Consider the following 119,330-nt stretch of genomic DNA (forward strand, 5'->3'; position numbering starts at 1 on the left):
AACGTCACACTACTTCCAGGTGCTGCCTTCTGCACCGCTGGCTCCTGGTATACACTCAGTCCTGTGGCACTGTGCAGGGCTGCAGGGGAGAGAGGCAGGTGTGCCAGTTTGTGTGTGTGTGAATCAGTGAGACCCTCCTGGAAGATGTAACTTTTTTCTTTTTTTTTTTTGCTTTTGGGGTCACACCCGGTAATGCACAGGGGTTACTCCTGGCTCATGCATTCAGGAATTACTCCTGGCGGTGCTCGAGGGACCATACAGGATGCTGGGAATCGAACCCGGGTCAGCTGCGAGCAAAGCAAACACCCTACTATCGTACTACCGCTCCAGCCCTCCAGAAGTGATTCTTGAGTGCAGAGCCAGGAGAAACCCCTGAGCACCGCTGTGTGTGTCCCCCAAACAAAACAAAAACATAAACTTTATTTTGTAATAATAATAATAATTATTATTATTATTATTTATAATTTTTGCCAGACACAGTGGTATTCAGTGCTTAGTCCTGGCCCTGTGCTCTGGGCTTGCTCCTGGTAGGTCTCAAAAGCCCTTATATGGTGCTGGGGATCACACCAGGGGCAGCTACGTGTGAGGCGAGCGCCTTTACTCTCGGGCCCCCAAAGTTCACATGAATCTAAGCATGGGAGGGAAAACCTAAGGCCCAGGGAGGAAATAAGGTTTGATTGAAGTCTGAAGAAGCTCCCCCTCACTGCAGTTTTGAGAGACTTCGGGGGAGCAGGGGGCGGGGAGGCAACCAAGGGCGGCCAGGAAGCAAAACCCAATAACAGCAATAGAGGCCCCCCGCCCCGCGAGAAGAAGGGCTGAGAGTTTGCTAAGATTGGGGCTGGGGGGACAGGCCAGACTCAGGGGAGTTCAGGGCTGACTCCTGGCTCTGCACTCAGGGATCACTCCTGGCAGGGCCCAGAGGGACCCTCCAGGGTGCTGGGGATCACCTTAAGGCAAGTGCTCTAACCCTTGGACTATCTCTCTGGAGTTTGCTTGGATTTAGAGGGGCCCCCTCCAACCTCCTACAAAGCTGCAAGTGGGACAGAATGGAAAGGGGAACAGATTCCCTCAAGGCTGGGACTGAGGAAGGGCTGGAGCGATAGCACAGTGGGGAGGGCGTTTGCCTTGCACGTGGCCGACCCAGGTTCGATTCCCAGCATCCCATAGGGTTCCCTGAGCACTGCCAGGGATAATCCCGGAGTGCAGAGCCAGGAGTGACCCCCGTGATCCTGGGTGTGGCCCAAAAAAGCAAAACTAAATAAAACAAAAAGTTTGGGGCCGAGAATGTGACAAACCTGAGTAACTCGAGTCCATCATCCAGACGGGGGAATCCTACAACGGGGTGGGGAATCAAATTCAGAGCACCCCCAGCTAGTGGGAGAGATAAGGTGTTGGGAAGGGTGTTCCAGAGGGAATGGAAGTTGCAAAAGCAACTTTAATTTTATTTTCCTTTTCTTGTTGGTAGGGGGTACACCCAGCAGGGCTCAGGGCTTATTCCTGGCTCTGTACTCAGGAATTACTCCTGGAGGTGCTGAAGGGACAAGTGCTTGGGGGGGTTCCAATCGGGGTCAGCTGCAGGCAAGGCAAGCGCCCTCCCTGCTGGACTTTTATTTTGTGCTTGCAAAGGCAGCAACTGGTTAGAGGGTTTTCAGGGGACCAGGAAGAGAAAGTTACATCCACAGAGGTGAGGGAAGTTGAAGGGAACTGGGGAGCGATAGGGCACCGAAGCGGGCCATGCGGGTCACAGTCTGAATGTCAGCCCGGCCCACCAGACCCCCGTACCTCTTCAAGCGGATCCAATATTCTTAGCTACTAAAGCAGAGACCAGGGGCGAGGAGGGCGCTTGCTTCACACTGTCCAGCTGCAATCCACATATAGTCGCCCCCACCATCACACTCGTTCCCTGAGCCTCCCCAGGACTGGGCCCTGAGCACAGAGCTAAGAGCATGCCCTGAGCACCACCGGTGTGGCCCCAAAACCAAAGCCAAGCAGCGAAGCAAAGACTGGGTGGCTGTGATTGCTTTGGGCAGACAGTGGGGCGAAGGTCCCCAGGAGGGCAGGTAGAGGGGAGGGAAGCCCAAGTACTCACCCCAGAAATGCCCTAGAAGGACCAGCGCTGTGCCCAGCGACCCCATTCCTGACTCATCTAGCCCCTCTCTCCTGACTTGCACCCCAGTGTCTGGGCACCGCCCTCTCACGCAACAACTTCCTGCTACAATCACCACCTCCACCACACAGGCGGATCTGACACCCGGGGCCAGATAACAGACACGTCTGGTGGCCACAACTGTTTGAGGCTCTGCTTCCTGTGGCTGCCTGCCTCAGTTTCCTCAAACTTTTTGTTGTCGTTAAGTTTGAAAGGTACTTGGTGGTTGTGGGTGGAATCATAGGTGAAAGGAGTTCTTTCTGGAAGATTCTACGTAAGCTCACCTGGGTTTAGGAGTGTGTGTGTGGGGGGGGTAATGCATGGGAAGGGCAAGTGACATGGAGTGGGGGAGGGTAACAGAGAACCAAGCCTAAGAGAGTTGAATTGCAGAACCCCAGTGTCAGTTTTTCTGCCCCTCCCCCCCACCGTTGCGTTTCACTGTCAGTGTCACTGTCACTGTCCTCCCGTTGCTCATCGATTTGCTCGAGTGGACCCAGTAACATTGTGAGACTTGTTATTGTGTTTGGCATATCAAATATGTCACGGGGAGCTTGCCAGGCTCTGTCATGCGGGCGAGATTCTCTCGGTAGCTTGCTGGGCTCTCCGAGAGGGGCGGAGGAATCCAGGAATCCAACCCCGGTCGGCAGGATTGGCCGCGTGCAAGGCAAATGCCCTAACCGTTGTGCTATCGCTCCAGCCCGTTGTGTTTTAGAGAAATGAATTTCTCTCCTGTGGCTTGGGGTCTCTCCACAGATTACGGGGCGATGCTGTCATCTGACCCCACCCCACCACCTGGAGAGATTGTGGGGGACACAGTCAGCGGTGGGGTTCCTAGGCGCTTAACATTTAATTCTGCCCTCGTCACTGGCTGGCGGGCAATACTACTCGCCGCCCCCGCCCCTGAGATCGGGGTGGGGGTGGGCAACCCAGTTGCCTCAATGTCTCACCCTCAACCACAGTGTGACCTGGTTTCTCACCCAGACGAGAAGAAGGCCTTTGTCCTTCGCAGAATTGCTCCGTTTAACCACGGGGACGTCCTTGTGGTGCGGCCGTGTCCGCACAACCCAGCTCCCACAGCGGAGGCTGCCGGGTCCAATGGATCTTCCAAAGCACCCAGCGTTCTCGCCTTCTGCCCTGAGTAGCAGGGATGAATATCGTGGATGAACATTCAGCACCAGACTGATGGGAATCTCACGGGGGAGCCCGGAGAACCGTAGCTCTGTGGATTCTGGGCTGGCGGGGAAGTCTCTAGAGAAGATGTTTGGGCCTGGGGCTTTGTGGGATGTGTAGGAGTTTGGGTGTGACCCACCCAGAGGAAGAAAAGAAGACTCCAGTGGCTGCAATCCAGCTTAAGCAAAAATCTTTTTCTGCGCAACATCGCTGTGAGCAGGGAAGGGGTCAGATCTCGGAGACAGAACGTGATGGGAACGCATTCCAGTTCTGGAGGACTTGGTGTGAGCTACCTCCCCACCCCCCCACCCCCCCTCCCCCACCCCCACCCCGCACGGGGCGCGGGACTACATTTCCCAGGGTGCTGCGGGGCCGCGCGCGCCTGCGCGGTGAGGCCAGTGATGGAGCGCTGACGGGGGGCGCGGCGGTGGCGGCGAGGGCTCGGCGGGCCATTGGCTCCCGGCAGTGGCCGAGGCGTCTGGGGCACTGGAGGCGCGAGCAGGGCCGGCGGGCCGGGCCGGGGAACCTTTGGAGCTGCAGCGATGGAGGACCAGAGGGTAGGACTGGGGATGCGGCGGGGCGGGGGCGAGCGAGGGGAGGGGACCAGGTGATGCTGCAGCGTCCTCCTGCCCCCCAGCACCCGGCTGCTCTGCAGCCGAAGCCCCACCCCTCCCACCCGGATCTGGACACCCACCTTGACGGCACAGCAGCCCCCCAGCCTCGCCTGGACCGCCCCGCACCCCGTCAGCTTAGCCCCATTCTTGGTGGCTCCCAACCCCCGCCCCACGCCCTCGACCCTCCAGCACTATGTCCAGGACCCAGCCCTGACCCCATCCCCCACTCCTTTCGCCTCCCATCCCTCCTGCGGGCCTGGTGTCCTGCCCCGCCTCCGCCCCTCCTGCTCCGAAGGACAGGTGACCCCACCCCGCAGCCAGCCCCACAAAGCAGCGACCCCCACCCGAGCCTGCCTCAGGGCACCAAGGAATCCTCCCAGCACCCCCTCACCCCCGTCCCTGTTCACCCCGGCCCTCTCCCATTTACCTAGGCCCGCAGCGCCTCACCTTCAATTTTCTCTCTCTGCCTGAAAATCCCTTCCCTCCGCTCGCACCCCAGCTCCGGGTTGGCCCTGCGCCAGGCTCGCCCCTCACCCAGGTCCAAGCCCCACATCGGCGCAAGTGGCCGCCAAGTGGGTGATTCCTGTTCCCGCAGGTGCCATGAGTCTGCGCCCTGCCCCAGCGGCGGCTCTCTCTGTCTCTGTCTCTGTCTCTGTCTCTGTCTGTCTCTCTCTCTCTGAGCCTCAGTTTCCGTCCTGGGAAAATGGAGCTGCTCTTGGTACCCCACCTAGACAAAGGATGCGCGGCCAGAGCTTGCTCCCTACTCCAGAACTTTGGGGGGAGGTAGGTGTTCCGGGGTGCACCCTGGACGGGGTTTAAGCCGCTCCCGTGTGTTCGTGCTTTTGGCGGGGGCCAGGACGCGCTCCGGAAGATCATCACCACGCTGGCCGTGAAGAATGAAGAGATTCAGAGTTTCATCTACTCCCTCAAGCAGATGCTGCTGAACGTGGAGGTGAGCGAGGGCCCCTCGGGCCCAGAAGGGGGTGGGGGGTGAAGGATCTGGGGCAGGAGGAGGTAGGGGTGGGGGTGGGGCTGGCAGCTAGCACCCAAGGACCCCAGCTTCTCACCACACTCCCGGCCCGCCTGATCCCCAAACTTCTCCCCAAGGCGAATTCGACCAAGGTCCAGGAGGACCTGGTGACGGAATTCCAGTCTCTCTTCTCCCTGCTGGAGGAAGTCAAAGAGGGCATGCTGATGAAGATCAAGCAGGACCGCGCCAGCCGGACCTACGAACTACAGGTGGGAGCCCCTGGCTGTCGCCCCCCCACTGCGCCCCAGAACCCAGCGGGCCCAACTTGTCCCTCCTTCTGTTTAATTTTGTTTCATTTTTGGGCCACACCCCGAAATGCTCAGGGCTCTAAGCTCAAGGATCACTCCTGGCAGTGCTTGGGGGGCCCCTGTGGGGTTCTGGTGATGGAACTCCGGTTGATCGCATGCAAGGCAGACACCAGAACTGCAACACCTCCCTTTTTTTTTTTTAATTTTTAATTAAAATTTTTTTTTTTTTGCTTTTTGGGTCACACCCAGCGACGCTCAGGGGTTACTCCTGGCTCTACACTCCTGGCGGTGCTCAGGGGACCGTGTGGGATGCCAGGGATCGAACCTGGGTTGGCCGAGTGCAAGGCAAACGCTCTCCCCACTGTGCTGTCCTCGCTCCAGCCCAGCACCTCCCTTCTTGATCTATAGCTTCTTTCCACTTAACCCCATGTGTTCCCAACGTCAGACCCCTCCCTGATGTCCCCCTACCCTCTGCCTGTCCCCCTACCCCAGGCCCCATCTATCCCCTGCTTACCCGCTATCCGTCCCAATCCCCGCCTTCGCCGAGCCAGCCCCGCCCCCACATTTGCCTGCTCCCCCGCCCCACCCCCAGCCTCTCGGATTTCTGGCCCCTCCCACTGGCGTCCCCTGTCAGTATCCTCCAGTTTGCCCTAATCCGTGGGGTGAGGGGGCGGTTTACTAACAGGCCAGATTCCCCCGGGGTACGCGAGATGTACACCTCTAGGGTACAGGTGGCCCAGTATGTGTGTGTGTTAATGAAGGGCCCTCCCCTCCCCCCACCCCGACAAGGGATCTGATGCCCATTAGGGGGAGCGCTCCCCCATCCCGAACCCCTTTTCAGTCTTCCCCTCCCACCTGGAGTCTGGGAAGGGCGTGGTCCCTCCCAAATTCTAGAGCTGGAGGGGTTTGCTGCAGTGGGGTGAGGTGTCTCCTCTTTGGGGGGGCTTGTCACCCACAGAACCAGCTGGCCGCCTGCACGCGGGCCCTGGAGAGTTCTGAGGAGCTTCTGGAGACAGCAAACCAAACACTACAAGCCACAGACTGTGAGGACTTTCCCCAGGTGAGCGTTGAGGCGTGGTGGGTTATTTGGGGTAGAAGAATTTCTGGGGCCAGTGCTGGAGTGCTAGGATGTTTGCCTTGCACGCGGCCAACCCGGATTCGATTCCCAGCATCCCATTTGGCCCGCCCGTGCCCTGCCAGGAGTAATTCCTGAGTGCAGAGCCAGGAGTAACCCCTGAGCATCGCCGGGTGTGACCCGAAAAAAAGTGAAAAAAAAAAATCCAGGGCCAGGGCCAGAGCAATAGGACAGTGAGGAGGGTGTAGCAGTCAACCTGGGTTCAACCCCGGCATCCTTAGGGTCCTTTGAGCACCTCCAGGAGTGATGGAGTAGTTCCTGAGTGCAGAGTCAGGAGTAACCCCTGAGCACTGTTGGTTGTGGCAAAAAAACCCCAAAAAATATAAAGAAGAATATCCAGGACTGTAGCTATAATATACAGCGGATAAGGTGTTTGCATGCAGAGGTGGTTTTTTTTTTGTTTTTTTGTTTTTTTTGCTTTTTGGGTCACACCCAGCAATGCACAAGGGTTATTCCTGGCTCTGCACTCAGGAATTACTCCTGGCGGCGCTTGGGGGACCATATGGGATGCAGGGAATCAAACTCAGGTCGGCCATGTGCCCGGCAAATGCCCTACCTGATGTACTATTGCTCCAGTCCCTGCATGCAAAGGTTTTGATCCCTGATACCCCACATGGTCCCCTGGGCCAAAAAACAAAACAAAAACCAAGAATATCAAAGACTAGGGCTGGAGGTATGGTATAGCCGAGAAGGTGCTTGCCTTTATGTAGCCAACCCTAGTTCCATCCCTGAGCTCACCAAAAGTGATCCCTGAACTCAGAACCAGGAGTACTGCTGGGTGTGGCCCGAGATACCCCCCCCACACACACATACTCATTACTTAGTGTTAATCTGAAATGAAGATATAAATGAACCTTATGTATTTTTTGTTTTGTAAAATTATTATTGTTTGGGAACCACCCCCAGCAATGCTTAGAGGGTTCTCCCAGCTCTGTGCTCAGGTGTTGCTCCCTGGCATTGCAGGGGATCAAGCCAGGGACCTTGTGGGTTTTTATTTGCTATGTCTCTCTACTGGGTGCAGAGCGGGGGATGGGGGGTGGGGGGGTGGGTCCTAGTCTTTGTTCTCTCTTCCTCGTTCTCTCCTCTCTCTCTCTCTCTCTCTCTCTCTCTCTCTCTCTCTCTAGTCTTTTCAGGTCACACCCAGCGATGCTCAGGCGTCACTCCTGTCTCTGCACTCAGGAATTCTTCCTGGTGGTGCTCAGGGGACCCTGGGGGATTCCGGGGATAGTACCTGGGTTAGCTGCCTGCAAAGCAGATGCTCTCCCCGCTGTGCTATCGCTCAGGCCCCTGTCTTTGCTGTTTTGTCCCTTATGGGGCACATGTTTTACCTCCTCTGGCTCTTAGCTGTGAGGGAGGCTTCAGTCTTCCTGTCGGTGTAGTCGGTGTAGTGGGTTTCTGCTTCCTTTGACATGACCTTTTGAATTTTGATTTTTTTCTCACCCTTTCTAGGCTGCCAAGCAAATCAAAGATGGGTAAGATGCGGCCTTTTCTCCAGGTGTGAAGTGGGGTGAGGGGGATATCCGGGTGCGGGTCCCTCAGATGGCAACACAGAACCCGAAAGAGGCGGGTTCCTCATGCGCACCTTGAGGATGCGTGGTGTGGATCCACAGCAGGCTGCCTCCGCTTCTGCCCTATAGTGTGACCATGGCCCCTGCCTTCCGACTGTCACTGAAAGCCAAGGTCAGCGACAACATGAGTCACCTCATGGTGGACTTTGCGCAGGAGCGGCGGATGCTCCAGGCACTCAAGTTCCTCCCGGGTGAGATGGGAACTGGCGGGAAGATCTGGATTTCAGGAGAAAGAGCTGGGTCTCTGGGCATGGCTAAAGCGTGGAGGAAGGTGACAGTCATTCGTGGGAGTATCAAAAGGCCACGCCCAGTCCTGATGCCCCGCCTCCTGTGGGTGGAGCCAATGCGACGCCCCGCCCCTCCAGTCGGAGTCTCGGCTGAGTGGTGCCACTCCTCCTGGGTGTCTCTATTGGCAGAGCTCTAGAAAGGGTCCACCTCCCAGGGGGAAGTCCACTGAAGGTCAGGCCTCCAACTGGTAGCTCAGTCTGGAAATGTCGCCCTGGAGCACTGTCCTCCAGTTGTTCATGATTTGCTCAAGCGGGCCCATTAACGTCTCCATCATGAGACTCGTTGTTACTGTGCTTGGCATATCGAATACGTCCCAGGGAGCTTGCCAGGCCGATCGGGTGTCCGCATTGGAAATGTACTTTTATTTATTTTATTTTATTTTGGATTTTTTCGGGCTCCACCCAGTGATGTTCAGGGGTTCCTCCTGGCGGTGCTGGGAGCCCGTATGGGGTGCCAGAGATCAAATCCTGGCAGGCCACGAGAAAGGCACGCACCCTATCCACTACCTCTTCGGCCATATTTATTTATTTTTAAGTTAATTTTTTTTAAATTTTTTTGTTTTTTGGGCCACACCCGTGGAAATTCAGGGCATACTCACGGCTTTGGGCTCACGGATCAGTCCTGCGCCCTGTGACATGGTGCAAAGCAAACATCTACCTACCCACCATACCTCCCTCCAGCCCAAAAATGTGCTCTTATTTTTAATGTTTGTTTGTTTATTTATTTTTGCCAAACCTGGCAATGTTCAGGGTTACTCCTGGCTCTGCACAGGGATCACAGGCTCTGCACAGGATTTTGGCTCGGGTTGCCAGGAATCAGACTTGGGTTGGCCGCCTGCAAGGCAAGTGCCCTCCCTGGCGTACTATTGCTCGTGCCCCGAATTCTCCTGTTTTAATTGGAGGGAACAGCCTGAGACTGCCCAGCCCTCTGATTGGCTGAGCTCTTTTTGTTTTTCTTTTTGGGTCACACCCAGCGATGCTCAGGGGTTACTCCTGGCAGTGCTTGGGGAACCATATGGGATGCAGGAGATCGAACCTGGGTTGGCCGCGTGCCAGACAAACGCCCTCCCACTGTACTATCGCTCCAGCCCGATTGGCTGAACTCTTAATAAAACTCCACCCTGTGCTCTCCCCCCACATGGTGGAATTCTGCGGAAGCTTCTTACCACGGAAAGGCCCCAAATTACACCCCAGAGGCAGCCAGGGCGGTGGGGGCGGGGCTCCTGCACACCCCCACCAGAGATATCTCGGAGAGTGAGTGCCCACAAATCCCCTCCACTGTGGGCACAAGACCCTGACCTTTCTGTCCTGTCCTGGCCAGTCCCCAGTGCACCTGTGATTGACCTGACCGAGTCCCTGGTGGCGGACAACTGTGTGACTCTGGTGTGGCGCATGCCGGATGAGGACAGCAAAATCGACCACTACATACTGGAGTATCGGCGCACCAACTTTGAGGGGCCCCCGCGCCTCAAGGAGGAGCATCCCTGGATGGTCATTGAAGGCATCCGGAACACGGAATACACTTTGACCGGTAACCCCACTCCCGAAGCCCCCATTTCCCAGGAAGCCACTCAGAGGCTTCTTGTGGGTGATCGCTAAACCTCATGGAGGTTGAGAGTGGCTAGACTGGTCTGCTTAGGAATCTCAGAAAGAAGTAACAAGGAAATGCTCTCCCCCCGCCTCATAGTACAGTGGGGAGGGGGCTGGCCTTGCATGTGGCTGATCCAGGTTCAATAGCTGGTTTCCAATAGCATCCCCTGAGCCCTGCCAGGTGAGATACCCTGAGTACAGTGCCAGGAGTAAGCCCTGACCATCACCGGCGTGGTCCCCAAAACAGAATAAAACAAATGATAGGGTCTGGAGAGATAGTTCAGTGGAGAGGGTGCTTGTCTTGCATGTGGCTGACCTGAGTTCCGTCCCTGGCATCCCAAATGGTCCCTCAAGCACTGCCAGGAGTAATTCCGGACTGAGTACGGATCCAGGAGTAACCCCTGAGCATTGCCAAGTGTAGTCTGAAAAAGATAAACAAAATACACAGACAAAATAAATAAATAATAATGGAATATTGATGACCTTGCCTTGTCACTGATCAAAGGCTCAAAATATGTAGAGCTGACTGGACCAAGAGTAAGGTGCTTGCTTTGCATGCGGCAGACCTGGCTTCTATCCCTGGCACAACACTTGGTCTCTTGAGGCCCTGCCAGGAGTGATCCCTGAGCACAGAATCAAGAGGAGGCCCTGAGCACTGCAGGGTATGGCTCCAAAACCAACCCCCACCCCCACAAAAAAAAAAAAAGCGTATATTTATAAGCATTTTACTCAGAAATAATGTGTATACTCCTCTATTAGGGAAACTGAGGCACAGGAAGCCACTCTGGTCTAGCATCTCTCAGACATATACAGTCACACATTCTTTTTCTTTCTTTTTTTCTTTTTGTTTTTGGGCCACACTCAACAGTGCTCAGCGCTTCCTCCTGGCTCTGCGCTCAGGGAGCACTCCTGGCAGGGCTTGGGGGCCATATGGGGGCTGGGGATCAAACCCGGGTCAGCTGTGTGAAAGGTAAACACCCTCCCTGCTGTCGATTACTCTGGTCCTCTCATTCTCCTTTTCTAAGCACCTAAAAAGTATCTGGCTCCTTTTTTTGTGGCACATCTCTAATTGGGGAGGGGGTCCCTAATTGGGAGCTGGGGAAACCTTCAGCCTCTGAGTGGGGGCCCTTGCTGACAAGATAAGTATTACCCATCTCTGGTGCTGTAATTAGCCTCTTCCTTATCTGCAATTAGCATATGTGGTTAATGAGCGTGCTAATTGCAGGGAAGAAAAGTCACCAGCCTTTAGAGGGCCTGAGAAATGATTGGTTCATCCTTTGCATGGGAATCCAAAGAAACACACTCTGTTTTTCCCGGTCCTTTCTTTCATTAGGATGAAATAAAATGCACATAATGTAGTAGCAGTGACCCTCTTAGCACCGCTTAGGAGCCTGGGGCCTGTTCACAACTTTACAGCACTCTGTCACTTTCCCCTCCACCATCATGGCCAGAATTTTCTCCTCTTCTGGAACGAGAACTGTCCTATGAAATTCTCCCACCCATCGTAACCCCGTCATATATTTCTGGTCTCTAGAGAGGATCGGAGTGTCATCTGCTTCCCATCTCGGGGGTGGCAGGACCTTCCCTAGGGTCTTCCTAGAAAAGATATCAGTCACCCAGGATGTATTTTTGTGTGTCTGACTCATGTCATGATTAGCATGTGGGGTGGTGCTGGGGATCAGACTCAAGATCTTATGCCTGCAAGGCTGGAACTCTACAATACAAACACCTCATGCCCCTGATTTTGTGTGTGTGTGTGGGGGGGGGCACTGGGAGAGACAGAGCACACCTGATGATGCTCAGGGCTGACTCCTGGCTCTGAGCTCAGGGCCAACTCCTTGTGGTGTTTGGGGACTCTATCCATGCCGGGGATTGAACCTAGGTCGACTGTGTGCAAGGCCAATGCCCTCCCTGCTGTACTATCACTTCAGCTCCAGAGCCTGTTACTTAAATTGTAGACATAAATTGTAGACAATGTCATAATCGCTCTGTTACCTCCCAGGTCTCAAGTTTGACATGAGGTACATGAATTTCCGAGTGAAGGCCTGTAACAAGGCGGTCGCAGGTGAATTCTCGGAGCCAGTGACGCTGGAGACACCAGGTGACACCCACACCCACCTTGGCCATGATTCCATCACCATCACCCCTCCCGTTTGGGTCCCTGAGAGCCAGTGTGTCAGGAAAATCCTCTGATCAGGGCCCAGAGCGATGGCACAGTGGGGAGGGCGTTTTTCCTTGCTCACAGCCATATGGGATTCCCAGCATCCCATTGGGTCCCCTGAGACGACCAGGAGTGATTCCTGGGTGCAGAGACAGAGTAAGACCTGAGTACTACCAGGTGTAGCACAAAAAAAAAAGGAAGAAAGGAAGAAAGAAAGAGAGAAAGAAAGAAAGAGAAAGAGAAAGAGAAAAGAAAAGAAAAGAAAAGAAAAGAAAAGAAAAGAAAAGAGGGGCTGGAGCGATAGCACAGCGGGTAGGGCGTTTGCCTTACACGTGGCCAACCCGGCTTCGATTCCCAGCATCCCATATGGTCTCCTGAGCACCACCAGGAGTAATTCCTGAGTGCCGAGCCAGGAGTAACCCCTGTGCATTATCGGGTGTGACCCAAAAGGCAAAAAAAAAAAAAAAAAAAAAAAAAGAAAAAGAAAATTGTCTAATCAACATTTTTCAGACCCTTTAGCCTTGGCCTCCAGTAAGTGTATTCACAGATTTCCTTAGCATGAATGTCTGTATAAACCTGCTTCTGCCTTGGCCATGATCCCATCATAATGGTTCTCATCTATACACTCTCTTTCTAGTAAACTCCTACTCTCTGGAGCTGGGGCTGAGATAGCATTAGTGAAGTTTGATTCCACTGCTCCCATGGTCATACTTTGTTGGTCCTGTTGGAAAGTTCTTCTTGTAGTCTAGCCTCACTCTCACACGCTTCAGCCCCACGTTTTCCTGGGCTTAAGTCCCAGTGGTAGCCCAGAGCCGTGAGAAGGTTCAGAATGGTTCCGGTCCTTTATCTACAAGCCCTCTCTCTTGTGGTTCCACCCTGCCCTCGCCACATCCCATCTCTGCCTGTCTGAGCCTCCGTCTGCTTCTCTCTGTCTGGGTCCCTGTTTGTCCCTGTTTGTCCTGTGCTCTGGCCCTGTTTTGGTTTGTCTTGGTCACTGTCTGCCTCTCTGTGTGTCTCTCTGTCTCTCCGTGTCTCTCTGGGTTTTCCCATCTCTGTGACTCCCACATCTGCCTGACCCCAGCGTTCATGTTCCGCCTGGATGCGTCCACATCCCACCAGAACCTGCGGGTGGATGACCTCTCCGTGGAGTGGGACGCCATGGGCGGGAAGGTGCAGGACATCAAGGCCCGTGAGAAAGATGGCAAGGGGCGAACAGCATCTCCCGTCAACTCCCCGGCCAGGTAGGCTACCACCTCCCTTCCCTGAGGCTTTGGTGGAAGTATGCTAGCTGGTAGGGATGGACACAGGCACCACAGAGCCCAGGATGATCCTTACTGGAGTGCTAGGTGGAAGAAGGGGCTGGGGGAACCCAGGGAGCGAATGAAGAGACTGGAGATTGCAGACTGGGCTTTGATGGTTGAATAGGAGTTTTCCATACGAGGATGGACGAACACCTGTCTCTGGGGGAGAGGGCTAAACTGTATCCTCTTCTTCCCTGCTATATCAGAGGAACCCCATCACCCAAGAGGATGCCCTCGGGTCGTGGGGGACGGGATCGTTTCACAGCTGAGTCCTACACGGTGCTGGGTAAGGAGAAAAAGAGGGATCATGTGGGGGTGGCGGCTGATTGTAGGTAGAAAGACCGCGGAGTACCTGGACGGAGCGTCTTTGGCCTGGGGAGGACCAGGACTGGCTAGCCCTGCGAGAGCCAAGGGCACCCGGGAGCCGGTTCTGCCTGCCCCACAGGGGACACGCTGATCGATGGCGGGGAGCATTACTGGGAGGTGCGCTACGAACCCGACAGCAAGGCCTTCGGCGTTGGGGTGGCCTACCGCAGCCTGGGCCGCTTTGAGCAGCTGGGCAAGACAGCAGCGTCCTGGTGCCTGCACGTCAATAACTGGCTGCAGGTCAGCTTCACGGCCAAGCATTCCAACAAGGCCAAGGTGCTGGACGTCCAGGTGCCAGACTGCCTGGGTGTGCACTGCGACTTCCACCAAGGTGATGCCACTGGCCCCACCCGCACCCGAGCCCGCCCACCACGCGCCATGCCCCCTCGGTGACCACTCTCACCACGGGTAACACCACCCACCCGTGCCCCGCCCACACCGGACAGCCCCGCCCACTCCAAGGCTACAGCCACCCAGCAGCTCTTTCCGCCCGCCCATGACCACGCCCTCACAGGCCACGCCCATTCCATGGCCCCGCCCTTCACCCAGATGGCCCTGTCTACTTCTGCCAGTCCTGGGATTCTGGCACCCCCAGGCCTGACCAGTTCTGCCCTCCGCCCCAGGCCTTCTGTCGTTCTACAATGCCCGGACCAAACAGCTGCTGCACACCTTCAAGACCAAGTTCACGCAGCCACTGCTGCCTGCTTTTACGGTAGGACCCTGCCTCCTACCTCTCTGCCCGGCAGGGCTGGGGCAGGGGGACGGGACGGGCTTTGCCAATGAGTCTCCTCGTCCCCATCACTGTCTTGTACAGGTGTGGTGTGGCAGCTTCCAGGTGACCACTGGCCTGCAGGTGCCCAGCTCTGTGCGCTGCCTGCAGAAGCGAGGTAGCGCCACCAGTAGCTCCAACACCAGCCTCACTTAGCGCGCCCCCAAACACACGCCCACCCCTGTCGGTGGGGCTGAGGTGGGGTGGGGGGCCGCCGCTGAGCCCCGTTGTTTCGGCCGGACACCCTCCTCTCACTTGCTGCTTGGAGCCTTAGCCACGGACGGAGGGGCCACGAGTCGGAGGCGGGTGCGGGGCAGGCCCTTCCTACCCGCTAATAAAAGTCCAACACTGGCCAAGCAAGGCGGCCGTACTGCTGGTTCTGTGTGACTGGATACCCCAACTTTCTGGTCAACCCCCTTTCCTCTAAGAAATGGACCTTTCTTTTGCTTCTGGCCAATTTTATTTTCTGATTTTTGAACGAGGGAGTACGGATCCCGAGGTATTCCAGAATCCCACCCAGGCTCCTACCACATGCAAAATGTGCCCCAGTCCCTGGTACGCTCTCTCCCATCCCAGAAATGGATACATTTCTTTTCTTTTTGGGTCACACCCAGCTATGCTCAGGAGTTATTCCTGGCTCTGCACTCAGGAATCACTCCTGGCGGTGCTCGGGGGACCATATGGGATGCTGGGAATCGAATCCGGGTCGGCTGCATGCAAGGCTAACGCCCTACCCGCTGTGCTATCGCTCCGGCCCCAGAAATGGATTTTTCATGCACAGACTAGCACGCAGGTTTTTGTTGTTGTTGTTGTTGTTTCCTTTTTGGGTCACACCCAGCGATGCACAGGGGTTCCTCCTGGTTCTGCACTCAGGAATTACTCCTGGCGGTGCTCGGGGGACCATATGGGATGCTGGGAATCGAACCCGGGTCGGCCGCCTGCAAGGCAAACGCCCTCCCTGCTGTGCTATCACTCCAGCCCCAGGCACGCAGGTTTGATGGTGGAGAGAATCAGGAGTGATGGGCAGGCATCTGAGTGTCCGTGCCACACCTCGGAAGCACAACAGAACGTGGAGTTCCTCAGGTTTTAATTTAGGGAGAAGGCAAGTGCCTGGCTGGATCACGGCCTTGGGGGTTCTGGGCCAAGCGCCTGCGCCTTTCCTGCAGTCTGACTTCCAGTTCCATCCTAATATCTGCCATGGAAGGAAGGGACCCCAGGTTGCAGCAGGACGAGGGACCCCAGGTCCCAGCCACACCCCCCTCCCCTTCTGTCCACCTAAGAGAAGCTACAGGACTTGTGGGGGAGGGGAGGTGGAAAATGGGTGGGCAGTGCAGTGAGTTTCAAAAGAACTGTGGGGGACAGGCATGGTCAGGGAAGGGGCATGAACCCAAGTGGGGGTCCCTTGGGTGGGAGTTTCTGAGTCCACGACATCCCGCTCCACGACCCCCTGGGTCCGCCTCACTCATCACAGAGAAGACAGCCTGTGTCGCACCTGGGCCAGCGTTATGACCTCTGCGATCTGGAGAAGAAGAGAAATGAATGCTGGGGGGCTGGCCGACATGAAAGGGAGTCGGGGGAGACGGGAACACCTCCCTCTCCTAACCTGGCCTGGGCATCGTGGGCGGTGGGGGAGCCCTTGCCAAATTCCTGGCATTGGTGACAACTGGCCGACTTGGGGGAGATACTGTGGACAGGCGTGACAGGTCAGCTCCGGCATGAACTTGACCCCCCCCCACGCCCCAATTCCAGCCACCACCCTGCCCACGACTCCTACCCTCCCCATTCACGTATCTGTTGTCTTGGTCATCGGCAATGGGGATCAAGTAGTCCTCTGCTTGTGGGTTCCGTGGCGGAGGAGGTGGTACAGATGGCCTGTCTACGGCGGCCGGGGTTTGTCTGGGCGGGGTAGCTGGAGGACCTGGGAGGAAAGAGCCGGCAAGTCAAGCCACACCCACGTGGCTGCAAGGTCGAGTCTGCGCCATGGTGTCCCAGTGTGGCGGAACCCCCGACTCCGGGTGAACGTCCCTGTTGTCCCCCTGCTCGGGTATGCCCAAAGCACATCGCATTGGCAAGAGTTTTAACCACTGTACTATCTCTCCAGTTCTAATTCTGTTTGTTTGGGGGTCACACACAGTCACGCTCAGGGTGATTTCTGGCAGTGCGTGGGGAACCCAGGTGTGGCCAGTAATCATAGGCGTAAGAACTATATGCAAAGCAGTGCCCCCTCCCCCACCGGAGGAGAGGGGCATACCCAGCAGTGCTCAGGGCTTATTCCTGGCTCTGCACTCAGGTGGTATTTCTATGGGGGGTACCAGGGATGGAACCTGGGTCGATCGTGTGCAAGGCAAGCGCCCTTCCCACTGTACTATGGCTCTGGTCCCATGTATCTCTTGCACCATCACTTCTTTCTTTCTTTCTGGTCACACCCGGCGATGCACAGGGGTTACTCCTTGCTCGGCAATCAGAAATTACTCCTGGTGGTGCTCAGGGGACCATATGGGATGCTGGGAACCGAACCCTGTACGGCTGTGTGCAAGGCAAACGCCCTCCCCTCTGTGCTATCACTCCAGCGCCCTCTTGTACTATCTCTGGAGTGTGTGTCCAGTTATCAATCCTCTCCCCGACTTGGAACCCTTAAGGGCAGGGTCTGGGTAATTTCGGGGTCCCTGCAATTCTGGGTACAAGACTGGATACTCCTCATGTCAGGAAGGAAAGGCGGCTCCGTGTGAATCTTAGATCTCGTCCCTCTCTGTTTTCCACGAGCAACAGCCGCGGGGAGGGCGCGTCACCTGGGTTTGGGGATCTGGTGGCCGTGGACACCACCCACTCACTCTCGCCGTTCTCATGATTCGACTCTGGGTAGCCTGGAACAGAGAGGGCAGCCTGGAGGAGACGCCCCAGCCAGAGGCTGACTTGGGTTCCCGCTGGGGCAGGAGGGAGGAGAGGCAAGAGGCCTCTTTGCCTGAGGTCACACCTACCTAGCGCCTTCTCATAGTCCTCATCCAGCAGGAAGGGCAAGAGTGAATTTTTGGTGTGTTGCACGAAATAGTTCACCACTTCGTCCAGGGAGGAACAGTAGTGCTGGGGACAAACGGGCCGCCATCAGAACCCACGGAGGAGGGGCGCAGACCCTGGCCCTGTACATCCTGGGAGCCTGGCCCCACACTCACAGGCGGCTCCACGTCGATCATGTACTTAGGGCCTCCTAGATTCACTTTGTAGTGCAGGACCTTAGGCGATCTGCAGGGAGGGACAAGGGAGGGTCCCGGCTAAAGTCAAAACCTTGCCCTGTGATTGGCTCCGCCCCCTGATCCTTGCTCCCGCCCAAACCCCGCCCCCTGTCTGGCTCCACCCCCGGGTCCTGGCTCAGGTGAAAGACCCGCCCTTATCCTGGCCCCGCCCCCATGAAGAGCCTAACTCGCAGGTAGGCTGCAGAGGGTCCTGGCATGGTTCTGGGGTGCTGGGATCAAGACCCAACGGTCTCTGCCCACAGGCGACCATGTCAGTGGCTTGGCTTTGCTTCAGTTCTCGCTCCACCTTGGAAGCGATGGTCTTGTCCCTAACTCTGACTATTCCGAAGAAGTATGGAAGGTCCTGCTTCTACTTAATGGCTCACCCTCCAGGGCCATGACTCCTCCCACGGGATCTGACCCCGCCCACCACACTCATTCCCTGCTCTGGATTTGATTTCGGACTCCCGTTGTCAGCCTAGACCTAGGGGTGCCCTCGCCAACAAGGGTCTGATCTGCTTAGAAACCAGGACCTGACTTCTTCCCTGAAGGGTCCTCTCCTGGTCCGCCCCCTGGTGCAGCCAGCCTCGGCAAGTCAAGCCCACTGCACCCTGGCCCGCCCCTAGAGCCCTTGGCCACACCTCTCCGGCCCCAACCCCAACCCCGTGAGAGGCTCTTACCCGTTGATTATCTGTCTAGTGGTGACTGACACGCCTCCCGCACCATTTCCACTGGGGCGCAGAAGCAAGTTCCCACACTCAGGATAGTGCTCGAGGAGCAGCTGCGCCTGCAGCCGACTCACGTCCAGGTAACACCTGGGGCAGGTCACCAGTCACCAGCTGGATAGGCTGGCTCCGCCCCAGGGCGCCTAACCCCGCCCTCCAGTGGCCACGCCCCTCTGTTTTGCATAACCCTGCCCAGGCCTCGCCCTCCAGTGCAATTTATGCATAACCCCCTCAGTCTAGATGCCTCACTCTGCCCCGTATCCTACCAGGTGCCCCAGGCTCAAACTCCACTTCCCACACTCTCCAGGATCCTCCAGACTATATCTTTTGTTTGGTTTTGGTTTTGGTTTGGGGCCACATCCAGCAGTGCTCACGGCTTATTCCTTGGCTCTGTAATCAGTGATCACTCCTGGCGGCCTCTGGGGACCATACATGATGCTGGGACTGAACCCAGGTTGGCCACGTGCAAGGCAAGCATGCTCAAGCCCTCCAGGCTCTGGGACTTGGACCAAACTCCCCAGCACCTTAAGCTTTCAGTAGAAAACTGTCCTGCTTCTAGACCCACACTCAGGCACCTAGACCCCCCCATGCTCCAATTCCCCACTGGATTCCCAAATTCCACCTTTGGAGACTGCCTTACTCTCCAGATATCCCACTCATTGCCCACCCCAGTCACACGCCCTCCACCCCCCCAGGCAGACAGGAGGGGCAGGCAAGGGTCTCACGGGGGCATTTCTTTCGAACGACGCTTTTCTTCTTTGGTCAGGGCCTCAGCCATCATGTACAGATGCCCGGGGAGGAGGGTCAGGTTTCTGGGGACCTGAAGCTGAGGGGAGGAATCCATGGAGAGACATGAGGGAATGGTTGGCTTGTGCCCAGATCATAGAGAGACACACTGAGGCCAGAATGCAGACAGAGCCAGGGTCTGGGGAAGCAGGGGTAGGAAACAGAATCTGTGTGTGTGTGTGTGTGTGTGTGTGTGTGTGTGTGTGTGTGTGTGTGTAGATGGCAGGGACTTTTTAAAAAATTTTTGCTTTTTTTGGGTCACACCTGGCACAGGGGTTACTGCACTCAGGAGTTACCCCTGGCGGTACTCAGGGGACCATATGTGATGCTGGGAATCGAACCCGGGTTGGCCACGTGCAAGGCAAAAGCCCTACTCACTGTGCTATTGCTCCAGCCCCGGCAGGGACTTTTTAGAAGTTTAAAACTTTGTTGGTCAGACAAGACATCATTTTTTTTTTTTTTTGGCTTTTTGGGTCACACCTAGACCGGAGATGCACAGGGATTACTCCTGGCGGAGCTCGGGGGTGTGGGGGGACACCATATAGAAATCGAACCTGGGATGGCCGCGTGCAAGGCAACTGTTGTACCTGCTGTACTGCAGCCCCCAAACATAAACATTTATCTTTAGGGCCACTGGGTTAAGATCTAAAGGGTCATGGGGGAATGAAGTATGGTGGAGAAACGGAGAATGGGAAGCTGGGGGGACAGAGCATTCTGACCTCGATCACTGTCAGGATGAATCCTTTCCACATCTCACGAGACTCCAGGTTCTCCACCTGGAGGGGAAAGGGAGAGAACCCTGAGGCTGTGAGGCTGGAGGGATAATGCCCTGGAGTGGAGGGAAGGCACTTGCCTTGACCATAGCCGTGTTGGCTGTATCATGGGTCCAAATCCCCCCACCCCCAAACCCCCTCACTAGCTATGGTCCCTGAAGCACCGCCAGAGGTCGCTCGTGAGTACTGTCACTGTCATAGCACTGTCCTCCCATTGTTCATTTCCTCGGGCCCAGCGGGCCCAGTAACGTCTCCAATGTGAGACTTGTTACTATGTTTGGCATATCGAATACATCACGGGTAGCTTGCCAGGCTTTGCCGTGCGGGCGAGATACTCTTGGTAGCTTGCCGCGCTCTCCGAGAGGGGCGGAGAAATCGAACCGGCTTGCAAGGCAAACGCCCTACCATTGTGCTATCGCTCCAGCCACAGAACCAGGAATAACCCCTGTGCTTTACCAGGGGTCGCACCTGAGAGCAGTCAGGAGTAACCTCTAAGCACCACCAGGGGTCGCTCCTGAGCACAGAGCCAAAGCACCTGGAGGTGTGGTTCCTCCCCACCCCAATAAATAAAACAAGAAAATAAGAGAACTCTGTGTCTAAGCCCGGGGGTCTAATTCATGGTGAAATATTAACACAGAAAACAAGTCTCTGTTTTCTTCTTTTTTTTTTTTGCTTTTTTTTTGGGGGGGCGTCACACCTGGCGATGCACAGGGGTTACTGCTGGCTCATGCACTCAGGAATTACTCCTGGTGGTACTTGGGAGACCATATGGGATGCTGGGAATTAAACCTGGGCCAGCTGTGCAAGGCAAACGCCCTACCCGCTGTGCTATCGCTCCAGCTCCAAGTCTCTGTTTTCAAGGGCTGTTGTGGATTACATCTGAGTTTTTACATCAAATGTCAAAACCCATGCATTATGTTCACGGTGGACGTGACTGTGGGGTCTCCCACCTACCTTGACAGGGATGGACTTACCTTGAAATTGATCACCTGGTGCCGGAGGATCAGGTTGAAGTAGATGCTCGAGTCTCGAATGCTCCCTCCCGGAGGTTCGTCTGTGAGCTTCACGAATGTTCTTAGATCCAACTTCTGCACGTGCTGGGGTTCAAAATCAGGCAGCCTGAACTCCAGACCTGTGACCCCTCAGCTGCCCAGGATCATAGAGTCTTTGGTTTGGCCACAACCCACATACGCTCTGCTTTGTCCCTGGTGTCTGGGGGTTTAAGGAGGCAGGTTGCTATCTCGTAGGCCTCATTCCCAGCTTTACCTGAATATCCCGGTTGGTATTGTAGAAATAGATTGTGAGACCATGGAGGCCGGCCCAGAACTTCTTGTAACCCTGGGGAGCAAAAGGTGGAGAACAAGGAAGAGATGAGCTAGTGAAGCTGGTTATGTGTTCACGTTGGCCTCAGGACCTTTGCACTGACTCTTCTCTCTGGATGCTGTCACTAGAGGCACTTTCATACTCTGGTTAAATTTTTGGAACCAAGGTCACCTCCTTCCCTCTCAAAGCCCAAATTCTGGCAATTTGTTACTCTCTAAGATCAAAGGGAAATTCAAGGGGGGGACTCAGAGGACCCTACAAATAATGGAGGGGGGCTCTGGGAATGAATTCCATTAACTCAACTGATGAGTTGTGGTGATATGGTGTCTTCTTCAGAGTGAACCTTTCATCTATCTATCCATCATCCATCTGTTCATCATCAAATATTAGTTCATCCATAGATCATACATTTTTCATCCATCATCCATTCATCATTTATCATCCATTATCTGCCCATCTCCATCCATCCATCCATCATCCATCCATCACCCGTCCATCATCCATTCATCATCTGTCCATCCTCATCCATGCATACATCCCTCATCCATCCATCATCCATCATCCATCTACGATCTGTCCATCCATCATTCATCTATCATCTATCTATCTGTTCATAATCACCCATCCATCATCCATCATCCATCCATTATTATTATCCATCCTTCTATCATTCATTGATCCATACATTCACTCACACATGTACCATCCATCTATTATCCATCCATCCATCCATCCATCATTTGTCCACCTGCTTATCATTATACATCCATTCATCCATAGAGGTACCACCTATCCATCATCCATCATCCACCCATCAACTATCCATCATCCATCATCCATTGATCCATACAATCATCCATACATGTACCCTCCATCCATCATCCATTCATCTGCTCATCATCACGCATCCATTCATCCACAGATCCATACTTTCATCTATACATATATTAATCCATCCATCATCTGTCCATTCATCCATATGCCCGTTCATTTATTCATGCATCCATCCATCCAACCATCGTTATCATCATCCATCCACTCATCCACATATCTATCTGTATATCCCCAGGATAGCTCTCCCTCCCTCCCTCCCTCCCTCCCTCCCTCCATCCGCCATTCACCTATCTCTGAATTATTCATTATTATTTGGATTTGTTTTGGGGGGGGACAGATGTTCCACTCCTGGCTGTGCTTAGCTCTGCACTCAGAAATCAATTCTGGCAGTGCTTAGGGAACCCTGTGGGATGCTGGGGATTGAATCGTGTTGGCTGTGTGCAAGACAAGCGCCCTCCCTGCTGTCCTGTTGCTCCAGCCCCTCATTCACTCTCCTGTCCATCCATCACCCATCAAGCATCTCACTCCATCATCTGTCCTGTCTTCTCGTCCTTCCACTCATTTCTCATCCACCCATTCGGCCATTGCAACATGCCCCCATCCCCCACCCACACATCTATCATCCCTTCCTCATCCTCCCATCCAATCCATTCTTTGTCCATCAGCTCATCTCTCCCTGTTCCCTATCTCGTCTTCCCATCCACGGTGCTTTCCCACTGTACTATTTCTCTGCCCTTGGTGTTTTCTCAGCCAGCGGGGATTTGGAGGCAGGGAAATGGGCGAGACTGTCCTAGTGAGTGAGTGGATGCTGGGGGGGTGATTTGGTGGGGAGACATACAGACAGACTTGCACAGACGAGACCGAAGCGATAGCACAGTGGGAAGGTGCTGGCTTTGCATGAGGTTGACCTGGGTTCAATTCCTGGCACCCCATAAGGTCCCCTGAGCAGAGCCAGGCGTGATCGCTGAACTCAGATTCAGGAGTCAGTCTTGAACCTCACTGGGTGTGGCTCAGAAACCAAAGCAAAAAAAAAAAACCTCTCTCAGACTGTGACATGCCCACAGAAGCACACAAATATACCCTGAGAGAGACACACAAATATGGGTATATGGGTGTATGGGTGTACAGCAGACACCCACAGACTCACAGGGACAGGCTCACACTCACAGTGTGAGGAGACAGCCCCCTACACAGACTCAGGCACAGACAGACATTAATACACTAACACCTGTGTTAGATGTAAGTACCTTCACCCAGGTTTATACGCACAGACACACAGGCCCAGAGACAGACATGGAGACAGACTCACACAGGCGCATGTGTAAACACATGAAGAATCACATACTGGTGGGTCTGGAGCGATAGCACAGCAGGTAAGGCATTTGCCTGGTTCGATCCCCAGCATCCCATATGGTCCCCTGAGCACTGCCAGGAGTAAGTCCTGAGTGCATGAGCCAGGAGTAACCTCTGTGCAAAAAAAAAAAAAATCACACACTGGCCCTGAACTGACACGGCTAGATGGACACCAATAGAAACACACAACACACACACACACACACACACACACACACACACACACACGCCCAGCTTCTGCCCCTCCCAAGTCCTTGGACCTTATAGTAAGTTCCAAGGGGGAGGCAAGGGATGGGAGAACATCATGGAGACATGGGAAGAAAGGGGGGTGGGTCCCCCATCCCGCCTGTCTCTATGAGCCAGAAAGAAAGAGGCTGGAGAGGCACCTCGGCAGGAAGGACACTGCCTTGCACACACCAACCCAGGTCCAATCCCCAGCACTCTAGAGGGTCCCCTTGATCACAGAGCCAGGAGTCAATCCTAAGCCCCTAAGCATCACAGGGTGTGTCCCCAACACGCACCCACCCCTCAACAAAACCCCAAAGATGAAAAACTCAGGCAGAGACAGGGAAGCAGAGACCCAGAGAGATATACAGGCAGAGAGATATACAGGCAGATGGGCCGTGAGCAGAGCTCCCTTGCCCCCCAGTGCCCCCACACCTCTACCAGCTGGGGAGAAGAAGGCTCAGAGAGGTACCTCAGCTGCCCAGGGGCGCCCAGCGCCACAGCACAGACCGCGGGGGCGGAGCCCCCCTGTCCTGCCTTACCAGATCCTGGGGTCCCTTCTTTTCCACGAGGCTCTCATGGTAATGTGATCTCTTGGAGTTGGTGGCCATAGCAGCGCCTGGGGCTCCAGCTGGCTCTCTCCAGTGGGTGCCCCAGCTGGCTCAGGCTAGGGCCGGGCCTGGAAGTAGTGAAACAGGTTCTCAGGGGAATTTTCTCTGGGCTGTCTCGACAAAGAGCTGACAGTTCCCGCCCCCTCCTCCCCTGTCATGGCAGGGCGGGGACTTGGCTCCAGCAAGTCCAAGGACTAGGGAATCCCCCTGGACTTTTCCTTCTTCCTGATACAGTCCTGGGAGGCTTCCCAGAGGAAGCCAAGGGAGTTGGAGGCAGGGACTTGTCCAAACACAGGCGTGTAGAATAGAAATCCCTGGGGTGGAGAGATAGGACAGTGGGGAGGGCCCTTGTCTCGCACACAGCTATCTGGGGTCGATCCCCTGAGCACCGCCTGGAGTGATCCCTGAGCACAGCAGGGTGTCCCCCTCCACGCACACCCTGAAAACAAACAAATAAAATCAAATAACCAAACATAATATAACCCCCTGAAAGACCCAGTTTTCTTTCCATCCAGATGTTGGAGTAACCTGGTCTGTATGTATATGTATTTATTTATTTTTATTAGGACTTTTTTTTTTATTTTTGCGTCACACCCGGTGATGCTCAGGGGTTACTTCTGGCTCTGCACTCAGTCCTGGTAGTGCTTGGGGAACCATATGGGATGCTGAAAATTGAACCCGGGTCAGCTGCGTGCAAGGCAAACGCCCTACCCACTGTGCCCTCTATTTGGACTTTTTGGGTCACACCTGGCAATGCTCAGGGGTCACTCCTGGCTCTGCACTCAGGAATTACTCCTGGAGGTGCTCGGGGGACCATATGAGATGCCAAAGATTGAACCCAGGTCAGCCGTGTACAAGGCAAATGCCCTACCACTATGGCCTGTACATATATTTCAAGAGAAACCGGGATGTGTGAGGGCAGTCGTGAGGGGTGCTTGGGAAAATTGGAGACAATGGTGGAGGGAAGGTGAGAATGGTGGTAGGATTGGTGCCTGTGACAAGTCATGAATGACTTTGCAAACCACAGTGTTTATATAAAATGTAAAGGGAAAATTTACATATGTACATATGTAGGCTGTAGGATAACATTGGTTTGTCCTTTCTCCCTGGCTGCAGGGAGCTTAGGTTTATTGGGTCACACCCATCACAGTGCTCACGAGGCACTATGATTGATTCCTGTGTGTTTATCTTTAACCTCTTCTCTGTGCTCTGCTTCCTGAACCCGTTAATCACCTTTATCCCCAAATCAGACTGTTGATTGTATTTGTAAATGAAATACTGTTTTTCTCCTTCCCTTATGACCTTTTACGTAGTCGGAGTGATAGCACAGCGGTAGGGCGTTTGCCTTGCGCACAGCCAGCCCGGCCGAGCCAGGTTCGATTCCTCTGCCCCTCTTGGAGAGCCTGGCAAGCTACCGAGAGTATTGGATATGCCAAACACAGTAACAAGAAGTCTCACAATGGAGACGTTACTGGGCCCGCTTGAGCAAATCGATGAACAATGGGAGGACAGTGTTTGTTTTGTTTGTTGTTTGTACCTCAGAGCAATGTTATTTTTTTACAGACACAGGAAGACCGTTAATGCTATGCTTTTGTAACTTGGGAGTTAATTGATTCCAAGTAATATTAACTCCTGAGTATCTGTTTTCTCGACTTAAGCCTCAGTTGCCCTTAATTCCTACCACCCCGAAAGCAGGGTCCTGACAAGAGACTGAATGGACCCAGGGCAAGCTTTGAGCTACCCTAGCATCAAAATGGGTCAGGCTAAGCACAATAATACTTATTTATAAGATAAGAGCACGGTCATGGACAAATTCTATCATGATCCAAAGAGTAACAATTGGATTAGGACCCTGCTAGGGTTAGGAAACATTAATCTGTCCTGAGCACTGTAGTCTGGGATCTATAGTGAGATGTCCTCAGGAGAGTCACCCTACAAGCTTAATGTATCTCTTACTGTGTTCATAAAAAATGACTAATATTAAGAAGTAGAATTAAGATGAATGTTTAAATGGTTGGGCTGGAGCAATAGCACAGCGGCAGGGCATTTGCTTTGCACACAGCCAACATGGCCGACCCGAGTTTGATTCCTCCGCCCCTCTCGGAGAGCCCGGCAAGCTACCGAGAGTATCTCGCCCGCACGGCAGAGCCTGGCAAGCTCCCCGTGACGTATTCGATATGCCAGACACAGTAACAACAAAGTCTCCAATGGAGACGTTACTGGGCCCACTCGAGCAAATCGATGAACAACGGGAGGACAGTGACAGTGACAGTTTAAATGGTTGTTGAACTAAGGAAAGGAGAAGCACACTGTAGGTGGTATTTTGCCCTTAAGTGAATCTCCTGGCTGCCGGAGAGGGCTGTGTGTGTGTGTGTGTGTGTGTGTGTGCGCTTTTTGGGTCACACCCGGTGATGCACAGGGATTACTCCTGGCTCTGCACTCAGGGATTACTCATGGCCTGGCGGTGCTTGGGGGGACTATATGGGATGGGATGCTGGGAATCGAACCCAGGTCGGTTGTGCGCAAGACAAATGCCCTACCCGCTGTGCTATCCCTCTGGCCCCAGAAAAGGCTCTTGCATGTGCTACTGGACCTAGGTATGGTTGCCACCCCGAATGCTTGGGAGGTTGGCACTAGATCAATGCCGTGAGATGGAGCACGGAGAGACTAGCATGGGGACAGGAGGAGACGGGAATGAGGGCCAGGGGAGACTGGAAGAGGGAACCGAGCGAGACTGGAACAGCGGGGTGGGGGGCGCGGAGAATGGAATAAGCAGCACCTGATCCCCAACCAGCCTGGCGGCCCTGTTCTCTCCTCGTCCATCTGTTGGCGGTGGCTGTAGACGGGTGGGGGTGGGGGAAGCGGCTCATGGCCAGTGACGCATGTGGCTGGCGAGAGAGACACACCACTGCCCACCAACCACTCGTTTATTTTGTGATCACACAGTAGGCCTTACTTAGTTATGTAAACTCCAAAATATATTGGCCCAGATTATCTCTTAATTTTTTTTTTTTTTTACTTTTTGGGTCACACCTGGCGATGCACAGGGGTTACTCCTGGCTCATGCACTCAAGAATCACTCCTGGCAGTGCTCAGGGGATTGTATGGGAGGCTGGGAATTGAACCTGGGTCTGCTGCGTGCAAGGCAAATGCCCTACCTACTGTGCTATGGCTCCAGCCACCCCCAAATTTTTTCAATTAAAAGTTTTATTCATGACACATAAGCCATGATTATTGCCATAATGAGATCCAAATATAAAATAAAACGTACTGCAATGTACTTTTTTTTTTTTTTTTTGCTTTTTTGGGTCACACCCGGCGATGCACAGGGGTTACTCCTGGCTCTGCACTCTGGCGGTGCTCAGGGGACCATATGCGATCCTGGGAATCGAACCCTGGTTGGCTACATGCAAGGCAAATGCCCTACCAGCTGTGCTATCTCTCCAGCCCTGCAAAGTACTTTAGACTCCAGAGTTGAAATGGAAATGAGAAGAAGCATTTTATTATATTGTATTCAGAGAGTTTACTTTTCTCATTTAAAAAAGATTAAAATCTTTTTAAACATAGATTAAAGCAGTTGTGGCCAGAGTGATAGTACAGCGGGTAGGGCATTTGCCTTGGGCAGGACTATATTGTCTGGCCCCCAATTATGGTGTTTTTTAAAAATAAATAAATAAATAAATAAATAAAGAGAAATTAGACTGGGGTTTGTCTTTTCTTTTTTGTGTGTCACACCCGGCAATGCTCAGGGGTTACTCCTGGCTCTGCACTCAGGAATTACTCCTGGCGGTGCTCAGGGGACCATATGGGATGCTGGGAACAGAACTGGGGGTCTGCTGCGTGCCAGGCAAATGCCTTCCCCTCTGTGCTATCGCTCTGGCCCCATCCCCTATTCTTCTTAAGTAGAGATATCTCATGGCCCGGGAGAGCCCAGGGCTTACTCCTGGCTCTGCGCTTAGGGATCATGCCTGGTGGAGCCCAGCGGACCCTGTGGGGTGCCAGAGCTAGAACCTGGGTCAGCTGCATGCGAGGCAAAGTGCCTTAACCCCGACACCCTTTTTCTTTCTTTACTTTTTGGAGCAGTTAGACATGGCATTGTGACGTGTTCCCTTCTTTTTGTTCCCACCACTCCTTTTGTTGTTATTTCTGCAGGCTCAGGGCACACTTGGTTGTGGTACTGGTGGGGGACACAACCTTTGGTATGGCAACAGGGATCCCCAATGACAGAACTACTGGCATCACCCTTGGGTGCATTGAGTGGTGCCAAACTCACAGTCTCACGCTTACAAGTTCTCTACCGCTGAGCTAAACTTGGGTTCATGGCACGCTGTACATGTTTTTTGTTTGTTTGGGGTCACATCTAGCAAAGCTCAGGACTTACTTCTGCTGTGTTCGCAGTGATCTCCCCTGGTGGTCGTGGGGACCATATTAGGGTGCCAAGATCAAACCTGGGTCAGTCATGTTTGAGTGAAACACCCTCCCCATCGTACTATAGCTCCGGCCCCCTCTCCAACATCATTTCTGGAAACTTTATTCTATCTCCGACAGCAAACAGTGGCCTGTCCTTGATTGATTTTTTTTTTTTTTTGCTTTCTGGGTCATACCTGGCGATGCTCAGGGGTTACTCCTGGCTCTGCACTCAGGAATTATTCCTGGCGGTACTCGGGGGACTATATGGGATGCTGGGGATTGAACTCAGGTCAGCCGTGTGCGAGGCAAACGCCCTACTTGCTGTGCCATCACTCCGGTTCCTTTGATCAATTTCTGACTCCTGTGCTAGCCCTTCATCCTCAGAATAAATCCACTTTGGTTAGGATATTTTGTTGTTTGTTTGGGGGCCAAACCTGGTGGTGCTCAGGGCTGAATTCTGGCTCTGCATTCAGGGTTCACCCCTGGCAGGGGACCCTATGGGATGCCGGGAATTGAACCCTGGTCAAGACAAATGCCCTTCCCTCTGTCCTATTGCTCCAGCCCTGGTCACTTCCCTTTATATATGTTACTGGCTTCCACTTCCCTGTATGTTTGGAGAATTTCCCCATGGATTCATGCAGAACACAGTCTAGCTTTCTGTACTCATACTCTCCTTATCTGACTTTGGTATGTGACTAAAGCAAGCTCCATATAGAGAGTTGGAAATATTTCCTTCCTCTGCAATTTTTTTTTGGGGGAAGACTTTTTTTATGGAAAGTTTGTCATCTTGGGCTACCCTGGTAGAGTTTGGGGGTATTTTCAGTGCTTCTAATCAATTAAGAGACAATGTGAGTGGGTCAGGGGATTAAACCAGGATGTAGCACATGTGAGGCAAGTGACTTGACCCCTGTTTTATCTCTCTGGCCCCCAGAAGGAGATTTTTTTGGGGTCACACCCAGAGATGCTCAGAGACTATTTCTGGCCCTGCAGTCAGGAATTACTCCTGGCGGTTCATGGGTGACCATATGGAACGCCTGGGATTAAACCCAGGTTGGCCGCTTGCAAGACAAATGCCCTACCCACTGTACTACCACTCTGCCCCCAAAGAGAGGTATTTTTAAAAAATATATATTTTTTTGTTTTTGAACCATGTCCTGCAATGCTCAGGGGTTACTCCTGGCTCTGCACTCAGGTACTACTCCTGGCAGTGCTTAGAGGACCCTATGGGATGGTAGGGATTGAACCTGGTTTGGTGCATGCAAGGTACCCTCTCCGCCGTACTATGGCTCTTGTCCCTGAGAGAGATTTTTTTTTCTTTTTGGGTCACACCCGGTGATGCACAGGGGTTACTCCTGGCTCATGCAATGAGGAATTACTTCTGGCAGTGCTTGGGGGACCACATGGGATGCTGGGAATCAAAGCCGGGTCTGCAGCGTGCAAGGCCAACGCCCTACCCCTGTTCTATTGCTCCAGCCCCAAGAAAGATTTTTTAAGTGATGTCTATTCTCCTTAAACCTTTTGTGGAATTCTACCATGGGTCCGATTTTTTTTTTTTTTAGTGGGGGTCAGGCATGCTGGGTGTTAAACCTCGGACATTGCACCAACAAGGCACTACTCAATGTCTGAATCACATCCAAGTTATTGTGTGTTTCTTCAGGCGTTTTAAAATGACAAATTCAGTGCCTGAGAGAGTACCTGGATTAAGACGCTTGACCCGTCTTGCACAGTAGACCCCAGCAGTTCAGTCCTGGAACCGCCTAGGGTCCTCTGGGCCCTGCTGGGAGTGTCCCTGAACACAAAGCCAGGAATAACCCCTGAACACTGCTGGGTGGGGGCTCTCAGACCAATAAAAGAATCAATTCAAGGTCGAGTGACATAGATCAGGCTAGAGCGTGTTAATGGCATGTATGAAGCACTGGGTTCAATTCTTGGCACCAAAAAAAAATTATTTGGGAACGAGGGAGGGGAATCGCAAATTCAATTGTTTTCCTATAGACAGAGCTAATTGACCCGATCTTTATATTTAGAGCACATAGTCGATTGCCTATGGAATCGATCTGAGTTGTGTGACTCAAAGTAATTTCTCTGCTGCCCAAATAATGAAGTTGATAAGCACATATGCCATAAAAGAGAGACCTGGTTGCCGAAAGGTCACAAAGTTAGTTTTAAGTGTATCTGTTGGGAGCACTAGGAAGATAGTAGCTGGATCTGTGAATGTGGGGTTAGCTGTAAGGGGTGGGGCACAGGGAGAGTCATCCCAAAGGAAATCCTGAGCTGGACATAAACAGAATTAATTCAGGTAAGGCAGCGAGGAGGGCGTTTTCCCTGCACACAGCCCACCTAGGTTCCATCGCCCGCATCCCTATAGGGTCCCCCTAAGCACCAAGCCAGGAGTAAACTCTGAGCACCGCTGGAGTGACACCCCTCTCCACCAAAGAGAGAGAGAAAGAGAGACAGAGAAAGAGAGACAGAGAGGCAGAGAGACAGACAGAATAATTCGTATTTGCCCAGCTCTGGCCTGAATTTTTTTTTTTTTTTGGTGGGTTGGAGCTCTGCAGCTGTGCTCAGGGCTTTCTCAGGGCTTTCTCCTGCCTGAACTCAGGAATCACTACTGGTAGGGGCTCAGGATCGATCCCCGTGCACGTATGACTGGGTGCTTTTTTGGGGGGGGGATTCACACCTGGCAATGCTCAGGGGTTACTCCTGGCTCTGCGCTCAGGAATCACTCCTGGCGGTGCTTGAGGGACCATATGGGATGCCAAGGCTCAAACCCAGGTTGGCAGCGTGCAAGGCAAACGCCCTACCCGCTGTACTCTAGCTCCGGCCCGGACTGGGTGCTGTACTATCTTTATACCTGACCCCTGGCCTGATCACTTGGAGGGTGTGTGTGTGCGTGTGCGTGTGTTTGTGTTTGTGCGTGTATGTATCACAAAAAGGACGGGCACTTGACTTTGGCGCTGGAGTTCTTTCTGGATGGGGCTCTTGTCTCAGTTCTCAACCAGGGATCCAGGCAAATCCCCCCTGGGCCGACTCTAGCTCGGGAGACTGGCATGTTGGGAGTTTTCAGCCTCACCCGCTACTGGGAGTTCCGACACTCCAGGAAGACGCTCTAAAGCCTCTGAGCAAAGGTCCTAAGATAGGAGGCCAGGGACAAAGGACTGCGCAGCAGGCCCCTCGCAGATCATCCCTCTGGACTCCGCCCACGTGCTCTGCGCACCGCGGAGGGCGGGCGGGGCTGCGGCCGCGGTCCGCGGGGCCGGGTGTGCTCTGATTGGCTTGCTGAGGCCAGCGCCTAGTACGGATTGGCTACTGGAAGGGAGAGTCGCTTCCTGGTCGGCGGAGCAAACGCTTAGCACTGATTGGCTGGAAGGCACCCGCTGCTTGTTGCCAATTGGACCAGGCCTGCTCGTCGCGCTCCGCTCCGGCCCAATCACAGAATCCGTCGAAGGCCGCGGGGAGAATGGAAGTTAACCCTTTAGAAACCGACGCGCGGCCTCCCTGGCCGAGGTCTGTGGCGCGCTCAAGAACGGTAGCGACGGGACTCAGTTTCCCCGCTTCTCCTGGCTCGCAGAGCTTCCCGCCGGCGGGGACATCTCCGATCTCCTGAAAGTCCGGCTCCAAGTGGTCACCTGCCTCCCAAGGATGGTGGCTCAGTGCCGGAGCGATCCCTACTGCGCGCGCCCGAGGCCTCAGTTTCCCCGCTCGCTCCAGCGGGCGAGCCCCCCACCCGCCCCCGGGCGGCAGCCAATAGCTGCCCCGTGGGGCGGAGCCGCGTCACGTGGCGGGAAGAAAGGGCCGGCGGCGAGCGGGGCGCGGGGTGTGGGGCGCGGGGCGCACGGGCATGGCTGGTAGGTCGGGTCCGAGCGGGGGCGGCGAGGCCCCGGGCGGGGTCTGGGCGGGCCGGGGCCGCGCACCCGGCTGCAGCCGTTTCGCTGTCCGCAGCTCCGGAGTCCCTGTCCCCGGCGGGCGGCGCGGGCGAGGAGGCGCCGGACGAGGACGAGGACGAGGCGGAGGCCGAGGAGCCTGAGCGGCCGGCGGGAACGGGCAGCGCGCGCGGCGGCGGCGGCGGCGGCGGCGGCGGCGGCGGCGGGGCCGGGGTCGGAGCCGGGGGCTGCAGCGGAGCCGGGAGCGCGCTCACGCGGCGCGCGGTCACTCTGCGGGTGCTCCTTAAAGATGCGCTGCTGGAGCCCGGCGCGGGGGTGCTGTCCATCTACTACCTGGTGAGCGGGCGCGCCCGTCTCCCGAGGCCCCGCGGCTGCCCAGGGAGGCGCGCTGGTGGAAGGGGAAATCGAGGCAGAGAGCGACCGAGGCTAGCTCGGGGCCCGTATGGCTGGGGAGGAGATTGTTCAGCGAACACTCCGTTGTAACAAAGGAGAAACTGAGGCGCGGGAAGGACCCCGCCGTGTCACCTCACTGAAACTTTCTTTTTTTAGTTTTTGGGTCACACCCGCCTGTGCCCAGGGCTTCCTCCTAGCTCTGCGCTCTGGCGGTGCTCTGGGGGCCCTATGCAGTGGCCGCGATCAAACCTGGATGGGCTAGCTCAACCCCCGGGTAATTTGGATACAGATTAGAGTGGACATACAGGTTCTGATAATCATCCATAATGGGACAACGGTGTCGAATGCTGGAGAGGCGGGGAGGGCTTCCTGGGAGACCTTTTTTTTTTTTTTTTTGCTTTTTGGGTCACACCTGGCGGTGCACAGGGGTTGCTCCTGGCTCTGCACTCAGGAGTTACTCCTGGCGGCGCTCAGGGGACCATATGGGATGCTGGGAATCGAACCCGGGTCGGCCGCGTGCAAGGCAAACGCCCTACCCGCTGTGCTATCTCTCCAGCCCCGCTGGGAGACTTTTTTGTTTGCTTGCTTTGATTTGGTTTGAGGATGAGTCACACCAGTGGACCTGGGTGAATCTAAGGGGACTGTGAGCGGCAGAGGGAGCAAACCTGTGGTCCCTCACACGCGAAGCACATACTCCAGCCCTTGGAACTGTGCTCTGGGGCCCTGGAAGAAGCGCCTTTGTAGGCATCAGATTTGGCTTCATCCGTTCTATCATTACTGTAGGGGAAGAAGTTCCTGGGGGACCTACAGCCCGATGGCAGGATTGTGTGGCAAGAGACAGGGCAGGTGTTTAACTCCCCCAGCGCCTGGGCCACCCACTGCAAGAAGCTCGTGAACCCAGCCAAGAAGTCGGGCTGTGGTTGGGCATCTGTCAAGTACAAGGGACAGAAACTGGACAAGTACAAGGCTGCCTGGCTCCGGCGACACCAGCCCCACGTGCCTGCAGCGGTCACCGATGAGGTGCGTCCGAAGCCACCCCTCCCGGGTTCTGTGGGAGAAGCAGGGGCTGACACTGAGGCTTTTCCAGGCCTGTGCCAGCAAGAGGGTGGGGCTTTGAAGGACGAGGGGGAGTCTGTTAGCCCACTGTCAAGAGAGCGGCTTTCTGAACAGGAATAGCCGTGTGGAAGAGATGGAGGCAAGCCTGGGCGGGTGGCTACAGCGCCGGGAGCCCGGGTGTCCTGCACAGGAAGCCCTGGGGTCGATTTTCACACAGAGGTGCTGGCATGGAGTGAGTTCGGTGCCTTAGGGGACGTTGATTGGCTGATACAGCTGGAGACAGAGAACCAATGGGAGGGAGGGGAGGAACATGAGCTCCTGGGACAATGTGGACCGGTCCAGGGGCAGGATGGGGCCTGGTGTGGGAGAAGATCCCTGGGGGGTATGCAGGAGAGAGTAGGTCGTGTAGGGCCTGGTGGGCACCTGATAGGGCTTGGATTTTGCCCCGGAAGTGGAGGTACTTAGCCAGCACTTCCGGCTTAGAAGGCGGGTCTGGACTCAGGGGTCACAGTGCTCTCTAGTGGCTGGTTCAGGTAAAACAGTCTGGAGGGGGTAGGATCGCAGAATACAAGGGACTCCCCAATTCCGGGTGGAGATGATGGAATGCAGAGTCTGGCCATTGAGAGGGGGAAGAAGTGGGTGATCCCTGAGGGTTCTTTTTTTTTGGTGTGTGTGTGTGGTATCATACCTACCAATGCTGGGGTGAGGAGCTTCTGGCTCAGTGCTCAGCAGACCATGTAGCTCAGACCCAGGACTCCCGCATGCAAGCATGAGCTCAGCCCCTGGTGGTTTTGAAAGTGAGGCTAATGGGAATTGCTAAGGGGCCCGATGTGGGGGCTAAGGAGAATTCGTTCTGAGCAAGTGGGGTGCTCAGGGCTGATGGGAGGGGAAGAGGAAGTTTGGCCACAACCGGACAACAAAGGCATAGGAGACGCCTGTCACTTCTCCACAGAGAGGTGGTCAGGGTGGCTGGACCCTGGGTCTTGGAGCTCGGTGGGGTATCAGGCCAATGACAGTCGGCATTGCTGGGGTGCCAGCTGGCGTTAGAGCCCAAGATGGACGAAGTGGCCTGGGAGGGGTGCCAGAGGGGGGAGAGGAGAGATCCGTGATCCTGCCCTGAGCAACGTGGGGAAACTTGGGGAACCCTTGAGGGGTGCCCAAGTGATTTGGGTGGACCCTGGCAGCGTCAAATGAGGAGTAGGAGGAAGACAGAGACTGAGACATGGCCATTGAGTTAGGACCAAAAGAAGTCACCTAGGCCCCGGGCAAATTTGAAGAGATCCAGAGGTTACAGGGGAATTTAGCGAAAAACAATCCAAGCTCTGACTGGTTTGCAGAGTGAGGCAGCGAGAGGCGGTGCTCACAGCTCTCCTTGCGCCCAGATGCCGCCCGTTCGGGATTGAAGGGCATTTTCCCCCAGGGTAGATTAGAGCTCGGAGAAAGTGGGGGGGCTGACCTGGTGACACAAATTTAGTTTCACAACAAAACCCAGAACCTCGGCTCACTCCCTCCCTCTAGCGGCCGCTCGGGGAACGGCAGGATCCTCCTAGCTGGAGGTCCGGGTGCATCTTCTGGGGGAGGCAGAGGGCACCCCAGCTGAGGGCCTTCCCCTCTCTCACTCACCACTTCAGAGCCCGGCTAGCGAAGGCGAGGAGGACGACTTACTGATGGAGGAGGAAGAGGAGGAGGTCCTGGCAGGGGTTTCAGCGGAAGAAAAGAGTCGGAGGGCTCCGTTGAAGGCGCCCCAGGAGTCCGCCCATCCTGGTGAGAGGCATGGGGCAAAGGTGCCCAGACTTGCCCCCAAGATTTCCTAGCCCCGCTGCGTAATTTCACTCTCGTCGCCTGACTTCTTACACTCCAGTGCTGGGGACCGGAGTTTGCCTTGCACACAGCCAGGCTGAGTTTGATTTGGCATCCCAGAGGGTCCTCTGACCCCCCGCCCCAAGAGGGAACCTTGACTATGGAGTTAGGAGGAAACACTGAGCACAATTGGGGATTCCTCCGCCCCCAGGTAAAAGAAAGAAATAACATATCTAAACTAAATTCCAGCCAGTGCTGCCTCTCTTGGTCCCACTGCCTGATTTGTTGTTGTTGTTGTCTGTTAGCTCTGCTCTCTGGTTTCCTGAGCCGATGATTCATCTCCTCTTCCTGATTTGCCAATCCATCGCTTGATTTCTTTCTATTTTTTTTCTTTTGTTGTGGGGGGTGAAGGGCGGGGGGAGTGGGACTGTACAACTCAGGGGCTGCTCCTGACTCTGTGCTCAGTAGTGACTCCTTTGCAGTTCTGGGGATAGAATGAGGATGGACCATGAGAAAGGCAAGCAGGCAAGCACCTTATCTCCTGGCTCTGTTGCCTGATTCTTTTTTTTTTTTGCATTTTGGGTCACACCCAGTGATGTTCAGGGGTTATTCCTGGCTCTGCATTCAGGAATTAATACTGGCATTACTTGGGGGACCATATGGGATCCAAGGATTGAACCTGGGTTGGCCGCGTGTAAGGCAAATGCCCTTTACTGCACCTCCAAGTTGCCTGATTTCTAAAGCTGACTTTGCCTGCCTTCCTTCCTTCCTTCCTCCCTTCCTTCCTTCCTTCCTTCCTTCCTCCTTCCTTCCTTCCTTCCTTCCTTCCTTCCTTCCTTCCTTCCTTCTTCCTGCCTTCCTGCCTTCCTTGGTTTTTGGACCACACCCAGTGATGCTCAGGGGTTACTCCTGTTTCTGTGCTCAGGAATTACTCCTGGCAATATTCAGGGGACCACATGGGATGCCGGGAATCGAACCCAGGTCAGCTGTATGCGAAGCAAACACCCTTCCCGTTGTACTATCGTTCCAGCCCCTCTCTCTTTCTCTATTTCTTTCCCTGGCAGTATTCAGGGTTTATACCTGACTCTGGGGACCCTATGTGGTGCCAGGAGTCAAACCTGGGTTGGCCGTGTTTGAGGCAAGAGCTCTCCCCACTGTGCTCCGGCTCCTGCTGTGGTTTTATTGTTTCTTGTACTTCCCCTTCCTGACTGTCCAGCGGTAGGTCGGTAGGTCGCAGGCCATGATGCTTCATTTCCTTTTCTTTCTGATTCCCCACCCGCACCCCGCCCCTCCTCCCCAGAGACGACACTCCCCGGGAAACGAGTGGAAAACAAGATCCGGGTACCTGTTCGCTACTGCATGTTGGGGAGCCGTGACTCGGCCAGGTAGGTAGATGGCAATGAATCTGTCCCCCAAGTCTGCCATCACCTCTGCCATGTGGACTAGCGGGGAGCAAGAACTGGGGTAAGGGCAAGACCTGAGATTCTCTTTGTTTTTCTTTTTGGGTCACACTTGGCTATGCACAGGGGTTAGTCCTGGCTCTGCACTCAGGAATTACTCCTGACGGTGCTTAGGGGACTATATGGGATTCTGGGAATCGAACCCGGGTTGGCCGCGTGCAAGGCAAACGCCCTCCCCACTGTACTATTGCTCCAGCCCCAAGAGCTGAGATTCTTAGGGCTGGCTGTGTGTGTGTGTGTGTGTGTGTGTGTGTGTGTGTAGTGGGGGAGTGGTGGTGGCTGAGGAGCCAGTTTGGGGGTGCAGGAGCATCCTGAGGTTTTCTGACTCACCTGCTTCTTTCAGGAACCCCCACACTCTCGTGGAAGTAACGTCCTTTGCGGCCATCAACAAGTTCCAGCCCTTCAATGTTGCCATGTCCAGCAATGTGCTGTTTCTGCTGGTGTGTGCTGGGGGAAGGGGCGCCTGCGCCTGCCCAGTGGGGTGGGGTTCCCAGAATGTAAGCTCCCCAAGGATAGGCACCGCGTTTACCCTGTCCACTGTTCTGAAACAGTAAGCATTTAACATTGGCAGCGCAAGGTTGAAGGGTGTGTGTGGCCACAGTCTGCAGGTACTGGGGACTTATTCCTGACTCTGTGCTCGGAGCGCCCCCTGGTGGTGATCAGGGGTTATTCCTGGCTCTGTGCTCAGGTGTGACCCCTGGTGGTGCTCAGGGTGCTTGAACTGGGGACTTGAAATGGGGCCAGTCGGGAAGCAAGGCCAGCACCTGACCCTCTGTACTCTCTCCGCCCTGCAGTACTCGGTGTTTGAAGGGAGGGGCCTGTTTCCTTATCTTGGAAAGAATCCTGGGAGCCCCCACCCCAGAACCTCTGTGTGTATGGGGGTGGGGCTGCTGGAAGCCTGAGACATTCTCCTGACGTCTCTCTCCATCCAGGACTTTCACAGCCACCTGACTCGCAGCGAGGTCGTGGGGTACCTGGGGGGACGCTGGGACATCAACAGCCAGAGTGGGTATTTGGGGATCAGTGGGCTGGGCGGGGAGCATTCAGGACCGCGGCTCATGCTCTTGCCTTCTTGCCTCCGTGCAGTGCTCACAGTGCTCAAGGCTTTCCCCTGTCGGAGCCGGCTGGGGGACGTGGACACGGCGGCCTCCACGGAAGAGGAGGTGAGGGGTGCTGCGTGACGCTTGCTGTGTGTGGGAGGGGGTCTGGCCCCCCACAGTTGACAGCTTAGCCACGGTGCAAACGTGAGCAACAGTGATTGCCTGCCCCAAGATCCCACGGTGAGGCTGCGGGCCTTGCACTTTCTGTGAGTGCGGCTAAGAGCCTGCTATTTGCAGCTATTCTGAGTGTTTAGGTTAACCAGAAGGGCAGACACTGTGCTGGAGGTGGTTCTGAGTGTGTATGTGAAGAGGTTCTAGCCGGGCGGGACCAAAGCTTTCGGGGAGGGGCCAAAGGCGGCGGGGGTGGGGCATGTGCAGGAGAGAGCCAATCAGTGAGTCAAGGCCAGTGTGGGTGTGGCCACATGCTAGGTATGTGTGGGCAAGACTGCATGGGGTGGCCCAGTTGCGGCTGATCTGGTAACCCAGCCAGTGCCAAGCTGGATGCGTGGAAGCAGGAGTGTGCCAGGAGCACCCAGGGACAGCGAAGGAATCTGGGTGCACCCGAACCCTCCCCTGCACCCTCCCTGCAGGCGCCGCACCCACCCAGTCGCACCTCTGCCCCCAGATATACCAGAGTCTCCTGCTGCGCGGCTTATCCCTCGTGGGCTGGTATCACAGCCACCCGCACAGCCCCGCGCTGCCATCGCTGCAGGACATCGATGCGCAAATGGATTACCAGCTGCGGCTGCAGGGATCCAGCAACGGCTTCCAGCCCTGCCTTGCCCTGCTCTGCTGTGAGTGCCGACGAGGGGAGCCGGGATGGGCATGTGGGAACACCGACACCCCCAGTCCGCCCTCTCTTGCTCTTCCCGCAGCTCCTTACTACTCTGGCAACCCGGGCCCGGAGTCCAAGATCGCGCCTTTCTGGGTGATGCCGCCCCCGGAGGTAGGCAGGGCCAGAAAGGGTGTGGGCGGGGTCTAGATGAAGTGGAGGCGGAGCTTAGAGGGAGTGTGGGCGGGGCCAGGGTGCCTGGGAGGACCACAGCGAGGGCAGGATCTACCCTGGGGGGCTTCGGTGACAATTCAAGGATGGAGCAAAGCCCTGGTAGGGTGCAGCCAGATCCCTGCCGGTGGAGTCAGGTTCTGGAGCCACTTCGGGGGGAGCCGAGGCCGGTCTCTGAATCTAGAAAGCTCCTGGAGTGAAGGGGTTGAAAAGGCAAGACAGGGACTGGAGATAGGACAACGGGGAGGGCGCTTGCTTTACACCCAGCTGACCCGGGTTCGATCCCCGGCATCCTGTATGGCCCCCAGTCCCCTCCTGAGAGATCCCTGCGTACAGAGTCCCGAGTAAGCCCTGAGCACCGCTGGGTGTGCTCCCCAGCGCCCCTCCCCGCCAAACACAAAAACAAAGAAAGAAAAGGCAGGACGGCCTCCTTTCCGAACTTGGCCAGGTCTCAGTTGCCAAGCCCATATTGGGATTAGAAATCAGCACTGTTTTCATTTGTTTTGGGGCCACACCCAGCGATGATCAGAGGTTACTCCTGGCTCTGCGCTCAGGAATCACTCCGGGCGTTGCTCAGGGGACGTATGTGGAATGCTGGGGATCAATATGGGTCAGCCACGTGCAAGGCCAGCGCCCTCCCTGCTGTAGTATCGCTCTGGCCCCAGAAATCAGCTTTGGAAAGAAATCTCAGGACCAGGTTTGCAGCTTCTCAGCCTCTTCTGTGTGAGGTGGGGGAGGGGGGAGGGCATGCCACCCGATCTTTCCTAGTGGCACCACAGGGTTCTGCGTAAGCCCCACGTGGCTCAGGACCCCTGATGGCAGAGTGGATAGATCTGGAGTCCACTTTTCTGGCTGTCCCCTACTGTCTGGCCATGTCCCTTACAGCAAAGGCCCAGCGATTATGGCATCCCCATGGACGTGGAGATGGCCTATGTCCAGGACAGCTTCCTGACTAATGACATTCTTCACGAGATGGTGAGTTGGAAGAGAGGCCCTCTCGCCACCACTGGGGCCCTGGGGTGGAGCCAGGCTCCCGGGGGCAGAGCCAGGTTCCTGGGGGTGGGGCCAAGGCCTTGGGGCGGAGCCAGACTCCTGGGGGTGGCGTCGGGCGGAGCCAGACTCCTGGGGCAGAGTGCTCTTCAGGGGCGGAGCCACGTAGGTGAAAGGTGACTGTGGCTCTGACTTCAAGTCCCTGCACCTGGCCTAGCCCCTCCCGCTTGGCCCAAGGGCTGCTCCAGAACTTGCTGGGGTCCTGACATAGGAGCCGGGATTACCCACTGCTGTGCAGTGAGGCTGGGCCCGCGTGGGTACCTGGGGCTCCATCTCCCGGGGGCTCCGTCAGACCCTGAAAGGAGGCTCAGAATGCCTCCCGCTGGAGCAGGCCCGACCTGGGGGTCCCACCTGCGCACCCCCCACCACCTAGATGCTGCTGGTGGACTTCTACAAGGGTGCCCCAGACCTCGTGCGGTTCCAGGAGCCCTGGGACCAGGAGCACAGCTACCTCGACAAGCTCAAGGTGAGGCACGCCCCGACCCCGCCGACAGCAGTGCCCCTCCGCTCGGCCCTCTTCGAGCTCTACAGCCCGTGGCACCCATCACGGCCGGGGGGGGGAGCGGGGGTCCTGGGCCCACTCGTTGGGGTGTGAAGTGGGCCTGCTGGGGGTTCCAGGCTGTGCACAAGAGTGGGGTCCTCTGGCTCACTGCCCCCCCCTACTCCGTGGGTGAGTATCTGGGCCCGGTTGCCTGTGACGTGGAGCTGGCTGATGTCCCACATGATGCGGCATGAATGGAGGTTTCTTGTTTAAAACAAAGAGGGGCGAGGGCACGCGCTGGAATATGACCCCCAAGTCCCAGGGCCAAGCCTCCAGCCAGGGGTGCTGTCAGCTCTGTGATGGGCTCCGCGGAGGCCACTGGCTGCACCCTGAGTTGTGGTCCCCACTTGTTTCAGATCTCGCTGGCCAGCAGGACGCCCAAGGACCAGGGCCTGTGCCATATGCTGGAGCAGGTGTATAGCACCCTCAGACAGGGTACCTGAGCCCCCGACCCCCACCCCACCCGGGGCTTCCTGTGGCCTGGAGACGCCCCAGCAATAAAGGAGAGGAGCAAAGAGCCCCCGCCCTTGTCTGACAGCAGAGCCTGGGGCGGGAGGGCACGGGGTTCTCTCCTGCACTGTGAGGATGGCTGACCCCCGAGACATGCATCTGGGGGACACACAGACTACCCCCCACCACAGAGCAGACAAGAGGCTGTGTACAAAGAGACATTTAATACTTTTTTTAAAAAACCAGGGTTACATGTCCATGGGCCCGAGGCCGCGCTGCTGTTGGGCCCCCCATAATGGCAATAAGCAAGGCCCCGAGTGAATGTCTGCGCTCCTGGGGGGGCTGCGGAATGTGAACCAGGCCCAAGACTCCCCCAGCAGTCAATGTTCGGAAAGGCAGAAGAGGGGAAGCAGGGGGTGGCCCTGAGCACCTCCCTGGGGCGTGGGGGGCCCCCAGGAATGGTTGCTCGGAGGCTGGGGGAAGGGCTCCTGTGCTTGACCTTCCAGAGTGGAGGCTGGTCCCGTGTGTGAGTGTGGAGTGTGTGTGTGTGTGTGTGTGTGTGTGTGTGCGCGTGTGTGCATGTGTGTGTGCGTGTGTGCATATCTGTGTGCTGTGTAACTGTGTGAGCATGTATGTGCGCTCAGGTGAGTGCAGCTGGTGCCAGAGGTTCCCTGTGCTTGGCTGGGGCTGGGGGTCCCCAGAGGGAGGGGGTGTGAGGGGACCTGTCCCGAGGGGCCCCCTGGCTGGTGGCAGTGGGGCCGAGGGCATCCGGAGCGGGGCACGGGGCCCATCGCCGGCAATGGGCAGGGACGGAGGTGGGGCGCCGCCGGGCCCAGGGCTCCCCGCAGCGGGCGAGGGGGGTGGCGGGGCGGAGGGGGTTAGTGTTTCTGAGAGCACCGTAGGGCGAGCCCTTGGCATGGGGGAGGGAGCGCCGCCCCACCCCGCATGTAAACAGGGCCCCCGCCGGGGCCAGCTGAGGAGTGAGGCGGTCACTGCGGAAGGGGCACGAGCACGTCCACGTAGCTGAGCGGGAAGAAGCCCGACTGGCCGTGCAGCATGCCCTCGTACCAGTTCTCGTCGATCTGGTTGGTGAGGGTGATGATGTCGCCCTCGCGGAAGCCCAGCTCCCCGGCGTTCTCGGGCTCGAAGTCATACAGGGCCTTGCAGCTCGGCTGGTCCAGGGGCGCTGCAGGGACGCATGGGTGGGTGAGGTCACTGGGTGCGGAGAACCGGGGCCCAGGAACCTCCCCGTGGGGCGGTGGTCACTCACGCATACTCCTGCTTGGGGCCCGGGCGGGCTTCTCGGACGACCGGAAAGACGAGGAGGCTGCGGGAGGACACACGGGGGGGTGTTGAGAGCCGGGGGCGCCCAGGCCGGCACGCGGGCTGAGGGGTCCCTCCCGACAGGTACCTGTGATCTTGGGGGCCGTGGAGGTGCAGGGGAAGCCCCCGTTGGCTTGCTCTGGCTCGCCCAGGTCGAAGGGCTCCCGGGGCCGCGGCTTGTACTCCCGTTTGGGGCGATTTGAAGCGTCTCGCATCCTGCGTGTGGGCGGGACCCGTGAGGTGCCCCCTCCAGCCCCTCACCCCAGCATCTGTGGGGACACAGCCTCTTCCCCCAGCAGAGGGCGCTCTGTGGCCTTGCTGCCCCCTAAAGGGCCATGCCTGGGCTCACCTCCGCTTCAACTTGTCCGCCAGCTCGTCCAGGATCTGCACGGCCTGCCTGTGGTAGTCCAGCTGGGCGTCCACCAGGGCAGAGAGCTGGCTCACCTGCTCGATCTGTGAGCAACCAGCAGGGCTGAAAGGACAGCCCCACGCCCCCTCCCCACCATGCCCATCTCTGAGATGCCTCCTGCAGGAAGTCCTCTGGGATTGTTCTAGCCACAGTTGAGTCTCTCCCTGTTCACCTCATCTCACTGCCCAAGAGAGGCTGAGGGGCCAACCGCTCCCCCACCAGCCAGCAGGGCCCTCCCTGGGCGTACGTCTGTCTCCAGGAGGTTGTGCATGCTGGTCTCGGCCACCTCCTTTGACTCCTCGAACTTCTCCATGGCCTGGCGCAGCTCCTCGTCGGCGATCTTGCCCTGGCGCTTCTTCTTGTAGTCGAAGTCCAGGCGGCGGCCCTCCAGCTTCTTCAGGTGGTGCTGGGGGCGCGGTGGGGGTGTTGGGTGCGGCCACATGCCCATGTTGGGGCGCAGGGGGCCCTGGGGCTGTGCCTGGAGGGGCGCATTGGTACCTGGATCTCCTTCAGGTCCTTGTCGCACAGGTTCTGGAGCGGGTCGATGAAGTTCTGCTTGACCTCGATGTCCAGGGAGTCCTTCACCTCGGCCAGGCGCTTCATGGACTCCCCTGCATCCAGCAGGGCGTCGCCTGCACAATCGGGGGGGGGGGGGGAGCAGGGCGGGAGGTGGGTGTGTGTGTGACCAGGTCACGTGAGACTTTGCTAGCTGGGTCGGGTTCCCCACCACCATTCTGCCCTGCCCAGAGCAAGGTGCGGGAGTGGGGGAGCCAGGTCCCCTCAGGTGGGGGGGTGGGGGTAAGGGGACAGCCCCTGTCAGCGCTGGGGGTGGTTCTGAGCCCTGCTGGGGCCTCACCGAAGTTGGACTCGCCGCCCAGCTCCTTGCCGTGGCGGAGCATGCACTCGCCCAGCAGCCCCTCGGACTGCGGGTAGCCGGGGTTCTTCACCTGCCCACGGATCTTCGACACCGTGTTCAGCATGGTCAGCTTGGCCCGCGAGGCTGCAGCAGGGTCGGGGGGGGAGGGCGGTGAGCGGGGTGGGTGGTGCCTCCCCCTCTGCCCAGGAGACCCCAGTGCATTCGGCCCGGCACATGGCGCAAGGGAGACGGGAGCACCCCGTCTTGAGCTGGGAGGATGATTTCAGCCTAAGCCTGGCTGGCCCCCCAAAGGGAAGAGCTGGCAGGAAAGGAAACCCACAGCCCAAGAGCGAGCTCCTGGATCCAGCTGCTCCTGCAGGCCGCCTCGCCCTGGGGACTTCAGTTCGAGAGCCCCTCGCTTCAGGCCCCGGCCACAGGCAGACTGCTGGACTTGAGGGCGGCTGGTGCCCCTTACCTGGGTTGGGCTGCAGGTATTCAATGGTCCGGGCCAGCACTTCGGTCACAGCCTTGCTGGTGACATCCACTTTCTGCCAAGAGAGGCGGGGTGTGGGGGCGCCCAACTGCTTGCAGCCCACCCGCTGCCCCCTTGCTGTGCCCTTCCCCTTCTTAAGCTGGCTGGGGGAGGGGGGGTCCACACGCACCACCCTCACCTTCTCCATCTCTTTGAAGTCATCGTCCAGTTTGGTCCCTTCAGCCCCGCCGACCTTCTCGCTGACCAGCTGAGGGGCAGGGCAGAGGACATGAGCGGGCAAGGGTGGAGGACAAAAGGGGTAGGGGGCAGGATGGGTGTTCTGGGAACATGCCAGCAGGCCTCGGGGTGCTCAGTGAAGCCCCCCAGACTCCTGTGAGGCAGTGAGCACAGCTTGCCCATCCTGGAGGGGCTCCGCTGACTGAGCAGGGGGCAACACGTGCCCCCTGCTCTCGCCTCTCACCCCTCCTGTGAGTGTGTGGGGTGCAGTCATGGCCCCAGAGCAGCCCCAAGACACAAGCCTGGTCGCCCCTGGGTGGGGGGACCCCAATGCCAGGGCCAGTCGTGTGGGTGGGCAGCAGGCGCTGAGGGCGCTGAGGCGCACCCGGGGCCCTGCCAGCTGGTAGAGTGGAATTTCTGGTGCCACTGGCCAGGGCCCAGTGTGTAACTTAGCTTGGCGCTGGGAGGAGTCTCAGGGCAAGGCCCCCACTCGGCACCCTTTCTCTCCCAACGATCTCGGTAGGGACTACACACCCTCAAAACACATTTCCTAGGGGCCCCTGAGAGGCGAACGGGGGGGCCCTGTGTCTGCACTCCGCCCTCCTGTGGGCACAGACTGGCTGCCCTCCCCAAAGGGCATCAGGCTCGCCTGCTGTAGAATGGGGTGCTGGAGCCCGGGAAGGTGGCACGGGCCTTAGGGTGGGGTCCTTGGCCCCGGGCAGCCCAACTTGCGGCTGGGAACGAGGTGTCATCACAACAGAAGGGGAAGGCGAGGGGGCCCTCGCAGACCCCCTGTCGGGCACCAGCTCTGGGGGCTGGGGGGATGCAGGTAAAAAGGAAACCCCCGTGGGAGGTGAGACCTCAGGGCGGCTCTCCCCCCAGAGGAAGGAGCTTTGGGGAGCACTTCGTGTGAACCCCACCGCAGTTTCACTTCTTTTGATGCTGCTGGGACAGGACGTTCGGTGGCTGCCAAGGGGGAAATGAGCAGCCGCTGCCGTGCGCCGCGCCCACTGGCACCCCCAACCGTGCCTTCCGGCCAGACCCCCCCCACACCCTACGGACGTGCTCCATGGTGGGTGGCATGCCAAGGAAGCTCCAGCAGCAGGCCAGGCTCCCTGGGGGCGGCGTGGAAATCTTGGGGTCCCCATGTCCCTTCCCCGAGGAGGGGACACCAAGGCAGGCGCTGCTGACCGCGTCCTCCCCTACTGCTGCTCTCCTGGGGCACGGGGGCACTGGGCCAGGGCAAAGCCTGAGTCAAAGGCTGTGGGCGCACAATGGGGGCCTTTGTGGAATCTCCCCAGCTCTGCCCACCCAGGCCACTGAGAGGTGGCTGAGGGGGCGCTGGGCAGTGGGGCTGGGGGCTGAGGCCTGAAATACACCATGGGGGGGTCACTTTGATTGGGCTCTGTACCAGGGGACCGCACAGTGTGGCTCGGGGTCCCGCATCCCGGAACTTCCAGGGCTGCCCCATGATGAATGTGTAGGGAGCTGAGTTCGGGGAGCACCCCCTATCCTGGAGGTTCCTGGGGGCCCCTTCATGTCAATCCAGGCCCTACTCTAGCCTTTCTCTCTGAATCCACCCCCCACCCAGACTGACTCCTCTCTCCCCCACACTATGAGCATTTTTTCAATTTCAGCCCCACCCTGGGGCAGTGCTCAGGGGACCCATGCGGTGCCAGGGATCGAACCAGGAAGCCCTGCAGATTCCAGTCCTCTGACTACCCCCCAAGTTTCTTTTTTTCTTTTTCTTTTTGCTTTTTTGGATCACACCCAGCGATGCACAGGGGTTACTCTTGGCTCTGCACCCAGGAATCTCTCCTGGCGGTGCTTAAGGGACCATATGGGATGCTGGGAATCAAACCCCTGATTGGCTGCATGCAAGGCAAACGTTTGCCCTACCTGCTGTGCTATCGCTCCAGCTCCGCCCCCCCCCAAGTTTCTTTTCCTTCCATTTCATGCGGCTGGGGGTCCAGGCTGGGGTGGGGGCTGAGACACAAGGCAAGTGCTGTCTGCAGAGTCTCCTCTTATTTGGGGGATGCCTGTGCCTTGCCCCCCCAAAGCTGCAAGTGCCAGGATGTGGGCGTGAGTAAGCAGAGGTCCACCCCCCCCCCCCCCCCCGCCCGCCCTTCCCCTCACACCCTGGGATCCCTGGCCCGCCGTCCCACCCACGCCTGCATGACAGGCTAAGAGGGGCTGTCATGAGCAGCAGTGCTGCGTGGGGGCGGGCGGCAGCAGAGAGCAGCGCCCGGGGGCGGGACCGTCGTTACCCTGGAGCCCCCACAAATTCCGTCTGCGTGTGCTGGCCCCGGGTCTGAATCCTGAGGTCCCACCCGGGAAAGGGGCCATGCTGCCAAGTGCGGGGGTGCGGGACAAAGACTCTGACATGGGGACAAAGAACACGTGGAGGCACCGCCCCGGCCCGATTCATCAGGGTGCGCACTTAGCCACAGGGTGGCAGCTGCACCGGGTCCGATCGGATCGAATCGAATCACCTGGGGTGGCGGGGGCCTGGAAAGCAGCCGCAGGGCTGGTAACAGAACCCACTCACGGGGATGGAAAACGGGCCAGTGCTGTGTGGCCTTGGGGGCCAAATCTCAAGTTGGCGCTGATGAATTCCGGTTTAGGGGAACGTGTGTGTGGAAGGGGGCGGTAGGGCTGCAGGGCCTCGTCCTGTGGACACACAGTCACGCTCTTGGCAGCCGCGAGCCTCCTGAGGCGGAGGACCCCTCCCCCAAGTAGGCTCCCCTTCCTTGTCCTGGAGACAAAGTCCCAGCTTGGGCCGCAAGGCGGGGGTCTGGGCGGCTCAGAACACAGAGAGCAAGGGTCAGAGAGGCAGTCTGCTGCTGACGCAGGTGCCCTGCAAGCAGCTGACCAGGATTCAGCACCCACCAGGTGTGACCCCTGAGCCCAGAGCTGGAAGTCCCGAGCACAGACAGGTTTGGCTCAGAAACAAAGAACAAGACCACGAGAGTGAGGCTGCGAGTTCAAACCCGGGGGTGCTGCTATAGGGTGGCTCTGCCAGCCCCGGCACCCCGGACAGCATCATGTGGGGTCTGGGGCGCTGGCACTGGTGGCCAGCTGGGAGCAGGCAGGAGTCACGGTGGGCTCGAGGCAGTCAGGGATGGGGAGAGCAGGGATGGCTCTTCTTGCCCCCCTGGGGTGCCAGGGAGGACCGGCCAGTTCCCAGAGCCCTGTTATGGGAAGGGGGCGCCCGGGGCCGACCTAGTCGACCTAGTTGGACAAGCAGGGAGGAGGCTGCAGCGGCGCGATCCGGGGCAGGGCTGGCACATTCCTGAGCTGGGGTGATGGCATGTGAGAGCAAAGGAGGTGGGAGGGAGGGCGATGCTTTAAATCAAATCCTGCCCAGCTGTGGCCTCTGGCCATCTGCAAGGCCTGGGGCCAAGTGCCCGGACAGCTCGGCTGTTTCCACACTTCGAGAATGTCCACTGGATGGACAGCCCAGCCATTTCCCATGGCCCGCCTAGGGGGTGCAGGCACACGCACCCCATGGCACCCCAGCTGGGCTCTGAAGTGAGCCAGCCCGGCTTCTAGGAAGGGAGCACGTCCCTCCCCCCACCCCTCTGTGGCCCTGGGATACTGGGACAAAGCACTAGCAGTGGGAGGGAGGGGGCTGGAGAGGACTCAGGCCTCAAATTCACATACTACCGCCCCGCCCCCATCAGAACTGTGGCCTAGCAGACAGAAGCCACCTGAGTGGCCCGGTCCTGGGTAAATAAATATTTTTGCGTAGAGGACCAGAGTCGGCGGCTGCCCTTTGTACAAGTCAGGCGGGACAGAAGAGCCGCGCAAGTCGGGAGTGGGTGGTGAGGGTGGAGAGGGTGTGATTGCCAGACGCCTGCCCCCACCCCCGCCCCCTGCAGATCAAAGCAGGGCTGGAAGGTGATAGGGTGATGCTGTGCCTAACCACCCAGCCCGGGAGGCCCTGGCCACTGCCCAGGCCTGGGAATGGAGGTGGGCGGTGGGGAGACACGACAGGACAGGGAGAGCCCTAGACTCAGCTCCATGGTCAAATCCCAGGCTCCAGGGACACTGTTCCTCAGGTCCCTCCCACTAGGGTTACAGGGACCCACCAGTGCTGAGATCTCGTGGGAACCATGTCCTTGTTGGGGAGACCCCAGGTTTTCATCCCAGCTCCCCGCCGGCACTCCCTGGAAATTAGCAGGCATCCTCTCTGAGCACCCCCAGCTCACTCGCGGGAGGGTCGACTGGGCTTCTGGTTCCCCATCTAGAACCTTCCGCCCACCCCTTCTTCAGTCCTCAGTTCTTTCCAGCCCAAGACCGAGGACCTGCTGGACATCTTGGTGGCCCCGCCTGGGTCACACAGGTCCCTGTCCCAGCGCCCACTGGGGACAGTCCCAGCTGCAAGACACAAAGGCAGGACCAGCCCGGTCAGTAGGAAGGGCTGCCCTCCCTCTCTCCGCTCCCCGCAGGTGACTCAGCAGTCTTGGAAATGGGGTGACGAGGAACCTGAGGTCCACGTGCCAGTGACTGGGCAGCCCAACCCTGCCCCTCCAGAGCATGTGATGACGCTCCTCCAATGCACAGCAACTACACGACTTCACCCTTTACACAGGGTGACTGGGCAGGCCCCGCCCCTCAGGGGGTCCCCAGCGCTGGCCTAAGGTCAAGGAGGTCCTGTCCCCTAGAGCAAGCATCTGAGCTTCCAAGAACGGCACCCCCTTTCAGGGGGCGCCCCGGTTCCCTGACTGGCCCCCTTTTGCTTTTTGGGTCATACCCGGCGATGCTCAGGGATTACTCCTGGCTCTGCGCTCAGGAATTATCCCTGGTGGTGCTCGGGGGACCATATGGAATGCTGGGAATCAAACCTGGGTCAACCGCATGCAAGGCAAGTGCCCTACCCGCTGTGGTATCACTCCAGCCCTGGCTGGCCCCTTATATGCGGTGGGAAGCAGGCCTGTGGGCAGCTTGTGGGGGCGCTCAGGTAGGAGTGATGAGGGCTGTGGGCTGTGGGCCCCATAGGGCCTGTTCACCTGCCCTATGGTGCTTGGTGTATGTGTGTCTGTGTGTGTTGGGGGGTTTCTCTGTTGGGCACATGGGGCCACTGTCAGGGGTGACTGCGGGAAGCCAGCGCTCCCTGCCCAACACCTCTGGTCTGTTCTGCATATTCTGAGCAGGGGTCTGGGCGCTGGGCCCGCAAAGCTAAGTGCCGTAGGCTGGCGTCCTGGAGCATCCTCCATGAATGCCCAGAGTGCCCGAGCCCCCGCTGACCTGGGCTCTGCCCAGGAGGTCAGCAGGTGAGGACAAAGCCATGAGGGCTGCCACAAAATTGGGCAGCAGGCCAGAGGGATGTCTAGGGAGGTGCCCGGCCTCCTCTGGGGCTCGGAGCTGGGCCTGGTCCAAGTCGGCATCCCTGGCATCCGCGGCTGTGGCGAGGTTGCCTAGTCAGTGCTCCCAGCCCAGGGCGAGGCCAGGGTCCTCCGGGGCCTCATGACAGCCGACTCAGAACACCAGCTTCAGGCCCACATCTCAGAAATAGAAACCCCAACCCACAAACAAATGAGGCGGCAAATCCCCCGGGCCCTCTGGCTGGGCTATGCCGCTCCCACTCACTCTGGGGAGTTCGGGCAGCCATGAGGGACCCCTTGGGCAGTGCTCATGTGACACTGGGGATCAGACGCAGGGCCCTAGTCCAGCCCTGATAACTCTGTTATTACCTATTTGCTCTGCTCCTGAGCATGTCTCAGACCTGGAAATCCCGGGAAGGCCTTTTAAATGTGCTGGGACAGCCTCGGGCAACAGAACATGACTGGCAGCTGGGCCCAAGTCTCAATGAGGTGGCCTAAAGGAATGAGAGGCCACCTCCTCCAGGAAGTCCTCCTGACCCTGACCTGGCAGGGTTGACGTGCTCAGCCACCTCCCTTGTCACACAGTTGCCACCTCCTCTCTCAGGCACCTGCCCTCCTGGTGCCTCACCTTGGAGGAGGGACAGCCCTGTCGTTTCTCCTACCTGACTTTGCCACAATGGGGTCCTGCTCATCTGGTTTGAGGAACTCTCCGGCCTGGGCCCTTGCTCATCCCCTTCTGACGGCCTAAGGGTAGCCAGGACCATGACTGCCCTCTGTCCAGGGTCAGCCCACAGCCAGTTCATTCCCAAGCGAGCCGGACAGCCTCCAGCCAGGGTGGAGGGTCTCAGTGCCACAGGAACCCGCGAGTGGTAATACTAGAGGTCAAGAAGCAGAAAAGGAATGGAGCTGGAGCAATAGCACAGCGGGGAGGGCGTTTGCCTTGCACGTGGTTTGATCCCCAGCATCCCATAGGGTCCCCAAGCACCGCCAGGAGTAATTCCTGAGTGCAGAGCCAGGAGTAACCCCTGAGTATCGCTGGGTGTGACCAAAAAAGAAAAAAAAAAGGAAAGGGAGGGGGACAGGCCCACAGGCCTTGGGGCCAGGGAGTTGGGTGCCCCATGCATCCTGACTAGCTGGGGCACAGCTGAGTGGAGGCAGAAGGACAGCTGGACAGCTCCTCATCAGGCCCCCTGAAGAACACGGTGGTCTGCTGACTTACACAGGGCCCTAGTCCAGCCCTGATAACTCAGAATCCTCATGGGGCCGGCAGAATCAGGCACCTCCTTTTCTAAGCTGACCTCACCCCAGCACGGGGAGAGTGAATGGGGAAGAAACCACGCACATGCAGGCGGTGTGCACAAAGATGCATGCACACTCGTGCGCACACACACACTCGTGCATGCACACACTCACGCATAGACCTTTTTGTGGCTATACCCTGCGGTGCTCAGGGGTGACTCCTGGCTCTGCACTCACTCCTGGCGGGGGGGGGGCCCTCACTCTGGCCCACACGTGAGACTTAAAGATAGGCTGAGCTCCCTTCTCAGGACAGGCTGTGGGACGGTACTTATCTGCCAAGGCAACAAAGAACAGCAGTGCTCCCAACCCCTGAGGCCCCCCAAGAATCAGAGGGGTCCCCGTCGAAGGTGGGTACAGGCCGCAGGCAGGAGCCCCGGCTGACTCCTCAGCACTGCTGGGAGTGACCCTCTGAGTCAAGCACTTCGAGGATGGGGTACAGAGAGGAGCTGGGAGGCACCCCACATGCGGGGAAACACAAGGGCTGAGGGCCGGCCTGGGAGCCTCTGCTCTGAGCTGTTGTGCCCTCCACCTGTCAAACCTAGCCTCGTGTTTCCCTTTAAACCCTCTTGGACAGAGAGGACAGTGGGGACAGTGTCTGCCCTGCCTGCGGCCACTCTAGTCCCATCCCCAGGACTATACAGGGTCCCTCAGCGCTAACAGGAGTGACACGAGAGCCCACAGCCAGGAGTAGCTCCCAAGCATTGCTGGGTGTGGTCCCCGAAGCCAAAAATAAACTCAAGGAGAAGAATCCTTATGGGGCTTAAGGAAGGTCCTGGAGCCCAGGCTTGTCCATGCGGGGGCCCTGGGTTCATCCCCAGCACCACAGGGTGTGGCCCCCAAACAAGGCCTGGGCTGGGAGACTTGCCTGCATGGTCGCTCTGCCCTGCTGATGTGGGGTCATCACCCCACGTCAGCAGGTGACTCTGCCAAAGTGGACAGAAACGGCAGACGATGGCGATGAAATGGAGGTGCCACCAGGGGTCCTGGGGAAAAGCAAGGCCCCAGGCCGACCTCACTGGGGAGGCTGGGGTTGGAAGCATGAGTTCTAGAAGATACCATGGGGACATGAGTATGCGGAGTCTATTTTTGTTTTTGGGCCACACCCAGTGATGCTCTGGGGTTACTATGAGCTCTGCATTTAGGAATTACTCTGGGCAGTCCTTGGAGGCCCATACAGGATGCTGGGGATTGAACCCTGATCAATCACAAACAAGGCAAGCGCCCTTTCTGCTGACAAGTTCTGTGAGGCTGACAAGAAGTCAGGCACGGGTCCTCCCCACATCCTCAGCACGTGGGCGAGACAGGCACCCCATATTCGCCAGCCCCGCCTCCCGAGATGGAGACACAAAGTGGTTTTTTCCAGGCCGGCTTTGCTGAAAACCTCGATGGGTCCTCTAGACTCAAGACATGCCCCCAGGGGACAGCGACAAGGCAGCTGCCCAGTGAGGACCGGGCAGGAGCCAAGGTGCAGGCGCTGGCAAGGTGGGGTGTCACTGCTCCAGAGGGCGGGTTGCCCAATGAATGCCAACCCACCATGGGGTGCCGCACACCCTGTTGGTCAAGTGTCCTGCATGGAAGAGGCGGCTCCACTTGGGTTGTGAAGGAATATATGGGGCCGGGGACACTAGCTGGGTCGAGCAGAGGCCACATGCTGTCGGGATGGAACCCAGAACTCCACCCTTGAGTCCTGTTCTGGACTCCGATCCACAATTTGGACACCAAGGAGGTGTCTGAAAGGGCCCGTATGCCCTGGGTGCTGAGTGCTTGGGGGGTCAGGGGATAGTCAGGGATGTGGCATCAAGGGCCCCCTATGGAAGGAGGTCACTTCTCCTGTTAATCCTTCTGGGGAGCTGAGGGACGTGGCAGACAGGCCTTTGCCCTGCCCAAGGCTCTCACTGGCCCCTGAGGCGGTGGGGCGCTGGAGGGGAGCCCCTGATTGCTACTCCTCCTCGCCTCTAAGTTTCATGGGCTTCCCAGTCTCGGTTCCCTGAGGGGGACTCGCTGACTTGATGGGCTCAGGGAGAGAGGACAGACCGGGGATCCAGGAGTGGGAAGCTACAGTTCTGCTCAGTCAGCGACAAACCTCTGCCAGCCACTTGGCTGCACGGCCTGCAGGCCCGCAGGGCCAGGAAACAGCTTCGCTCACTTCCTGGCCGTCTCGAGAGCACCGGGGCACGTCGGCAGTTCTCACGGGCGCTCTCAGTTCTCACGGGCACACTCACTTGGGACTGCAGTGTTTCTGGTGCAGGTGGGGGCAAGGGGCGAACACAGGCAATGACCGACACACAAGGTGGGCAAGGAGTGGCGCCGACAAGCCAGGATGAGGGGCGACAGCCCAGGGCTCGACCCCACGTGGGGGGGTCCTCCCCAGATGCAGCGTGTGGTCAGCCCCTGATGAGAGGGAAGGAGGGAAGGAGGGAACGAAGGAAGGAAGGAACGAAGGAAGGAAGGAAGGAAGGAAGGAAGGAAGGAAGAAAAGAAGAAGTAAGGTAGGTTGGTTGGTTTCCAGGAAAATCAGGTGGCATGTATATACAGACGCGCATGGCTGGAGAGATGGTACCGGGCTTAGGGCGCCTGCCATGTCCCCACCACCGCATACACATTCCCCTACCCGTCTCCCGAGCATCCTATAAAGTGACCCCTGAGCACTGCCAGGTACGGCCCAAGTGCCCCTACCAAGAATGATGCCAAGAAGCTGAGGAAGTGAAGCATGGGCTGGAGCAAAGCTGGTATGTGGGAGTCCCGGGGTCCAGCCCTAGCACTACCTGGTCCCCCAGCAGGGCCTGCAGTGAGCCCCAAACATAGAGCAGCTCTTGTGCACGGCTGGGTGACCCCCCCAACCCAGTGTGAATCAATAAAAAAAAAAAAAAAACAGCGCAAGGCTCGGTAGGCAGGTGGTCACAGCTCTGCACCTTGGGTCTTGGTCTTTGGGGATGATGGGGAGCAAGTCACGGTTCGGCCAGGAGGCCCCTAGGGGTATGAGGGGACAGGTAAGGGTAGTGGGGACCAGAGAAGGCGTTGGGGGCGAGGCAGGACAAGGGGAAGGGCCATGGGGCAGATGGGTTTGGGAGCTGGCCAGTGCCCCTCTCAGTATTGGCCCAGCCTTGGGGTGATAGTCTGTTCCCCTGCCATTCCCCGGCCCCTCTGGCACTGCCCAGTGGCGTCTAGGTCCCTGAAACCCTGCAGTCAGGCCAGCTCCTGACCAGGGGAGCAGCTCAGAACTCTGAGCTCTCTCTCCCATGAAACCTGTCAGACTTGTTCTCTATGAAGCCTTTCAAGGCTTTGCTGGACACCCCACTTCCCCGGGGTTCTTCCTGGGCCTGAGCAGGGACCCCCAAACCCCAGCACAAGGCTTATCATGGGCCCCACATAGCTTTCCATTGACTTTGGGGGCACCTGCCTGCAGATTTCGTCAGCCAAGCCCCCAAGGAGGGGGACTGAGGCCTGTCACCCAGCTCTGTCAGGAATTTGGGTGTGGAGGGAAGAAAAGATCCCAGGGTACGGGGTCCCTAGGATAAAGGAAGAGACACAAGGGGCTCTAAAGGGCAAACGAGGGCCAAAGACTGAGTCCAGTAGTTACAGCCTCCCCCTCCCCCCCCCCCGCACGCAGCCAACCCCAGTTCCAACCCTGGCATCGCACAGAGTTGCCCCAGCACCTACAGAATGATGTCCGAGCACCACCAGGTGTGGCTCCCAAACACAGACACACTAAGAGGGGGCTGGCAAACCGGAATCTGTGCAGGGGGGCCAGGCAGAGGCAGGCAAGGCGCTGCAGCCTATGGGAGGCGGCCAGGAGGGCCCCGCCAACTGGTCGGACCGGGCGTGCTGCCCACCAGGGAGGGGCAGGTTGGGGTGGGAGGCTGGCACTGCACCCCAGGTCAGCCAGGGATGGCCCGGGCATGCAGCCCACGCGCCCACATTTCCATGCTCAAGACTCATGATGCTGCCGTCTGCCACAGGCATGCAGAGACACATGGCCGCCTGCGCGTCCCTCTGGCTGTCCGGGCCACCCTGATTCCCCTCCCGCCAGCCCAGGGTATTCCGGGCTCCTGGGACAGGCCTACAAAAACGAGCAGCAACAGGGGTTCTATCTGCAGAGGAAACGGTTCAGCTCAGCTGGCATCTGGAGGGAGGGGACAGCAAAGAGGTGTCCCCTGTTCCCCTCCCGCAACATACACATGGTGGCACCTCCCACAGGGGTTGGGACAGCACAGGGCACTTCCTGCCCAGGTGTGAAACTTGGGGGCCCAGGCAGCAGCCCTTTCCAGTGGGGGCGCCGCGGCTGAGTCAGGAGCCGCAGAGGAAATGGCAAGGCCAGTTCCCGGCCAGCCGGGCTGGGGCGCCTCCCAGGGTGGCCCCCTGCCCCCCTCCTCGCCGCCCTGCCTTGCTCTCAGCCCAGTCAGCAGTTTTCCTAGGATGGGAGGGAAAAAAGCGCCAAAGCTGTCCATTGGCTGCTGCTTCCAGGCCCCCCCACCCCCCACCCCGGGCCCCACAGGAAATGAGCCAAAAAAAAAAAAAAAGCCCCCAAACTGCAGCGCTCAGGAGAAAGAGGCCACCAGTGCCCCAGGAGAGGGGCAGGAGGGCGGGACAGAGGAAGGGGGGGGGGGGGACAGAGCCCGGGAGGAGGGAAGGGGGGCGGGGAGAGAGGAACCAGCTGCAGCAGCCCGCTGGACAGTCTGGGGCGAGCTTTCCAGGGACATTCCCCCGCCCCCCAGGCTGGAGGCTGCGGCTGCGGCTCTGGCAGGATGAACCCACTCTCGAGTTCCTAACCCCTGGAGCACTTCCGGCCCCCAGACTCTCCACCCAGCCAGCAGGGCAGGAAGAAAGTCTCACAGGGTGCCCCTGCTCAGACCACCGCCCTCCCCCCCACCTGCCCACGAACTCGGGCCTTTCAACAGCTAAGGCGCAGGCGGAGCTCAGCTTATTGACCAGGTGGTTTCAAAATTCTGGCAACAATGTCAAGGAAAGGAGGAGGAAGAGGAGGAGGAGAAAGAGAAGGAAGAGGAAGAGAGCTGAGCTCAAGCCAGGGCAGGCTCTGGGGATGGAGCCCTTGGGTCAGGGGCAAAGGGCAGAGACAAAGGGCAGCTCGAATGCGTGTCCCATCCTGTCAGCTGTCCCGCTCTGGGCAGAAGTCCACACGTCCACAGGTGGTCAAAGCAGGGCAGAGTGGGGCACGTGGGTCCCCCACATCCCAGCGCCGATACACTGCGGGCAGAGGTGGCAGTGCCCTGGGTGCTGTTCTTTCGGCTCCCGATAGGTCTGGGGGTGACAGGCCCCTGGCCCTCCTCTGCGAGGGACCGAGAGAGACAGTGAAACCCTTGAGCTGGCTGTGACTAAGTGGCCAGGGGATATAATTAAGAACCCGAGGGCCCTGATAAGCAGGATCAGCACCCATGGAGTTGGCGCTGGTCTCTAATAAACCAGCTTCTGAGTCAGAGGCGAACTTTCGGGCACAGGTCTAGGGGGTGGGGAGCAGCAGTTTGATGTCCCCTTCCGGGGCACAGTGTGGGTGGTTAAGGCGGGTTCACGGTGTATCTCCCGCAGGGAGGTCCCCGCAAAGCTGGCTGGCTGGACTATCTATGGGTTTCAGGAGGTTCCTGGCGGGGGAGCCAGGGAGCCTCAAACGTTTGGATCATCTGTCCCTGGCCAAGCACCCCGAGGAAGGATGGAAAGCACCTACCAGGGTCCCGGGGAGGTGTCTGACAGGACCAGTGGGGAGAGCCACTGGAGATGGTGAACTTTGTGCTACGTCCCGCATTGCTCAGGGCTTCCTCATGGCTCAGTGCTCAGAGATCCCTCCTGGTGATGTCCTGGACACCCTAAGGGATGCTGGGTGTCCGGGACATCACCTAGGTGGGTCACATGCAAGGCCAGAGCCCTCCCGCTGTCCTATCACTCTGGCTTCTGGGACCGTGAACGTGACCCAGTTTCCATCACTTGTCCTCGTGGCCTTCCCACAACCGGGGGCCCAGAGAGGCACCTTCTGAAGCGAGCCCACCCCCGCCCCCACTGCTGAGGGGGGGCATCCTTCTTGCACTCCCACACACACCAAGGTTGAGGGGCTCTGGGCTGGAGCGACAGGACAGTGGGGAGGGTGTTTGCCATGCACCTGGCTGACTCAGGTTCGATCCCCAGCATCCCATACTTTCCCCTGAGCACTGTCAGGAGGGATTCCTGAGTGTAGAGCTTTAGCCCGGCCCTCCCTCCAAAGCCAAGCATATACAGACTGTGCCCGTGTATTCGGGAACGGGCCCCAGAAACGCCCCACCCACAAATCCAAAGCAAGATGCTACTCGGTGAGGTCTAAAATAAGCAGTGCCTGGGGACATGTCAGAAACCCAGCCACATCCTCCGGACCCCCTCCCTGTCCCCCCAGTGCCGCTTGGAGGAAGTTACCTCTCAAGCAGGAAACAGGCGCCAAGGAAACATGTCACCACTTTCCAAGCTCTGGGACACGGCAGTCATGCCTTCCCCTCCCCACTCAGACGGAACCAATCTGTTACTTCCAACTCAATCCTCTCCTTCCTTTTGGCCAAAAAAAAAAAAAAGAGAGAGGAGGAGAAGGAGGGAGGAAGAGGAGGAGGAGGAGGGAGGAAGAGGAGGAGGAGGAGGTTAGACCAGGCCAGCATTCCGAGCGGCTGCCTACTTGAACTCTCAGTACATGCTCCCATCTGGGCGGCCCAGTGCAAGAATTATCAGAAAACTAGCTGGCAGAGTAGGTCTGGAGACCCAGATGGTGAGCAAGTGTGCAAGCACACCACAACACACACACACAGACACAGATACACACCAGACCCACCCTGCCGGGAGAAGACCATACGCAGGGCTACATCTACACATTGGGTTCCTTTGCCCTCCTGAGCTTCCAGAACGTTCCCCCTCTGGGGCTGGAGGGCCTGGACAGAGGGGTAAGGTGCTGCCTGCCTTCTTGCACATGACTGACCTGGTTCAGAGCCTGCACAGGGCCTGCACAGGGCCCTTCCTCCCAACACGATCAGAAGGGAACCCAGAGCACAGCTGTTTGTGGCCCCAAAAGAGGAAAAAAAACCCCACCAAAACACCCCAAAAGGCCCCAGTGAGGTACGCATGGGGAGCAATCGAGAGGGGTGCCCCAGGCAGATGCCCCCTCTTCCCCGTTGGCACGGAATCATCTAATCTTCTTCGACCCTTGGGGAAAGGAGAACTCCCCGACTCCACACTTTCCCCTCAAGCCCCGGCTTTTCAAACTGCAACCTGAAAATTACCGCCCACGGTGAACCAGACTAGGGTGGACCCGGTGGTGGGAACTGGGGCACAGTCCCTTGGACCCCTGAGAACCTGGCACTCCCAGGGCCGGCCCCCTCTTTGCTTCCTGGGTCCCACACCCCAAACCCTCCCTGACCCGGACACATGTTGCCCCCTGCGCTCTGACAAGGAGGAAATGTGAGCTGCCAAGCTTGGGAGCTGAGGGGAGGAATCCTGTTCTTTTTTGTTCCGTTTTGCTTTGTTTTGGAGCCACTCCCGGCAATGCTCAGGGGTTACTCCAGGCTCTGTGCTCAGGGAGATACTTCTGGCGAGGCTCGGGGTCCCTATGGGATGCCGGGGATCGAACCTGGGCCGCCCCTCCTGGCTGTCCCAAGGCCCTGGCCCTGTGTGGTTTCCACAGACTCCCCAGGGGCGACTGCTCTTGGCAAATCTCAGAGGACAGGTTCCCTTCAACAATCTCAGCTCCTGTTGACAGCTGGGTGAAGTATGTGGGTTGCGCGTCCTGCTGGATGTTGAGCAGCACCCCCAGCCCCTGCCCACTCAATGCCAGGAACACCCCCGCTTTTGACGACCCACAAACACCTCCAGATGCTGCGGATAGGGCAGGGGGCTGGCGTTGGCTAAGAACCACAGTCCTGTCAAGATCCCTGTCCCTAGTGCCATCTGTGTTGTGGAGTGGGAAATTAACCCTTGCACCCCCACCCCCACCCCAGGGAAGGTCAAAGAGACTGGGGGGGTGACAGCAATGTCTATTTACATGGAAATCAGTAAGCAAGCTGCAGAGCCGTGCACACAGCTGACCCCAGTTCCATCCCCAAGCATCCCAAACGGTTCCCCGAATCCTGCCAGAAGTGATTCCTGAGCTCCAAGTCAGGAGTAAGCCCTGAGCACTGCTGTGTGTGGCCCCAAAACTTAAAACAACAACAACAAGAAGCCAATAGCATTCACTGATGCTGCGTGACAAAAGACACCACTCTGGCAGGTGGTCGACCCCACTGTGAGGGTGCATGAGACCATGGTGGGGGTGGGGGGTGGGAGGGTCCCTGAGAAGGGGAAAAGAAACACCCAGATGAGGACATCAACTCTAGCAGCAGCAGCAGCAGCTGGGGAGGCTGTGGAAACCCTCGCGGAAGAGCGTGGAAGGCAGCCAGCGTGGCTCCCCAGAGTGCAGCCCATCGAGAACTGGAGCAGGAGGCCAAGACTGTGACAGGAGTGGGCAGGAAGTGGCCAGCAGCCAGGCCCAGGAATGCTGCGGGAGGGGATCGATGCGGCCCGCCCATGTGCACACTCCAGGGGCGGGTGGTGCTTTCCAGGTTTCCAGCCGCTTCGCGCAGATCCCAAGTGCCGGCAGCAGATGTTTGGCTGGGGACAGTTGAGGCCACCAGCTCGAGCCCTGAGTGCCCTAAGGCAGCACGTGAAGGAACAAGGAGGCCCAGGAATTCTCCCAACAACTACAGGGACGTGGCTGGCCGGTGGGGTTCAGAGACATGCACAGTGCTCTCCCGGCGCAGCTGACGCCTGGCCCAGGCCACGGAGCTGGCTGGGACCACGATCCTCTGCTTCCTCCAGAGCACAAGACACAGACTCCAAGTAGCTCATCCCGCGCTCACCACCTAGGTCCTTCCTTTGCCCCCTGAAGGAGCAAAGGGACCAGCTGCACGCTACCGGACTCTCCCCCACCCCGCCTCCCATTCACTTGCCCTCTCCAGATTGTAGGTATGCCAGCTGGGCCCACACAATTCCCCATACTGCCAATCACTCTTCTGGGGAGTGCAGCCACCCAGATCCACACCTGATGCTCGCGAAGCCTGCAGCTTCCTGGATCTGAAGTGACAGCCTGAACTTGGCATGTGGCCAGCCTGAGGCGTACAGACACCCCCTTTCACCTGACTCCTGACCTGTGGAGCTATCTGGCCCATTGAAGCTACACTCTCTGGGCCAGTGACAGGACAGCCGGGAGTGTGTTTTTGCCTTGCATGAGGCAGGCCTGGATTTGATCCCCAGCATCGATAGGGCCGCCCGCACACTGCCAGGAGTGCTTCCTGAGCCAGGAGTCAGCCCTGAGCATCGCTGGGTGTGACCCAAAAAGCCAAAAAAACAAACAAACAAAAACCCTAAAGAACAAAAAAGAATCCCAAAACAAAATTAAGCTGTTATCTTGGAGAGGCACCCCACCCGCATCGCAGAGAATAGTGCAGCGGGGAGGGTGTTTGCCTCACACACAACCAACCCGGGTCCGATCCTCGGCACCCCATATGGTTCGTTGAGGACCCCCAGTAGTGATCCCTGAGCACAGAGCAAGGAGTCAGCCCCGAGCCCCCACCCAGCGCGATGCCCCTGGCAAAAGATTCAAAGTTTTACAAGTGAGTTTGTAGGGCAAAAGCTCTGGAGGGGAGCCGAGGGGAGGGGGGCGCCCCCTGGGGAAATTTGGCAATTTTGAGTGGAATAGCTGTCAGAACTGGGGGTGCTTCCAGGGGCCAGAGATGCAACTCGACCCCACGCCCTGACAGCACCCAGGCCGCCTGCCAGAGAAGCACGACCCGCAGCAGAGATTCCAATCCAAGTGTGAGCGAACTCCAAGGCACGATTCATGAAGAAAAGCAGAGTCTCGGGGAGAGAAAAGGAGGCGCCGGCAGCAGCTCGGCGCTCGCTCGCTCGCACGCTGCCAGCCCAGGGCTCGAGCTCCAGCAGCCGCAAAGAAGCCCCCGTCAACGCTGGGTCCAGTCCCCGCAGCCCTCAGCACCACCGGGAGCGATCCCTGAGCACAGCCCGGTGTGACCCCCAAAAAAACGAAACCAAAGAGGCCCGGGGACTCGCAGCAGTGAATTTTGGCACCGCCACTAAAACTCCACTAAAACTGCGGCTGCTTGTGTTTCCAAGTTCTGGCCGCCCCCCCCCCAATCTCGGTGGTCCCCGTCTCTGGGGAGAGAGCAAGCCCTCCCCGCCGTCTCGCTTTCCTCAGAACGCTCGAAGTGGGGGGCACGGAAAGGATCTGTCTCTTCCTCAGAAGCGGGAAACCGCCCCAAGTTTCCCTGCCCCCGGGCTGTCTGGCGACTGTCGACGGCCGGTGGCCCCGTTTCTTCCCTTTCTCCCCCCCACCGGCGCTGAAACCGGGACCGCGCCTCGGGGCCACCTCGAGGGGGCCCGCCGACCCCGCCGATCCCCCGAAGGCAGACCCCGTCCTCCCAGGCCGGGGGACACGCGTCCGCGCAGCCTTCTCGAGGACCCCCGGGGCCCTCCCCCCCCCGATCCCCAACTCCTGGCGGCACCCCGTTCCCCCCCCCACAAACACACCCCGCCCCGGCCTCCGCTCACCTGGCTCGCCTTGTAGAACTGCTTCTTCAGTCCCGCCACCGACATGTTGCCTCCCGCCGTCGGGCCTCCTCGCCCGACGCAGCGAAGCGGACGGAGCGAACAAGCGACAGGCTCGCCGGCGCCGCCGACTGGGCCGCGAGCGCCTTCAGCGGGTCCCGGTGGGCGCCGCCTCCACCGCCCGCTCTGCCGAGCCGCCCCGCCGCCGCCTCAAGAAGCTCGCGCGCCCGCGCCGCCAGGATATTACATGGCAACCGCACACTTCCGGTGCCTGCGCGCGCACGAGCGCCGTGAGCGCGCGCGCGCGCGCGCGCCCCACGGCCTCAACCTCCCCCGCGGCCCTCCCCGCCCCGCCGCCCGCACCGTTGTGCGCACGCGCGCCCCCTGCCGGCCAGCTGGCCGGCCGGCCGGCGCACGCGCTCTTCACCCCGCCGCGAGAACGGCGAGTGGACGCCGCGGCGAGCCTAGAGAGGCTCCTTGGGGGACTGCAGCGACCCCTGGAGTCCTGAAGGTGGCCCTAACAATTTCGGAAAGGTGTTTGAACTTTCCCGGGGAGGTCAAGAGAGTTACTGATCTCAAAACAAAACAAAACAAAACAAAAGTTACTGATCTCAGCTGTTTGCAAATCTGAGACTCAGTTCTTCATGCGTTGAGGTCCTACCGGCACCCTCCAGCTTGGCGGTGTTCAATCTCTCTTGCCCATCAGCGTCCCTTTTTACCTCCTTTCAATTTTTCCCTAGTGTCTTTCTCCCCTATTGACCAACCCACTAGCTTCCTCTGGTATGATGGGTTTCAGGTTCTCACTTCCAATTTATCCACTCCAAGGTGGCCAATATAATTCCCTCCCAACATCCGAACATAGGTAACAAAGCTTGCATAATTTGCCTCAGTCAGTGCTTCTGACTTTAGCTTTCTTCTTGTAATTGTTCCTTTCATACATTCTTCCCCAATCTTTCACCCCATTTATTTTTTGTGCATAAGGAATGCTAAAGTAGACTCTGTGGAACTTCATTTGCTCTGGGGAGCCTTCCTGCGAGCATATGTTTTTCTAGGTTTTGCTTTTAATCAATTGTATCAATTTAAAAAAATGTGTCCAGGGGTCAGAGAGATAATTGTCAACAGTTTGGGGTACGTGCTTTGCATGGAAGAAACTAAGGGTTCAATCGTACCCATAAAAACAACAAAAAAGATGTATCAAATGAATTGGAAATTAATGATGAATCAGGATGAGTAAATGAATCCAGAAAAGAGGAACAACAAAGAGACTAGATAAGAGCTAAAGTGTTTCCAACTTCAGTACTGAAATCACTAACAAATTTAAGTGATTTTCTAAAACAGAAGTTAACTGGAACTTTCAAAATGTCTAATGGAAGGTGCTTGACTAGATAAGAGAATTGTTTCAGTCTAGGCATTGCACCAAACTCCTATCCCAAAACCTAAATGAGTCTATTTATAGTTTTTTTTTAAACTTCCTGTGAAATTTTTTTTTAAACTTCCTGTGAAATTTCCATTCCACTGCGGAATGTCAGAGAAGAAGAGGCAGGGAGACATACTCATGATTCAGATGGGGAAGTGGGGAAACTGAGTAAAATGTATTTTGCTCAAAGTGACATTCTTTATTTCTGCACATTGTTTTCATCCAATTCTATTTGTTGGAATGATTCTATTTATACAATCAAAGTGAGGAATAGCATCTCAAATGAGGACTAGATATTGGTTTTCTCATTTCTACTCTGCTAGAGATTAAATTTGATGTTGGTGTTTGTGGGGGTGGGGTGGTGATTTCTAACATTCTGCTGACTCAGAAAGTTTTTATCTGTTCTGAGTGAGAATTTTTTCTGGTGCCAGGGATCTCACACATTCAAGACAACAAATGTTCTATGGCTAAGCTGAAATCATTACCGGCTCATTCAGCGGCATTTTTCTAACCTACATGACCACATAGTCCATCAAATATTATTTATTATGTATTCACTCAAATATATACTGACCACCTTCTACTATAGATTCACTTCAAGCCAGTATAGGTTCTGGAAATACTGTGATTTCTGTCCTCAAACAACTGCTGACAAAAGCGTAAGTAAATTAACAACAAGCTGATAAAAAAACATTGCAATTGCCTCAAATAAAGGTGTTATAAACACTTCATCTTGTTGGAGATTGGGGAAAAAGTCTAAAGATGTAGACTTAATATCGCGTTAGCCAGGAAAAGATCTGCAGAGACGGTTGTTCTAGGGAGGAAAATGTATGTACAAAAATCCTGAGAACAGGGCTGGAGAGATAGCACAGCGGCCAGGGCGTCTGCCTTACACCTGGCTGACCTGGGTTCGATTCCCAGCATCCCATATGGTCCCCTGAGCACCGCCAGGAGTAACCCCTGTGCATCGCCAGGTGTGACCCAAAAAAAAAACAAAAAATCCTGAGAACTATACCAGAAACATCATTTCGTGTATTCCCTCTGAATATGTAATCTAGAAAATGCTTCCAGGGGCTGGAGCGATAGCACAGCGGGTAGGGTGTTTGCCTCTCACGCGACCGACCCGGGGTTCGATTCCCGGCATCCCATAGGGTCCCGAGCACTGCCAGGAGTAATTCCTGAGTGCAGAGCCAGAAGTCAGCCCTAAGCATCGCCAGGTGTGACCCGAAAAGAAAAAAAAAAAAGGAAATACTTTTCGTCCTGACGTCGGAGACCCGCATTCCCGCCTCTTACCGACCTATCCCACGCGCTTAGCCAATCACCGTTTCAAACGCTAGTCGGACACCTTCCGCCTCCAATCGCGAGGCACTTCCTCCCAGCCAATGACAGGTCGCCGAGGGGAAGCCCCGCCCCCACCGCGGGAATATCAATAAGGGGAAATTTGGGGAGTGCTGGAAATCACGGGTCTCGCGAGGACTGTCCAGGCGCTCCCCGGCGGTCACGTGGCACCGCCTCTTCCAATCGGCGCGCGGACTGCAGGGGTCGCCGCGGTTCCCGCCAAATACGAGCGCGGCGGCCGCGGCAGCAGCGGCGCGGGCGGGACGCGGAGCAGCAGCGGCCGCCTGAGCGGAGCCCGCGCCACAGCCGCCTGAGGGGAGCTTGAGCCGCCGCCGGGGCGATGCTGGAGGAGCCCGAGTGCGTGGCCCCGGGCGTTCGGGGAGCGGCCGCAGGTCGGTTCGGGCCCGCGCAGGGGAAGGGGGGGCGCGGCGCGCGGCCTGGGCGAGCCGAGGTGGCGGTTGGGGGCGGACGGGCCTCCGGGCCCTGGGCCTGCACCTCCTTGTCCGGAGTTAGTCCTTGGGGGCGTCGCAGTCGCCAGGAGGGTCTGGAGGCCCACAGGGAGCCCTCCCTGGCGTTATTGTTGCGGCCGCCACTGTCTTTTCTCCCCCCGGGCACGTCTGCGGTCCGCTCGGCCTCCCTGGGCCTCGGGGTGACCGGGTCTGTAGGACAGGATGGGAAACTGAGGCCCGGGCCGGCTATGCCTGTTGACGATTAGGTGGGACTCCCGCAGGGGGACGGCCCGCCCATGCCCGGGTGGGGAAACTGAGGCCTCAGGGGAGCCTCGTCTGTGGATCGGGCAAGGGCAGGTAAGAAGCTGGTCGGGAAACCGGGGACTCCTGGTTCCAGCCAGCCCCGTTGTAACCGTGCGCAAGATGAAAATCTGCCTTTCTCCTTTATCTCCCAAACGCGCAGCGGGCCCCTCCAAGGGTGGCGTGCAGGACCCCGCAAGGCCCCGATCCCCTCCTCGGGGCTCCTTCCTTGGTCTCCGGCCGTGCATGGCCAAACTGGGCACACAGAACGAAGGGCTCCATGGAGGGGCCCGCTGTCTCCCCACTGACACTCGGCCGCCCTGTGCCCTGTGCGGGGTGATGAGCAGCTTCCCTCCTCCCCACTCCTCTGCAAGTGGCAACATCCTCCCCTCTCTCCCACCTAGGACAACGCAGCATGTGTCCAGGGCACTGCCAAGGAGTAGCAATCTGCCCCCTAAAACCTGTTTGGAAAAACAACTTTTCTTAGTTATTTTCCGTGTGTGGGTGGAGGCGTCACACCTACAGCTGTTTTCAATCAGAGAAAGATTGGCTGACCGCAGTAGGCAGCCCCGATGGTTCTATTGGACCACGAGAGGATGTCTCGCTTGAAACTGAAAAACAAAATGTTGGCGGGGAGGGGTTTGTTGGGTTTGTTTTGGGGTCACATCTAGGGGTGCTCGGGCTGCTCCTGACTCTGCACGCAGGGATCACTCCTGGCCAGGCTGGGAGACCTTATGGGATGCCCGGGTCAAGCCTGGGTCAGTCGTGTGTAAGGCAGCCACCCTGCCTGCTGTCCTGTAGCTCCAGTCTCAGCAGAGGATGTTTAGATGATGAGTGAAGTGAGGCCGAGTGTGATCTTTGAATGAAAAGAGCCACAGCAGTGCCTGTGTGCATTCTACCCAAATGTAAACTACAGGGGGTGGGGTGGGGAGGGGGTGTTAAAGCGTTGTCGACTGAGGTTTGAACCCTGGCGCCACATATACCGTACATACACCACACTTAGCTCCTACCCACCTCTGCCGTATTGCCAGGGGTAAGCCCTGAGCTAGGTGTAGCCCCCAAACTGGAAACATAAACAGAGAATGAATATTGGGGATCAGATGAGGTGTTGAGGTCCCCCCGCAGACCCCGTTCATTTGTTCACTTGCACTGAAGCTGGTTACTCAAGGTCAGGCTGACAAATCCTTGTGGTTCTCCCATCAATAAGTCTTAAGTCCCAAGCTTATGCGGGGGAATTCGTGCACTGGAAACTAGTGCACTTGACACTGCTTACCATGTTTTGACATGGGTCAAAAGGAAAGTCGGCCCTCCAAATTGCCCCTTATTCTAGGCTGAAGAGAGAAGAGGGCAAGTTTCTTTGGGACACTTTTTCTTTTTTTTTGTTTTCATAAGAAAGCCTCAGCTGCTATAATAGTCTCTGCATGTCTTTTGTAAAATGTATGTAGACTCCCCCCAAATAGCTAGGTTTTTTCAGGCTAGATCCCCCTAAGCAGGTGTCAAGCATCTAAATTGAACAATTTAACTTCTCCCACTCTTTCTCCACAGAAGGTTCTATTTGTGGTCATTTCTGCATCTGCCTTGATGCTGGTAGATGCCATTTCTGGAAGTTGCTTCAAACAGCTTCTTTGCAACAAACTGCATGGTTTTGGAAGGGACATGACAACATTTGTCATTTGTTTCTTGATAGCATTTGAACTTGCTGGACTCAAGTATATGAGGTTCTGTTACCTTCTGTGTCGCTTGTATCACTTATCTCGTTGATCATCGATTTGCTTAAGCGGGTGCCAGTGACGTCTCTGTTCGTCCCTGTCGTGTGCGCTAGTGTAGCCCAATGGCATCTGGTCGCTTTATATACCTTCTGTATATAAATAACAAATTCTGTTTCAAAACAGCAGGAGCCGTGGACTAGAGATGTGGCTCAGATGATAAAGCTTATGCCCAGTGTGTGGATGGCCCCGCATTCAGCCCCTGGCCACGCAGTGCTGGGGGGAGTAATTTCTGTGAAAACATGAAAAGAAATGATGTCCTAAACCTCACAGATTTGTTGGATTTGAGGAGGCGGTTTGGGGGTGGCTTTGGATGGAATCAGTCTTGGGTCTCTTTTCCCTCGTGCTCCTTTTTGTTGTCCCTTATAACCATTGTCCCAGTCTGCTGAACCCTGGAACAAAGCCATCTGTGTTGTCACAATATTGTCCTTCTATCGTGGGGGAGGGGAGGAGGGGAGAGAACTCTGTCAAGAATCCAAGTTCCAGACAGTAAGTGCCCCTCTGGGTAAGGGAACTCAGAGGACTTGATGGCGTGGAGGGGAGAATTTCTCCACCTGCCACTTTCCGGGGGCTGTCCTGTACTAAGGAGTGCTGTGAGCAGTGTCCCTGGTCTCTCTGTGAGTGGCCCCTCCCTCTCGGGTGACCGCAGTCCTGGCTGGCTCTCAGAGGTGCCACACAAAGGGGAGGAGAAATGAGCTCGAAGGCTACTTGTCATTTTCCAAGTATGATCACTCTTTCCAAGATGTAATAAATTCTCTTTCTCCATTTATTCACAGCCATGGACTGCAAAGACAGACCGACTTTTCCAGTCAAGAAGTTAATACAAGGTAATTTCTGGGTATGGATGAAATGCTTAGGGTTTGTTGTTGGGGGCCATACCCGGTGGTGCTCAGTGCTTACTCCCTGCTCCGTACTCAGACATCACTCTTGGCAGCACTCAGGAGACCAGATGGGGTGCTAGGGATCGGACCTGGGTCAGCTACGTGCAAGGCAAGCCCCCTCTGTGTGGTCACTCCAGCTCCTGAAAGCCTCGGTTTCAGTATCCACCTGTCTCTGCTTTCTTGGTGCAGCTCTTGACTCCTTAGGCCAGAGGTCCTCAGTAGAAGGGAATGCCAGTGACAGTTCTTTGTTTCAGCCCACGGAGACATTTAGTTGCATGAAGAGCACCAGCCCTGGCCTCTTCCTCTAGGTCATGACACTCATGTCCCAGGACCAGACAGAGCTCAGCAATGCTGAATGTGGGCGAAAAATAATGTCCCGAGCATGACCAGCTGCCCGTTGGCTGGCACCCCTCCCCTGGTTGGACTGCTGTTGTATAGGCAGATAACTGCCCTCGAATGGAGGAACATTCGTGTTTTTCCTTAATGTCCTATTATTGAAACTTGGATTTCTAGATTTGTTATTTTGGGGCCGTATGGATTGCTCCTGCTGGGACTTGGGGACCAGATGGGTGCCTGGGGATTGAACCCAGGTTTGTAGTGTGCAAGGGAAACACCACAGCCACTGTATTCTCTCTCTAGTCCCTTTTTAGATTTTTTAAAAATTTTTTGATCTCTCTGGGTCACACCTGGCGATGTTCAGGGGTTACGCCTGGCTCTGCACTCAGGAATCACTCCTGGCAGTGCTCAGGGGACCATATGGGATGCTGGGGATAGAACCTGTGTCAACCGCATGCAAGGCAAACACCCTACCCACCCTACCCCTTATAGATTTTTAGAAATCTGTATAGTGCCTGTCGCTATTTGTTCCATACAGTACCAGGATCGAACTCAGAACCTCAAATGTGTAAGGCAGGGGCCAGAGAATAGAACAGCAGGTCGGGCATTGGTCTTGCATGCAGCTGGCCCAGATTCCTTCCCCAGCACCTCACTGGGTCCCCTGAGCCCACCAGGAGTGACTCCTGAGTACCAGTGGTTGTGGTTTCCCCACTACCACCGCCACCAAAATCAACTCAAACCATGCAGAACACTTTGCAGGTAACTTTGGGTGGAATCAGTTCTCGAGGTGGTTTTCCCTCGTCTGTATTTTCCTTAACTTTGGGTGAAATCACTTTTTGAGGTGCTTTTTCCTCATCTGTATTTTTCCTTGAGCTCCTATCATTGTTCTTGTCTGTGGAACCCCCCTCTGCCGATGGTGGAACAGCCCCCGTTGTCCCGGTGCTGCCCTTTGATTGTGGGAGAAGGGGAGAGGACATAGTGAAGAACCCACAAGGTGGCAGGGACTGGACTCAGGACCCCTGGCATGTCCACGCACTGCTCTTCTCCGCTCTCATGGGAGTAAAGCGCCTTAGAGGCCCGGGTGCCCAGGACATGGACAGCTCTTCCCGTGGGGCTGGGTCCCCTGGGATTTTGTTTCTGTTTGGGGGCCATACCCAGCGGTGCTCAGGGTTGACTCTGGGCTCTGCGCTCAGGGGTCACTCCTGGCGGTGCTTGGGGATCCCATGGGATGTCAGGGATGGAATCCCAGGTCAGCTGTGTGCAAGGCGCCTACCCTGCCCCTCACCTGGGAGTGTGAACTGAGGTTTGGTGAGGTCAGACAGTGTCTCTGGAAATTCTGGGGAGGTCCCTGCTAACAGTCTTGTTGGTCTTGTTTGGTTTGTTATCGGGATGTGGCAAGTACCAAATGAAAAAAATGAGTCCCAGCCCCCTGACCCACTTCTGGGATGGAGGGAGGGGGCTGCTCCGTGTTTCCACTCTCGTGACCGAAACAGCCACCTCCGTTTCTTCCTTCCAGCTCGCCTGCCCTTCAAACGCTTGAATCTGGTCCCAAAGGAAAAAACAGAGGATGAGGCTCTGGCTGCCCCCCTGCACAGTGACACCTCTGACCTGGGACCCTCGCTGGACACTTTGGAGCGTGAGTGTCGCCTGTCGGCTGACCGAGATTCTCAGCCCAAACTAGTCAACGGCAAGGGACCCTTAGATCACTTTTTAAGAGACAGAGACCGAAGCATTGTCAGCCCAACCCCCATCATCATTGACCTGACAGAGGACTCGAGTGACCAAGCTGACATTCCCGTGACCCACAGTAAACTGAATGAAGACGCCTCGTCCTCAAAAGAGGCGACCAGTGGCATACAAGAACCCAGAGACAACAAAGACAAGGAGAATGACAACAACAAAGCCAGGGAGGTACCCCAAGCCAGTAAGGAGGGCGGGTTGGCATCTGCCGAAGAGTCCCTTTCGGACAGTCCCTGTCACACCAAGGATGAGGTGGCAGAGGCGACCGCGGGGGCTGCTGGCCTGTGGAGCGCCAGCGGGAGCGGGCCAGCCCCGGAAGGCTCTTGCCTAGCCTGCCAGGATCTGATGCCCGGGCTGAGCATCTACCCTCGAGCCGAGCAGGACTGCTGGCAGCGGGCTGGCAGCATCCTGTACAAAGAGGGGCGGCTGCCTGTGGTGGTCTTGCGGGATGTGCTGGCCTCGGGGCCCCTTCCTGTCGCCTTCCCACTCGGGGTCCCGCCAGACGTCGGTGAGCGCTCTGAGAGCGAGGCACCTGACTCAGGCCCCGAAGAGGACTCCACTCTCAGCCAGTCCTCCCTGAGCTCCTCCTCCTTGACCGCCAGCTCTCCCGAGGCGCCGGCTGTTCCCTGCAAGGAGCCCAGCAGCCCCCAGAGCCCCCACACCAGCACGCCTGTGAACAGAGTGAGTATCTCCCCGCCAGACGGTCCTGAGGGCTGGTGCAATGTCCGGAATCCTTCCCGCACCCAAAGCCCGTCCTGGACGTGTCCAGAATGTTTGTGTGCTGCTAGTGACTTCTGGCCTTGGCCGTGTGGAACCAGGCCCCTGTGAGGCTGCTGACCCCGCACACAGGGCGGGGTATTGGTGGGAACCCCGAGGGAGGAGAACATTCTGTTGGGTCAGCAGAACCTTGACTTCCTGACCTCACCCAGAGCTCTCAGATCCAAAGGAGACACCAAAGGGATCCTGGGGAGGCTTCTGGGGGCCTGGTTCTGTCGGCCGCTTCACTCCATGGCTAATGTCATGGGAACCGTCTTGTTGGTTTGTACAGTACAGTGGCTTGAACTTCGGGCTTCGTGCAAGACCAGTGCACCAGGCCTGCTGGGAAGAACTAAGCCAATTGACCAGGCTCCGCGCGTGTGTGTGTCTGTGTCTGTGTCTGTGTCTGTGTCTGTCTGTCTGCATATCTGTCTCTGTCTATGTTTCTGTGTCTCTACCTGTCTCTATCTCTGTGTGTGTTGTCATTCGTCTGTTGTACCTGCCTCATTTGATTTTTTTTTTTCTTTTTGGGTCACACTCGGCAATGCACAGGGGTAACACCTGGCTCATGCACTAGGAATTACTCCTGGTGGTGCTCGGGGGACCCTATGGGATGCTGGGAATCGAACCCGGGTTGGCCGCGTACCTGCTGTGCTATCGCTTCAGCCCTGCCTCATTTGATCTTAACCACCGCTTCCAAAAAATCAGTTTCTGAAATGTGATCTACAAAGGATGGAAGTAGGGAATTGGAGGGGACAGGGGTTGGGTCACGCTTGCTGCATTGGGGCCTACTCTTGGCTCTGTTTGGGGGTCACTCATGGCGGTACTGTTTGTTATTCTGGGAATCACAGCCCCGTGCGAGGCAGCTGCCTTAACCTCTGTACTCTCTCGGGCCTGAAGGATGATTACTTTGTTTTAAAAATTAGGGGCCATTTCCAGTGATGCTCTTTCTGGCGGTGTAGCCTGACAGTACAGCAGTTGGGGGCTCCAGCACCCCACCCGGTAGATTTGGCGGGAAAAGGGCAGGGTAGCATGCCGTGCTGGGGTCAGCCTCGGGTCTCGCACACGCAGGCTTACCTGCTTTTCCATTTGCGCCGTCTTCCCAGCCTTGGGCTCGGGGGCCATATGGGGTGCCAGAGATTGAACCTAGGCTAGCATGTGCGGCAATTTCTCTACCCACTGTCCTATATCCCTGGCCCCTGGCAAGAGGGTTTATGGGCCAGTCAGGCTGCAGACCCGGTGGCTGAAATGGCTCCCTCCCTCACCCTGGGAGAGCTGACCCAGGCTTGGGGGGCTCTTTGTGCCCCCCCCCCCCCGCACACCACTTGCTCATTAGCTTGCATTTTTATCTTCCAGCTACAGGGTATAGAACACTTTTGGGGTTGTTTCCAGTAGACCCGTCAATCTAACACCTCCCCCTGCCCCCCGGTTCTTCCTGCACTGTTGATACTGGGGCAGGGTCATACTTTTGTCTGCCAGTTTTCTCCTCCTACCTCTTCAGATTGGGGGGTGGGGAATACACCCAGATCCTGGGCTGAACGTGGGAGGGGAGGCAGATGGACGGAGATGGCCGGCTTTGGGGCCGCCTGCTCCCTGGGTCTTGCAGCGGCTTTGTGTTTGTTGCTTGCTTCCAGGCCACTGGTGACAGTGCGGCTCTTGCTCTGCCCTCTGGGAAGCCTGACAAGGTCCCCCAAGAAGGTAGAGCTGCTGTTCTCCTTTGGAACTTTTTTTCCCCTTAAAAGCTCCCCAGGTTCCTAGGACGGCCTCACTTTGCAAACGGTTTTTGCGGAGCCCCCTTTTCTAGATCTCTGAGCTCCTTCAAGAACTTTCTTGTCTGCAGTGTTGCCTTTCACCGTTTCTCACCTCTGTCTACAGCTAGACAGCCCAGCTGACTCGGGTGAATGATGCTTCCAGAGTCCAGGTCCAGGAATGACCAAGTGGATACTGAGCCCAGATGGCACAATTGAAATGACACCCCTCCCACCCCATCCCACCCCTGTTAGACCCAGGTCTAGGAACCCCACTGAGGTGATGGTGGATATGCAGACTTTGCATGTCTGAGGGTTTTGTTCCTTGAAACCACCAAGAGCTGACTGCAGGGACCGGAGAGATGGGACAGTGGACCAGGCGGTGGCCTTGCATGTGTCCAACCTGAGTTGGATCCAAAGTGCCCGATAGGATTCCTTGAACCTGTCAGGAGTGATCCCTGAGCACAGAGCCAAGAGTAAGCTCTGAGCACTGCTGTTTTTGGTGTGGCCCAAAAACAAAAAAAGAGAAAAAACTGCAGTGAAACTTGCTCTCTTCCTTTGGCCATCTGTTTGCTCTGAGTCTGAGCTGTGTGGCAGGCCTGAGTGACCAGTCCCTAACGAATGCCCGTCAGACGGGTCCCCAGGGGCCCTTTGACTACCTTAAATTACAGTAGACGTTTCCTTCTCCTTCCTGAGTAAGTCTTCTGTTGGTGCTGATATTGGTTTGGATTTGGGGAGTCACCCCCAGCGGTGCTTAGGGGCTCCTCCTGGTTCAGTATTTGCAGAGGTGCTTGATTAGCCACGTGCAGGGCTTGGAACCCGGGCCTTCTGCCAGCAGTGCTGGGCTCCAGCATTGAACACTCTCCCGAGTTCCCCAACCCCCCGTTTTTTTTTTTTTTCAGGATGGGAAAAAAGCTTTTTCTTCTTTCCAGACAGGTCCCCTGGTAGTGCTGGGTGGGGAGAGAGCATCTAGACTACACCCCGTTGTTGCTAAGGGGGTGGGGGTATGCAGCTCCAGGCCTGCTGTCTCTCCAGTCCAAAGAGCTCTTGTTTTGCTTTTGTGGGGGGGCCACACCTGGCTCTGTGCTTGGGGTTGTTTGGGGGCTACCACGAGCCAGGGATGGTCCTGAGCCTCCTTCACATAGGGTGCGTGCTTGCCCATGAAGCTAGCTCTTGCCCCTTTCTTGCGTTGTTTTGGGGGGTTTTGCTTTTGTGTTTTTGCAGGGGGAGGGGATGTCACATTTGGCAGTGCTCATGGCTTATTCCCGACTGCACTCAGGGATCATTTCTGGCAGGAGTTGGGATCCCAAACACAGCTGGACCGCATGCAAGGCCAGCGCCTTCCCCTCTGTGCTGTCGCCATGGTCAGTCCTGTATGTTGTTCCTGTCTGTCGCCCTTCCTTTTGGTCCTGAGGCTGCTGTATCCTCACTGTCCTGCTGACACTAGATCTGTTGGAACTGGAAGGTTTTCATTTTTGCATGGATATTTTCTGGGTCCCTCTTGCCCTGTGGGCTGAAGGCTGGGGGGATGAATGGGTGCCATCTTTTATCTTTTCAGATATCTAAGAAACTGGTCCGAGACTCCGCAGAGAAGAACAAGAGGAGATTGCAGAGAGTAAGACTTGGCCCTGAAGTGAGAACCTTCCTGACTGTGCTTAAGGACGGGAGCACGGCTCTAGGCATGGCCTCGGGCCCGGTGCCCTCCTCTCCAGCTTGCTCTGTCCATCCTTTCTGATCCTGGCAGCAGGTGGCACCGCCAACGGGCAGCTCCCGGGTCCCCAGGTCTCCTGCCGGGCCTTTCAGCAGGGCTCCATGCCGATGAGTTCATTCTTCAATGGCTTTCAGTGTTGGGATGGGGGCGGGGGAGGGGAGAATGCTTGGAAAAACTTGCTTTGCCCTGCCTTCCAGAGCCTTCTGCTCGTTTCTTTGCCATGCTGAAACTAGAACCCAGGGCCTCCCACACGCAAAGTCTGCACCTCTACCGCCAGACTTTCTTCCCTGGCCCTCCTGCTCTCTGACAGACACCTCCATCCAGACGCTGCTGCCTGGGTCTGTCTGCGGGGCTCTTCTCAGAGTTCCAGGATTGGACTTTTGCGATGGGCCCACCCCCACCTGCCCCCTAGACCCTTTCTAGCCTGGGGAGTCTGGCTCTGCTGGGCACTGGGTCTTGTGCTTCCTGGTCAGACTGGGAATATCACAGACTTCATGTGGCACTTAAACACCTGGTTCAGCACGTGGCCATTCTGTGTGCTCTGGGCCACCCCGTCCATGGGAACAAGGAACTGGGGTGAAGACCCCCTTAGAGAGTAGCCAAGAAGCCCTTCTGCCCAGCACGGAGGGCTTGAGGCAACACCTCCTTCCCTAGCATCTAGTCTTTTTGCCAGGTCCTGAGAAATGCTGGGGTTTGGTTTGTTCGGGTGTTTGTTTTTGTTTTTCGTTTTGGGGCCACACCCAGCAGTGCTCAGGGGTTACTCTTGGCTTTGCACTCCAGAGTCACACTCCTGGTGGTGCTCAGGGGACCTTATGGGATGCCGGGAGTTGAACCCTGGTTGGTTGCGTGCAAGGCAAATGCCCTGCCTCCTGCTGTGCTCTCTCTCTAGCCGTGTGTGTGTGTGTTCGTGTGTTCGCTCCTCCCTGTTACTCAGCCACATTCCAGTTTCCTGTTCGGGCAGGGGCCTGAGGTGGCAGGAACACTCAGCAGGGCTTGGGGACCGGGTGGCACCCAGCCTGGCGCCTGAGTTGGCTGTGTGCGAGGCAGGCGCCCCTTCTCAGTTGTGATGGCAGCAGGGAGAATCCCTTCATCTGGGGATGCCGACCCCGGTCTTCCCGGGGGTCCAGGCTCCCCATCCCTCTGGGAGATGCTTGGCACACAGATCCCCTTGTCTTGGCTACAGGACAAGGAGCGTCTAGGCAAGCAGCTGAAGTTGCAGGCAGAAAAGGAGGAGAAGGAGAAGCTGAAAGAGGAGGCCAGGCGGGCCAAGGAGGAGGCGCGCAGGAGGCGGGAGGAGGAGAAGGAGCTGCGGGAGCGCGAGCGGCGGGAGCGCAGGGCCAAGGACGAGAGGGAGCGGGCCGAGAAGCAGCGGCTCCGGGAGGAGCGGCGCAAGGAGAAGCAGGAGGCGCTGGAGTGAGTGGGGGCTCCCCCGGGGGCGAGGGGCCCGGCCAGGCCAGGGCCAACTGGGCTTTCCCACCTGCAGGGCAAAGCAGGAGGAGAAGCGGAAGAAGGAAGAGGAGAAACGGTTGCGGGAAGAAGAGAAGGTAGAACGTCAGGCACCTGTCACTTGCACCTCCCTGTCCTGGGGCAGAACGGGGTGGGGGGGGCCACCAAGCAAGCTGCCAAGTGCTGCCTTGGTAGTGGGGTGGCTCTGGTAGTCTGTGTGTGGGAGTTGGGGTTTGCTGGGAGGTCTGTAGGAGTCTGCAGGCTTGTCTGGGGCATTGGGGGGGGGGGCGGGTTATGTAGGGGGAAATGTGCCCTGTAGAGTGTCCTTGGGCCCTCGGCCCTGAGGTCTGCAGCTTAGCCAGAGTTAGCCCTGCTGAGGGCCGTTGCAAGCTCAAGCCTTGGAGTGAAAAGTGGCGTTTGTTTGAGGGGGCTGGCAGGCCTGAATGCGCGTCTCTTCACTTTGCCACTCTCCTGCTCTCCAATCCCAGCGCATTAAAGCAGAGAAGGCGGAAATCACTCGATTCTTTCAGAAACCAAAGACCCCGGCCGCCCCCAAGGTGAGCGGCCGCTTCCTTGCTCCTCTCCGTGCCCTCCTGCGCGGACCCCCGACCCCACAGTGCCAGTAGCAGTGTGTGCCTTTCAGACCCTGGCTGGCTCCTGTGGCAAGTTTGCCCCCTTCGAAATCAAAGAGCACATGTTCCTGGCCCCCGTGTGCCGGATGCCCTTCGACCAAGACCTCTGCGTCCAGCTTGACCGGCTCCTGCGGCAGCAGAGCAGCGACCGCTGCTTCCTGCAGGAACTCAGAGCCCGGCAGCCCCTCAGCTCCGGCCCCACGGTGCTGTCCACCCGGAGCACAGAACTTTCCAACAGGTGCGAGCTAGCCGCTGCCAGCCCTGTCCACCTCCCTCTGGCCTTGCAGAAGACCCCGCCGAGGGGGCTCTCGGCCGTTCTGCCTCCACCTAGCCGTGTGTCCTGAGGGCAGGGTGCTGAGGGTGCTTTCCCCAAAGGCTCTGGGTCACCGAGCTCAGGCTCTGTTCTGCAGTGACGTGGTCATCGTGGAGAGTGGCAAAGCGGACGGTGTGCCCGAGAGGAAGAAGTTCGGCCGCATGAAGCTCCTACAGTTCTCCGAGAACCACCGGCCGGCCTACTGGGGGACGTGGAACAAGACAACGGCCATCATCCGCCCCCGGTGGCCCTGGGCCCAGGACAGAGTGAGCCTGTGGGCATGGTGCCAGGCGCCCCCATCCAGCTCCCTTGCCTTTCCCCCGTCCACCCACGCTGGGCTCTCTGAGTCTGCGACTCGCAGCTTTTCTATTTGGGCTTCTCCATCCCCGTGAAAGCCACAGTGGGGACACACCACCTGCCTGTCTTTCAGAATCTCCTGGACTATGAGGTGGACAGTGACGACGAGTGGGAAGAGGAGGAGCCGGGCGAGTCCCTGTCCCACAGTGAAGGGGTAAGCCTAGCCCTGGCGCCTGTGTCTTTGGGCCAGACTCAGTCTCATCCAGCCCAGCAGCAGGGGCTCCATGGGGCTCCCTTTCTCTTACCTTTGAGTGGGTCTGTTTCTCTGTGTGCTGCCCAGACCCCCTGTGAGGATGCGGGGCCAGCCCCACACCCCCACCCAGGTCTCAGGAAGGAAGGACACACGTTTCCCATGTTCTTAACTTTCTCTTTGAGGATGAGGATGATGAAGTGGGAGAGGATGAAGATGACGATGATGGCTTTTTTGTGCCCCACGGGTACCTGTCTGAGGACGAAGGAGTAACTGAGGTGAGGGGACGGGGGTGAGTGTCTGTGATGGATAGTCAGCCAGTGCTCCGAGCTCAGGTCAGCCAGGAGTCCGAGCTTGGGTGCCCCGGGGTTGATGCATTGGGGGCAGTTCAGAGGCAGGGCTGGGGCTTGGGGGGCAGCTGTGTGGGGAGACACACTGTGGTCGTGGCCTGCACGCCAGCCTTGTCTCCTATGGGTAGGGCCACTCCCGCCTCATGCTGGGGGTCCTTGTGCTGGATACGAACCAGCAACAGCTGCACGCGGGGCGAGTTCCTGAACCCTGTCCCATCTCCGGCCTCTAGCTTTTTTTGTGGGAGGGGTCACATTGGCGATGCTCTGGGGTTACTCCCGGCTCTGCACTCAGGAATTACTCCTAGAAGTGCTCCGGGGGACCCCATGGAATGTTGGGGATTGAACCTGGATTGGCCCCATGCAATGCCCTCTCTGCTGTCCTGTCGCTCCAGCCCAGGATTTTTTTTTTTTTCTAGCTGAATTGTCCTTGGTTCTTTCTTCACGTGAGCTGTAACCACCTGTGTTGTGGGGCAGCCCCTCCCGGAGTCTAGGACTTTTCTGTCCCCAGGTCCCTTGTAAACTCACCCAGCGCCCTCGGTCTGTCTGGTTGATGGGGCAGAGGGCAGGGGATTGATTGTGTCCCCAAGTCAGACAGGCTGGTGGGGGGATGACACTTGGTTCCAGACCCATGAGCACATCTGTTCTTTGTGAGAGCACATCTGTCCATCTCTGGGGAGTTTTGAGCCAGCTGGGTGATGGCGGGTGAATATGACAGCTCAGCCTCCATGAGTCTCGGGTGATTCGAAAGGCCCCAGTGACTAGCTGCTGCCACGGCCAGAGAGACTAATCCACAGAGATGCCACCTGTCCCCAACTCCACCCCCCCACCCCCACCCCCCAGTCTCCTGTTAGGAGTCAGGAGATGAGATGGGGTCCGTGGACAGAGCCCCTGAGCAGGCCCCTGCTGTCTCTTCACAGGAGTGCACTGACCTCGAGAACCACAAGGTCCGCCAGAAGCTGAAGGCCAAGGAGTGGGACGAGTTCCTGGCCAAGGGGAAGCGCTTCCGGGTGCTGCAGCCTGTGAAGATCGGCTGCTTGTGGGAGGCCGGTGGGGACCAGGACGCTTTGGAGCAAGACTTGAAGGTGCTACAGCAGTTCCGGGTCTGCCCGCTGGAGATGGCACCCCTGGAGGAGGAGCAGGTGTCCAAGGCCTCTTGGCGGCACAAGAGGGACCAGCAGAGTAAGTGGGATAGGCCCATGGCAGGCTTGCCGGCTAGGGGGGTTGAAGCTCTAGATCAGACCTCAAGGGATTTTCTGCCCAGTCCCTCCACCTCCCGGGAGGCCAGTGACCCCAAAGAGCGGGTTGAGCATCCGGGCAGAAGGCGGCCCGTCCGTCTGAGCCGCTGCCGGTGCCCCGGCCCTTCTCTCTCCTGCCAGTCTTGGCCCAGCTGCTCCCGCTGCTGCATGGGAACGTGAACGGGAGCAAAGCCATCATCCGGGAGTACCAGGAGTGCTGCCGCCGAGGCCTGCTGGACAGGGACGCTGGCAGCCCCGAGAGCAGCCCCGGCTCCTCCCGCCCGCAGACCCCCACCACCACCGCCGCCGCCGAGGACACGGCCGTCCCGTCCAAGGCCCTGCTGAAGCGGCTCATCTCCGAGAACTCCGTGTATGAGAAGCGGCCTGACTTCCGCATGTGCTGGTACGTGCACCCGCACGTGCTGCGCGCCTTCGACCAGGAGCACCTGCCCGTGCCGTGCCAGTGGAACTACGTCACCATGGTGCCCGCGGCCACCAGGGAGGACACTGGCAGTGTGCCTGCCGCCGGGCCCAGCCAGGGGACAGCCGTGTCACTAAAGAGAAAGTCTGCAAGCAGCATGTGCATCACGCAGTTCATGAAGAAGCGTCGGCACGAGGGCCAGGTGGGCACCACACTGGGGGGCACACTGCGGCCGGAGGCTGGGGGGTGAGGAAACCCCAGGCGTGGCCTCAGCCAACGCATACACAACACACACACCACACGTGATCCAGTGTGCATGCAGCGGCCTCACTGAGTCCGGGCATGGGAGGCACATTCTGGCTCGGACGCAGGTCTTGGGTGGCTCAAGACAAATCTGGCAGCACTCCCTGCTCTGTCCGCTCCACGTGGCCATCGACGCTCTCCCAGCTCCCTCACTGCACCTTGACCAGAAACCCCTGGGCCTGATCAGAGCTTTTGTTTCACTTGTCCTCTTGCAGCCAGAGAGTGTTTCCTTTCAGCAGTGGCTAGAGTCGCATTGCTCCACCTTTTCCTGACATATTTCCTTCCGGTGGCCACCCACCCCCCTCCGTGTCCGAGTGGTGGGCCACCTAGATTCTGCCAGGGCCCTGGGGCGCCCACAGAGCAGCCACAGGACCCTGGCTGAGAGTACGAGTGGGAGGCGGGGCCAGCGCAATAGTACAGTAGGGAGGGCGTTTGCCTTGCATTCGACCAACGCGGGTTCAATCCCCGGGGATATATGGGATATATGGTCCCCCAACCCCGCCAAGAGTCATTCCTGATTGCCGAGCCAGGAGTAACCCCTGAGGATTGCTGGGTGGACCGCAAAACAAGTAGGAGGTGGGGTGGTGGCGGGATTCTGAGCAGGCGCTGTATAGAGATGCAGGAGCCGTGGGGTGCTAGCAAGCGCGCCCTGGCCTGGGGGCAGGTGACTATTTGAGACCCCCGGAACTGAGAGGCAATGGCAGCAGGGCTCAGTGTGGAGAGTGGCCCAGGGCTTCAAAGCCTTGTTGCTGTTAGCGAGTTAGGAGCTTCTTTCTGGAACAGGAAGGCGAAGGCGCCGCTGCTTTTTCTGTTTCTTTGAACTATTTTGGCTTGGGGGCCACACACCTGCAGCGCTGAGAACTCCTGGCTCTGTGCTCAGGGGCCACCCAGCAACGCTCAGGAATCCAGTCTTCCGAGTTGGGACCAGGCATTCAGCATGTGTGAGGCCTGGGGTGAGGACGCCACACGGTCCCCCAGCATCATCGGGAGCAGCCCGCTGAGGAGCAGGATCCCTGGCGTTTGTGTGGGTGCAGTCAAGATGGAAACTTGGGTTTGTCTCCACACCCAGGTGGCAGAGCCAAGGTGGCCGTGTGGGGGCTCTGCCATCTTCTACACGCAGACGTCATGAATGAGGCAAGGAAATCCAGGCACACCTTGTGCTGCCCGTCCCCTCCCGTCCTGCCCTTCAGGACTCACCACGGAGTTCAGCACACTTCCGGGCGGCACCTTGTGTCCCCTGGCAAAGTGGACTCAGCACTGAGGAGCTGAAAGCACACTCCACTGAGCACTCGGACAGTGATGCCAAATAGCAGTGCGAGCCCCAGACCCCAAAGCTTCCTCAGTTTGACTTGGGAAGCACTCAGCCTGGCAGTGCTTCTGCGTGTGCCCCAGTCCCTGCCAAAGTGCCACTGGATCCCTTTGTCACACCAAAGCCCCAGAATGTGAAATCAAAGACAGTTTATAGGGGAGTCTGAACAGTCTCCCTGGGGAGAGCTTTTTTTTTTTCCCCCCCAGAAAACCTCTATCTGGGGCTGGAGTGATAACACAGTGAGCAGGGCATTTGCCTTGCATGTGGCCTACCCAAGTTCGATTCCCAGCACCCCATATGGTCCCTGAGCACAGCCAGGAGTAATTCCTGAGTGCATGAGCCAGGGGTAGCCGCTGTGCATCGCTTGGTGTGACCCAAAAAAGCAAAAAAAAAAAAACCTCCATTTGCGTGGTTGAGAGAGTACGTGCACCCCCACACCACACACCTCAGGCTCCCCGGAACCCCCTATCTCAGACTCACATAGGCTCCTGCGTTTTGGAGACTGATGCCCGTGGGGCTGTGTGGGACGCCATCCACAGTGCCTGTGACCTTGTCTCTCTAGGTAGGAGCTGGGGACCTGGACGGCTTCCAGGCGGACACGGAGGAGGAAGAGGAGGAGGACAGCGCCTGTGTCATCATGGATATCTCAGACGGCGGGGGTGAGAGGCTGTCTCCCCTAATGGTGCCCGGGCTGGGGGTGCAGGCTGAGGGACACAGCCTCGGTGAGGGCTGGGCACTTGGGTCCTGGATGTGCTTGGGGGCAGGCATGAGTGACCCCTGATTCCATCCCCCAGTACAAGGTCCCCAGAGCACAGCCAGGGTGACTCTGAAGAACAAAGCCAGGTGTCGCCCTGAATGATGCTGGGTGTGGGCCACTCCACCCCCGCCCCCCAAAGTCAGTCTCCAAACATTAGATGTGGTTGGATTCCTTTGTTAGTTTTGGGGTAACCCTCCTGGTGGTGCTCAGGGCTTGGGGGACCATTGTGAGGTGTCGGGGATGGAACCCAGGTCTGCTGCGTTCTCATGATGGCTCCGGGCTCTACTAGGGGTCGCTCAGGGGAGCACTCACGGCATCATACAGTGCCAGAGGTCCCACCTGGTTCACTTGCAGGCGAAGGCCACAGCCACTGGGTCCAGTCCCGTTTTTGTTCAGTATTCTCCCCAAATGATCTGGTGACGAGACCGTGGCCATGCCTATTTGGGGCTGGGGAGATCATGCAGAGGTTCTGGTGCTTGCCTTGCCTGTGGCCCACCCAGGTTCCGTCTCCAAGCTCTTCTGGGGGGTCACTCCTGAGCACGGGTGGGGCGGCCCCCAAATCCAATCACAAAACCGTTGTCTTGGCCTAGAAAGCAGCAATCAGGAAACCCCAAACAAGGCTGCTTGCCAGATGGAGGGGCTTGGGGGCAAGATCAGTGCCCCTAGGGTGGTCAGCCTGTCCCATCATGCTCACTCCCCTCTCTCTCCCTGCAGAGGCCCCGGCCCCGACTGGCAGGCCAGGGGTTGGGGACAGTGATGAAAGCCCTGCTCCCGGCAGCCTGCTGGGCGCCTACTGAACACAGCGGCTGCCTGGCCCCGCGGAGGCGGCCCGGATCCTTGACCGCCCCCGGCCCCGTGTAAAGAGCACTTTGTCCTGCTTCGCGGACCTTCCTGGCCTTCCAAGGTCTGGCAAGTTTCATCTGGGGTACCGTGAGCCCTTCCTTTCCTTAACTGTATAAAAAGAACCCTGTCCCATTCCCCCAGAGCTGCATATGAACCTGCCCTTCGGTAAAGCATTATGGCGATGAGATGGCACCTGCGGGGGAGTCCTGGCCAGCCCCCCTCCCCCAGGCACTGTGGCCTGAGGCTTGTAAATGAACCAGAGCTGTCGGCCAGGCTCCGGGCCCGCGAGGAGGGTGTATAAAGTTGTCTCACCCTGCTCAGCATGTCTGTGGTCTTTTCTGGGGGTGAAGGGGCTGCATGGGGTGCTCTGGCTACCCTGCTTCCCTTCCTGCAGGGAGAAATCCCAGCAGCACCTGGGTCCCTGCGCCCCTGTCCTGGTCATACCTGCTGCAGGGCTAAGGGGTGGCCGGGAGACCACTGCTGTGTGCACATGTGCCTACTTGCCAGGACCCCGATTGTCCACCCGTTGGCCCACCCTCACTTGTAGGCTGAGGGTCTGGAGGTCGCTTGTGCTGGAGTTAGGACACATCGGGGGTGAAGCTAGAGCATGGGTGGCCTGGGTGAGGTGCAGGGGGGCTGGGGGCGGGGTCTAGATGTGGATGTGATTCTCCTCAGGCAGAACAGCAGTGTGCAGGAGCCCACAAGGCTTTCCTGAGATGTGGGGTTCAGAGCCTCACTGAGGCCCCACAAGGCGGTGTGCACAGGGCTGCTTGCTTCTGGAACCTCTGGTTTTCCCAGACTGCCCCTGTGGTGTGTGGCCCTCCCTCCTCAGCTCGGAGACATGCATCCCGACGCCTGGTCTCTTCCTGTTCTCTGGGAAGTCATTCTTGGGGCCTGCACTGTCATTGCCCCTGCCAGGACAGTGAGAGAGACGGCCTCTTCCTCACCCCGCCTGACCTGGAGTCCATCCAGACACCCCACAGGGTCCTGAGTACCGCCTGATTGGCTGACCCCAACACCTCCTGGAGCTGACAAGTACACAAGACTAGCCAAACATCCTATTTATTCTGATAATTTAAAGGTTACACAACTATTGTGCCCTCTGTTATAGACCCAGCACCCCCAGGGGCAGCCTCAGGGCCAGCTGGGCCGTCTGGCCCCCCTTCCCAGCTCCCCAAGCCACAGACCAGCGCCCCACAGGGCGCTCACCCCGGCTTGGCTTCAGGTACTTAATGGGCTCTGAGCTGCTGCGGGCCAAGGCCCAGCTCTCTGATCGGGGCCCCAGCCCCGTCGGGGTCCCCGCGCAGCAGCGGGGAGCACGCACACACAAGGCGGGAGGCAACCCTGTTTATTCACGCCAGCTGCTCCATGGTCGACAGCAGCTCGGGCTTTAGGATGGCGGGGTCCGGCTGCGCCCCCGCTGCCTTGAGGTCCTCCAGCACGGCTGCGTCCCACGAGAAGGTCAGCAAGGCCGAGGGCACCTGAGTGGGGACAGGGCAGGGTCGGCTCCCGCAAGAGCCCAGCTCCCCTTCCTCCCCAGGAGTGCCCGTACTCACCAGCCCACACTCGGTGAAGGGCAGGTTCTCGTCCTCCGATAGCTTCTGGCCGCCTGACGCCAGCAGCTCAAAGGGCAGCCAGTCGCTCTGCAGAGCCTCCCGCACGAAGCCGAAAAGGGCCGCCACCCGCTCGCGCGCGTAGAAGGTCCCTGGCGGGGCGAGGGGGTGGCCTGTTGGGGCGGGCCGGGGGCATCACGTGCCCCTGCGCCGCACCTTTGGCTGCGGACACGCACTGCGCACATGCTTCCATGCACCTCACACACCCCGCGCAGCCCCCCAAGGCCACCATCTGCGTGAAAACCCCACCCAAGGGGGCCTCCCCACGAGAAGGCACCCATGCACGCACGCACCCTGGAGCACGCAGCCATCCGGGAAGCGCACGCGCAGCAGTGTGTACGTGTACTTGCGCATCTCCCGATGCTCCTCCTTCTCCCGCATGGCCTTGGTGCGCAGCACGCTCAGCCGTTCCACTGCCTCCGACCTGGGGGCGCCCCGGAAAGCAAGTCAGGCTCCCCACGCTGCGAGGGGGCATCCCTGGCAGTGCTCAGGGCTGGCTCGTGAGTGTGTGTGCGCGCGCCGCCAGTCCCAACGCACTTCCCTGCCTGCCCCGCCCCCCCTGCACCTGAGCCGCTGCTCCCGCCGGACCTCCTCGGCCGTGAGGTTGAAGAAGTCCCCGGGCAGGTGGAAGTGCGCGGCCAGCGGCGACGGCCGGAAGAGGCGGCGCTGCCGGGCCAGCTGGGCGCGCACCGGCTCCCCGCGCAGCAGCTGCTCCTTGCGCTGCTCCAGGCTCTGCGCCAGGGCCTCCTTGCTCAGCACGTAGAACTCCTCCTGGCCGTCTGCACATGGCCAGGATCAGCCAGCCCCCGGGGACCCCCGCCCTCCACACCCCCGCCCCTGTCCCCTCTGGGCTCTCACCCTGGTCGGGGACCGGGAGCAGGGCCTTCTGGAAGCCGATGGCCTCAAAAAACTCGTGCGTCCCTTCCAAGCAGTTAATGCGCTCCTGGGAGACAGGCATGGGTCAGGGGCTTGCCCTCCCCACCGTCCACTCAGGGCAGAGGGCGGGGCCATTTCAGCAGAGGCTGAGAGGTCAACGGGCAGCACCCCCACCTGGAACACTTTGTTCTGCAGCTTGATCTTGCGGTACTTCTCCTCCTCGGGGTGCAGGTGGATGTTGTCCAGGTACCTGGGGGCAGGCAAGGGGGACCCAGTCCAGGTGAGAGGTGAGTAGCGGCAGTGCCCCCCACCCCAGGAACTGCCATTCCAGTGATGAGCTCCCTGGGCACAGTGGGGGTAGGATGGCAGCTGTTCAGTGCTGCCGATGGTTTTGGGGGGTGGGAAGGTCTTCCACGGAGCCCCAGGAGCTGAGCCAGAGGACAGAGCCAGGCCGGCCCTGGGGTTCTGGCAAAGGGGGAACTTTCTGGCCCTCACTTGCCCCACTCAACTCGGGATTGGGGGGAGGGGATCAGGGGCCCCAACTTAGAACAACCTGTTCACTTTGTCTTAGGGGGTGAGGGGCAGGGGGTTGGACCACACCTGGCAATGCTCAGGGCTTTTCCTGGCTCTGCTCTGGCGTGACCCCCCCACCCCAGGTGACACTCAGGGAACCCTATGGGGATCTGAGGAGCAGGCCAACCCGAGTCTTCGGCTGAGTGCAAGGCCCGCACCGTCCCCTGTCCTCTGGGGCCCAACCCCCTTCATTTTACAGACAGGTAAACTGAGGCCCAGAGAGATGGGACAGGAAGGGTGAAGGGTAGAACCCAGTCCTCCAGGGCAGGGCATCTCACTTAGCGATGGTGTCCACGCCCAGCTTCACCCGGTCCCGGTCCTTGTTGAACGTGTGGATCTTCATGATGGAGGCGGCTACTGGATCGGTGGCAAAGTGCTGACGGGGGAGGGAGGGGGGCGGGTCAGAGACCGAGGCAGCCCCACGCCTCACCCTCCTGACCTCACAGCCCTGGGGCTGTGGTGCTGGTGCCGAATTTCCTGGGTTTTTCATATCCTCTTTCTACAGGGAGGTGGAGGGCGGGTTTGGGAGGGCTTCCCGAAGGAGGCGTGGGCCCCCGGGTGCTCACCGAGAGAATGGCTTCCTTGATGCAGGCCTCCCGCTGGTCCTTCCTCAGGATGGCCCCTGTGAGTGGGCAGGTGAAGTAGACCCCAGACACTGCCAGAGGGTCAGAGCCTTCCTCCTTGGGTTCAGACGCCTTGGGGGGAGAAAGTGGGGGTGAAGGTGGAGACTCAAGGGTGCCCTGCCCCAGCCCAGCCAGTGGGGGGAGGAGGGGGCGCAGGGCCGACCTTGGGGACTGAGTCCCTCTCAGCCTGTTTCTGGTCTTGGTTTGGGGGCCTCCCTTAGCAGTGCTCAAGTCATTCTGGTGGTGTTGGAGTGGAACCCAGGGACCCCACACGTGAGGCCTGTACGCTGGCCCTTGGAGTCCTCTCAGCCCAGTTTTCTGATCACCTTGACCCTGTAGGACCCCCCCAAATGAAACAGACAAGAGGGACTGACAGAGTGGACACCCAGTCACTGCCTCCTCGGACACCATCCCCCTGCTCGGTGGGGCCTGGGACAGCAGTCAGGGAAAGGCCTCATTTCTAGACAATCTCAGGTGCTTCCATTTGGAACTTCAGTGAGGATCGGAGGACGGACGGCACTGCTCAGAGCCCTTGACCAATATGATTTTGCCACTGAGGCCCACGACCTCCAGGAAGGCCTTCCTGATTGCTCCCCTGTTGGGGTGCCCCTACCCTTCAGTCACAACGGCTGGGGAAAAGGACCAGCACTTTTGGGCTCCTTTGTGGGTATGAGGAATGTAATTGAGGACAGCTGTCTTCCCCTCTCTGCGCCCCAGATTTCCTGCGGTTGGCAAGGCCGATGGCGCCCTTATCAGGCTTATCAGGCTTCAGAGAGCCAGTCGGGCCCAGCATCCTCCCAGGCCGAGTTGGGGCGCCCCACACACAACCCACTGTCCACCCACTGCCACCCCAGCGCAGGGCGCCCACGGAAGGCGGGCAGCGGGCAGGGCTCTCTCACCACGTGGGGGCCTGGGCTTTCCGGGTTCGCGCTGATGGCGGCCTCAGCTAGAAGCTCCTTGCGCACTGCAGAGACCGCAAAGGGAGAGGTGGGTGTGGGGGTCTGGCCCGGAGACCCAATGTGCATGGCACATTGAAGAGGGCCCTGGGGTAGCACCTACCTGAGCTGCCTCTGCCCCCCAAACCTCACCCCTTCACCCCGACCTGCCTCCCTCCCCTCCCATCTCAGCTCGCCTCCCTTCCTCAGCCTCCCTGATCCCCTGGACCCCACAGGCCCCTTGTGCACATCGAATCCAGGCTGGGAAGAAAAACAGGCTTTCAGCCCAGCCCTCACACGTGTACCCCCAAAGGCCTAGGACCCATGGGCAGACGGCGGAGTGAGGTTGGCGCACCCTGGTTCCGGATGGAGTCCTGGGAGGTGGGCCCCCGGACCTTGGGCTGCTTCTGCTCCAGCCGGGCCAGGGCGGCGGCGGCGGCCATCTGTGCCTCATCTGTGGGGCCCTGGCGGGGCTGCCTGAGGGTCGGCTGGCTCGGCTTATCTTTGGGGGATTTATCCCTGAGGAGAGAGGGAGGGAAAGTGAGGCAACGGGGCACGGGGAGATGACAGCCCCCACCGCCCATCCACTAGCTGGTTCTCCAGCTCCTCACCGTCTCCTCTTATGGACGTGCAGGCCCTGGGTGGGGGCCCCAAAAAGTTGGGCTGGCATTGGACAGTCAGGTTTGGGCCCGCAGTCACGAGACGCGGGGCCTCACGGGATGGGGTGGAGCCGGCCCTTTCCCCCGTCCCAACGAGACCCCGAGTTGCCACCCATGAACAGCCTGACTCCTGATCAAGCTGCTAAACGGCCATGATCCCAGAGACTAAGGAACAAATCTCGGAACTCAGCAGGTTTTCGCAGAAATCCCTCCAAATTTAACTGTTGGAATTTCGGAATCCCAAAATCATGTGGTCACTGCTGCAGCCGCGTGACATATGTTATTCATAACCAGCAATAGAAAACAAATAGTCTACTCTTGCATTTTTGGCATATCCGAGTATTGGGGTAAAATCCCAAATAATGATGGGTCAGGTGTCAAAATATTGAATGTAATCAAAGTAGAGAGAGAGTAATGTGGAGATCATCTGCCCCACAGATAGGGGGACGGCGTGGGATGGGGGTATACTGGGGTTTTTGGGGGTGGAGAATGGGCACTGGTGAAGGGACAGGTGTTTCACTGTATGACCGAGACTTAGGCCCGAAAGCTTTGTAACTGCTTTCATGGTGATTCAATAAATAAAATTACAAAAAATGAAAAAAAAAGTAAGGTGGAGTTCATGCCCGATTCAATCAGCCTAATCAGTGGCTGAATAAATAGCAGTACTCCTACATTAATAAAAACAAAAAAATTTTTAAATTTTTTTTAAAAAGTTGGGCTGGACTCCCCAGACCCTGTGCCCATAGAGAACTTCCAAGGAATGAAGGGCTTCAGGCCCCATCGTGCCCAGCTAAGAAGCTTCTGCCAACTCCCAACAGCGGCCATTCTCCCCGTCTCTCCCCTCTTCCTCCTCATCCCAGAGGCCAGAAGTGTCTGCGGCCCCAATCTGCGGAGGCCCCAGGAGCGCTGGCTCTCAGCTCCCCTCAGACCCACAGCCAGCAGCTATGGGGCCATCCCTCACCCCCACCCTACCCCGCTGAGCCATGGAGCCTGACCAGGTCCCAGTACACTCTAGATCTTTCCAGGAAAAATTACGTTTTTTTTCAATTTTTATTACTTTTTAGGTCGCACCCGGTGATGCACAGGGGTTACTCCTGGCTCATGCACTCAGGAATTACTCCTGGCGGTCTCGAGGGACCATATGGGATGCTGGCAATCGAACCTGGGTCAGCCGCGTGCAAGGCAAACACCCTACCCGCTGTGCTATCATTCCAGCCCTGAAAAAAAATTTTTAAAAGCCCTTTTTAGGGCCAAGGGTGTGACTCAGCACTGGGGAGCTCTGCCTGTGAGGCCCTGAGTTGGATCCCCAATACTATTTTGATTCCCAAGACACCTCACCTTCCTCTTCCCCGCATTGCCAAGGTTAAAAACCCAGGGGTCCTGCATGCAGAGTCTGTGCTCTAGTCTGTTAAGTCATCTGTCCGGTCCCCAGGATCCTTTTAAAAATGAAGCCAGGGGCCGGAGTGATAGTACAGATGGTAGGGCATTTGCCTTGCACATGGCCAATCTGGGTTTAATCTCCAGGATCCCATATGGTCCCCAAAGCACCGCCTGGAGTAATTTCTGAGTGCAGAGCATGGAGTAACTCCTGGACATCGCTGGATGTGACCCAAAAAAAAGAAAAAGAAAAACACACACCTAACACTGAAGCAGGGCCAGAGCAACAGGACAGTGGAGAGGGTGCTTGCCTTGCACAAGGCCTACAGGGGTTGGATCCCCGGCAACCCAAATAGGGTCACCCAAGGCCACCAGAAGTGATCTCTGAGCGCAGAGTCAGAAGTAAGCCAGAGCACTGCTGCGTGTGGCCCAACATAAAAAATAAAAATAAGACTAATAAGGGCTGGAGCGATAGCACAGCGGGTAGAGTGTTTGCCTTGCACGCGGTAGACCCAGGTTCAATTCCCAGCATCCCATAAGGTCCCCCAAGGAGTAACTCCTAAGTGCAGAGCCAGGTGTACCCAGCATTGCCGAGTGTGACCCAAAAAGAAAAAAAAAACCCAAGACTAACATCACCTCAGAATTCATAAGGTCCTTCCCTCTTCCTGAATGCTGCCACCCAGTCTCCCCAACCAACCCCCTCTGCAAGCATGGTATGGGAACCCAGCTGAGTCTCCCATTCTTCCACTTCTTCAAGTCTCCCCCCACCCAAAGTCAAGATCCACTCAATCTTTTCCCCCAAGAGCTCTCCTTCCCTGATCCTCCCAGACTATCCATAGCTGCTCTTAGCACCCCCAATTCACCCAGGATCTCCCAAGCATCTGACAAGCCCTACAACATCTTGAACACACCGAGCCATTCGGGCTCTCGCCCCGACCCCCCACCCAGCGCAGATCCTGGGTCTGGACAGTCCCCCACCCCAACCACCAGAGATACGAAGCCTGGTTACTTTGCCACCGCAGCTGCAGTCGTACCCCCAGGCTCAACCCCAACCCAGAGGTTCACCTCAAATCCCCCATATCTGATGTCTAGACCATGCCTCTTCCGGGTCCGCCCGGCCGACCCTCGACTTTCTCTTCGGCCCCACCCCTCAAAGGCACGCCCCTTTGTCCGCCCCGCCCCCGGAGGTCTCGGCCCCTTAGTCCCACCCCCCGGCCTTTGCCCCGCCCCCCGAAATCTCCCCACACATTATACCCACACCCCCACGTTTCTCTCGGTCCTCCTCCCGCACCCCTCGTCCTCTCTGGACACCCCACCCCCAGCTCCGCCGCGCGGCTTCCGGCCCCGCCGTCTGTCACTCACGCCCCCGACTCCGCGAGCTTCTGACCCGGCCCCGCGCTCTTGAATTTGATGTCGGCCTTGATCTCCTGGAAGAATTTCTTCATAGTGGCGGCGGGGCCCGGCGGCGGGGGGCCGCGGGGTGTGGGGGGCACGGGGCCCGATCGGGGAGGGGCCGGCCGGAGCCGATAACCGGAAAGAAAATACCGAGCCTCCGGAAGTCCCGCCTCCGCGCGGCAGCGCACGTGACAATCGGCCCAGCGCGCCTCTCTAGCGCTCGGCGGCGTTTCGCGAGCCGGCCGGGCGGCCGCTCTGTCCACTCGACTCCGCCTCTCTGTGGTTCTTCCGGACTCCGTTGCCAGGGACGACGAAGGCGCTTCGCTTGCCAGTCTCAGGCCAATGCGTTTTCCACTGCGCTCCCTGCGGGGGACATCTAAGAGCGAGGAACCAGGCCACGGATGGTGCCCGGCTCCAGAGCCTCCCGGGACGCCTCCGCTCTTACGTGACCACACCCCGATTCAGTGATTCCTTGGGAACACCACACACACCCGGTGAGCGCCGACGTAGCCCGCGGACAATGGAGGGCCCTCGGAGGTGACTGAAATTTTAAGAAGATCTGATCCTGAGAGTGTTGGCCTACATTTAAGGAAGAATCAATCGAGTGCAGAGGCCAAGGAACCCCGCGGAACCTTAGTGTCCGGCAGCTGCCAAAGAGGGACTAAGAATAGCAGACGCCTCCAGGGATAGACAGGATGGTGACAGTTCGAAAACTCACCCCAAAGGGCACATTTTTCTCCCCCCTCCCCACTGCGGGGGATGACATCTAGGGGTTCCCACATACAGCAAATGTTATTCCGCCCCTTTAATATTGTTCTGTCATACTACATACACTGAGTAGATTAAGTGAATGTTTTATGATTTTCCTTTAATATTGAAGTAGCTCTGTACCAGCCCAATAGAAAAGGACACTCCCGGCTGGTAGCATGATGATGATGATGATGATTAAATTTTTACGGGATTGGGTGGGGGGACACTCCCAGTAGTGCTCAAGAGTTACTCCTGACTACGTTTAGGACTTGATTCGTAGCAGTGGTCCTGGAACCATGTCGATGTGGAGGATTGAACCTGGTTCAGCCACGCACAAGGCGGGAATCCTGAAATTCTGGAATAGCTGACATCCTTAATGAGGCTGGCTAAAATGTAGATTCGGGTGCCTGGAGGCTTGAAGTCTCTGGGTTGAGATTCTTTAGTGTTCCTGGGGAAACTAAATGGTGGGTTTTCTCCACGTGCTCAGCAAGTGTGTAATTCCATGAAGACGTTTATCCTTGAGGCTGGGAAAGTGGAACAGCTCTGGGGCATAGGGCATTGGCTCCTCTGTTGCCCCATCTGGAATGCCGGGATAGAAACTAACAAGGGATGGTGAAATTAACCACACTTAACGAGGCTAGAAGATACCCGTGTACAGGAACTGCGCAATAAATGGTCTGTTTCTTTGGCCAAATGCCCAGTAATGTGGTTTTTGTATTTTGGCCTGCACCCAGAGATGCGGTGCTCAGGGATTACTCCTGACCCTGTGCTCAGATCACTCCTGGAAGTGCTCCTGGGCTATTATAGGGTGCTGGGGATTTAATCCAGATCTGCTGTGTTCAAGGCAAGCGCCCTGGCAACTGTAATATCCCAGTTCATAAGGATGTTGGTTTGGGGCGGGGTCTTATTTTATAAGGAGATTTTTTTTTTGGTTTTGGGTCAAACACAGCGGTGATCAGGACTTACTCCAGTCTCTGCAATCAAGGTTCACTCCCGTTGGGCTCAGGGGACCCTATGGGTTGCCTGGGATGGATCCCAGGTCGGTTATGTTAGGACAAGCAAGCACTCTGCCTGCTGTACTATCTCTCCAACCCAATATAAAGATCTCTTTTTTTTTCTTTCTTTTTTTTCTTTTTGCTTTTTGGGTCACACCCCACGATGCACAGGGGCTATCCCTGGCTCTGCACTCAGGAATTACCCCTGGCGGTGCTCAGGGAACCATATGGGATGCTGGAAATTGAACCCCGCGTGCAAGGCAAACGCCCTACCTGCTGTGCTATTGCTCCAGCCCCTAAAGATCTCTTTTGAAGTACAAAACTTTATCCTCTCTGATCCAGTCCCTCCAAAGTGTTCCCCAATTGTATGGCTGAAACCCAATCATGAACAACTTTGTAACTGTATAGCTCAGGGTCAGTCAATTAAAAAAAAAAAAGTATTCCCGGGCTGGAGTACAGAGCAGGTAGGGCATTTGCACGCGGCCAACCAGGGTTCGATTCCCAGCACCCATATGGTCCCCAGAACACCGCCAGGAATAATTCCAGAGCGCAGAGCCGGAAGTAACCCCGGAGTATTGCCGGGTGTGACCCAAAAAGAAAAAAAAAAGTATTCCCAGGTACTTTTAAGAAAATTCTCGCCTTGCTGGACCTGAGGGAACTTGGGAAAACTGGTGGTGAAAAGTTGACACTGGATTGGTGATAACACATTTTATCCTAATACTTTATCATTAATTTTGTAATTCACGGTTCTTTAAATGAAAAATCTTTTGTAAATGAAGAAACTTTCACCTCTGGGGCCTGAGCGATAGTACAGTGGGGAGAGCGCTTGCCTTGCACGCGGCCGACCCGGGTTCGATACCCGGACTTCATTATGGTCCCCTGATCACCGTCAGAAGTAATTCCTGAGTGTAGAACCTCGACTAACCCCTGAGCATCGCCAGGTATGGCCCAAAGAGCAAAAAAAAAAAAAAAAAAAAAAGAAAAAGAATAAAGAAATTCTCACCTCATGACTGTTCCTTCACAAAATACTATATACACTAGCAAGTGGGAAAACCGAAGCAGATTAAATAACGAGCTGTGGCGCACCTGCAATACAGTTTTTGTCATGAACTAATGAAATGTTTGGGTATGTCGTGGCGCTGGCACATAGAGTCTGCGAGAGAAACTTACAAAGTCCGAAAGTAACCGTGCGCTTTTCGCAGCGATTTACGCCGGAGCGCCCCCGCCCCTCCACCCCCAGCGTCTCCGTCTAGGCCCCGCCCCGCCCGCGCCGGCTGTGGCGCGCACCCATTTGAGCTGCACGGCCCCTCTTAGAGCATCCAATGGGCGACGGCGGTTTACGCTCCTCCTTCCTCAGTAGCCAACGGCAGCTTAGGACCTCGGGTCGCGAGTCCAGTGGTATCCCGTGGCCCGCAGCGCCACTTTAAGCCTTCTCTTGAGGAAAACCTTCCAGTGACCCGCCCCCTATATCGATTGGACTTCATTCCCTGTGGTGTCCAATAGTCAGGCGCCCTCTCAAAACTCCGCCCTTAATGCTTGGAGCCCCGCCCCAAAGGAGTCGCGTCCCGCTTCTTCGCTCCCCGGGCGCCTCTGTCTCCCTCCTCCCCCTTTTTCCCTTTCACCTCTCCTAACCTCCGCCCCCTCCCATTAGGCCTTTGGGTCACGCCCCTTGGCTCTGCCCGTTATCCAATCCCGCTAACGCGCTTGACTCCAGCCCCTCTTCCGATTGGCCCCTGCGCGCCTCTATCCCGCACGTGGTCTTGAGCGACGGCTCTGCCCTCCCGTGACGGTGGGAGGGCGGGATTTCCGGCGGCGCGTGGTCCAATGAGCACGGCCTGGCCCTTCATGCCCCGGAGGCCGCTCCCGCCCCCTCGGCGCCCCGCTCCCGCCCCCGGCTTCGCCTCCCGCTGCTGCCGCCGCCGCCGCCGCTGCCGCCGCCGCCGCCGCCGCTTCCCGCGGCCTGGGCCTCCAGCCGCCAGCATGCCGCATGCCTTCAAGCCCGGGGACTTGGTGTTCGCCAAGATGAAAGGCTACCCGCACTGGCCGGCCCGGGTGAGGCCGCGCGGGAGATGGGCGAAGGCGGGCCGGGGGGGCCACGACTGAGGGACCCGCGCCGCCGGGACCTGCCTGAGTGGGCGCCGGGCCTGAGGGACCCGCGCGCAGAGGAGGGCGCCGCGGCCGAGGGACCCGCGCGCCGAGGCTCTGGCGACCCCGGACTGAGGACTCTGCGGACGGGGGTGGGGGTGGGGGACGGCTCGGAGGACCCGAACCTTCGAGACTTGCCCCCTCGGCGGGGGACTCCGGGTCGCCTCAGGCCCGGGGGACCCTGCGCCGGGAGCCTCGAGAACCGGGGTTCAGGCCCCCAAGTCCGGCGGAGGAGGGTCGTGGTGAACTCCCCGCCTCTGGGACCCGAGTCTGTGTCGTGGGTCTGGGGGCCCCCCCGTGTGCGGGGCTGGGGGGACCTTGTTTGGACCCACAGGAATGTGGGGGTCCGGGGCCTGAAGGAGCGACACGGAGGGGTGTCACGGCCGAGGGTGCGCGGATCTGAGCGCCGTGACCGCCGGGCGGGGCTGCAAGTTGTGTGGGGGAAACTGAGGAGAGGCGCTTAGAGCAAGTAGGGTCCTCCCCTTACGGCCGGGGGCTGCCCCCAGACCCTCTCACCTAGGATCCCGCCACCCGGGAGCCACCTCCCGAGGGCGACGGGCGCCCGTTGGTGAGGCCTGAAGCCCAGAAGGACTAGAGGGTCGCGGATGCGCTTGGAAATGGGGCTGAGGGCTTCTGCTCTCCAGGCTCCTTGTCCCGAGAGGCCCGGCTCGGAAGCAGAGGGGCACACCCCGACCCCACAGGGTCTGAAACTGGCGGTGGTGGTGGGACGGGTGCGGGCGCGCCGGGGAACTGGTCCTCTGCAGGGACCCTCGCAGCAGGAGGCCGATGGCGGGGTCTAGGGAGGAGAAAAGGGAATGTCTGCCGGACGCTTGCTGTGGAGGAAGCAGAGGACCCAGATAATGCTGGGGTCCCGGTCTGCAGCACCCCGCCCCTTGTCCCCCAGGTCTGGGAGCTCCCAGCTTCGCTGGCTGCAGAGCTCTTGTCGGTTTTAGTGCACAGGACAGAAGGCAGACCCACCCCCCCACCCCCCCATGACACACACCCAAGACAGAGGTTGGTGGCCTGCGCTGGGGACTTGCAGGCATTTGAGGGGAGGGGAGGGTTGAGGCCGTCTCTTGAGCTGCCCAATGGGCTGGCTCACGTCCCTGCTGTGCACCCGGGCTGTTGGTTGCTCCCCGGTGGAAGCCGAAGCCAGGCGGGAGGGCAGGGCCCGGGACTGAGGCGGCTGGAGCAGGTTGCAGCTGGTGCTCCGGGGCCGAGAGGAGAGGCGGGGTCCAGAGGTGCCCGGCTGGCCCATGCTGCAAAGCTTTGAGGATGCTGCCGACCGCTGGGGATGCTGGGCCCGGAGGGGGCTGGGCCGGGAGAGGGGGCCCAGGAGCAGCAGGGCGCCCATTCCCGCAGGCACCCAAGTGTTAAAGGGCTGGGGAGGAGATTGGGAGGGGATTAAGCGGGGCCCTGGCGACACCCATCCAACCTGATTTGCGTGGGCCCACTTTCTTGGGACTCCCCTGCTGTGCCCAGAAACTTGACCATCAGCACCGCAGGCCGGGCCGTCCCTGACCACTGCTCAGGCATCTCCCTCTCCTAGCCCAGACCCCCTCCCGCTGCCTCTCTTGAAGGAGCCCGGCGGTTCCCCTCCTCCTCCTGGTCTGTTCCCAGCACCTGATTGGAAGTGAAGGGGTTGCTCGCCTCCTTGTGGGGAAGTGACTGACAGCTGCCGGAGCCCATGGGCCTGTAGGGAGAGGGTGGGACTTCCTGGATGCTCAAGGCCTGTCTCCTGCAGCCCACCCCCCACCCTCTGCATCCTTGGAGCTCCCAGCTGCAGCCTCTAAGAGACCGACCCCCAGCGCACCCCTCTGGGTAGGACAGGGTTCTGTGGGAGGGTCAGAAGGGACTTCCTAGCATCCGAGCTCGGCTGCACGCCTCCCCGCAGCTCAGAGCTCCTAATTTGGTTGTGCTCAGGTGAAGCCCCTCTACCTTGGAGGCAGAAAGCGCCCCCTCCTGTTAGGAGGGGTTAGGGACGCCCTGGTGGAACCCCGGGCACCGAGGAGCTCAGATACCTCTCTGGAAGGCCTGGCAGAGGCGTCCCACCTTGCTCCAACCCCAAGTCACTGGTCTGTGGGGATTTTCCGGATCGGTGAGCTCCAAGGCCCCCCTACCCCCGCCTAGTGCGTCCCCTCACCAGCCTCTCATCGCAGATCGACGACATTGCCGACGGTGCTGTGAAACCCCCACCCAACAAATACCCCATCTTCTTCTTCGGAACACACGAAACGTAAGTGGCCCCCGTGGGGCGTGCCCCTGCCCTGTGCCTCTTGGGGTGGCCCCTGCTCACCCGTGCCCTGGCCTGCGGCCTTCCCTTGCAGGGCCTTCCTGGGACCCAAGGACCTGTTCCCCTACGACAAATGCAAGGAGAAGTACGGGAAACCCAACAAGAGGAAAGGTTTCAATGAGGGGCTCTGGGAGATCCAGAACAACCCACACGCCAGCTACAGCGCGCCTCTGGTGAGTCTGGCGCTCAGACCGGGGGGCCTCGGTGTCCTGGCAGCTGGCCATGGCGGGGCCAGGGGGGCAGATCATTCCCTGGGATCCAGGCTGGGCGCTTGGGGGTATTGGAGAACAATCCTAGACCCTACCCACTCAGTGTCAGATACTCCTGCCCCCGTGCGGTCAGTCACGGATATCTCTGAGGATCCTCTGGGTGGTAACTTCCGTTCCGGGGTCAGCCAGGGAGGGTCATTCTCACTCTCCACTTCTGTAACTTTTTTGACTTTGTGAGTCCCATCAGTGATGCTCGGGGCTGACTCCTAGCTCTGTGCTCAGGAATCACTCCTGACAGGGCTCCGCGTGGTCGGTGGCAGGCAAGGCAAGTGCCTTAAACCCGGGCAGGGTTCTGCAGCCTTGGTTTCCCCGCCTCTCCGCCCCACTGCTGCCCAGTGGTCACTGGGAAAAGTTCCCATCCGTGGAGGCCTAAGGTGAGGGATACAGGCCTGGAATCGGAGAGGCTTCAGCGGGGTAGGTGAGTGGGTGCGACAGGGGAAAGACGGGGCTCCAGCACGGAGCACGGGACAGGGTGTGGGGTGTTCGGTTCGTAGATGCTCATGAGGTCAGGGCTTCCCTAGCCCAGGAGCTTCGGAGAGGAGGCCGCTGCCTTGTTCTGCTTTGGGGGCATGTGCAGGAGGAAACAGGAAGGAGGTGTCAGAGCCAGACTTAGATAGAAAAATGGGGTTCAACTGGGGGTCTGGTTTTTGTAGCTCCCCTCCAGTTGGGCTTGACTTTGGAGCCTTGAGATGGCCTCGCTGTGTCTCTTTCAAGGCTTAGCTTTATCGCCACGCTCCCAGCCCGCTTGCCCCCTGCTGCTCAGAGCCTTGGAACCCAGTGGGGGCCAGGCCCAGATCACAGCTCCCAGCTCCGTAGCTCCTTGAGAAGGGGTGTCTGGAGTGGTGGGGCTTGCGGTTCCCCACCTGAAATGCATCTAGAAGATGCTGGCGCAGTCGGGGATCCCTTGGGGGAGGGGCAGCCCCAAAGGGCATCCCCGCCTCTGTCAGCAGCCACAGAGTCTCATAAGCTCTTTTTCTGGCCCCCGCTCAAGTTTGAAGGCAGCCCCGGGAGCTTAGTCCCTGCCGGTGAATCACCGCGCCCGTCACATTTATTGTCCTCCCACGGCCGCTGTGCCCGCAGAAAGCCTGCCCCCGAGGAAGAAAACCCCAGAACTGGGCTGCCCTGACAGCACAGACTCCCCGATGCCCGAGAGACTGAGAGCATTCGTGCTTGGGGCAGCCTAGGAGTCTGGAGGGCTGGCGGGGGGTCCTAACCCCTCAGTACCTTCACACAGGAGGTGGGTTGAAGGTGCCGGGCTCAGCCCAGAGAGAGAGCGAGAGCCACTGGCTGAGTGCCCAGTATTATTGTTAATGTTTTGTTTTGTGTCATCCAGATGCTCAGGGGTTTCTCCTGGCTCTGCACTCAGGGGTTACTCCTGGTGGTGCTTGGAGCACTAGAAGGGATGCCAGGAATCGAACCCAGGTTGGCCGCACGAAAGGCAAAAATGCTACCCACTGTGCTATCACTCTGGACCATATTTATCTATTTATTTATTTGCATTGCCCTTGAAAATCATTCTCTGATTTGTGACTTGATGTATGTGACCCCACCTCGTGCGGGGTGGCTTCCTAAATTCAGGTTAATGAAATACTTTACATCCCTTGAGGATGGGTTCTAATTTAGATTATCTTCAGGAAGGTCCTTTTACAAAGGATTGTCTTTTTTTTTCTTCCCTTCCTGTGGTGCTGTGGTTGCTGTGATTTGGGGCGCTGAGGCCCCAGATTTGTTCGAACCCCCCTGCGGTTGCATGTGTTGTGGAGCTTCGTCAGCAGGGCAGACCCACTGCCCCTAAGCCGTGTGCCTGGGCGTGGACCATGGATGTCTTTTTTTTTTTTTAATTTTTTTGCATATTTGATTTGGAGCCGTACCCCATGGTATTCTGGGGCTGGTCCTGGTTCTCTGCTCAGGAGTTTCCCCCCTCATGCTGGTGCTGGGGGGACCTTACATGGAGCCCAGCCATCGAGAGGGGCCAGCCTGCTGCAAGACAAGCCTGGACTCTCTCCGGCCCCTCAATTTTAAATTATTTATTTTACTTGTCTTAATTGGGTGAGAGGCAAACGCTCTAACACTGAGCCATACCCAGTGGCGCTCAGGGCTCACTCTGGGCTCCATGCTCAGGGTCTCTCGCCTTAGGGCTTGGGGAGCCATTTGGGCTGCCAGGGATTGGACCCCGGTAGGCTGCGTGCAGGAAGCGCCCTCCCTACTTGTACAGTCGCTCCAGCCCTGTCTTTGTTTCTGTGTGGGGGCCACTGAGGCCCATCTGAATCCCCTGTCGCCTCCTGAGAACGCAAGTAGGGACCCTGAGCAGCGCCTGCTTGCCTTGCGTGCCTTCTGCCGACCATTTGGCAGCGCAGTGCCCCCTGATACGGGCCAGAGCAAGCATCACAGGGATGGCGCTGCCTTGCACACGGCTGACCTGGGTTCCATCCGCTGCACCTCATGGGTTCTCCCATGCACCGCCAGGAATGATTGCTAAGCATTGCCAGGTGTGGCCCCAAAAACCAAAAAAGCCATCTCTTTACCTCCCTACTACGAGCCCCACAGCCCTGGAACCCTCACAGCTTCCTGGGCCTCAGTTTCCCATCTGAAAAACGAGAAGGCTGATATCTGAGTATCCCCCCTCTCCCGACCCCCACTGCGTCCTGGGCTGCTGGCAGGTGGGGCGTGAGCAGTCTCTCGAATTGGGGGTGACTCATGGTCATGGCCTGTCCCCCTCCCCTCCCCCAGCCGGTGAGTTCCTCTGACAGCGACGCTGACCGGGCCGGTGGCAGCGACGACGACGCCACTGACCGGGGGATCATGGCTGTGACAGCCGTGACCGCTGCAGCCACCAGTGACAGGATGGAGAGTGACTCAGACTCTGACAAGAGCCTGAAGCGCAAGGCGGCAACCTTAAAGGTAGGTTGGGGGAGCTGGTAGGGGCAGTTCAGATTCCTAGGTCCTTCCACTGCCCTGAGGTCTGTCCCCTGCCCACCCGCCCCCCTGCACCTTCCTTTGTCTGAAGCCTGCGGCTCTCTAAAACACTGGGGACATTCTGGCATGTCACCAACTCTGCTTCAGTCCCTGGCACTGCATAGGGTCTCCCAAACACCCCGGGCTTGGCCCCTGAGCACTACCGAACCCCCCTCCTCCAAAAAGGAAAATTGAGGGACCAAAGTGATAGTACAGGAGTGAGGGTTCTTGCTTGCCTTGCATGCAGCTGACCAGAGTTCAGTTTCCAGCACCCCAAGCCCCTTCAGGATTAATCCCTGAGCACAGAGCCAGGAGCCAGCCCTGAGCACTACTGGGTGTGGCCCCAAAAGAATGCCACAGGGAGAAAATTGAGAGGCCTTTCAAACACTGGGAAACTCACCCTTCCAAAGGCTAAAACCTTGGGGTGTCATTCGTGCCTCCCCAGTTGTGTTTTGGGGGCCCCGTGATCCACAGTCCCATTGACAGAACCCAGGTGGCAGGGGTGTGGTGCTCCGACTCCCCCAGGGGGCTCCCAGGCCCCAACTCTCCCAAGGGCTTCCTGCCTTGGGGGTGTGCGGGGGACAGGGGGGACCAGCGACCCAGTGGTGCTCCCCCACTCTGACTGCCCCCTTCCAGATGTCGGTATCCAAACGTGCACGAAAGGCCCCCAGCGACGTGGATCCCGCCAGCGCATCGCCGTCCGAGGAGGAGGAGAACTCAGAGAGCTCATCTGAGTCTGAGAAGACCAGCGATCAGGTGGGGTGACCCTGGCCAGGCTGTACCCCGGCTGGACCTCAGCCTGGGCAGCCTGCGGGGCCCGGCCTCAGCATCCCTCTCTCCACCCAGGATTTCACTCCCGAGAAGAAAACAGTGGCCCGGGTCCCACGGCGGGGTCCCCTGGCAAGACGGAAGAAAAAGGTAGGGGACTTGAGGGGGAGGTGGGTTTGGGGGGTCCAGCTCTAACAGCTCTCCACGGCCCCCTCCGCCCTGGAGTGGGGCCTCTCTAGAGGATGCCCATCCGGTGTGCAGAGGCTGGAGTGCATGCCAGGCCTCGAGAGAAGCCGGCGTGATGCTTGTGTGTCTTATAGGATTGGGTTTGGGGGCCACACCTGGCTCTGCTCGGAGTCACCCTGGAGGGTTCGGGTCTAGGCATGGCAGTCTCTGGGAGGCCGGGGCTGTGTCGGGTGCTCGGGGCCTGCCCTTGCTCTGCAGCCCTCACCCCGGTGCCGTCCCCTCCCAGCAGGCACCCTCCGCCTCTGACTCAGACTCCAAAGCAGAATCGGACCTGGCCAAGGGCGAGCCAGTGGCCGCGGCCCCGTCCCCCTCGCCCTCGTCCTCCTCCTCGTCCTCTTCCTCGTCGGACTCCGACTCGGAAGTGTCTGTCAAGAAGCCTCCACGGGGCAGAAAGCCAGGTAGGTGCCCCCCTGTGGGAGTCCGCAGCCCGGCCCCCACCCGGACCTGGGGAGCAACAGCGGAGCCACCCTCCCCGCACCTCCTTCCCCACAGCGGAGAGACCCCCCCCCAAGCCCCGCGGTCGGAAGCCGAAGCCCGAGCGGCCGCCCAGCAGCTCCAGCAGCGACAGGTGAGGGCGGAGCGGCTCCCCGCGGGCCAGCCAGGCGGGCCCCCTGGGTGCGGTGCTGCCCACTGAGCCGCCCGCCCGCCTGCCCCGCAGCGACAGCGACGAGGTGGACCGCATCAGCGAGTGGAAGCGGCGGGACGAGGAGCGGCGGCGGGAGCTGGAGGCGCGGCGGCGGCGGGAGCAGGAGGAGGAGCTGCGGCGGCTGCGGGAGCAGGAGAAGGAGGAGAAGGAGCAGAGGGAGCGGCGGCGGGAGCGGGCCGAGCGCGGGGATGCGCCCCCGGCCGCGGGCAGTGGCGCCAGCAGCGGCGACGAGCTCCTGGACGACGACGAGCCCGTCAAGAAGCGGGGCCCGCGGGGCCGCAAGGGCCGGGGCCCCCCAACCTCCTCGGACTCGGAGCCTGACGCCGAACCCGAGAAAGAGGTGCGTCCGGGTGGGGGCCTGGCGGCTTCACCCCGGTGTCCCCACGTGCCCAGTTGCCCCTGGGTGCAGCTGGGCCAGCCCCGCAGTGTCCTGGGAGGGCAGGAACAAGAAAGGACACCTGTGCGTGCAGGGGGGCCAACGGGTCTGTCCTCGTGTGGGTGACCTGAATGGGGCCCTGAAGGAAGCGAGGGGGCCCAGGAAGAGGCTGTGGGGGGAGCAGCACCGGCCGAGGGCACAGCCAGTGCCCAGGCCCTGGGCATTTGGGCCTGGGGAGGCACCTTCAAGGGGTGCTCAGGAACCCAGGGCCCTGCCCCGATTCTCAGGCAGCCAGGCCAGCTGCTCTAGGCTAGGTCCAGGAGCTGGTGCCACGAGTTCCCCACCATGTGGGTGTTCCGCAGGTCACCCCAATCATGATTGAGGGGCCTCCAGGCCTCCGGCGCTGTTAGGGGCCTGGATCGGGTGCATGCTAGGTTGTGCCCTTCGCTCTCTGCTCTTGCCCGGCCCCTCCTTCACTACCATTCCACCAAGGATCTGGCCACCCAGTCCGGTGGCAGGAGAGCGGTGGGGGCCCGACTGCACAGGGTCCCATGCGTGGATTTTCGTGCTGGGAACCCTGGTTCGCCCGTCCCTCTGCCAGCTGCCAGACAGGAGGCCTCCGATGAGTTCTAGAGGTTCAGTTCACGGGTCTGGGGACGAAGCCCCCTTCTGCCTCTCCAGCGCCCCCTCTCTCAGCAGGCCAAGAAGTCCTCCAAGAAGCCGTCAGCCCCCAGCACGGAGCCCGTGCGCAGAGCCAGTCAGAAAGAGAAGAGGGGGCGCTCAGAGGAGAAGCCCCGGCCCAGGTCAGAATGGCTCTGCCCACTTCTGGGCAGGCCCCCTCCCACTGTAGGGCCGCCCGAGTGTTCTTTACCTCCCAGGGTTCCCTTGCCTCGCTCTGGGGACAGGGAGTTGCCTTGGCCACGCAAACTCAGTTCTCAGGGTCCCCATGGCCCCGAAGCAATATCGAGATCTCCTGCCCCCTCCGGGGATTCTGTGGGTCCCAGTTGGGGTGCTGCTCACGCCCCCCTAGACTCTAGGACAGAGGTCAGCTCCTTTTGTTTGCGGCACTGCAGGAGTGGCCTCTTCTCCCCAGCTGGTTTGTTTGGGTCCTTGGGGGCCATTCCTGACTGTACTGGGGGTGCCATGGGGTGCTTGCGGGCTTCCCTCTGCGAGTGCGTGCCTGGCCCTTGGAACTTGCTCACCTCGGGTGTGGGGCGCCCGCCTTGATCTGTCTTCCTTGTTCCTCTGAACATTCGCTTACATCTGGGGAGGACAGAGCCCCACTTTCTACACTGGGCCTCCAGGCTGGCAGGAGTTGTGGCCTCCATCCTACCGCACTTCCGGCTCTGACCAGAGTCTTCTAGAAAGTCACAAGGTTGCACAGCTCTCGCTGTCAGTCAGGTTCCTGGGGGCACGGCTGCACCTCAGATGTCCTCTGGAGGTGGGCAGGGGAGAGTGGGCAGCACGAGTGGTCTCACTAGCTGGATGTCCATGGGTCCGTCCATCCCACAGGCCCATGAAGGTGGAGCGTCCTCGGAAGCGGTCAGAAGGCTTCTCCCAGGACCGGAAGGTGGACAAGAAGAAAGGTGAGGAGTCAGGCTCCAAGCGGCCATGGGGATGAAGGAGGGAGGCAGAGAAATGGGGCCTCGGCTTGGGAGTTGGGGGGACCGTGCCCACCAGCGCCCACAGCGCAGACCCAAGCCGTGCTTGCACCCCAACCCAGAACCTTCTGTGGAGGAGAAGTTGCAGAAATTGCACAGCGAGATCAAGTTCGCCCTCAAAGTTGACAATCCGGTGAGGACCCCCGAACACCCTCCCCCCATGAGCGTGGGGCCACCCCTGCACCCCACCCCCACATCCAACGGTTCTCCGACCCGTCATCTGGAGCGCTGCCTGGAGGCTATCTTGGGATATGGGCACATCTGGGGTGACAGGGCACCTGTGGGTCTGGTGTCTGCTCTTCCCCCCAGAACCCTCTCCTCGGGTCCCCACCGCTCGGTTCCCTCGGGGCCCAGGGCTGCCCTCCTCACCCGCTCCCCATGCTCCCCAGGATGTGAAGAGGTGCCTGAGTGCCCTGGAGGAGCTGGGGAGCCTGCAGGTGACCTCCCAGATTCTCCAGAAGAACACAGACGTCGTGGCCACGCTGAAGAAGGTAGCGGGGGCCGGGGGAGAGAGACCGGGGGGGGAAGCTGGCTGGGGGGGCTCCCCTGCTGTTCTGGGCCGGGCAGAGAGGCCAGCACGGCGGCCAGCTGCGCTCCCTGAGCCAAGCCTGGGCCCCGCGGCAGATTCGCCGGTACAAGGCCAACAGGGAGGTGATGGAGAAGGCGGCCGAGGTCTACACGCGCCTCAAGGCGCGGGTGCTGGGGCCCAAGATGGAGGCGGCGCCCAAGGCCAACCGCAGCAGCATCGAGCGTGACAAGGGCGAGGCGGGGAAGGCCGAGGAGACGCTGGCCAGAGAAGAAGGCCCCACGGAGAAGGCGGGGGGCCAGGCCGGCTCAGGTGAGGGGCCGGATGGGCAGGCTGGGGCGCCGAGAACCCCCAGAGAGACGGGGGTCCTGATGCCAGCGCTGCGGGGACGTTAACAGGGTCAGTGCCGCTGGGGCAGCAAGGTAGCTTCACCGACCTGTCAGGTCGCCATCTGGAAGCTGCCCAGCATAGCGAGGGTCCCGGGTGGGGGTCCCTGACCACAGCCCTGCGTCACCCTGCGCCCTATTTTCCCCAGACTTCTCAGCCCCCATCAACGGGGAGGCCGCGTCGCAGAAGGGGGAGGAGCCAGATAGCAAGGACGCCGAGGAGGGGCCCACCTCGGAGGAGGGGCCCCAGGGTGGCTCCTCCGAAGACCTGTCGCACAATGAGTGAGTGTGGGGCCCCCGGCAGGAGAACACCTGGGTCGGTGCAGCTCCCGCAGCCCCTCTTGTTCCCACCCACCCATAGCCACCCATGGGTGGCTGGGGCTGACCGTCGGCCCCCTGTGTGTGTCCCCCCACCCAGCAGCAGCACTCGGGAGGGCCCCAACCTGGACGGGCCGGCCAGCGAGCGGCCAGAGCCCACAAGGCTGCGAGTGGACTCGGAGTCTCTGGACGAAGACGACAGCTGAGCCCCTGCCGGCGGCTGCCCCCAGACGTCTGTCCGTCTGTTCGTCCGCCCACCCTGGCGGCGGTGGCGGCGGCCCCGGCTCCCTCCTTCCTGCGCCAGGGAGTGGAGAACTGATGGGGGACCCCGCCGATTGTTTGTATTTGTCCCTCGGGTTCTTTTCTGCCTCACTTCTGATTTCCAGCCGCCATGAAATGACTATAAAGGGTTTTTTTAATGAAAAAAAAATCACTTTATTGGTTTGGTTTCCCAGTGCGGGAGGAGCCATCAGCAACCTGGCAGGGCCCCCTCCTTAGGGCTGCCCCCCGCCCCGCCCCAAGCCCTGGATCAACGGAGGTGCAGGCAAAGCTTCACCGGCCTCTCACGGCCACCCAGAGGTGGCAACGGCAGGGTGGCACCCTTGTGTGGTTTGGGTGAGGTGAGGCTTCCAAAGGGGTGCCCGGGTGCGGTGGGACCCAGCAGGATAAGCGCAGGCATCGGTGGGCGTCTGGCAAGCACACCCAGGGACTCAGGGCCACACTTGTGGTTCTGGGGTTCTGGGGCTGGATGAGGTCCTGCCCCCTGGAAGCTGACGCAGCCGCTGTCTGTGGCTGGACCCTGGTCACTGTCTGCCTAAACTGCCCACTTGGCAGGGCCCCTGCTGGTGCCAGTCAGATAGTTTCTTTTGTGGCAGCTGCAGACTGAGCTCCTAAAGGGGACCCCAGGAGGCAGGGTCTAGGGCCGTCGGAGCCTGGTGTAAACCAACACCCCAACATCCTGTCCTCCGGCCAGGCAGCATGGCTGTCTCCCCAAGACCCGTCTCTGGGCTCAGCCAAAGGTGACAGGAAGCCCTGCTCTGGACAGTGGGGGCGTCATGCCTCAGGGCACCCCTTCCTACCTCCTGCCACAGCTCTCCTGCTATTAGCTCCAGACTTGGGGGTGCCCAGGGCTTCCAACTGGCTGCAGCCACCTGTTGGGTCTAGAAAAATGGAGGCTCCTGAAAAGAAAGGAGTGCAGAGATGGGGAGGGAGCACGGGCCCGGCCCCAGAGACTCACCAGGCACAGGCGGAGGGGCGTCCCCTGCCCTGCCTCTGCACTCTGTGAGGCATCAGCGTGACTGTGCCTTTAGCAGCTGCGGCCCGGGGATTGCGCTGTTGTACGTCCAAGTCGGGAAGGGAGGCCTGTGGTCCTATATCTAAGGGACCCCCCAACCGTGGGACCGGAAGAGCCCCCTGCCCTAAGGGTGACAAGGCTCCCAGGAGGCAGAGCTGAATGGGAAATGGTTTTGGGGGTCTGGGTGGCTGCCACCCCCCAGCGATGCTCAGGGGATCTCCAGGTGCCAGGGTGCCAGGAATTGAACCCAGGTGGGCTGTGTGCAGGCTAAACGCCCTCCTCGCTGCTCTAAGGCCCGGCCCCTTGGGTTGCTTTCAGAGTAATGATGGGCTCTTGTCCGGGATCCTAAGCGCCCTGATTGCTAGGCTGGGGCTGGGAGGGGTGGCAGGTGGGGCGTGGGGGCTCCTCGTCACCCCAGCAGGGAGCAGCCCCTCCAGAGAGCCTGAAGAGCGGGGGCTGCTTCGGGGCCGGGGCCGTGGGGACCGGGGGCGGCTACAGCTGCTGCCGACCCGCGGGGTGCAGGGCGAAGGGTCCCACCAGCCATCCGAGCGGGGGGCTCTGCTGCAGGTGGTCCAGAAGCTGCTCGAGCCCTTGCCACGCCTGGCGCATACGCTCGTGGCTCGAGCCCAGCTGCTCGGCGGCCACCTCAGCGCCAGGCCCGCCCGCCGTGGTGGCTGACACCAGGCCGTAGAGCTCACACAGGCTCTGGCGCGCCTGGCCCAGCCGCGGCTGCAGCTCGGAAGGCAGCCCCTGGAGGCCCGAGGCCAGGCCGCTGTAGGCCACATGCAGCTGCTGGAGGCTGCCGCAGGCCCGGGCCAGCGCGCGGGCGTCCGGCTCCTGCGGGGTGAAGGACACAGTGAGTTGCTGGCAGCGGCAGCCCACCCCCACCCCAACACACAGCAGGCCCCCATCCCTCCCTCCCAAGTCCGGCTGGCATTTGTCACCTGGTTTTGTCGTCGCTTGTGGGGGGACGCACCTCGTGGTGCTCAGGGCTAACACCTAACTCCTGGCCGGCTGCTCAGGAACCGCTCCCGGCTACACTTGGGGGACCCGATGGGATGCCAGGGGTGGACCCTGGGTCAGCGCCTTCCCCACTGTCCTATCACTCCAGCCCTCCCTGGTCAGCTGATTTTGGGGGTGTCAGGGATGGAGCCCAGGGCCAGCAGGGCCAGCAAGGCCAGCTCCTAGCTCATAACTTGCAAGGCCAGCACCATCTCCGCTCAGCCGGATCTCTGGGCCCACCCAGGGATGACCACCCTGGGGAGCAGGAGAGATGTGGCCCCCAAACCAGGTGCTACAAATGGGCCCACAAGGCCCACTGGGGAGGCCCAGTGCCCCTCAGCTGAAACGTGCCTCCTCTCCATCCTGGTCCCCACCCCAACATCTCCAACCTCACCCATACCCCTGCTCCACGACGCCCCCTAAACTCCAAGCTTTGACTTCCACCCCTGACCACACCCAGCTCACTGCTGCCCCAGGGCCTTTGTATCTGCTGCCAGTTCAGCCCAGAGCCTCGTTCCTCCATCCCTTCCGGGCCACCCTTATTTCCTATCCCAGCTCCCAGATGTCACTCTGAGGAGTGGGGAAATGGGTTGAAGGCATGGCAGCCGCCCAGGTTCTAGCCAAGGCACTGCAAGGTTAGGGATGATCTGAGAACTGCCTGGAGTGCCACAGTGACCCAGAGCAGCATCCATAGCCAGCACCAATCCCGAACCATCAGAGTATAGCTGGGCGTGGCTCCCGGTTTCCCCTGCGCAGCCCCCCAGAGAAAAAATATCCAGTCCCTTGCTCGGGGATTCAATCAGACTCTCATTTTTCTTGGGCATGGGGGTGCCCTCACCACCCTTGAACCCACTTCTGGGGGTGGACCTGGCTTCTCCCCTCACTTCCCCTGCTCCAGACCAGACAACCCTCAGGTGGGCATTGTGGTCACTGTCCAGAGCAGGGGCCTCGGGAGCCCAGAACTGATCCTTATGGCTCTCACAGACCTAAGTGGTGCCAGGGATGAACCCCAGATAGCACTTTTTAGGGGGGACTGGGGGGAGAGGCCAAACCTGGTGATGCTCAAGGGTCACTCCTGGCACACTGAGGGGCCCCTGCGGGATGCTGGGGATCGAACCTGGGTCGGCCGCTTACAAGACCAGAGCCCTCCCCACTGTCCTGTCGCTCTGGCACTGCACTTGGCATTTTCTCATTCAGAGCGACGCCCACTGGTCCCAGGGACTCGTACGCATGCTGAGAGGCTGTTGCAGCCCTTTCTCTGTGGTTCCGCTTTGCTCTGTTTGTGCTTTGTTGGGGGGGCATTGGGGTCACATCCGGCTGTATTTGGAGATCACTCCTGCTTCGGCGCTCAGGGGCCCCGGTGGGATGCCGGGGATTGAACCCAGGTAAGCCACGCGCAAGGCCAGTGCCAAACGCCCCCTCCCCCCCTTACCTGCCCGAAGCAGTCCTCAAGCTGCGCCAGCGCTGACCGGGCTTGGAACTGGCTGTGCTGGAGGTGGCACAGGGCGTGCTCAAAGGCCCGCTGGCGGAAGCTGGGCGCCAGGTCGCCCAGACGCACGAAGTAGCTGCCTTGGTCAGCTGAGAGCACTTGGGGCCCCGGCGCGGAGGCAGCTAGCTGGGCTGGGAAGAAAGAGGCTTTGCTGAGTCCAGCAGCCGTGGGGTCCAGCAGCACCCCACTTATGCCAGTGCCGCCCCGACTCACCTTGCTCCTCGGCATTCATGGGGTGGAAGATCTCCCCCATGTCCCCCAGCAGGTCCCGGCACATGCTGGAGGCCGGGGCGTCCTCGCAGGCAGGAGTGGGGGCCGCAGACACTGCAGAGGCCACCCCCACACGGACAGCTTCCTGGTGGCCCCCAGCGGCCTCCTCGCCTCCTTGGTTGGGGACTCTGCAGCTGGCGGGTCCCAACGGGGACCCCGGGAACCAGCTCGGGAGGGAGCTGAGCCCACTCTGCACAGCGCCTGTGAGCCCGGTGGACATGGCATCTCTGGCGCCCGCCAGGAAGGACTTTGATGTGTCCAGGCCACCGTGGACCATCCCTGCGGCCAAGGAAGCAGCCCCAGACACCCCCTCACAGACCGTGTCCTTGGTGCCTGTTGCGATATTCTGGGTCGTGTTCAGGCCCGTCTGCACTGCACCCTCGGCCACGTTCATGGCCCCCATGAGCCCAGTGGTCACTGTGTCCTGGGCACCCGCTAACATGCCCTTGGACGTAGCTAGGCCTCCGTGGATGACACCTGTGGCCACATTCACAGCTCCGGTCACCCCACTACAGACTGTGTTCTTGGTGCCCATCAGCATGGCCTTGGATGTGTCCAGGCCAGTCTGGACGGCCCCTTTGGCCACATTCATGGCCCCAGTGACCCCCCCACAGACCGTGTCCTTGGTGCCCGTCGTGATATTCTGGGTGGTATTCAGGCCCATCTGCACTGCCCCTTTGGCCACACCCAGAGCCCCGGTCAGCCCAGCGGTCATGGTGTCCTTCGTGCCTGTCAGGATGGTCTTACTGGTGTCCAGACCGGTCTGGACGGTGCCCTTGGCCACATTCATGGCCCCAGAGAGCCCGGTGGTCACTGTGTCCTTGGTGCCCATCAGTACATTTTTACTGGTGTCCAGGCCAGTCTGGACAGTGCCCTTGGCCATGTTCATGGCCCCAGTCACCCCACCACACACAGTGTCCTTGGTGCCCATTGCAATATTCTGGGTGGTATTCAGGCCCGTCTGCACTGCCCCTTTGGCCACGCCGAGAGCTCCGGTCAGCCCAGCGGTCACTGTGTCCTTGGTGCCCGTCAGCACGGCCTTGGAGGTGTCTAGTCCGCCCTGTACAGCCCCTTTGGCCACATTCAAAGCCCCAGTCACCCCACTACTGACGGTGTCCTTGGTGCCCATCAGAACGGTCTTGGTGGTGTCCAGGCCAGTCTGGACGGTGCCTTTGGCCATACCCATTGCCCCTGTAAGTCCAGCAGTCACTGTATCCTTGGTGCCAGTCAGAACGGTCTTACTGGTGTCCAGGCCGGTCTGTGCAGTGCCCTTAGCCACGTTCATGGCTCCAGAGAGCCCGGCGGTCACTGTGTCCTTAGTGCCTGTCAGGACAGTCTTTGTAGTGTCCAGGCCAGTCTGCATAGTGCCCTTGGCCAAGTTCATGGCCCCGGTCACCCCACTGCACACAGTGTCCTTGGTGCCCGTTGCGATATTCTGGGTGGTATTCAGGCCCGTCTGCACTGCCCCTTTGGCCATACCCAGAGCTCCAGTCAGCCCAGTGGACACCACATCTTTGGTGCCCGTCAGCACAGCCTTGGAGGTGTCCAGGCCAGTCTGGACGGCCCCTTTGGCCACATTCATGGCCCCAGTGACCCCCCCACAAACTGTGTCCTTGGTGCCCGTTGCGATATTCTGGGTGGTATTCAGGCCTGTCTGCACCGCCCCTTTGGCCACACCCAGAGCTCCGGTCAGCCCAGCGGTCACTGTGTCCTTGGTGCCTGTCAGCACGGCCTTGGAGGTGTCCAGTCCGCCCTCTACAGCCCCTTTGACCACATTCACAGCCCCGGTCACCCCACTACTGACGGTGTCCTTGGTGCCCATCAGGATGGTCTTGCTGGTGTCCAAGCCGGTTTGGACAGTGCCCTTGGCCATACCTAGTGCCCCAGTGAGCCCACCGGTCACTGTGTTCTTGGTGCCCATAAGTACATTCTTACTGGTGTCCAGGCCAGTCTGGACGGTGCCCTTGGCCAAGTTCACAGCCCCGGTCACCCCACCGCACACAGTGTCTTTGGTGCCCGTTGCAATATTCTGGGTGGTATTCAGGCCCGTCTGCACTGCCCCTTTGGCCACACCCAGAGCTCCGGTCAGCCCAGTAGACACCACATCTTTGGTGCCCGTCAGCACGGCCTTGGAGGTGTCCAGGCCTGTCTGGACAGTGCCCTTGGCCACATTCATGGCCCCAGAGAGCCCAGCAGTCACCGTGTCCTTGGTGCCCGTCAGCACGGCCTTGGAGGTGTCCAGTCCACCCTGCACAGCCCCTTTGGCCACATTCACGGCCCCGGTCACCCCACTACTGACGGTGTCCTTGGTGCCCATCAGGACGGTCTTGGTGGTGTCCAGGCCAGTCTGGACAGTGCCCTTGGCCATCCCCATTGCTCCTGTAAGTCCAGCAGTCACTGTATCCTTGGTGCCCATCAGGACAGTCTTACTGGTGTCCAGGCCAGTCTGGACAGTGCCCTTGGCAACATTCATGGCCCCAGAGAGCCCGGTGGTCACTGTGTCCTTGGTGCCCGTCAAGATGGTCTTACTGGTGTCCAGGCCAGTCTGCACAGTGCCCTTGGCCACGTTCATGGCTCCAGAGAGCCCGGCGGTCACTGTGTCCTTGGTGCCCGTCAGCACGGCCTTGGAGGTGTCCAGTCCACCCTGCACAGCCCCTTTGGCCACATTCACGGCCCCGGTCACCCCACTACTGACGGTGTCCTTGGTGCCCATCAGAACGTTCTTTGTAGTGTCCAGGCCAGTCTGGACAGTGCCCTTGGCCATACCCATTGCTCCTGTAAGTCCAGCAGTCACTGTATCCTTGGTGCCCATCAGGACAGTCTTACTGGTGTCCAGGCCAGTCTGCACAGTGCCCTTGGCCGTGTTCATGGCCCCAGAGAGCCCGGCGGTCACTGTGTCCTTGGTGCCTGTCAGCACGGCCTTGGAGGTGTCCAGTCCACCCTGCACAGCCCCTTTGGCCACATTCACAGCCCCGGTCACCCCACTACTGACGGTGTCCTTGGTGCCCATCAGAACGTTCTTTGTAGTGTCCAGGCCAGTCTGGACAGTGCCCTTGGCCATCCCCATTGCTCCTGTAAGTCCAGCAGTCACTGTATCCTTGGTGCCCGTCAGGACAGTCTTACTGGTGTCCAGGCCAGTCTGGACAGTGCCCTTGGCAACATTCATGGCCCCAGAGAGCCCAGCGGTCACTGTGTCCTTGGTGCCCGTCAGCACGGCCTTGGAGGTATCCAGTCCACCCTGCACAGCCCCTTTGGCCACATTCACAGCCCCGGTCACCCCACTACTGACGGTGTCCTTGGTGCCCATCAGGACATTCTTTGTAGTGTCCAGGCCAGTCTGGACAGTGCCCTTGGCCATGTTCACAGCCCCAGTCACCCCACTGCACACAGTGTCCTTGGTGCCTGTCAAAACCGTCTTGGTGGTGTCCACGCCGGTCTGGACAGCTCCTGTGGCCATGCCCACTGCTCCTGTGACCCCACTTGTCGCAGCCTCCTTGGCCCCCTGGAGTGCAGACTGGGTCACGTCAAGGCCTCCCTGCACCACGCCTTTGGCACCGTCCGCCATGCTGGCCACCCCAGAGGAGACGGCATCCTTGGTCTTAGTCATCCCAGAGCTCACCAGGTCCTTGGCCCCAGAGATCATCTGAAAAGAGATGATTCTGTGGTCAGGCATGGTGGGGACCCCTGCCAACCTGGCCCTGGCATCCCGAGTTCCCACCCCCACCATGGGCCCTGAGAGATAGGACAGGGTTTATGTGCTGACCTTATGTTCCACCACCCCAATTCTAATCCCAGCCCCATCAGGGGCTGCTGCTGAGCACAGAGCCAGGGATAACCCCTGAGCACCACCAGGGGGTGCTGCCGAGCACAGAGCAAGGAGCATTCCCTGAGCACCACCAGGGGGCGCTGCTGAGCAAGAGCCGGGGATAACCTCTGAGCTGGTACCATCAGGGGTGCCGCTGAGCACAGAGCTAGGTATGAGCCCTGAGCACCACCAGGGGGCGCTGCTGATCAGAGTGCTAGAAACATTCCCTGAGCACCACGAGGGGGGCGCTCCTGAGCACTGCACTGGGGCTGGAGCAGTAAGATAGGGAAAGACAAATATTTGCCTCCTGAGCCCCCCCAGGGATGATCCCTGAGTGCTGAGCCAGGAGGAAGCCCTGAGCACAGCTGGGTGTGATCCAACACCTCCCCACACCCCCCAAAAAGGCAGAAACATGAACCAAAGTTTCTGCCCCTGACGTGACTTTCCTTTCATCTTTTTCTTGTTCGTGTTGGAGTCACACTTAGCAGTGCTCAAGGCTGACTCCTGGCTCTGTGCTCAGGGATCACTCCTGGCAAAGCTCAAGAGACCCGACCCTATGAGGTGCTGGGGATCGAACCCAAGCTGACGTGTACAAAGTCAGCTCCCTCCCGGCTATCTGACAGCCCAGCGCCCTGTTCTGTCGTTTTGTATGGCTTTTTTTCTTAATCTTTTTGTCTTTCTTTCGGGGGCCGTGTCCCGTTCCCGTAGGTTTCAGCTTCTCAGATTCTTCTCTTCCTCTGCCCTGCTCACCTCAGCTCGACATTTGATTGTTTGCTTTTGTTTGGGGCCACACCTGAATATGCTCAGGGCTGGCTCCTGGCTCCGCACTCAGGAATCATTCCTACCAGTGCTCGGGGGACCCTATGGGATGCCCAAGATCGAGCCTGGGTCGGCCGTGTGCAAGGCCTGTGCCCTCCCCTGCTCCAGCCCTGACCTCGTCTCCAGATTTTGACAGATGTGAGGGAACGGCTGAGTCAATGGCCCGGGGCTGTCCCTGGCGAGTCTAGGGATGAGCCTGGTGCATGCTGGGCAGGGCTCTGCCATTGGGCTGCCTTCCGGGACCAAACCCTCGTCAGTATTAGGGCTCCCCAAGAACAGGCAGCAGAGGATAGGGTGGGGGGACCAGTCCCCCACCCTCAGTGTCTGGTTCTTTTTATTTATTTCTGTGGTTGGGGAGAGTGGGGTTGGACCACCTCTCACGGTGCTCACTCCTGGCAAAGCTCAAGGGACCCGACCCTATGAGGTGCTCAGGGCTGACTCCTGGCTCAGTGCTCAGGGATCCAGCCAGGGGTGGCTGCAGGCCAGGTATATTAATCCCTAACCTTAATCCCTGGCCACTTCAGTGGCCCTTTAAAATTGAGCAGCTGGAGCCAGAGCAAGAGGACTGTGGGGAGAGGGTCTGCCTTGCACGCGGCTGACCAGGGTTCAGTCCCCGGCATCCCATAGGGTCCCCCGAGCACCGCCAGGAGTGATTCCTGAGTACAGAGCCAGGAGTCAGCCCTGAACACTGCCGGGTGTGACCCAAAACCAAAATAAATAAAATAAAAATGAAAACTGAGTAGGGGGTGGGGAGATAGTACAAGGAATCGGACACGGATTTGATCCCCGGCACCCCTGGAGATTTCCAAACACCAGAGTGAAGAGGAGAGACCCAGTCTCATCCCCTCAGGCCTGAGCACTGAGCTGAGGGGGTGCTGCACTGAGCTGAGGGGGTGCTGCTGAGCCGAGTGTCACTGGGAGAGGACCCCCCAGGTCCCGTGACAGTGGCTTGAGAGTCCTGCCTCCCCCCAAGACGCCTGCAAGACATAATTGAGCTCAGGGCTAGAGCGAGAGCACGGCTCGGAAGGCACTGGCCTTGCACACAGCTGACCCGGGTTCAACCCCCGGCACCGCAGGGTGTCCCCCAGGGACCACCAGGAGTGATCCCCGAGTGCAAAATCAGGAGAAACCCCTGACTGCTGCTGGTGGACAGCACCAGGGCTCTGGGCCTGGGTATGAGTACCGCTCGCTGTGTACCTCAGGCAAGTTGCCTGCCCTCTCTGAGCCACGGCCAGATGAGTGTTTCCCCAGCTTGCCCGGACCAGAGGGAAGGAGCGCTGCCCCGTGACTGGGAGCCAGGGAATCGAAGTGGAGGAGGAGGTGGCAGGGTGTGGGGACACAGTGCCCCAGGAAGCTCTGGTGTGCCTGGGCCCCAGAGAGGGTGCGGCTTTGGCTGTGGGTCTGCAGCACAGGGTGGGAGACTCCCCAGCCCCCACCCAGACTGTGATTTCCAGCCCGAAGCTGCACTTCTCCAGGTAGTAACTGCTTGGTGGGTAGGAAGCCCACGCCCCAGTTTCTGGTTGGCTCGTTTGCTGACTCTTGCTTTAGGACTCGGGAATCACCCGGGCAGTGCTCGGGAGGCCCATAGGGCCCAGGGGCGGAACCCAGGGCTCCCGTAGGCAGAGCCCGTGCCTCTCAGCCGGGCTAGCTTCTCCCAGCCCAGCCCAGAGCTGTATTTCACTGGCTTTACCAGCAGCATTTTTTTTTCCTTTTTGGGGTCATACCCGGCGATGCGCAGGGGTTCCTCCTGGCTCTGCACTCAGGAATCACTCCTGGCGGTGCTCGGGGGACCCTGTGGGATGCCGGGGATCGAACCCGGGCCGGCCGCGTGCCAGGCCAGCTCCCTCCCTGCTGTGCCATCGCTGCAGCCCCACCAGGAGCGTTTTCCCTCCAGCCTCCCAGGGGCAGACACTGAAGCTCCCCCGGAGGGCGGCCAGGTGTGCCGCCCCCTCACCTTGTCTGCCGGTGACAACAGCTGGTCCACGCCCCAGGACATCTGCTCCTGGCCAGTGGCCCCTGTGGGGACAGGAACGGGTCAGGCATTGGGTGGCGGGGGGAGGCGGGGGCTGGGTGCGGGCGGCCATCAGCTGTTCGGTTCCCATTGCACAATCTGCAGGCACAGCCCCAGAGATCAGGGACGTCCCCGCCGGGCTGCCGGGAGGTGCCCTCTCAGCCCCCCACAACGCACACGGACACCTGAGTTCTGGGGTGCCGGCAGTCTGGGAGAGGTGGGTGGCCCCCGCCCCGTCCCGCCCGCCTCCCCCATCCCCGCCCTCGCAGACAGCTGCCCTGCCAGGCCGGGGTATGGGACAAACGTCAGGAGCCGTGGCTCAGCCCTGAGGAGCCCGAGGACAGCCTGGAAGCAGCGACCTCTCTCTTGCTACTGTTCGGTATTGGTGGGGTTTAGGCCCACCCAGGGATGCTCAGAGCGGACTTCTGGCTTTGTGCTCAGAGATCACTCCTGGCAGGGGTCAGGGCAGTGCCGGGGATCAAACCCAGGGTGGCCGTGTGCAAGGCCAGCGTCCTGGGCCCTGTGTCGCTTTTGGTTTTTAAAAAGGGATTTTTGGGGTGGGGAAACACCCACTGGCGCGCAGGCTGTTCCTGGTTCTTCTCTCAAGAGGGGTCCTGGAACCCTCCGGGGGGCACAGGCTCTTGGCATGGCTAATGCTGGCGCCCCTGCCCCATCCCTCCAGCCCCACCTCCCCCCCCCCCCCGCTCTGGGACCCTCAGTCGCACACCCCCATTTCCACAAAGTATCAGAGTCGGGGTGATGGGGCTGCGGGGCGTGGGCTGTGTTCGCTTGCAGCCCCTTCCAGAGCTGTGCCTCAGTTTCTCCTCTGGCACCGAAAGCTGCTGGCTGGCCCCGGAGCATGTAAACAAGCGAGGTGGGCACTCGGCAGCACCCCCCCCCCCAAGCGGCCTGTGTGCCGCGCCGTCCACTCACCCTGAGCCTGGGCGTGGGCAGCAGGGGCATCTCTGTGGGTGCTGCTGATGAGGTTCCGCGCAGAACGGAAGCCAGGCAGGGACCCGAAGAAGTTGCTCAGGCCCTAGGAGGGGGTGCAGGGCACGCAGGTGGGGGCCGTTAAACATTTAGCAGCTCTGGGTCACTCCGCCTGGCACCTCCCCAGGTCACCTCGGCCAGTCGGAGCCTCAGCGTCCTCGCCCAGCAGGCAGGGCAGATTGGGGGTGGCTGAGAGTCACAGGTGGGGGACCTGGCTCAGAGAGGTTCAGATTGGCCCAAGATCACACAGCAGGATGAAACTGGGCCCCGGGGGCACCTCCCCCACAGCCCCATGCACGGGCACCGGGGACAGGCTTGGCACCGCCAAGGCCACAGGGAGTCCCCCCTCTGAAGTCACTTTTCCAGGGTCCTGGCTGAAGGGGGGTGCGGCTGGCTCTCCCCCTTACCTTGCCCTTAGATTTGGGGGGATCCCGGCCTCCTTCGTCCCGAGCAGACATGGTAGCGGTCAGAGCTGCTGGCAAAGAAATGGGGGTGAGAAGGGGGGCTCCCCTGCCCCCTTGGCCTGGGCAGTGATCCAGGGGCCCATCTGCAAGTGTACAGGCGGTCCCCTCCCCCAGCCCACCGACCTGCGTGAGGGTCCCGCGGAGCGAAGGCCCGTCAGCTGGCGGCCGCGCGGCTCCACTTGCCGGCCCTTATAGGGTCTGGCGGAGGCGCCGGGCGGCCGGGGCAGGCAGCCAGGGGCCCTGGGCAGTCACGTGCCTGCAGCCTGGCCCAGCGTGGCCCTGGCCCAGCACCTTTCCCCTGGTGTCCACACCCGCCGCCTGTGCCACAGTGCTGCCCCCGCATAGCCTGGCTGACTCACGAGGGCTCTCCTGGCCCCCCACGCTCCCGGGGGCACCGCCCCCAGCCCGGCCCCAGCTCTTGGCTTCTGCTGCTCAGCTCCTAGGAACTGGAACCGCGTCTACAGCTCCCCGCCAGGCGGGCAGGGAGGCATCCAGGCGCCAGCCTTCTACCTCGGTTTCCCCCTCCTGCCAGGTCCTGCTCTCTGTGGGGCTGGGGGCAGTTCCGCAGCTGCTCCTCCTCTCTGCCCCGAACAGCCCACCCAGCTGTGGAGGCCGCCTGGATGGTCCCTCCACAGGTCCAGGCTCCAGCTGCCTCAGGGCCTTTGCATAGAATATGCCCGCTGCTGGGCACTATCTCTCCTGCTCAGTTCCCCTCCAGTGTGTCCCCGGCCAGGGGAGAGTTTGGTTAAAGGTGTCAGCTCAGACGTCGGTCACACAAAGGAGGTCACATCTGTGACGTTGGCCTGGCCGCAGCTGCATGTGGGCGCAAGGGTGCCACTCCCCAGGAGACGGCCTTCCAGAAGGGCAGAAAGGGAGACTGGAGGACTCAGGTGCCAGCCTTGCACAGGGCCAACCTGGGTTCCATCCCCCAGCATACCATGAGCATCCCTGAGCACAGAGCCAGGAGTCAGCCCTGAGCAGAGCAAGTTCTGAACCACAAGCCCCTCCCCCCGCCAAAAATAAATGAGAGACCCGGAGAGGACATCACCCACATTCCTGAGGACATTAGAGGGGCGTGGGGTGTGTGTATGTGAGGAAGGCTTGTCAATTCAGGGAGGCTTCCTGGAGGAAGTAGCCCCAGGCAGAGCCCGTCCACCGCCCCCCCCTGGCTCAATCAGAGTGGCAGAGAGGGGACTCAGACCCGCACCCAAAGCTGTGTGCTCTGGACGGGGTGGAGAGGGCGTCCTGTGCCCCGAGCCAAGCGTTGTCCCTGCCTGTCGCTGGTGGGGAGGGGAGGGGAGCGAAGTTTAGTTTTGGACTCCAGGCCTTCTCGCTCTGGGCCGTCTCCGTGGAGACCGGCCATGTTTGCCAAACAGTCCAAGCGAAAGCGGGTGTGTGTCCCCCCCAAGCCTGTCTCCCAGCCAGCACCTCCTGAAGGCGGCAGGGCGGGGGGTGGAGCCCTGCGTGTTCCCACGGCCGGGACAGTCTCAGGAGGCCCTGGAGGGCAGCCAAGTTCTGGAGACCCACCAGATCCGACGCTGTCCCCGCCCCTCCCTGCCTCCTCCCTCTTCCCCAGCCCCATGGGGCCTCTCGCTCTTCCTCCCCATCCTGCCCCAGCACCTTTGCCTCAGCCGCGGCTCCCACCCGGATCACCCCCCCCCCCTCAAATCCCTCATATCTTTCCAGGTGCTTTGTCTAATTGTCACCTCTTCCAAGAGGCCTTCCTGGACTGCCCTCTCCTATTGCAAAAGGACACATCCTTCCTCGAAGGGCCCCACGCCCACGCCCCATCCTCCCACTCGTACTGATGTGAGATAAAGACATATAGATCACTTTCTTTGTCTTTTTCTTTTTTTAATTCTGGGTCACGAGTGGCAGTGCTCGAGGCTGGCTCCAGTCTCTGTGCTCAGGGATCACTCCTGGTGGTGCTCAGGGGAGCCTGTGGGGTTGAACCCAGGTTGGCTATGTGCGAAGCCCATTGTGCTGTCACCCCAGGTCCACCACTTTCTTTCTTCTTGCCTTCCCAGATGGAAACGATCTGGGACATCATTCCCAGGGCGCAGGGGTGGGGCTTGATATCCCCAAATTGCAGAGGTTACCTTGATCCTTTTGCTTTATTTTGTGGGGGGCCACACCCAGCAACATTCAGAGGTTACTCCTGGCTCTGCACTCAGGAATCACTCCTAGAAGTGCTCAGGGGACCTTCTCTGGTGCCAGGAATGGAACCCACGTTGGCTGAGTGAAAGTAGAAAGAACTTGGAGCCCTCAGGAAGTGGGGTGCAGAAGACAGAAAAGAATCAGAGCTTTCCCACCTTGGCGGAATCAGGAAAGGCT

General features: G+C 58.7%; 9 protein-coding genes across 13 annotated transcripts in view; 4 read left to right on the forward strand and 5 right to left on the reverse strand.

Annotated features, from left to right (window-relative positions):
• The window catches only part of TMIGD2 (transmembrane and immunoglobulin domain containing 2), a 6,224-nt gene extending 4,910 nt beyond the window's left edge, over positions 1–1,314 (reverse strand). The window contains exons 1-2 of the mRNA XM_056119729.1: positions 1,296–1,314; positions 1–79 (exon numbers count right to left, since the gene is read on the reverse strand). The exon at positions 1–79 is cut by the window's left edge and continues 284 nt beyond it. Coding sequence (XP_055975704.1) covers positions 1–79; positions 1,296–1,314 — 98 coding nt within the window. The remainder of the gene's footprint in view (positions 80–1,295) is intronic.
• A 2,392-nt stretch (positions 1,315–3,706) lies between these two features.
• Positions 3,707–14,667, forward strand: FSD1 (fibronectin type III and SPRY domain containing 1). Its single transcript, XM_056119414.1, has 13 exons — positions 3,707–3,873; positions 4,787–4,882; positions 5,038–5,169; positions 6,167–6,268; positions 7,793–7,815; positions 7,981–8,102; positions 9,520–9,729; positions 11,791–11,889; positions 13,031–13,190; positions 13,457–13,536; positions 13,696–13,947; positions 14,240–14,328; positions 14,431–14,667. Exons 1-13 carry the CDS (start codon positions 3,859–3,861, stop codon positions 14,539–14,541), a joined length of 1,491 nt encoding a protein of 496 aa, XP_055975389.1. The 5' UTR covers positions 3,707–3,858; the 3' UTR covers positions 14,542–14,667.
• Positions 14,668–15,850: 1,183 nt separating this feature from the next.
• On the reverse strand, positions 15,851–24,245 carry STAP2 (signal transducing adaptor family member 2). The gene is made up of 11 exons (XM_056119730.1): positions 24,177–24,245; positions 21,166–21,237; positions 20,874–20,996; positions 19,846–19,902; positions 19,066–19,166; positions 18,296–18,430; positions 17,556–17,625; positions 17,364–17,466; positions 17,175–17,249; positions 16,173–16,303; positions 15,851–15,904 (listed from the first exon to the last, which is right to left on the reverse strand). The coding sequence occupies exons 1-11, from the start codon at positions 24,243–24,245 to the stop codon at positions 15,851–15,853; spliced, it is 990 nt and encodes a 329-aa protein (XP_055975705.1).
• Positions 24,246–32,448: 8,203 nt separating this feature from the next.
• Positions 32,449–41,428, forward strand: MPND (MPN domain containing). The gene is made up of 13 exons (XM_056119467.1): positions 32,449–32,503; positions 32,598–32,875; positions 33,716–33,952; positions 35,620–35,752; positions 37,089–37,173; positions 37,592–37,688; positions 38,181–38,253; positions 38,335–38,411; positions 38,974–39,142; positions 39,224–39,294; positions 40,237–40,326; positions 40,775–40,867; positions 41,299–41,428. The coding sequence occupies exons 1-13, from the start codon at positions 32,497–32,499 to the stop codon at positions 41,383–41,385; spliced, it is 1,497 nt and encodes a 498-aa protein (XP_055975442.1). The 5' UTR covers positions 32,449–32,496; the 3' UTR covers positions 41,386–41,428.
• Positions 41,429–41,620: 192 nt separating this feature from the next.
• On the reverse strand, positions 41,621–62,159 carry SH3GL1 (SH3 domain containing GRB2 like 1, endophilin A2). Its single transcript, XM_056119423.1, has 10 exons — positions 61,876–62,159; positions 44,652–44,720; positions 44,456–44,528; positions 43,981–44,124; positions 43,623–43,756; positions 43,372–43,530; positions 43,065–43,168; positions 42,804–42,931; positions 42,663–42,719; positions 41,621–42,578 (listed from the first exon to the last, which is right to left on the reverse strand). The coding sequence occupies exons 1-10, from the start codon at positions 61,918–61,920 to the stop codon at positions 42,382–42,384; spliced, it is 1,110 nt and encodes a 369-aa protein (XP_055975398.1). The 5' UTR covers positions 61,921–62,159; the 3' UTR covers positions 41,621–42,381.
• A 2,705-nt stretch (positions 62,160–64,864) lies between these two features.
• CHAF1A (chromatin assembly factor 1 subunit A) lies at positions 64,865–82,777 on the forward strand. Its single transcript, XM_056119438.1, has 15 exons — positions 64,865–65,019; positions 67,919–67,969; positions 69,876–70,780; positions 74,162–74,218; positions 75,498–75,727; positions 75,798–75,858; positions 76,249–76,317; positions 76,404–76,630; positions 76,803–76,971; positions 77,136–77,216; positions 77,438–77,530; positions 78,520–78,781; positions 78,979–79,460; positions 81,433–81,529; positions 82,342–82,777. The coding sequence occupies exons 1-15, from the start codon at positions 64,968–64,970 to the stop codon at positions 82,422–82,424; spliced, it is 2,919 nt and encodes a 972-aa protein (XP_055975413.1). The 5' UTR covers positions 64,865–64,967; the 3' UTR covers positions 82,425–82,777.
• Positions 82,778–83,628: 851 nt separating this feature from the next.
• On the reverse strand, positions 83,629–90,869 carry UBXN6 (UBX domain protein 6). Of its 3 annotated transcripts, none has more exons than XM_056119420.1 (11): positions 90,489–90,869; positions 87,446–87,609; positions 87,055–87,119; positions 86,099–86,227; positions 85,811–85,908; positions 85,134–85,209; positions 84,942–85,026; positions 84,649–84,862; positions 84,377–84,507; positions 84,027–84,175; positions 83,629–83,951 (listed from the first exon to the last, which is right to left on the reverse strand). In XM_056119420.1, exons 1-11 carry the CDS (start codon positions 90,569–90,571, stop codon positions 83,823–83,825), a joined length of 1,323 nt encoding a protein of 440 aa, XP_055975395.1. In that variant the 5' UTR covers positions 90,572–90,869; the 3' UTR covers positions 83,629–83,822. The 3 variants fall into 3 exon arrangements, with proteins under 3 accessions (XP_055975395.1, XP_055975397.1, XP_055975396.1); XM_056119422.1 differs by having other exon boundaries at positions 83,635–83,951; positions 90,443–90,530; XM_056119421.1 differs by lacking the exon at positions 90,489–90,869 and adding an exon at positions 90,192–90,209 and having other exon boundaries at positions 83,635–83,951.
• A 3,273-nt stretch (positions 90,870–94,142) lies between these two features.
• On the forward strand, positions 94,143–105,282 carry HDGFL2 (HDGF like 2). Of its 3 annotated transcripts, none has more exons than XM_056119498.1 (16): positions 94,143–94,318; positions 96,571–96,647; positions 96,739–96,877; positions 99,701–99,871; positions 100,562–100,681; positions 100,772–100,843; positions 101,169–101,337; positions 101,432–101,507; positions 101,598–101,925; positions 102,661–102,764; positions 103,474–103,547; positions 103,685–103,755; positions 104,012–104,113; positions 104,247–104,460; positions 104,684–104,816; positions 104,953–105,282. In XM_056119498.1, the coding sequence occupies exons 1-16, from the start codon at positions 94,247–94,249 to the stop codon at positions 105,056–105,058; spliced, it is 2,028 nt and encodes a 675-aa protein (XP_055975473.1). In that variant the 5' UTR covers positions 94,143–94,246; the 3' UTR covers positions 105,059–105,282. The 3 variants fall into 3 exon arrangements, with proteins under 3 accessions (XP_055975473.1, XP_055975471.1, XP_055975472.1); XM_056119496.1 differs by having other exon boundaries at positions 94,144–94,318; positions 101,166–101,337; XM_056119497.1 differs by having other exon boundaries at positions 94,144–94,318; positions 101,166–101,337; positions 104,956–105,282.
• Positions 105,271–117,304, reverse strand: PLIN4 (perilipin 4). The gene is made up of 7 exons (XM_056119731.1): positions 117,120–117,304; positions 116,940–117,004; positions 116,476–116,578; positions 115,486–115,547; positions 108,851–112,550; positions 108,581–108,768; positions 105,271–106,983 (listed from the first exon to the last, which is right to left on the reverse strand). Exons 2-7 carry the CDS (start codon positions 116,988–116,990, stop codon positions 106,639–106,641), a joined length of 4,449 nt encoding a protein of 1,482 aa, XP_055975706.1. The 5' UTR covers positions 116,991–117,004; positions 117,120–117,304; the 3' UTR covers positions 105,271–106,638.
• Positions 117,305–119,330: the final 2,026 nt, after the last annotated feature.

The sequence above is a fragment of the Sorex fumeus genome, unplaced genomic scaffold (genome assembly GCF_029834395.1).
Source record: "Sorex fumeus unplaced genomic scaffold, SorFum_2.1 ptg000041l, whole genome shotgun sequence".
In the NCBI taxonomy this organism is placed as follows: Eukaryota; Metazoa; Chordata; class Mammalia; order Eulipotyphla; family Soricidae; genus Sorex; species Sorex fumeus.

Excerpts from the sequence above, each read along its gene's own strand:
- FSD1 (XM_056119414.1), top strand. Across the intron at positions 8,103-9,519 it reads GGCACTCAAGTTCCTCCCGG|TCCCCAGTGCACCTGTGATT; the intron begins GTGAGATGGGAA and ends TGTCCTGGCCAG. Across the intron at positions 11,890-13,030 it reads AGTGACGCTGGAGACACCAG|CGTTCATGTTCCGCCTGGAT; the intron begins GTGACACCCACA and ends GCCTGACCCCAG.
- STAP2 (XM_056119730.1), bottom strand. The coding sequence starts at position 24,245 with ATGGCCACCAACTCCAAGAGATCACATTACCATGAGAGCCTCGTGGAA. Across the intron at positions 17,626-18,295 it reads ACTAGACAGATAATCAACGG|ATCGCCTAAGGTCCTGCACT; the intron begins GTAAGAGCCTCT and ends CCCTCCCTGCAG. Across the intron at positions 17,250-17,363 it reads GGACTATGAGAAGGCGCTAG|GCTACCCAGAGTCGAATCAT; the intron begins GTAGGTGTGACC and ends TCTCTGTTCCAG.
- MPND (XM_056119467.1), top strand. Across the intron at positions 32,876-33,715 it reads TGCTGTCCATCTACTACCTG|GGGAAGAAGTTCCTGGGGGA; the intron begins GTGAGCGGGCGC and ends TCATTACTGTAG. Across the intron at positions 38,254-38,334 it reads CTGGGACATCAACAGCCAGA|TGCTCACAGTGCTCAAGGCT; the intron begins GTGGGTATTTGG and ends GCCTCCGTGCAG.
- SH3GL1 (XM_056119423.1), bottom strand. The coding sequence starts at position 61,920 with ATGTCGGTGGCGGGACTGAAGAAGCAGTTCTACAAGGCGAGCCAG. Across the intron at positions 42,932-43,064 it reads GCGGACAAGTTGAAGCGGAG|GATGCGAGACGCTTCAAATC; the intron begins GTGAGCCCAGGC and ends GCCCACACGCAG. Across the intron at positions 42,720-42,803 it reads CACGGCCCCCAAGATCACAG|CCTCCTCGTCTTTCCGGTCG; the intron begins GTACCTGTCGGG and ends GTCCTCCCGCAG.
- CHAF1A (XM_056119438.1), top strand. The coding sequence starts at position 64,968 with ATGCTGGAGGAGCCCGAGTGCGTGGCCCCGGGCGTTCGGGGAGCGGCC. Across the intron at positions 75,728-75,797 it reads GAGAAGCAGGAGGCGCTGGA|GGCAAAGCAGGAGGAGAAGC; the intron begins GTGAGTGGGGGC and ends TCCCACCTGCAG. Across the intron at positions 81,530-82,341 it reads GGATATCTCAGACGGCGGGG|AGGCCCCGGCCCCGACTGGC; the intron begins GTGAGAGGCTGT and ends CTCTCCCTGCAG.
- UBXN6 (XM_056119420.1), bottom strand. The coding sequence starts at position 90,571 with ATGAAGAAATTCTTCCAGGAGATCAAGGCCGACATCAAATTCAAGAGC. Across the intron at positions 87,120-87,445 it reads GGACTCCATCCGGAACCAGG|TGCGCAAGGAGCTTCTAGCT; the intron begins GTGCGCCAACCT and ends CGGTCTCTGCAG. Across the intron at positions 86,228-87,054 it reads AAAGCCCAGGCCCCCACGTG|GCGTCTGAACCCAAGGAGGA; the intron begins GTGAGAGAGCCC and ends TCTCCCCCCAAG.
- HDGFL2 (XM_056119496.1), top strand. The coding sequence starts at position 94,247 with ATGCCGCATGCCTTCAAGCCCGGGGACTTGGTGTTCGCCAAGATGAAA. Across the intron at positions 94,319-96,570 it reads ACCCGCACTGGCCGGCCCGG|ATCGACGACATTGCCGACGG; the intron begins GTGAGGCCGCGC and ends CTCTCATCGCAG. Across the intron at positions 100,844-101,165 it reads TGGCAAGACGGAAGAAAAAG|CAGGCACCCTCCGCCTCTGA; the intron begins GTAGGGGACTTG and ends GTCCCCTCCCAG.
- PLIN4 (XM_056119731.1), bottom strand. The coding sequence starts at position 116,990 with ATGTCTGCTCGGGACGAAGGAGGCCGGGATCCCCCCAAATCTAAGGGC. Across the intron at positions 115,548-116,475 it reads TGCCCACGCCCAGGCTCAGG|GGGCCACTGGCCAGGAGCAG; the intron begins GTGAGTGGACGG and ends CTGTCCCCACAG. Across the intron at positions 106,984-108,580 it reads TTGAGGACTGCTTCGGGCAG|GAGCCGGACGCCCGCGCGCT; the intron begins GTAAGGGGGGGA and ends TTCACCCCGCAG.